This window comes from Girardinichthys multiradiatus, chromosome 2, assembly GCF_021462225.1.
Source record: "Girardinichthys multiradiatus isolate DD_20200921_A chromosome 2, DD_fGirMul_XY1, whole genome shotgun sequence".
Classification (NCBI taxonomy): Eukaryota; Metazoa; Chordata; class Actinopteri; order Cyprinodontiformes; family Goodeidae; genus Girardinichthys; species Girardinichthys multiradiatus.
Window position 1 is genome coordinate 30,000,425 of NC_061795.1, and position 107,855 is coordinate 30,108,279.

At 39.8% G+C, this 107,855-nt stretch overlaps 6 protein-coding genes and 1 long non-coding RNA gene across 12 annotated transcripts; 2 read left to right on the plus strand and 5 right to left on the minus strand.

Annotated features, from left to right (window-relative positions):
* Nucleotides 1-467: 467 nt before the first annotated feature.
* calub (calumenin b) lies at nt 468-8,313 on the minus strand. Its single transcript, XM_047353164.1, has 7 exons — nt 8,169-8,313; nt 3,925-4,167; nt 3,545-3,738; nt 3,243-3,409; nt 3,100-3,160; nt 1,937-2,136; nt 468-1,806 (listed from the first exon to the last, which is right to left on the minus strand). Exons 2-7 carry the CDS (start codon nt 4,143-4,145, stop codon nt 1,702-1,704), a joined length of 948 nt encoding a protein of 315 aa, XP_047209120.1. The 5' UTR covers nt 4,146-4,167; nt 8,169-8,313; the 3' UTR covers nt 468-1,701.
* Nucleotides 8,314-10,083: 1,770 nt separating this feature from the next.
* gtf3c6 (general transcription factor IIIC, polypeptide 6, alpha) lies at nt 10,084-24,538 on the minus strand. Of its 2 annotated transcripts, none has more exons than XM_047353194.1 (7): nt 24,413-24,538; nt 15,483-15,516; nt 14,524-14,604; nt 14,352-14,415; nt 10,724-10,768; nt 10,519-10,632; nt 10,084-10,355 (listed from the first exon to the last, which is right to left on the minus strand). In XM_047353194.1, the coding sequence occupies exons 1-7, from the start codon at nt 24,460-24,462 to the stop codon at nt 10,231-10,233; spliced, it is 513 nt and encodes a 170-aa protein (XP_047209150.1). In that variant the 5' UTR covers nt 24,463-24,538; the 3' UTR covers nt 10,084-10,230. The 2 variants fall into 2 exon arrangements, with proteins under 2 accessions (XP_047209150.1, XP_047209142.1); XM_047353186.1 differs by having other exon boundaries at nt 10,084-10,358; nt 24,413-24,533.
* LOC124860099 (zinc finger homeobox protein 3-like) lies at nt 23,689-43,851 on the plus strand. The gene is made up of 11 exons (XM_047353077.1): nt 23,689-24,032; nt 26,308-28,015; nt 28,106-28,644; nt 28,793-29,006; nt 32,017-32,121; nt 32,231-32,370; nt 32,495-32,605; nt 34,038-34,191; nt 34,330-38,957; nt 39,042-39,710; nt 39,805-43,851. The coding sequence occupies exons 2-11, from the start codon at nt 26,344-26,346 to the stop codon at nt 39,919-39,921; spliced, it is 8,349 nt and encodes a 2,782-aa protein (XP_047209033.1). The 5' UTR covers nt 23,689-24,032; nt 26,308-26,343; the 3' UTR covers nt 39,922-43,851.
* A 1,031-nt stretch (nt 43,852-44,882) lies between these two features.
* On the minus strand, nt 44,883-49,028 carry LOC124860185. The gene is made up of 2 exons (XR_007036290.1): nt 48,882-49,028; nt 44,883-48,704 (listed from the first exon to the last, which is right to left on the minus strand). It is a non-coding gene; the product is annotated as an uncharacterized LOC124860185 (long non-coding RNA).
* Nucleotides 49,029-52,686: 3,658 nt separating this feature from the next.
* On the plus strand, nt 52,687-60,707 carry si:ch1073-390k14.1 (deoxyribodipyrimidine photo-lyase). Of its 4 annotated transcripts, XM_047353128.1 has the most exons (10): nt 52,687-53,018; nt 54,351-54,996; nt 55,110-55,210; nt 55,337-55,421; nt 55,516-55,688; nt 57,399-57,483; nt 57,577-57,809; nt 57,907-58,101; nt 58,391-58,616; nt 58,712-60,707. In XM_047353128.1, exons 1-10 carry the CDS (start codon nt 52,788-52,790, stop codon nt 59,254-59,256), a joined length of 2,520 nt encoding a protein of 839 aa, XP_047209084.1. In that variant the 5' UTR covers nt 52,687-52,787; the 3' UTR covers nt 59,257-60,707. The 4 variants fall into 4 exon arrangements, with proteins under 4 accessions (XP_047209084.1, XP_047209068.1, XP_047209077.1 ...); XM_047353112.1 differs by having other exon boundaries at nt 55,110-55,421; XM_047353121.1 differs by having other exon boundaries at nt 52,687-53,009; nt 55,110-55,421.
* Nucleotides 60,704-64,162, minus strand: LOC124860154 (glycine cleavage system H protein, mitochondrial-like). The gene is made up of 5 exons (XM_047353175.1): nt 63,981-64,162; nt 63,748-63,830; nt 63,593-63,656; nt 62,455-62,586; nt 60,704-61,246 (listed from the first exon to the last, which is right to left on the minus strand). The coding sequence occupies exons 1-5, from the start codon at nt 64,129-64,131 to the stop codon at nt 61,149-61,151; spliced, it is 528 nt and encodes a 175-aa protein (XP_047209131.1). The 5' UTR covers nt 64,132-64,162; the 3' UTR covers nt 60,704-61,148.
* A 992-nt stretch (nt 64,163-65,154) lies between these two features.
* On the minus strand, nt 65,155-87,439 carry fam107b (family with sequence similarity 107 member B). 2 transcript variants are annotated; one of them, XM_047353215.1, is made up of 4 exons: nt 87,253-87,439; nt 69,340-69,484; nt 66,171-66,327; nt 65,155-66,077 (listed from the first exon to the last, which is right to left on the minus strand). In XM_047353215.1, exons 2-4 carry the CDS (start codon nt 69,465-69,467, stop codon nt 65,958-65,960), a joined length of 405 nt encoding a protein of 134 aa, XP_047209171.1. In that variant the 5' UTR covers nt 69,468-69,484; nt 87,253-87,439; the 3' UTR covers nt 65,155-65,957. The 2 variants fall into 2 exon arrangements, with proteins under 2 accessions (XP_047209171.1, XP_047209162.1); XM_047353206.1 differs by lacking the exon at nt 87,253-87,439 and adding an exon at nt 70,482-70,653.
* Nucleotides 87,440-107,855: the final 20,416 nt, after the last annotated feature.

Below are 107,855 nucleotides of genomic sequence, written 5' to 3' on the forward strand. Positions count from 1 at the left end.
TGCAATCAATGAAGACTGGCTACCAGGCTGGTCCAATTTAGCCATGAAACCTCCCACACTAAAATGACAGGTGTTTCAGTTTCATTGTCCAACCCCTGTACGTTTTCAGTGGTGCGTGCTCTCATGTGGACGCACACTTTTTCTAAATCGTTTTTGTCTTCTGTGTGGACAGGGCCTGCATGCTTCAGGGAACGGCGAACCTATGACTGAGAAGTTGCATGTAGTAAATGGAACATATAGGAAAATGTCTGAACTTGTATGACACATTTTAAATCTAGCAAGGTTCACTAATTGTAGGCATTGATGAGTAAAATATTTAACTCAAGACTAAAAGGTGACCTGAAGCTGGCTATCTTTTATATACATCAAACATGTATATAAACACAAATTCTAGTTACAAATTCTAATTATCTAGAGGTTTTTAGATAACCTTCTTGACAGGATAACAAAACTAAAACAAATAAAAGTCAAAGTTTTATAGTTTTATTTAGACTTTGTTCTCAGTCGAAAAAACTTGACCTGATTGTTAGAGTGCTCGGTTTGCAGGAAACTGACTTATTTACAGTAAATTCACAAGTCAATGGCCTGTTGCTGCAGTGAGCCTGTAAAAAACAAAAACCCAAACCTCACAGAAATTATGCAAACACAGAAGTTATTACCAGTGGTTATAAATGTTGGTAGTGATGATGCAAGCATAACAAACATGCGAGAAAGGAAAACTTTCTGGGAAGAGAACTTCTTTCCCTAAACTGTTCAAAGATTTTTGCTTGACACACAAGTGAGTTGGTAATTCAGCTAAATCAAACAAAGGTTTAACATAAAATACAGTTAAATCAGTCATCAAAAATACAAGTAACATATGTACACACACACAATTAAAATGATCATGATACAAATAAAAGAGAGGAAGCAGCTTTGATGATGTCACCAACAGTCTGTTAGGCTAGTTTTAGACTGGATCACCCACAAATACAACCTGTTGTCTTTAAGTTCTGAGGTAAGACGGCAGAGGTGATCCAATCCAGAACCAACTGTGCCTCAAATTCAGCTCGACTCCTTCATCTATTACAAATGGTTCTTGTCTATCTGTAGAACAGAGTTTGTGTCAAGATGGACCAGAAAGCAAAAACTGCAAAGTGTCACTGAAATGTTCTATTGCACTAAAGACATATTGTTCTGTGCAGTTGCTAGAATTTAATATATAGTTCTGATTCCAATTTTACAGATAACCACCTGTTTTATAATAACTTGAAATACTAAAGGACATTTGAACTAGAAACTAGTGTTCTCTGTTTGGACCAAATTACACAGCCAAGTGCACTCCGAAAATAAACTCTTCTGCAGACTGTAAACTCTGTTAATTTGAAAAAAAAAAAAAAAAAACACACAAACTGGTTGTAAAAAAAACTGCAAGTCCAACAAAAAAAAAGAGAAGATCAATTCCTTGCCAAGTCTCTCCAGAAACAACAGACTGTGTGAAAGCAAATCAAATAGTAAAGAGTCCAATAGGAACGTATTGACCAAGTTCATACATGTAGAATGTTAGTGTGTTCACAATGAGACACATTCAGGAAATTAAATAAATTATTGGCCGTGGCGTAGGATCAGGTGAGCTCATCCCATCCTCTGTGCACTGTGGAAGGAGTCATCAGTGTGGTGAAAATACAAGATAAGCACACAGTCTGTGGAGGCAGCTGGGTGTTAGAACTCATCATGTCGAGTCAGAGCCTCCCCGAAGTCGGTTGCCTGGCTGCCGACGAACAGGTCGTACTTGTCGACGATTTCTTCCTTCGTCAGATGGCCATCCTGAGGAAGAGTAACAGTCACGGTTAGCAGTCTCTTTTCTTTTTTCACCCCTTTCTGTAAATCACAGTTTGCCCTTTGATCTATTTCTTAAAATCAATCCCATACTGTAGAGGGCTTCTATTTGACATACTTTGTCTGCGTCCGACTCATATACGAGATGCTTGGCCTCGGCCTCAGCATGGTCGTAGTCACTGGGTAGGATCCAGTCTCTGGTCTCCTCCTTGTCCATCTTTCCATCTTTGTTTTTGTCTCTGAATTCAGTGAACTGCTCCCGTTCGGTCTTCACCCATTCTGGTTCTGTGTTGTCTCCATCCTGGTTGTACATGTCACCTAGAAAACGAAACAACAGAACATGAAACTTCAACATATTTCATTGATGTGACAAACCAAAGCAAAGTAGTGCATCATTGTCACGAGGGAAAAAAATTAAACATTTTTCCAAAAGGTTTCCCTAAATAAAAATTCTAAAAGTGTGGTGTGCATTTCATGCAGCTCCAGTTAACCTAAATGGACAACATTTATACAGTGCTGTTTTAGTCATACTGACCACTCACAGCACTTTACATTAGAAAGAAAGCCACAAAATGTTTGGTCTCAACTTTGCTACAAGCAAGGGACACAGGAAAGAGAAAACTTTTTGGACTACATGCAAAACCCAGTGGAGTGGCAAGCTAACGGGGACGGGGAAGCCACTCAGAGTTAATATGAAGATGGATGGAGCTAAATGCAGGGCAATCTCTGAAGAAAACCTGTTAGAGGTTGTAAAAGACTTGAGGCTAGAACAGAGGTTTGCCTTCCAAAAGTGCAATGACCCTATATATAAAGACAGAGCTATGTTGAAATGGGTTATATCAAAGCATATTCATGTATTAAAATGGTCTAATCAAAGTCCAGATCTAAATCCAAATGACTGAGCTAGAGCTATTATCAATAAAACAAAGGGCCAAAAACTTCAACCTCTAATTGTGCAAATCTTTAAGAGTCCTACCCAAAAAGACTTGCAGCTTTAAATGTGAATGATGGTTCTACAAAGTACTGACTTAAGTGAGCTGAATAACAATAACTGCCACACCTTTTACATGTAGAAATCATCTTGTATATTTTTCCTCCCACTGTATAATTACTAGCAACTTTGTGCTGATCTATCACAATCCATTCCCCCAAAAAATATGAAATTTGTGGTTGAAACATGAAAAAATGTGGCAAAGGTCAAAGGGTATGAATGCTTTTTCGAGGCTCTGGAAAAATGGTTTTGGGGCAGCCCTACGAGGTAAACAGGCTGTAAGAACTCACCTATGTATTCATCCAAGTCAATCAAACCATCGCCATTCTTATCAATGTCTTCCATAGTTTCCTACAGAAAAATAAAGAGATTTGAGCGTGTAGAAAATACACCACCAGTCATCGGTTAAGACCCGTTCCAGTGCATCACTCACCAACACCACAATGTCTTTCATGTGATCATACTCCTCAGGGTGAAGGAAAGCTGTGAACTCCTCCTTGTTGGCTTTCAGGTTCTTGTCAAGGTCGGCCATCTTGAATCTCCTTTCGTCACGAGCCATCATCTGCCTGTAGCTGAAGCCATCTTCAGGATCGGAATCATCTGCAGGTCGAAAAGCAGTGATTTTTTTAAGTGAGTGTCCAACTTCGGCAAAGCGAATGCTTAATTAAAAGAGTTTCGATATGAAATACCTGGGATATATAAAACCTATGAAATGAATCAGTTCTAAAGCCATACCAAGAACGTATCCATAGGTAGCATTCTTGTACTCTTCCCAGGACACCATTCCATCCCCGTTGAGGTCGTGGCTCTTCCACTGTCGATCCACATCGTCGTAGATCCACCTCTTCTGTGCGTGCTTAATCCACCTCTTCATCTCCTCAATTGTCACGAAGCCATCTTTATCTTCATCTATGCGATCTACTAACATGCTGCGGAGTTTTTAACAAAACAATTACACTTTAATAAGTTTATAACGCCATTATAAAGAGCAAAAATAATATTAAAGGAACTCTGTAAAAAGTTTTTCTTTAATTAAAAGTGATCGTTATGACTGCTCAAATAAATTAAATGTAAAAAAAAAAAAAGAAAAGAAAAAAGGTTTGTGATGATCTTACCCAAGCCTCTCTTTGCTTTCTTCGGGTGTGAGTTGGTCAAAGGTCTTTGCCTCTTCTTGTCCCAGAAAGGCTTCGTGGTCATAATCAAAGTTCTCGGCATCATCGTGCTCCTTGTTGCTCAGAGGGTCATCATGGTGGACGCGGTCCTTCTTCTCTGTGGGTTTGCTGGTGGCATAAACCACGCAGAGAGCGAAGCACATCACAAGCGGCCGCAGCTCCATTCTGAGTTTGTTCAAACACTCTCTGCGGCAGAAAATAAAACAGAAGTCACAATGAGAACTAGTCAGGGTTCAGCCTGATAAAAGCATCTGAGCATCATGGCTTATTTTGGTTTACATTGTACTTTTAAAAGATAATACCCAATCTGCCTGCACTGATCACAACCTTTAGCCTAACACCGCTGAAGGCAGAAGTGTATGACTCAGACTTCACACAAATACCAAAGCTATTGCAAATCTTTTGGGCGAATGCAATTCCCATTTGTTCTACTTTTAGAACCGAGTATATAGCTAATAATACTAGATGCACAACGCAAATAATTTTGGCACTGACAAACAATGCAGGAAAAGCACAGAAAAGGTGTCTTATGGTTGATAAATAATATTTCAGAATGTTGCTTCTTGTAAATAAAAAATAAATAAAATTAAAAATAAATAACACCCCTAATAGTCGTTGTGCTCTTATTTGCTGCTTCCAACGCTAATATTGAGCTACGCAATTGGACAAAGTATCCACTGCATGGGGGATGTCCAAATGCGGCTCAGGGGACATTTGCGGCCCCTGGACTGATTTTGTGAGTCCCCAACTGCAATTCAAGAATGATACAAATTTCATGCAGATTGACCCAATACATTTGTTTTACATTCCCTTTTGTGTCATAGTACAGTGTCTTGCGAAAGTACTCGGCCCCCTTGAACTGGTCAACCTTTTGCCACATTTCAGGCTTCAAACATAAAGATATAAAATTCTAACTTTTTGTGAAGAATCAACAAGTGGGACACAATCGTGAAGTGGAATGACATTTATTGGATGAGTCAAACTTTTTTAACAAATAAAAAAGTGAAAAGTGGGGCATGCAATATTATTTGGCCCCTTTACTTTCATTGCAGCAAACTCACTCCAGACGTTCAGTGAGGATCTCTGAATGATCCAATGTTGTCCCAAATGACTGATGATGATAAACAGAATCCACTTGTGTGTAATCAAGTCTCTGTATAAATGCACCTGCTCTGTGATAGTCTCAGGGTTCTGTTCAAAGCGCAGAGAGCATCATAAAGACCAAGGAACACACCAGGCAGGTCCGAGATACTGTTGTGGAGAAGTTTAAAGCCGGATTTGGATACAAAAAGATTTCCCAAGCTTTAAACATCCCAAGGAGAACTGTGCAAGCAATCATATTGAAATGGAAGGAGTATCAGACCACTGCAAATCTACCAAGACCCGGCCGTCCCTCTAAACTTTAATCTCGAACAAGGAGAAGACTGATCAGAGATGCAGCCAAGAGGCCCATGATCACTCTGGATGAACTGCAGAGATCTACAGCTGAGGTGGGAGGGTCTGTCCATAGGAGAACAATCAGTCGTACACTGCACAAATGTGGCCTTTATGGAAGAGTGGCAAGAAGAAAGCCATTTCTCAAATAAATCCATAAAAAGTCTTGTTTAAAGTTTGCCACAAGCCACCTGGGAGACACACCAAACATGTGGAAGAAGGTGTTCTGGTCAGATGAAACCAAAATCAAACTGTTTGGCCACAATGCAAAACGATATGTTTGGCGTAAAAGCAACACAGCTCATCACCATTCCCACACCATCCCCACTGTCAAACATGGTGGTGGCAGCATCATGGTTTGGGCCTGCTTTTTGTCAGCAGGGACAGGGAAGATGGTCAAAATTGATGGGAAGATGGATGGGGCCAAATATAGGACCATTCTGGAAGAAAACCTGTTGGAGTCTGCAAGAGACCTAAGACTAGGACGGAGATTTATCTTCCAACAAGACAATGATCCAAAACATAAAGCCAAATCTACAATGGAATGGCTCACAAATAAATGTATCCAGGTGTTGGAATGGCCAAGTCAAAGTCCAGACCTTTCCAATCAAGCATCTCTGGAAAGAGCTGAAGACTGCTGTTCACGAACGCTCTCCATCCAACCTCACTGAGCTCGAGCTGTTTTGGAAGGAAAAATGGGCAAGAATTTCAGTCTCTCGATGTGCAAAACTGATAGAGACATACCCCAAGAGACTTGCAGCTCTAATTGCAGCAAAGGGTGGCGCTACAAAGTATTAATGCAAGGGGGCCGAATAATATTGTACGCCCCACTTTCAGTTTTTTATTTGTTAAACAAGTTTGACACATCCAATAAATTTCATTCCTCTTCATGTGTCCCACTTGTTGTTGATTCTTCACAAAAAATTAGAATTTTATATCTTTATGTTTGAAGCCTGAAATGTGGCAAGAGGTTGAAAAGTTCAAGGGGGCCGAATATGTTCGTAAGGCATTGTATATAGGACCATGTCCATCCAGTGACATTTTCTCAAAAGTAGATTTAGGTGCATCCAAATCTACTTTTAATTTACTTATTGAACTTTAATACAGCAAGCATATTCAGAGAAAGAGTGACATAGAATCATGTTGCTAAGTGCAGACTACATTTTTTAAAATCTTTTTCAATCAAGCCTGAAAGACACAGTAAATGGCTTTCTTTTTAATAAGGCAAGTTATTTTTTTAGGTGGTGGATCTACAATGATTATAAAGCATTACTTTTCAACAAAAAATTGCTACTTTTTTTCTTTAGTTAAAATACTGAATGCTTAGCGTATTCTTGAATTACAGTCTATTTGTTGTTCAAATATTTTTTTTTTTAATAAAATTTTTTGGTAATCGAGAACTTTTGACTCTTATGCCTAAACGTTTAGACAACACTGCAACAGGAAAGCATATACCTTTAAGCAAAGAAATAACAGCATCTACCATGTAATCACTTCATATGTGTGAAAACAGTAAAGGTTTTGGCTTACTTCAAGTATGCAACAGAGATGAAAATTATACTAGGCATGTTGGTAAGAATGTCAAATGTCATTTCATTTGACAGAGCTTAAAAGAAACGTCAAATGATACCAAGATCAGGTTAAAAATTTTGAAATATACAGCATTTAAAATGTTGAAAATCTAGGAAAAGGCTTACTCTCAGTTAACATTAAAATATGTAAAAAGCTGTAATTCAAACCAAAAATATTCATTACAAAAAGTGGCATTATTTCTGTATTTCCTACAGATATATTTATCATACAAGTGATGTTTGATGAATGTTGTACATTGTTCTGGTGGTTTAAACAAAAACTAAATCACTTAAAGGACTTCTATACAAGATCAAGTTCAGTACCGAAGTAACACAAAACAAAACATGGTTTAAAAAAAACCAAGCAGGTCCTGAAGTTCTGGCCACATACACAAACATGACTAGCCACTGAGATTACAGTAATGCAAATTCAAAGCTCAACCCGAACGCCTTTCAAGGTCAGAAATTTTTCTTTTTTATATTAATTGATTGATAGTGAATTTCTTTATGGACTATTGTCCGCATGAAATCTCCCTTCAGAATCAATTCAGAAGAGTTAACCGTTTCCCACTCTTTGCTCGGATGTCTGGAGTTTCCAATACAGCTATTAAACATATTTCTACATCATCAATAAATATTAAATAAAATAAATAAATAATATTTATATTTATCTAATTTCTTTCCTTAAAAAATATTTTAAAGGCATGTAATCTCAATAATGGCATCTGCCATATCCTCAAACTTATAAAAACAGCTAAGCTTTTAAGTTAGTTGAGGTGTGTTACTAAAATAAAACTATTTAAAATAAGACTATTTAAATGATAAACCCGTTTATTTTCCTCTCGACCCGCTCTTTATTGTTGAGGCTTTAGTTTCACCTTTAATGCTACAAGAAACCTAAAACGTTCTCATTCGTGCACTTCAGGTCGCTTTTTTGAATCTTTTACTACCGCGGTTTAAAGCTGACCGTTATTTTCAATCAGAACAGTTAGAAACAAATGCAGGTTGACCCAGTCTGGCTAACGCAAAACACCGTCAGTTTCACCCTCTGTCTTGCAAATTCCCGCCTTAGACCTATGACAATTAGCCCCCGGATTATAATTCATTATATATCTTTTCAAAATCGTAACTACATAATTTAACTTCCCCTCACTTTTCAAATAATTCACCAGCAAAACTCACCGGTGTCTTGCAGGGAAGTTCGTCGTTGACTCTGTAGGCCCTCCCTAGGAAACACACCCGTGCACTTCCTGTGGACAAACGAGAGCCTAACCAATCAGGCACCGAGAAGGCGAGTGTGATGTCGCCAGCTGATTGGTCCACTTCAGGGGAGCACCGTTGATTGGATTGGCCGAGAACCGCCACGTCCTCAAAGTCAACAACATGTAGTTCATTCATAAACTGAAAGTTTACCGAGGGTACTCCGAATAGTGAAACACATTGCTTCATAATTAAATGAAAAAGAACACAAAATTAATAAACATGCATTTTTAATAGTTTAAAGGGTTTGTACAAATTAGTTTAAATGTATTTAATTTATAAACCTTATAAATGTGAAAAGAAATCGGTATAAAATATATAGTAAAATAAAATCCAAAAATATTCACATTAAAATGTCTGTAAAAGTAATCAATTAGATTACAAAATGAACGTTGCAGTAAAATATCATTATTTTTTAATGTTTTTTCTGGTATTTGTTTCAAATACATAGCTCATCTGAGGGTGAAAAACTTGGAACACGAATGACAAAACAGACAACTCTTTCTGTCTAGCTAACATTATGGCAACTTGCAATAAAAAGTTATCATGAGATCTCCATCCTCTACCCTGAGGTACCCCGATTTATATTTGTAACAACAAAAGTTAACGTTTGTTTGAACAGGTAAAATTTAATAGCTTTGGTACATTTGCATGGAAATAGTTTGCTTATTTTATATTGTATACAGTGAATTTATGCATTGTTGTGCAAATAACTTCACCCACATCCATCAGATTTGTTTATTTTTTTTACTTCAAATTAGGGTTGAATGATATTAGGAATACATGCACGTGTCACATCATTATGGGCTATTGTGCTGATGATATCAGTTACTATTAACCCACATTTTTCTATCTATTCTCCATATTTTCCCTCACCACAATGTCCCCACTAATGTCCATGAACTTTAGCTTCCTGGTTGCTAAAACCTACATCGGGTGTAAGCATCAAGGAAATTGAAACTGAATTAAAATGGCCAAATATATTATTGTTGTGCCGAGCATAAATGCATGGGACTTGAAATGTGTTAAACAGATATTGAATCCAAGTTTGTGCTTTTGCAGACATTCAATGACTGTGATTCCATACATTTTGCAGCTCTAATTCACATACATTTCTTCCTTGAACTGCTTCAAAGTTTGTTTTTGACCAGTAGTTCATCAGACCTTTTGTAATGAACAGTTATCTGAACACAAGCTGCATTTTATTGACTGCTCAGTCTTTGTAACCTGTTATTCTGGGAATTATTGCTTCCGTTTCTACTAATATCTAACCATTTAGCACAAATCTAGCTTTAATTAACTTAATTACTCACAGCTTGCCACACAGATGCAAAGCTTCAAAAGGTTTTGATGATTCAGATCAGTTGTTTTGCTGTAGATAGTTTTAAAGCAGCAGTGTATTGAGTCACACTGCTGTCATATTCTGGTACAAGGACAGACAAAAAATTTGTGAATAAATGACTCCCTGTCCACTGAAAGAGAAAGCATGTGGAACTAGTTGTATTTTCTATCAACTTAAAAATGTGTAAAACAATCCTTGAAGAGGAGAAATAGCTGAATACGTCTGCAACACATCGTGCATTATATGAGCTTCATACTTTGCATATCAGTATCTGGCAGTGGGCTTCCTTTACAAGAAGCCATGATAGTATGTGAATTCCATTTAGAAAGGCTTTAAGTTTTCTGATGTTATGCATTAAAGATTTTCTCCAAATCCTGAGACCAGTAAAGAAAAAAAAACAGGCATCAACAAAATACTATGCAATCACTTGAACAGTGTAATAACTACTAATTGTGATATTTTTGAGGCTCAGTGAAGAGAAGGCATAACTGTATCTTCCACAAAAATAATTGATTTTATTTCACAGAAAGAACAACATCTCTATTTTGCTGTAGAAGTGCAAAGACCAATAAACCCAAGTTCTTGACTGTGTGGCACATTTCTTATCCTCGCATTGAGGAGTCATAATATAAAATGTCTATCTCAGTCGAATGCAGAGTCGTCCAAATCTGCGTTGTTCAGACTTTCTTCTATCATGCCATGTGTGCTGTCAGTGTCTGTTTGATTAGACAAACAGGTTGTGACCTGCTGCTTGTCATCATGTTTCTCTGCTGGAAAAAAAACCAAAACATTCATATTTGAATTTTTAGCAATGTTACGCAAAGATAATACTCTGATATTTTGCAGATAGAAAAAAACAACATGGGTCAATCAACTAATAAAAAAAAAACATAATATAAACTCCAGGAGAAACAAGATATTCTGTCTGACCTGCTATCATTTCACCCTCCCTCTTCTCAGTGAGAAAGATTCGTTGCATCGTCAGTTTCTTAACAGTGTGGCAAATGTATTTGAGGCCAGGACAACTGTCTGTTTTTCCTGCAGCTACAAAACAAAAGAAGCACCAGAGGACTTTGAGCACTATTGAGTCACAGTTTAACTGCTAAACAATGAAATTATTGGAGCAGGGTCTCACCTTTTTTTGATACCTCTTCAAAAAGCACACAAGTTCCCAAAGCGTCTGCAGCAAAAATTGTAAAATTATATGTGTATTTTACTTTACAGTGGCTTATATTTTTAAAAGAAAATATTTGACAAGACTTAGCATACAGTGTGTTCACTGATTTTTATCTTACATAAACTATAAACAGCTTCAGGCAATGGGATCAGCATGTTGGTTTAAACTAAAATGGTACCAAGGAGTAGTAATTTTTAAGAAGAAATTGCAGTAAACTAAAATATATTTTTTCCAGAGTAAAAGAAATTTACAAATGAAAATTAAGGCCATTTAAGACGTTTTAAGCCCCAATCTAGAAAAAAAAAAAAAATAGACATATTCACAGGAAAAAGAAAGTACACCTTCTTTCAATACAGTTTTAGGTATTAGGACACAAAAGAGGTCTATCAGGTGGTAAAATTACTTAAATTTAACACTCATTCCATCATATAATTAGTTTTATTTGACAAAAACAAAGACAAATTGGAAAACCGGCATGTAAAAAACTAAGTACATCTTTGTCGTTTTCATAATATTTAAGAGGTAAGTAGCCAGTGCTGCTAATCAAATGCACCTGATTACCTGATCATCAGCAAGTGCAACCGCCTCTATAAATGCAGGAGTTGTGGCTGGTTTGTGTGCTCCAGACCAGACCTTGCCTTACAACAAACGCAGGCAAAAATATCAGCAATCAGCAACGACAAGCAACTGGTGCTGCTCATCAATCTGGGAAGGGTTATGAGGCCCGTACACTTAGTGTACCGTTTTATCCAGAACCAGGTCATGGGGGCAACAGACTCCGTAGAGGCACCTCCTCCAGCTACTCCAGGGGGAGCTGGAGGAGTTCCCAGGCCAGCCAAGAGACATAGTCCCTCCAGCGTGTCCTGGGGCGTCCCCTGGGCCTCCCCCCGGTGAGACGTGCCTGGAACACAGGCCAAGGGAGGCGTCCAAGAGGCATCCGGTATAGATGCCCGAGCCACTTCAACTGGCTCCTCCCGGATGGCCGAACTCCTCACCCTATCTCTAAGGGAGTGCCCGGCCACCCTACGGAGGAAGCTCATTTTAGCCGCTTGTATCCATTTTTTTCCACATTTCTTTTAATCCGAGTATATTCAATTTAATAATTGCACAGTATTTTCTTCTTGTGATGTCAATTATCTCAAAGTTCATGGCCATAGGTGAGGGTAAGAACGTACAGGGGTTGGACAATGAAACTGAAACACTTTTCATTTTAGTGGGGAAGGTTTCATGGCTAAATTGGACCAGCCTGGTAGCCAGTCTTCATTGATTGCACATTGCACCAGTAAGAGCAGAGTGTGAAGGTTCAATTAGCAGGGTAAGAGCACAGTTTGGCTCAAAACATTGAAATGCACACAACATTATGGGTGACATACCAGAGTTCAAAAGAGGACAAATTGTTGGTGCACGTCTTGCTGGCGCATCTGTGACCAAGACAGCAAGTCTTTGGGATGTATCAAGAGCCACGGTATCCAGGGTAATGTCAGCATACCACCAAGAAGGATGAACCACATCCAACAGGATTAACTGTGGACGCAAGAGGAAGCTGTCTGAAAGGGATGTTCGGGTGCTAACCCGGATTGTATCCAAAAAACATTAAACCACGACTGCCCAAATCACGGCAGAATTAAATGTGCACCTCAACTCTCCAGTTTCCACCAGAACCTTCTGTCGGGAGCTTCACAGGGTCAATATACACGGCCGGGCTGCTATAGCCAAACCTTTGGTCACTCATGCCAATGTCAAACGTCGGTTTCAATGGTGCAAGGAGCGCAAATCTTGGGCTGTGGACAATGTGAAACATGTATTGTTCTCTGATGAGTCCACCTTTACTGTTTTCCCCACATCCGGGAGAGTTACGGTGTGGAGAAGCCCCAAAGAAGCGTACCACCCAGACTGTTGCATGCCCAGTGTGAAGCATGGGGGTGGATCAGTGATGGTTTGGGCTGCCATATCATGGCATTCCCTTGGCCCAATACTTGCACTAGATGGGCATGTCACTGCCAAGGACTACCGAACCATTCTTGAGGACCATGTGCATCCAATGGTTCAAACATTGTATCCTGAAGGCGGTGCCGTGTATCAGGATGACAATGCACCAATACACACAGCAAGACTAGTGAAAGGTTGGTTTGATGAACATGAAAGTGAAGTTGAACATCTCCCATGGCCTTCACAGTCACCAGATCTAAATATTATTGAGCCACTTTGGGGTGTTTTGGAGGAGCGAGTCAGGAAACGTTTTCCTCCACCAGTATCACGTAGTGACCAGGCCACTATCCTGCAAGAAGAATGGCTTAAAATCCCTCTGACCACTGTGCAGGACTTGTAAATGTCATTCCCAAGACGAATTGACGCTGTATTGGCTGCAAAAGGAGGCCCTACACCATACTATTAAATTATTGTGGTCTAAAACCAGGTGTTTCAGTTTCATTGTCCAACCCCTGTAGACCGACTGGTAAATTGAGAGCCTCGCTTTTCGGCTCAGCTCTGTCTTCACCACAACGGACCGGCACAGAATCCCCATTACTGCGGCAGCCACACCGATCCGTCTCTCGATCTCCCGCTCCATTCTCCCCTAACTCGTGAACAAGACCCCAAGATTCTTGAACTCCTCCACTTGAGGCAGGAACTCCCCTCCAACCTGAAGAGGACAAGCCACCCTTTTTGGTTATGAGGCCATTTCTAAAAATTTAAAGTCCATCATTATTTACAGGTGGTAAACATAAAAGACGGCTATCACTCCTGGTAGACGCCCAAGCTACTCACCTCAAGGTCACATCATACAATGGTCCACAATTTTGCGAAGAATCTCTCAAAACCTCAATCTCAGATTTTTTATGCCTTACTTCGCATGACTGAAAAAAATACAGTGTGTTTTGAAGGGTTGGAGGAGAAAGCCTCTTGTTCCTCAAAAGAATATGGCAGCCCAACTTTGACTTTATAAGCTGCATCTGAATGAACCCCAGAATATCTGGAACTAAATTCTTTTGGCAGATGAGTCTATCATTTAGATGCTTGGTCATAATACACAGCTTCATGTTCGGTGAAAAAACAAACACAGCATTTAAGCAAAAAAATATAAACTAATGGGGGCTAAATTTCCTCCACAATGACTTGAGAGACTGATAAAAATACACGGAAAATTACTATTTTAAGATACTGCCTAAAAGGTGGTACAAGCAGCTGAAACATTGGTGTTTTTGACACAGATTTTCCATTTTGGCTCCATCGTAGTTTAATGTAAAATTCGTAAACAGTTTTGTGTTCGTACACTAGAGGTTAGTTTTAAATAATGTTAAACCGGGTGAGGACAATTTGATATTTATTATCTCCAGATAATTTCTCCAGAATTTCCCTTTGGGATTAATAAAGTATTTTTGAATTGAATTGAATACATAAAATCTAGACTTAAAAAAAAGTGCACTTTCTTTTTACATTGATTATACATTACATTTAGGATAATGGGTAAAAAACAGTTAAAAGCTGTCCTGTAAGTTCTATGAAGTTTGCAAATAATTTAAATGAAAACTCATCTGAGAGACAGACATCACTTAAATTGCAAAAGTCTTTTTATGCATGTTCTTACCTTCATATTCCCCTGCAAACACATATTGTCCAACCTGCATCATGGGCCTTTCACTATTTATATCCTACATCACATAAAAAGAATATGATTAGGTGTGATCCTGAGTGATCCAAAGTTGATTCCAATTAATATTTACTATCATCATAAATATATTTATTAACCCAAAACTCACCAGTATCTTACAAGTGGTCCGACATTTGGACAGAAAGTCATTGTTGATTATTCCAGAGAGCTCCACCACAACAAGCTGCTCCTGAACACAACACAACACAGGATGAATGAGTGATGCTGGAAAATAGAAAGAGATCAAGTGATCAAGCCAGGAAAAAACAACAGTTAGACTAAGTAAGAGTCTGATTTGTGGCTTTAACAACTCTACCTACCTTTGATTGACTTTAGATCAAAGTCTAAAATGGTTGAAATTATTTGAAACTCATTTTATTTTCTCTAAAACACAGTTCGTAATTTGCAAAACCTTTATTGAATTTATGAAAACATAAAATATGGCGATCTGAAAGCATTGTTTGGCTTCTTCACGGGGTCCAGATTTAAACCTACAATAACTAAATTGCTAAACAAATTCTATAAAATACAGTTTGTGAAACTTTTTTTTCAATTTATCAGTTTGTGAATTCATAAAAAGGAGATTTGAATGCTTTGCTAAAGTGGCCGCAAATAGTAAAACAGACTTTTTGAATTTTGACAATGTGAAAGGTTTTGCAAGTGTCGTGTTTTATAGAATGTGTAATGAGTTTATAATAGACCAGTTCAGGTTTAAACATTCCAAGTATTTTACATTTTGAGCGGATTAACTGTAGTTCAGATTATTGGCTCTTTAACTAAGTGCTAAATTAGAATCTTCGACTTGGATGTCAACTTCAGCGTTGTAATGTAAAAACTTGCTAATAAACATTCATTGTTTAGTTGAAACAGGCGGTCGAACAATTCTATCTTTATATAGAAACGACTTCAGTTTGCATAATGAGCTCAAAATACCGGAAATAACATAATACATAATTCAGAAAACCTCATATATTTAAGTTACCTTTGGCTAACTGGTTAGCCAAAGGAAAAGCTAACAGTGCGACTGCTGCCTAAACTAAACGCAAGCACAATTATTGTTTTTAATACCTCTTCTTCCCATTCATCTTCCATCTCCAAACACCTGAAATGGAGTAAAAATACCACACATTACAGATCACACGCCTTCATTATTACTTACAACCACAATCTTAATTTTTACAAATGTATGGTAGCCGGGAGGAGATTGCTTTTGTAGGCTGGCGTCTCCCAGTTACATTTTAATCCACGAGAGGGCACCGTTGCTTAGTTTTTGAGGAATATCTCATGGCAGTCAAATAAAATGTAATAAAAACTATATATGCACAGCGTCTTGCAACAATATTTCTTTTCAGTATTTCTATACCTTTATCCTTAAGTCCTATACCTCGATCCTCGAACATTAATTTACATTATTGTGATTTAATGTGATATACTACGGGAGCGTAGCGTATTGCTGTCACGGAGGAAAAAAACTTTTCGAACACTATCACGTTATAACGTGGTACCTATATTGTACAAACATGATAATATATTGTATAAACGTGATAATTATATTGTACAAACGTGTAATATTTTGTACAACCTGATAAGTATATTGTATAAACGTGATAATTATATTGTACAAACGTGATGGATCCTTCTCAGAGTGCGCATACTGATTATGATATCCTCCACAGTGCGCAGCAGCATCAATATTTCTCCATGTCTTACACCGAGCATGAAGTAAAACTTGACCAACTCCTGTAAATTAGCCATTGTGCTAACCATAAATACCGCCACCTTCTGGATGAAATTATCACGTTTATCCAATATACTTATCACGTTTGTACAATATATTATCATTTTTGTACAATATAGGTACCATGTTATAACGTGATAGTGTACGAAAATTTATTTTCCTCCGTGACAGCAATACGGTTCCGTAACATACCAACATAAAATAGGTCATAATCGTGAAGTAAAAGACAAATGACAAAAAAAAAAGAAAAATCTGAAAAGTGTGGCATGTCCCCTCTGAGTAAATACGTTAAAAACTACGTATCACATCTATCTATCTATCTATCTATCTATCTATCTATCTATCTATCTATCTATCTATCTATCTATCTATCTATCTATCTATCTATCTATCTATCTATCTATCTATCTATCTATCTATCTATCTATCTATCTATCTATCTATCTATCTATCTATCTATCTATCTATCTATCTATCTATCTATCTATCTATCTATCTATCTATCTATCTATCTATCTATCTATCTATCTATCTATCTATCTATCTATCTATCTATCTATCTATCTATCTATCTATCTATCTATCATCTATCTATCTATCTATCTATCTATCTATCTATCTATCTATCTATCTATCTATCTATCTATCTATCTATCTATCTATCTATCTATCTATCTATCTATCTATCTATCTATCTATCTATCTATCTATCTATCTATCTATCTATCTATCTATCTATCTATCTATCTATCTATCTATCTATCTATCTATCTATCTATCTATCTATCTATCTATCTATCTATCTATCTATCTATCTATCTATCTATCTATCCTGTGGATTTAATGTGTCTTCATCTAAATACTGGCTAGCTGTAGGCATGTACAACCACCATTATTATTCATCCCCTACTGCAGCAGCCCACAGCCGTGGTGATGAGATGATATGAGATGAGATGAAATGAAATAAGATGATAGTTCTTATTGATCCCCAAGGGGAAATTCATCTGTCAAAAGCAGAGGCTACAAAAAATAAAATGAATAACACATCAAACATATTCAAAAATAAACAAATGAATTATAATAACAATAAAAGCAAAACAGTCACACAAACAGAAGAAGGTCTGATCAGGAAGAAACTTGAATCAGAAATAAAGTTCAAAGAGAGATAATTGTTCTTGTGAACAAATACAAGCCCATACATAGAAATATTTAATGAAATAGCATATTTATATATATTTTTTGTATTATATTGAAATGTTTTTGAAAAATCATTTTCCGAATATAAATAAGAACCTTACATTTAATAAATTCTAAAGAAATTCAGACATTTATAATATCTTATTTCAGATTCTGCTGAGTATTGGCAGGTTAATATCATTATTCTTTTTCTTTTATCTGATGGAAAACCAGTTGATAATAGCAAACCTGCTCAGAAACAACTTTATTTTGAAAAAACAGAAAAAAGGAGCAGTTAGCTGAGCTAAGCCTTCTGATATTTCTTTAACATTTGAAGCATTCAAGGACTTATGAACAAACCGACACTTCTGCATTTATTTTTTAGACATTAAAATGAACTTTCATTCAAAAGCAAGAAGCTTGACGTAATGATCGAACAAACTGCAGTAACACTGGACCTGTTTTAAACATGCTATGACACAGTCAGCATATCACCAGGTGCTGACAATGAGGTTTAACAAATGAAGCACTTCTTCTCCTGTTCCTTCATGCAGCTACACGTTCCTCTTCTGAAATGATCTGAAACAGGAAAAGAGCCGAGTCTGGATTTATTACCCAAAATGGAGAACATCAGCAGGGCTTTGCAAAATGCATTAATCCTGTGCTTTTTTTGTACACTTTTTCACATTACAACCACAAACTTCAAATTATATTATTGTAATTTTTTACTGTGATAGATGAACACAGTAGTGAGTAACAATGGAAGAAAAGGGATATAAAAGAAAATCTGAAAGAAACTGATTGGGCTCATAAGTTTCCTATTGAGTAAAAATGTGTTTTGAAATGTAAACATGTTAATTTTCATTTCAGTATGAATATGACATTTCTGTGAAGGCCTCTGAGGGTTGTTAAAAGAAGCCATTGAAAAGAAAAAGCTAAAGACAAACCTGTTTGCAGTTTGCTAAAAGCCATGTAGAGGACATAGAAAACATGTGGAAGAAGGTGCTCTGATCAGGTGAGAGGAAAATTGAACATTTGGGCTAACAAGTAATATGCTGGGAGTAGAAAACTAACACTGCACATCACACTGAACACAATATCTCCAAGCTGAAAGATGGTAGTGGCGTGCTTATCTTCAGCACAAACAGAACAGTTGGACAGAGTTGATAAAAAGATGGACTGGGCTAAATACGGGACACTTCGGGAGACTGGGGCAAAGGTTCCCCTTCCAGCAGCTTAAAGATACAGCCAGGCCCAAAGCTACTACGAAATGAATTCATTTACATTTATGTCTTAGAATGGCCTAGTCATGTTCAGAGCGAAATCAAACTGAGAATCTGTGACAAGACTTGAAATGTGATGTTCGCTCACACTACCCATCCAAACAGATTGAGCTTGAGATATTTTGTAAAGAATGAGCATCTCCAGATCGGGAAAAAATGGCAAAGACACGCCCCAAATTACTTTGCAGCTGTAATTGCAATTACAATTGTTTCTCAAAAAGAACCTGAAAACCTGCTGTCATTTTCCTTCTTCATCAACTCAGGCTGCCATCCATAAAAATTTTCAGATGACTCTGTCATAGTTGGCCTCATCAAAGGTGAGGACGACTCAGAGTACAGTGGACACTAGACTGTGGACTGGTGCCTCCTGATCAACGTGAGGAAAACCAAGGAGCTGGTGGTGGATTTCCACAGGGGCATAACCACCACACCGACACCTGTGAACATCCAGGGAACTGACATTGAGATAGTGGACTCTAATAAGTACCTGGATGTTCACTTGAACAATAAACTGGACTGGGTTCACAGCAGAGATGCTTTTTACAGGAAGAGTCAGAGCAGATTCTAACCTGCTAAGGGGACAGAGGTCTTTTGGAGCGCAGGGGGCACTCCTGATTGCTTTTTTGACAGAAGATGGCATCACCATCTTCTGTGGTGTAGTATGTTGGAGCAGGAGCTTATCTACACGTCAGAGGAAGTGACTTAGGCAATTATGCTATGAGGCTTACGGAAAATAACATCACTTTTGAACAATGTCTCCCATGTCTCAAGGCCTCCTTGCATGATGCTGTTTGCAGAACTGGAGAGCTCCTTCAGAGACAGACTGCTGCATCCTAGGTGCACAAAGCAGCATTATTGCAGATTCCTTCTCAACGCAGCTGTAAGATTTTAAAACCATCACTACTCCCAACAAACTCAATAAGTGTTTACATCCCTGCTGTTATTTGCACAGTTTTTCCACTTCTTGTAAAGAGTCTGTTTTTGATTTTTATGCACAAATTTACAAGCATGTTTTATTTTTTTTTAAATGACCCTACTTGCTTACACCTTTATTCTAATCTGAGTATTCTCATTTTAATAGTTGCACAGTATTTTCTTCTCATGATGTAAATTATCCATTAATGTACAAGCTGTTATTCTTATTTATTTATGTGTTTTTCTTTTTTTTTCATTTTTACCTTTGTGTGTTTCTGTATACTTCCATTTGCATTTCACTTTGCTACTGGTACACATGGATTTCCCCACTGAGGCACAATAAGGGATATTTCTATTCTATCCTTTTCTATTCCATTTTACTGCTTCTCAATTTTGCACTACTTTGTTATATAAAATATCAATGAAATACAGTGCAATTTTTTGTTATAATGGGAAACATTCCTTTATGTATTTTTAAGAAATAAGAAATATAAAGCACTATATATTTGCAATTTCTATTATATCTTTGTTGAAAAAAATGTATAAATAATTCTTATTTCTCTTTGTGCAAGCTATAAAGCTTAGCAGGCATATGTTTTGCGGCCTTTGAATACCTGTGTGAATGTAGTGCAGGTTGATGGAGGCAGTACACTGCCTTTAGAGAGGGACAGAAAGAGACAGAAAAAACATTTTAAATCAGAATCAGGCAAACCAAATTAAAGGGGGTGCAAATCTCCCATGTGCATGCTCCCTTCCCATTTCTGCCCTATCATCTATCTCTGGACCATGGTGGGGTTGTCATGTCGACCAGCCCACAAGTTACTATGACAACGGCTCAAGGGGAAGCTCTTGCTAGTGAGGTTATTGCCTCCTTGGGGAAACAAGAAGGACAGGTGGAATGTGAGCTCAGACAAAAGGACTTACAGACACTGAAGAGGCGCTAAATGAAGGGAGAGGTCAGGCTTGAGGATGTTAACTGTTAGTTTGGGTGTTAACATTTAGAACAATGCAGAACAGGACACAGCATGTAAGTCTGCAGAAGTAGCTGCAGAAGTTTCTCCAGGCTGGACATGAGCTATGCTTCTTACTGTACATGATGTATTATACTTCCAGCTTGGTACCATACCCTGGGGCAGTTAGGGGGGTGAGAACAAGGGAGGGAGTGACATTAAGGACCCTCCAAGGTCTCAGATGGGTCCCCAGTTTCCCCCACTTTTTGTCATATAAATGTCATAAAGATAAGTTTGGAGTTGGGAAGCTTTTTGGTTCTCCCTCTCTGCCTGGGGGGTATCAAAGAGGTAAATTGCCCCATTAGCACTGACAGGGTGAATTGGTGAAAGGGCTAACTATATATTACAGTGAAAATAACAAACCCCTGGCATACACCTGAGGGCATGGCAGCACAGTGCATGTTACAGCACAACCTATCCATGTTTGTGTAAACAATATGTGTGCAAATACAGCACCTTGCAAAAGTTTTCAGAAACCTAAAACTTTTTCCCATTTTGTCACATTACAGCCACAAGCTTCAGTGTATTTCATTGGGATCTTTTTGATAGACTACCACAAAGCAGTGCACAATTGTGAAATGGTAGAAAATAAATCACACATGGTAATACAATTGCTTTAGAAAAAAAATCTGAAAAGTGTGGTGTGCATTTGGTATTGTTACAAATATTTTGTAGAATCAACTCTTGCTGCGACCACAGAAAGTGTTTGGGGCCATGTCTCTATCAGCTTTGCATCTCTAAAGACAGAAATTTTGGCCCAATATTTTCAAAATAGCTCAAGCTAAAGGAGACGTGTTGGACAGCGTATATAAACAACAATTCTTTCTACAGATTCTTAATTGGAATTAGGTTGGACTTTGACTGGGCCATTATGCTTAACTATTCCACTGTAGATCAGGCTGTAGATTCAGACCTGAACATATTCTCCAATGTCAAACAGTAGTGCGTTATTTTGCTCCGTCCACCCAAACTCTGAACCTACTTCCCTGCCTTAATGTTGAAGAAAAGCCAACCCACAGCATGATGCTGCCACCTCCATGATTATATTGAGGAGTGAATTTGAAAACAATTTTTTTCTTTCATGTCACCAGTATAAAGGTAAATGAAATATAGTGAAGCTTGTTGTTGGAATGTGACAAAATGGGAAAACATCCAGGATATGAATACTTTTGCACATGATGACTTTTTTATTAATTCAGGTATCATATCACAACAATGTATGCATTTGTAAGGAAATAGCGTCACAATGCATGTGACAATGCATCAAATGTATAAATAATGTTGAATATTTATGTGTAACAAACATGTCTGCCACATACCCGACGTCTGAATATGTCCACCTGCGTTTTGGTGTAAAAAGACTTGGGCTACGAAACATACATGGTCATTTGAGTCATTCTGCACAATATGTTTGATGAAATTCTAATAAACCAAATTATTTAAGCCAATTCTTTTACAAAACAAATATAACAATCAGTAAAATCATGCACACGCAAACATAAACAAAATGCTTCTAAACATCAGGCTTTCTTTACTGTAACCGACATGTTTTTTCTTGTTCTTTTTATTAAAATCTATAAAATAACATATTTCCCCCCATCATCCATGGACACCCCCTTCACTGGACTGACGCACACAGCCAGAGTCTGGACCACAACGTTGAAACTCGTGTCACTATTCACTGCTGTTGTCTTCTGTCCCGAAAAATGACAAATTGTCTCGGATTTAACGGCAGCCATAACAAGAGAAAAATCCATGTATGCCTAAAGACAACAGAGCAGGCAGTGATTTATGGTTTTGATAACCTGCAGTGTTTGATAGAGGCCTCTGCTAGAGATAATCACTTCAAACGTGGTCGAATCGTAAAATATTTATATGATGTTTCACAGACGCACAAGACAAATCATTTGGCGGTAAATTAATAAAAATGAAATTATTATTATTATTTTTTTTACCCATTTCCAAATGCACAAGGAAGTTTTTTTTAATAAAAAAATAAGATAATATATCAATATTTATTAGATATTTAAATTTGGTCGTGCATTGCCCTGGGTTTATTAGTATTTTTAACCTCATGTAGATATATGCTTATATTAGGTTATATATTAGGTCTACATAGGAAATATTTTTAAAAATAGCATACAATCTGATCTTAAAAATAAACGCAGTTTATGCCATTTCAATATATGGACGACCGACAGATTGCACATCCAGCGTGAAATTCACAAAAGCATTATCATAACAATGGAGCTGAGTTGTGAGGACGGACGATCCGAGAAGATGGGTGAAAAAAGACGCATAAAGGTCTTGTCTGAGGACAAACATTGGAATCGACACGTTAGTTTTGGGTTGAAGATTTTTTATTTTTAGGCAGAGGAAAAAATAAGCAGAGATGCAGCCTGCACAATCAGCTCAAGTCAAAATAAAAAAAAAATAAAAATAGTAATTTATATAAAAGCACGTTTTAATTGTTTTCTTATTTTAATTCACTAATTTTCTCTTTTCTTAAATAAAACGTTACTTTTGTCAAATTTGATTTTAATACGTGAAATATTCTAATTTGTTATAAGACCTTAAAAATTTAGATATCCATCTTTTTTCTGGAAAGTAATGAGGTTTATTGTGTATCTAAAAACATGGACCTTCATTTGAACATTGCGTCTTGTATAAATGTCAATGTGCCATCCAAAGATAACACGTCCTGCGGGGCCTGAGATTGAGTGTGTTTGAGTAAATATATTACGGTGACAATGGCACGTTTTGTTGCGTGTCGCAATTTTAATTTTGTGGAGTGGAATTACGTTTGTCATTATTTTCTCGACTTTACATTAGACATTGTATCGTTTTATGGTATTTCTGTTTGCGTGACAAAGATTTTTTAAATTAAGATTTCATTTGGATGTCCCTTTTCTTAGAGGAATCTTAAACAGAATGGCTATCCATATATGTTTTTTAAATAAAAAATGATTATTTAAGCAGTAAAATCTCATACTTTTCCATATTCTTCCTTCTTTCTAAGCAGTCTTTGGTATAGGCTTTCCGCCTCTCTCTCTCTCTCTCTCGCGGAATCCTATTGATCCAAACGGGCTAATTAGCAGTGTCTGCGCAATTACGCACATGCGCACTGCGCATAATCTCAGCCATTTTTTGAAGGAAACTAATTAGCAGGAATAAAGAGCCAAGTGTTTTTTCCTCCCTTCAGTGATCAGAACTCATTCTACCTCTGGAGCTCGCACAAACCCCTCCGTCCCCATCTCTTCTGTTTACTACAGCCTCTGTATGTAGCTTTAATTACACTGTTGTTTGGAAACAACTTGGACCCCGCTGCTCCCTCTCTCTCGTCCCCCTCTCTTTTTCCCCATTTTCTCGCTTCTTGGCTTCGTTAAAACACAGCAAAGGATCATTCATAAGGAATGAGCGGAGACTCTATGCGACTGCTTCCTGGACTACTAGACATTCAGCGTGTGGAGCTTTGTGCCGGAGTAGCTGCAGAAATGTAAGTGTGCCGCCTGTTTACGCTGTTCCGGGGAAGCTGAAGGAAGCGAGCCGGTGGTGTGGGGACGGGAAGGTGGGGAGGCGTCTGGTCAGTGCAGCCTGTAATTCCCACAAATCAAGATTTTGTTTTTGTGTTTGCATATCAAATCACCTGTTACCAGCCACTGAACGCGATCAGGCTCGGTTCGGTTAAATCAGAAAGTGCTACTGTGTTGTACAACATAGTGTAAACAAAGGCAGAAGTAGACGACTCGGATACTCGGTTTGTGAACTGTTCATGCTGCTGCCTGTCCTTTTTTTTTTTCTTTTGCAACCCCCCCCCCGCTGCTACCATAGTTCCGGGGAAAAGGAAATACAGAATACATTTTATTAGTCGTTTACCTTGAGGCTTGTGGAGTAAATGCGATTAACAGGCTCTTCACAAAAGTCATTTTGCAGCTTTGAGTCCATGTCCTATAATAAAAAGAAAAGAAAGTATAGCCACACAACTCTTCTCTGTCTGGTTCTCATCCCCTTCACACCCTTGCCTCTTCTCTCTGTGCTGCACATTAACACACACACGCACACCAGCTGGGAAATCTAGGCACACATTTATTATTTTTTGTTGCTGGTTTTGACATCATTGTTGTATTATTAACCAATAACTAACATATGCATTATAATAACAATGCAATATGCATTAATATTTGAACCCTGATATAAAACAGCCTTAATGGGGCTGTAATAAACTCATGCATGTTTAATTTCAGGTGAGTGTACTTAATTGACATAATCAGAATCAGAAGCACAAAAGAATGAGCACTCATTAACACACACCAACGTACAGTCACACACACACACAAACACGCACACACACACACATCGTTAAATGATGGTTTCCCGCACTTGTGATCAATACAGAGCCAGGAATGCTTGTATAAATAGTTACATTGCCGATAGACCCCGGGTTATTGATTACAGCGTAAATGAAAATCTTTATCAGATTAGAGACTGTTCTCAGCTGCTGGCAGGCCCAACTGGGCCCCCTCAGCGATAGCTGGGCAGGAGAGTGGACAGCTGCAGTGGGCAAGGGTCTGTGGCCTGTGACATAAACACAGTGCATTAAAACACTATCACGGTGCCGATATGAGCCATATATCTTGGAGCTGCAGAGAGAGATGAGGGGGTGGGGGCTGGACACAGAAGAGAGGGATGGGGGTGTTTAAGAAGGAGGAAGAGGGGGATGGTTTGTTGAAGCAGAAGGTGAAAGGGTATATGGAGGTCTCACCTTGATTAAAAAAAGGTCAGTGATGGATTGTAAGAGACACATGGACTAACAGACGTGTCTATCTCAAATGGTATTTCACCTGTCTGTCAGATACTTAGGAGGGTGGAGGCCTCTAATATTTTTCGGGCGCCCGTAAAGTAAATAATTATTTGTATCAATTGTTTCAAAACCTTTATGAAAGTAGCAATTTTTTTTTGTTAAAACGTATTTAGCATCATGTATTCAAAAAATGTCAGCCATGACCTAGCCGTTAAAAAGCCACATTATGCAGATCATGTTTTCTTTAAATGACCTTTAATAACTTTTATTTCTTAGATATGCTATTATGGTTCATAGATATATAAATAAGGTTAAAAAAAAGATACATTTTCCTAATGAAGTCTAATGTATAGTATTCATGTACATGTTACATACAAAATAAAGTCTAATGAAATTGCATGACCACAAACATAAATAGTTTTGAGAATGTATTTCAATTTATTTTTATTTATTTTATTTAGGCCAAATGCAAAACCTAGCCAAATTTAGCGAAAGCCCATAAAAGAAAGGCAAGAAATCTATGAATGATTTCGTAATTAATTCTAAGAGATCCTGTTGTTTTACAGTAACTCTTCCCTGATGCACAGTGAGACATGCAAAGACTAATATACTGGTTTTAAAAAATGTTCGTCAATCTTCCGTGTGGCAATTCCATGGAAGCCCTCTAGCTCTGCGGCGTACCATTCTTCATTTAATCCTGTCCCCTGAGGAATATTACAGACCTCCTGTGTAGCCTTTACCGGCATTCCTCTACCCAGTTTAGCACTCATGCTATTGATTTTCCCATTAAGGGCTAATGCTAACCCCTGGGTAACCACCCTTTAGATTGTGCACTGTGAATGTTGTATTGAACAGATGCTATCCAAGGAATCTAATCAGTGACTCCAATGTTATGCAATGGCATTTAGATGACTCATGTATTTTCTTTTTTTCTCTTTCTGTCTATCTTCTATCTGTCCAAAATAAACAGGTGGTCTGGTAATGTGTGGCAGCTGTAGCCTCTGGTATGGACAGCGGTGAGGGAGGAGGAGGAGGGGATGGAGGGGGAGGAGAGGAGAGAGATGCTGACCTCAGTCCCCAGGCTTTATCTCTTCCTCTCCTGACCCCGGCGATCATTTCTGACCAGGGGTCATCCTCTCATACCTCAGCCATGGCCCCTGCCAAAGAATCCCTGACCCCGCCTCAGCAGGGGAAGAAGGGTGCAGAGGGGTCCAAGGCTGGACAGGAAAGTGAGCAGAAAGAAGCAGGCGGACATCCACCGGAGAAAGGAGTGTATCAAAAGCATGGGTTTAAAGAAGACTTTGGGGAGGGATGTATGTCAGGGCAAAGGAAAGACAAAGGGAAGGTACCTGAAGGTGTGGGAGAGGCGTCACATACAGGGGGCCTCCCAGCAGCCCTTGGCAGCAGAGAGGAGGGGAAGGAAGAGGAGGAGGCCATTTCAAACCAAAGTCAAACCAAATCCAAATGTTTTTTATTACCTCAACAGAGCCAGTACAGCTCTTCTTCCAGGACTGCAAAGGCCAGTGGCACACTTGACAGCAAAACAGCCGCCTCTCCAAAGCCCTCCCACACTCCCTCCTCTTGTCCAAAGCCCTTTCCTTTTTCTTCAGTCTCTCCAAAGCACTTCAGTTGTCCGTCATCCTCTTCTGCCCTGCTGAGCGAGACAGAGGTAAAATACATTAAGGGAGATCAGGGCTGTATTTCTGGGTTTCCACAGAGCTTTAGATCCCAGCAGTCTTCTATGGCTTTTCCACTGGCAGATACGGAGCCTGCCAGTGCACCTGCCAATGCACCTGCAGACGATGATATGCTGGCAGGGGTTCCTCACTCTTCCATTTCTAATAGAAATGGTGCCAAAGCTCCAGAACCAAATGACAGTCATTTAGACACAGGGGTGGATGATGAGAAAGACAAAGAAGGAGAACAAAAAGAAAGTGTCACTAAAAACCTTAACCAAGATCTTGCTAATAACTCCTTGACCAGTCACATGACAGTAATGCACTCACGCAATTCCTGCAAGACTCTCAAATGCCCAAAATGTAACTGGCACTACAAGTCTCAGCATACACTACAAGTTCACATGAAGGAGAAGCACCCAGAGACAGGTGGCCAGTGTGTGTGTGGCACCTCTGGAGGGAAGTGTGTGTGTGGTGGAGCAACACGAGGTGTGTGTGCGTACTGCAGTTCGGGGAAACCTCATCCCCGTTTGTCCCGAGGTGAAACATACGCCTGTGGCTACAAACCTTACCGCTGCGAGGTGTGTGACTATGCTACCTCGTCGAAGGGCAACCTCAGCATACACATGCAGTCGGATAAACATCTCAACAATGTTCAAAATGGGGGACATGCAAACAGTCACATGCAAAGTGCTCTCATTAGCAACAACAGTAGCTCCTCCGGCAGTCACTCAGTGGATGAGCAGCCTTTAAGCAAGCTCCCGCTCATTATTCCGACGCCCACTGCCCAGCCTGCTAAAATCACATCACCTGCTCTCTCCCACTCTCATGGAAAGCGGTGGCGATGTGAGGTATGTGACTATGAAACCAGCATTGCCCGCAACCTGCGCATACACACCACTAGTGAGAAACATACCCACAACATGCTGCGGCTCCAGAGAGGGTACTACCTTTCTCACTGCAGGGGTCTGGCCCCACATCTTAAACACCTGCAAAACACAGGTGAGGAATGTGTCGCTTCTTGTATCCTAACATAACTTACTTAAAGGGGAAGACTCTATAAAATGGGTTAATTGTTTTTCTTTATTTTAGGTGCTGAGCTTACCTTGAACATGCGACTGACTGGTCAGCAGGTCCTAGAACAACCAGTCACACTTGGGTCTACGCTCACTCCGTCACCCTCCCCCTCCCCATCTCCTCCCCCAGCCCCCTCTATGTCTCCTACTGCACCCCTCTCCCAGGGCGTGTTCCAATGCCTTGTGTGCTTGTGCTTTTCATCCGACAGCTTAGAGTCTGTAGAGAAACACCTGAATGCTCCCCGCTCGTTGCCTCAGTCTGAGTGGTGCTCCCTTGTTGCAGGTGGTTGCCACTGCAGACTGTGTGGCTACACCACCCCTTTAAGGGCCAACTTCTCCTTACACTGCCAAACTGACAGACACCGCACCCGCTACCAGCTTGCTGCTCACCTCCAGGAGGGCGGAGACAGGGGTCAGGAGGGAGCTTCCCTCATTACGAAGGGCAACCCCGTCCAACTACGGTGCAACCTATGTGACTTTGTAACAAGCAGTCTGGAGAAACTACAGGGACATTCCCTCACTTCACACCACGAGGCGGGCTTCCGAGTGTACAAAGTAAGGCACAAAAACAAATTTTATTGTATTGCTACCAAAATTTGCGGTAGAATTTGCAAATCTTGTATTAAGTTAAATTAAAATTAGCATGCTGTTTTCCGAAAATAATAATAAAGTTTCATATTATCTTTCCTTTCTTACCTTTCAGTTCCTGCAGCAGTATGATGGTGAGGTTGATGGAGGTTCATGGCTGTTCCATTGTCTTCTATGCAACCACTCTTCCTCTTCTAAACTGCAAGTACTAAAACACAGTCAAACTTCAGCTCATCAACAAAGAGAAGCATTACTGCAGCTGCAGCCAATGGGTGGAGAGGAGCTGGCAGCCATTTTTACCATCAGAAAATGCCAAAGTGGCATCCAAGGTGAGAATATGAATATGCTGAGATTCTCACTGTATTACAGCTTTCAGTAAAAATATAATGGTTTCATGGTAGAATTGCAAAGGGTGGATGTTTCTGGTTAATTTTCATGGCAAGCTAAGGTGGAAAATTTTGGAAATATTCCAAGTCGGAAAATTTCTTTAGAAATTAGAATTAATAGGCAAATTGAAACAGGAATAAACATGTAACATACACACACAAACATCTAGCCAAACTAGAATGTTCTTCAAAATATTATAAAAAATGAAGTTCAGGAAAACATTTTGCAGGAGACAGAAAAACTGCATCCCAGTAGCTAGCATCAAGATAACATTTAACTCTTAAAAGGCCATTTAAATTTTAGCAGTTACAGCTTATCATTTAGCTATCTGCTTTAATAATACAGTTTTATGTGATATTTGCAAGTTAATAATTTCATATTTTAAAGTTAAACATTCACACTGTACATCAGAATTTACACAATAAAAGTATCAAAACTTACTTCACTCAGTGAGTGAGGCGATTTGATTCCACAGGCTTAAATGCGGGGTCTCAATAGCCCAGAGGTCTAGAAATTATCTGTTCATGTGATGGAGGAATTCAATTCAGTTTATTAAATTTATTTAAATATAGCTGATTCACAACACCTTTTGTTCTCAAGGAACTTTACAAAAAAAAAAGTCAACTCAGTCATACATTCCAATTGATCCTAGTTATGAAACAATAAGGTCAAGTTCAGTTTATTGTTCAAATAGGTTAAAACGTTTTCTAAGGAAACCCAGCAAAATTCATTGAGTCATTGACTCACAGCATTCGCCCCTCCCGGATAAGCATGTAGCAACAGTGGACAGTTGCTGCATTGTGTTGTTGACTTTGCAGCAATCGCTCATACTGAGCGAGCATGCAGCGACAGTGGAAAGGAAAAATCTGGTTTACACCTCCGGACGAAACTTGATCCAGGGGTACTTTCCATGTTGAAGAAAGGTAAAAAGTTAATGAAAGTAGCAGATCTTTTAGGGCGTCATCTAGGAGAGAAACACAGCTACGTAGATAATCTTTGAACCAGTTTTCAAGCCTATATACAGATAAAATACAACACATACAGTTAGTCACAGTAAAAGCTCAGCCAACAGCTATGTATAGGACAGGGTTAAACACTGAAAGACAGGGCCAAGTGTATCATCTGTAGAAGGAGAACGTGAAGTTCTTGGCAGCAGTAGCTCAGCTGATGCTCCCCTCCAGGGAGGTGTCACAGCTGAACTGAACAACAGACCAGATGTAGTTTCTATAAGTAGAAAAAACAGAGAGAACATAAAGTTAAAAGTTGAAACAACATTGTATATAGGGGGTGTCGTCTCACATAAGCAGTGGAGGAATAGCATAGATACTCTCAAGTCTACTTGCATGAAATCCAGTTGTTTTAGTAAAGATCATGCTAAAATATATTTTCACCAGGACAGACGTTGAATATTTTAAATTCCATGTTTATTTGTAATTCATTTTAATTCAAAAAAGCTTCCCTGTGAAGCTTCCGTCTTAAAAAATTCTAGAAGTTTTCCACCCTATCACAGTGACTCAAAACTTTTTAACAAAAGTATAACATAGTATAACTTCTGTTTAAAACAGAAAAGCAACATTTATTCCAACTGCTGCAAAATAATCAAACATTATTTTTGCTGGGAGGGGGGTCTATTAACATATTAGACCCCATAGATTAAGAATAGATCATCATCAAAATTCATGTACATGTAAAGGCAGATGACCGAATACCTTTGGCAGTATAGTGTATGTATAACATTTATTTACTGTCGTTTTCATTTTTCTACACAGACTTAAGCAAAAATACAAAATAATTACTCCTTAAATTTGGTGATAGTTTTTCAAGTAAATGTGTGTATGGTGAAGAATATTCAACTTCTTTGCCATACTGCTCTTTGTGGAGTAACTCTAACAGGCTATTATCTTGTTAATTAGTCAGACTATCTACTCCAGTGAAGCCTGCAGGTCTACAAACACGTTGCACCTAGTTTGTCAACTGTAGCTTTAAAACAGTATTACCTTAATAAGCTTGGCAGGTAGCCATCCTTTAGTTTCCATGCTGTGAACGTATGCATTTTTTTATGATGGAAATATTTCCAAAAGACCAAATTATTTATTTTTTTTGTAAGCAAGTGAAAAGTGCAGTGGCTATCATTCAGAAAGCTGACCTGCAGTGTGCATGAACAAGTGGGGGAAGGACAACACTGCCGTACTTTATGCTCCATACAGCCAGAGAAAACTCCAGTTGTTTCAACGCTTTCTCTGGCTTCAATAAAAACCCTTTTACCCATATGATTGAAAATTTTAGAGAAATCCTGATTTTTTTTAAAACCTTGGTATACCTTGTTTTTGGTAACCCGCTCACGCCTTTGTGTGGCTGTATTTGATTTCATGTTGACAGAGGATTGAGATGAAAACAGTGAGAAAATGAGCAATGGCTGTTGCTGGAATATTGATCAAACAAAGCGATTAGTCAATACACATCCTTGTTATATCCCCAATCACCCCTGACAACAGATAACTAGCACCTGCTAATCAATAAACTAAAACAGATCAGCTGGAAAAAGACTATGGGAGGTGGAGATTAGTCGTTACTCTACAGACTGCTCAAGATAAAATGCTGTTTTTATATTGTCTGGAGTGTGTGGACTGCATAGTTCAACGTTTCAGTTGTAAAATTAATTTATCCTTTGATTTGATTCGCTTCAAATTAATACTCATTGAGACAAGCTTGTGTGTTGCCAGTCCATTTTAGGTCCACTACACCCCTATGAGAGAATCTAATGCAGAATCAATGTGTGATCAATAGGGTTTGCAGGCAAGCAAGAAGAATTAAGTGTGGTTTAAATACATTGGTCTTTTTGAAAGATGCTGTCAGGAGAACAATATAAATGGCAATTAGCCTCTTTGTTGGAGTATATTACATAAGGCACTGTGTTTGCATTTCATAATTACTTTTCTTGTCCTGTCCTAGGAGAGCTTATTGAGGACATGGAGACTTTCAGTGAGACCAGCACTGATCCCTTGGACACAACCAAAGACTCGAGTAATTTAGGGGCAAAGATCACTGAGGAAACGGGTATTGCTGCTCTTACAAATACTTCAACATATATGCAAGTAGCTCAGCTTATAGAATAGTTATATAACATATAGCAAATCTAAGAAGTTTTAAATGTGTATACTTTTAGTTCAAGTAAAAATAAAAGAAGAACAAGAAAGAAAAGACTCAATGCCTCTGGTGAAGCGGCCGTCCTCCGTACATGAGGAAATGGAAACCTCCATCCCAACCAAACGCCCCAGAACACACCAGCAAAATGAGAACCAGCAGGTAAGCAGTTGAAATATATTTTAATAATTTAACAGCGCTCATGTAACATAATGTTTTTTTTTACTAACGCTAATAGCATAGATTTTTGTTTCTTTTGTTAAATTTTCAAATTTTTCTCTTTCAGACTGTCCAATGCCCGTTGTGCCAGGTTAGACTCCAATGCTCACACCTTCGACAGCATCTAACACACGTGCACAGTGTGGCGCAAGACTGTGTAGATAAGCTCATCAGCGCGGTAAGCATGTGCAACTGTGTATGTGTTGAGCTTGCATTCATAAGGAAGTAAAATAAAGCGAGAAGCCAAAGCAATGGGGGATGGTGGGGGACGATTGAAATGTAGGGAGACAATTCCATTAAGAAGGCACCAGAGAGAAAGGCAGCCGCTTTTTTTAATGCATGTTTAAGTAGTTCCTCGCTATCATCTTTGATGCAGCCGCGCGTTCTCTGCGGATGTGTGTGTGCGTCTTGTAGAGTGGAAGGAGAGTAGGTTTGAGTGAGTGAGTGTAAGGAAAAGCCAGTCTTTCTATAATGCATGTTTAAGTAGCCCTCTATTACCAGAAGTGCAGTCAAGCTAAAAAGGGGCCCCCGTGCTTTTTACTGTGTCTCTCCAACTAACAATGACCGGTCATCTATCCACATCACCATCCTCCATCTCCCTGGCCTGTATGCTAAGTGGCCTTTGTCTCTTGCTCTCTTCCCTCCTCTTCAGGACTGCTTTTTTCACCCTTTCTCCCCTCTGCTGCCCCCCCCCTTTAGTTTCTCAAATCACTCTTTTTCTGCAATTTCTATCATGCCCCTTTCCTGCTGTCGCTCCCAGGCCCTCTCTCAATTTCTTATGGTTTACCCCCTCCCTTGCTCACTGTCTTTCTCCAGAGCAGTTTTTTTGTGTTCTTTTCCCCTTAACTTCCTCCCTCTCCTTGCTCTATGTCTTTTTCATATTCCACACCCTTTATCCCCCCCGAATCCTCCGTCCCTCCACTCCTTCCCCTCCCTCACTCTCTCTGATAGTAATTGAGGTTCATTAATTCAGACTGAGGTGATGATGGCCATTATGTACCTTGCTTTCCAATTACGCTCTCTAGATTAAGTATGACCTTCAGTTTTCTCTGCAGTGTGTATGTGTGGTTGTTCTTCTCTTTTGCAGCTATGAAGCTGTTACGCAGAGAAGACTCTTGTCATGTAAATCTCATCTTTGGCTCTCTGTCCTTGCTGGTGGCTAGCTTTTTGCATAGATATACTATTTACCTACGCTGCTTGAAGCAGTGGGGATGGAGGTTTCCAATATGAAGAATTATTTTAAATAAATTAATTATTCAGCTCAGTAAAGTTTTATTGAACCCTTGGGGCATGTGGTGTAGGAACTGAAGGGCAGAGACACATATCTCAACCATGTATTCTTATTGACCAACTGATGTGTCTTGCTGTTTGCAATGGTATACTGGCAGGTGCAAGACTTAATACATTTGAATGTTTTATGATATCGTTAAAGTAATCGCATGCGTCTGTCTTTTTGCAACTTTGTATTTGTTTGCTATTTTACTGTACAATGAAATTTGTTTTATTCATATTGCTATATAAAAAGCAATAGCAGAGACTAATTTTATTTTGAGTTGGTAAATGGCCTTTTTAATGCCCAAACAACTAACCATTTGTTACTTTTTTCCCAGGTGACACCATCCATGGAACAGCTGGAACCTCAGTTGGAGTCAGAACCACAGGATTTGATTACTAATAATATTCAGAACACTAGAACTATGAAGAGCAGTGATGCAAATTGCTCCCATACTGCAGAGTCCATTGTTTGTTCACAGAAAAATAAAGGTTGGTAAAACAAATGTATAGAACTGAACATTATTTACATCTTAATTGCAGAAGAAACAACCATTTCTTTTAATGTTTGCTCCCAAAATTGTCTTCTGGACTAATTGTTCCCCATTATCTTTTTGGTGCATTTCACAGGTATCTTAGTGGAGAACACAGAGGGAGACATTGCCGCACCCAAAGATGTCACAGCACTGCTCACCCCACCCCTAGAAGACAACACCACTCACCCCTCCAATGGCACACTGGCCCCTCGGTCCCCGACTCAGACACCCCCTTCCTCTCCGCCCACCTCCCCTCCCAGCGACCCCTCTCCCCTTTCGGATCGCCATGGTTACCGGTTCCGTTGCAGCAGGTGCAGTTTGGCATTCCCCACTCAGGAGAAGCTCAGGCTGCATTGGCAGTACCATGCCATGAGGGCGGCGACAGAGTGCCCCCTCTGTTCCAGACAATGCCGCAGTCAGGAGGCCCTGCAGAGACACATGCAAAACACGCACTCACAGCAGGACAGCACACAAGGACAGAATGCTCTCTTAGCACCACACACTGTGCCATACATGGAGCATAATAAGGATTCAGTTCAGCAAGATTTCAGTTTATCACCACAAGTTGGTCAAGAAGCAGGGGAGGGTGATGATGACAAGATAGATGAAGTAACGGTAGGTATGGAGGTGAGAGAGGATCAAAAAGAAGATAAAACTAAAGAGAAGGAGGTTGTCCATGAATCTAATGGAGTTGAGGAGAATTCAGCTGAGCTTGAGAAAGGACCTCCAGAGGAGGTTGTATCAGAACCTAGTTCTAGCCTTCTTGTCAAAAAGAGCTCAAACCCCACAATGGATCGTTATCGAGATCCATCCAGGCCTTATAAGTGCACCATATGCTCAGAGTCTTTTACTCAGAAAACCATTCTTCTGGTCCACTATAATTCTGTATCCCATCTCCATCGGGCCAGAAGAGCCTTGCAAGATTCTGGTACAAATTCTGTGGCCCCTGAGGCACCACGTGGCCCAGATCCTAGACCCTATCGCTGCCGATTATGTGGAGTAGGTTATAGCCAGAGTTCTACACTGGACATACATCTTCGCTCTGTTCTTCATCAGACTCGGGCTCGTGCTGCCCAGAACTCAGCTCCGCAGAATCCAGAGTCAACTTTAACTCTTCCAGGGTCAGTCCCCTCTACCACTACCCAGGTTGCTACCATCAGAGAGGAAACATCCAAGAGTTTGCCTGTTACCAAAAAGCCAGATGGGATAAGTGGTTCAACCTCATCCTTCTCTGACCTAGGAGAGTCCCAACAAGCAAAAAAGAGAGTTGCAGAGCTTCTTGCATCAAGAAATCAATTAATGTTACTACAGCAGCAACATCTAGCTCAGGCACAGGCTCAACTACAACAACAAACAGCACTGCTTCAGTCCCAGGCAATCCACCACCTTCCCTTAGGGCCAGAAAATCTTTTCAAACAGCACTTCTCACTGGCACCAGATAATTTGCTTTCCCTTCAGCAGCAACTACTCCTGCCATTTTACTTGTCAGGAGATGTGAAGCTTAACCCAGAATTAAGTGTGACAAACCCAGATTTTGGTCTTGAAGTATCTTTCAAACCCATTCCAGAAGAAAGGACCAAGACAGATTCTAAAATGGACCCCCAGTCAGAGGAGAAACATACCCAGAAACAAAGTTCAAATTCTACTGTTAGTCAGCCAACTGATCATTCACAAAGTAAAGCCAAGGTTGAAGTGGTCTCCAGTGGGTCTTCCAACAAGCAGGAGAAAACAGAAACAGAACAAAACAATTCCATAGTTAAGGAAGAAACAGCAGAGATTCATGATGAAAAGGAGAGTCAGAAACAGGAAGTTTCTTGTTCCTCATTTACTCATCTTGGATTAGAATGCCCCCCTCCAAGAGTGCCCTATGCTGCTGCAAATGGGGAGCCTCTGAGAGCTTTACTCCAGAGTTACGGCTATGAGCTGGCCCTGCAGTATTTACAAAGCAGACACAGACACCAGCTGCAGATTATACAACCTGCTGACATAAGTAAGGTGGAAGTGTATTCAGAGCATGAAAAAGATCAAAGTAGTCATTCACAGAATAAAAAAATGGAAGGGTGTAATAACCATTGTGAAGGAACGGAAAGCAGCAAAGACATAGATTTAAAAAAACAGACTAAATATTATGAATTTGCAAACACAAAGCAAAGATGCTGTGAAACTGGCGAAAAGTGCAGTGACTGTGGTAAGTTGTTTTCCAATGCATTGATTTTAAAAAGCCACCAGGAGTATCTTCACAGAATGTTGTTTCCCACTGATGCTCTGGAGAAATTTTCCAAAGAATATAGACTACAGTATGACCAGATGTACCCCCTCACCGAGCATAAATTAGCAGAGAATTCAGCCGTTTCCACCCAATCTGCAGTTTCTACGCCAAGCACATGCAAAGAACCAGAACCTCCAACAGACTCTGTGAAGACTGAAGTAAAAAAACTGGAATCTTCACCAATTCCATCTGTTTCAGATCCAATTAATAAAGCAAGTACCACAACAAAAGATCAGAAAAAAACTATCCCCCCTGCATTATCTCAGCCTTCCCCTTCTCACCCAATAGAGCCTAAACAGCAGGATACATCTGGTACAGCTACATCTCACACTACAACCCCAGTCACTTTGCCATTGTCTAAAATACCCATGCTCCCTCTTTCCTTGCCGCAGCTTTCCATGCCCCCATTGTCCATACCGAAGCTTCCTCTTCCACCAATTCCTTTTTCCGTGGAGCTACCTCTCCTACCACCCGTTGTGATGCAGTCCATGGCTCTCCAGACTCAACCATGGTTAGACTCAAGCATTAACCCTGACCTGGCAAAACTTTACCAGTCTCAGCTTAACCAAGCAATTCTTGGGCAACAACCACAGCTTAGCCCAGCTTTGCTTGCCCAGCAACATCCACCCAGTTCAGCTTTGTTAAGTAATTCCCCACAGCTTAACACAGCTTTGCTTAGTCAACCATCACAACATAGTCAAACAGCACAGCAAAGCCAAGCCAGTCCAAGCACATCAGAACAACAGCAGGCTAAAAGAACCAGGACAAGAATCTCTGAAGAACAGCTCTCTGTTCTAAGGAAACACTTTGATATTAATAGTCTTCCCAGTGATGAAGAGATCAACAAGATGTCTACTCTGTCTGGTCTTCCTCACAAAGTAATTAAACACTGGTTTCGCAACACACTATTTAAAGAGCGCCAACGAGACAAGGATTCTCCTTACAATTTTAATAATCCCCCAACCATAGCCCTGGATGATTCCAGAGAAGACATAAAAAAACAGTGTTTGACCCTTTCTCCATGTTCACTTTCCCCAGAGCTCTCCGCCAACCCTTCCCCACAACCTCAGATGATAGAAGAGCCGCAGAGAGGCAGACGCTCTTCCCGAACTCGTTTTACAGAGCAACAACTGGAGACTCTGCAGGGGGTGTTTGAGGCCACCCCTTACCCCAGAGAGGAAGAATACGACAGGTTGTCTGCTCTTTTGTCCCTTCCTAACAGAGTTATTGTTGTATGGTTCCAAAATGCAAGACAGAGAGCTCGGAAAAATCAAGACCGTGGAACAGATGATGGATTAGAGGGGAAGAACCATGCTGACAACATCAGCAAACAGAGAAATGGTTCCTACATGACTGATGTTGATCATCAGGATAACGCCTATGATGATGGACAAGAGGACCCTCATAATGACAATTCCATGGATTTCACTTATGAGTATTACAGCCACCCTGATTCACCTTCCCTTGATTCTTCCATTCACTGCTCAGAAAGTGAGCATCAAACAGCGAAAGGTGATCAAACATCTGCTGCAAAGAAACGAGAAGATAAAATAACCTCTCCCCAGGCTAACGTGAGCCCAGCTCCTGGGAACAGTCAAAATACAATTTTAGATGCAGATATGCAACAGAAAGAAGTCTCTCGGATCTTAAAAACAGCATCTGATCCGTCACCTGAAAGTCCAGCAGAAACGCCCCAGAATTGTGCTGCATCCTCTTCACAAAATAGTTCAACAGCAATCTTGTCTAAGGCTAAATCAGACCAGGGAATTGCACACAGTCCTTCAAGAGACCAACCTGAAAAGGTTGCTGACCCATCACCAAGCCCCTCCTCTGCCCCAGAGTCAGAAACAATTCAGTCATGGACACCTGATACAACAGCTTGCCTATCTACTGAAACTCCATCGCAGCCTCAAGCCCCGGCTCAATTCCAGTGTACTCTCTGCCCAGCATCCTTTCCATCTTTCCAGCTGTGGCAAGAACATCAGACCAGGCACTTCCTAGCAGCTCAGTCCCAGGTACAGCTTTTACACTCTGGATTCACGGACCGACCCATGCCTTACATGATGCTTCATCCTAACCCAACTTTAATGGCAAGCCAAATGCTTTCAGGGGCTATGTCCCAGATACATCCAAATCCCACACATCCCATGATTTCACACTTGAACAACATCCAAATTAAGAACACATTCTCTGATCACTCTAGTAATACTCTTAACAATTCCTTGACCCCCACAAAGCAGAATACAAAACATATATCAGAGACCAGTTTTGAAGGCCAAACAGGCAATAGGGAGGTCGAAGAGGAGCACAGGAGGGATAAACGTCAGAGAACCACCATCACTCCAGAACAGCTTGAAGTGTTGTGTCAGCGGTACAGTTTGGACTCTAACCCCACCAGAGGAGTCCTTGAGAGTATTGCACGAGATGTGGGTCTCACGAGACGTGTAGTCCAGGTACTATTTCAGTGATGAGTAGTAAAATGTTTTGATTCTCTGGCTATGATGAATAAAAAAAAAAAATGCATTGTTTTTTTACAGGTCTGGTTTCAGAATACACGTGCAAGAGAAAGAAAAGGACAGTTTCGGTCAGTGGGACCAGGATCAAGTTTCACCTTGGGTTTGAACCACCTTCGCTGCCCATTCTGCAGGGCTCTTTTTAAAGTTAAGAGTGCTCTTGATGCCCATATGAGATCACGCCACTGGGCGGAGGCTGAAAGAGCAGGCTTCAACCTTTCAATGGGCAATGGATCCAGTGGACAGACTGTGATGGCGATGACATCTGCCACAGAGAGACCAGGTCCGTCTATCTCCTCTACTCCAATCCACAATCCTGGCTATGACATGAACAACAAAGAGTTTAGCTTGAAGCTATCAGCTGCTTCTTTCTCTTCATCTACCAACCTGAAAAACCCAGAAGAAGATGATGAATATGAGGATGATGATGACAACTACCCTTGTGAGGAGAGTTCCAGTATGGTTGACCAAGGTTCTCCGAGTCCTGAAATATCAGGTGATCAAAGCTCAGATTGGAGTGAGACACAAAGTCAGCAGCAGCACCACCACCATCAGCAGCAGCGCCAAAGGACACAGATGAGTCACTTCCAGGTACTTCAGTTAAAAACCTTCTACAGGAACCACCGCACACCAAACCGCCTAGAGTGTGAGACAATGGGCCAGAAGTTGGGATTGCCCCCACGTGTGGTCCAGGTAAGTAAAAAGGCTACCAAACCACATTAAAGATTAACAATCAAGCTTTTGAAGGGTAATATGTGATACACTGTAATAAACATACTTTTTACAGGTATGGTTCCAGAATGCCCGAGCTAAGGAGAAAAGAGCCAGGAGTCTGACCTCTGACACTGCTGAGAGGGAACAAGCTGAGCTTTCAGCCAGGGCAGGGGAGAGAGACAGAGCTTAGAAAGGCAGACTGCTTGCTTCAGATATGTTCCTACCAAAATCTCTCCTCTTGTCTGACTCTACAGATACCCTGTCTACTTGCTGCCAAACCAATAACCTGAACACCCCAAAGATGCAGAGCCACAGTGGCCCAAAGAGAAACTCTCTTAACTAGTACGGGAGAGCCCAAACCAAGTCCTTTTTACCAGAGCTTTCCTCTTTTCATGTTGCTCCTTAACTATTTCCTGGGTCTGTCCTTTCTTGTTGAAACAAGCTCTTCTCCCAATTCCTCCAGAATCCTTACTACACCAAACTCCATCTTTATACAAAAAAACCACCATGCCACAGAGGCCAAAGAGCATTCTTCAAGTATGTGACCTCACTGCCCAGCTAGACCTGCAGTCTACCTCTCAGTCTGCATGACAGACTCACAGTGGGCCCTCCACCAGACATTGCTAGATGACTAGCTGTGTAGCATGTAGATCCAGTCTGGTCAAGGTTGGAAATAAATTGTTAAAGAGATTTTAGTGTATATAGAGAACTCCAAAAAGAAAATAAATAAATAAACTTGAAGAAAACAAAGCAGTGGAAACGGAAGAAGAAAAAAAACTGAATAATATCCTTGAAATACCTATGGGTATTTGCATAGAGCTTTTGTAAAGACTGTCTCAGATTCCAAAGCTCATAACCAAAATTTTATATGTCTGTTGATTTAGTTTAAACGTGTTTGTTTCAAACAAACTGCAGAGCGGACGTCTGTATGGTGAGGGGGTGAGATCCGCAGCTGTCATAGGTAAACTGAGTACCAACAGACTGATGTGGTGCTAGAATACCACTTCACCCCCCCCATAAGCCAATGATGAGTCTTCTGTACATGTGACTCCTTGTATGCTCCTTTAGTGGATAACAGCCCAAATAGCACAGTATGTAAAGGCCAGTTTGTCCCAAAGGGGGTAAACTATTTTTTATAGCACTCAACCATTATACTGTATATGAAAACTCTAACCAAACTCGAATTTACATTGTGTGTGTTTAGTAATAGTTTCTTAACATAAAATCTTATGGATTGACACAACCTGTCTTGCTTCGATATGAGTGTGTCATGATAATGAAAAGATTAAGACAAGCTTTCATATGTTCAGGTAAGGTAAATTACTGCCTTTCCATTTTTATTTGAATATACCAATGGCTTAACAATGTTATGTGATTAATGTAAAGCTTTCTATGCTCAGATCAACATGGCTCTGCTTCAGATGTGATCTTCAAACTGTATTAATCTGTTTCTAAAACAAAAGAGGCCTATAGTTATAACTTGGACTAAGCATTTCAGGAAATATACACAGACATCTCTGCATTTCAAGTTCTGAGCTTTTCACCAGTGAGTGATAGATTGTTACAAAAAACTTATTGAAACTAAAGTGTTTAATAGTGTGAGGGGTAAATGTACAGTATTTAGCTTTTGTATGGTTGACTCAAGACTTCATTGGATGTTTGACACGTAGCTCTCTTTTCCACATGTACTGAGCTTTTCTGCAAAGTTGAGGGGAAAACACTTTGGATGTTATTAATGTTATTTTTGTACTCCTAATTTATTTTCCTTCTTCCCCCTTCTTACCTGATTTTTGCTTTTTCTCTCTGTTCATTTACTACCAGTCCTTATTCTACCTGTAATAATAATAATAATAATATAACAATAATAGCTAAACAATAATTAATGCTTTAAGACAAAAATCCAAAGACGTGATAATACTTTAACCATATGAACTACAAAAATAAGCGCTACTGTTTACTTGATGATGTACTGCTGTTTTTAAAGAAGGAAGAAGTCCCTGTATCTAAGCTACTGTTTTCTGCCTCTCATAAGCACACTGGAGACTGTAACCAAAACCCCAAACTAGAGCCATGGCAGTCTGTAATATAGCGGTTGAAGAGTTTTACTTCTCTTAAGAAATGTTGCATTTATTTTTCTTTTATACCATAGTGTTGAACTTCAGCCCTTAAGGATGTCCAGTTTGCTGCTAATGTACTGTAGTTTCTAATGATATTGTAGAAAGATGCATGCTCTAATCGCTTTACCACTAGGCTTTAATGACTACAAACTGTAATGATAACTGTGATGCTGTTGATAAAATGCTCCTCTCTCATTCTGTTCAAAACCAATACAGTTGCAATCAGATGTTTACATACACTGTGTAAAAAACTGTTTTCTCTTACTGATATTGAATCAGACTAAACCTTTCCCATTTTATGTCAATTTGGATTTCCAAAATTACTTATATTTGTTATTTTTTAAGTCAGACGTTTACATACATTTCCGTAGTATTTGGTAGAATTGCCTTTTAAACTGTATGATCTGGGCCAAACATGTTGGACACCTTTCCACTAACTTTTTACAATAGTTCTCTGAATTTTTGGCCCATTTCTTCTGACAGAACTACTGTAACTGAGTCAGTTTATAGGTCACCTTGCTTACTCAAACCTTTATAGCTCTGCCCAAATTTTTTCTGTAGCTGAAATCGGGGCTTTGTGGTGGCCACTCTAAAACATTGACTTCATAAGTTTTTAAAGTGGTTACAAACATAAGTCACTTGGTAACTCATTTTAATGTATGATGAGAGTCATTATCCATCTGGAATACCTATTCATGCCCAAGCTTTAACTTCCTGGCTGATGTCTTGAGATGTTGCTTCAGTATTTCCACATGTTTTTTACACAGAACGGTATATATTTTTTTGTAGAACGCATCAGTCCCTCCTGCAGCAAAACACCCACATAACATGAAGATGACACCTCTGTAATTCACAGTTAGAATGGTATTCTTAGGCTTACATTTTCTCCCAATGTAATGATGGTCATTATGACTAAAAACATTTAGCTTCATCAGACCACATGATATGTATTACATGTAATTCCTTGAACAGATGAACATGTCACCTTCAGGCATGTGGAAAGTGTACCCCTTGCATGAACCAGACCTGTGAAGGTCCACAACTGCCCTGTATCTTGGCTTATGTCTTTAGATTTTTCCATAAGGCAAAAAATGTACTTGAGGTGTTGCCCTAAAAAACATCTGCTGGTGTACGCCAGAAATTCTCTTTCTCATTACTCTTGCATTTGGCTAATACAAATAATTTGTGCAATCCTAACTGACCTAAAATAGCACACATTTAGTCTGAATAAATGTCAATCAGTGAGAAAAAAAAGTCACGTCTTTTCAGCATGTGAACATCTGGCTTTAACTGTGTATGTGTGGGGCTCAAATCCATCAGGTTTCTTGATCAGTATCCCATAATTCACAATACAAAAATGGATTTCACGTTATTAGGAATATTTTTTTTCAGGCTTCCAGTTTAAGACAACTGTTGTTTGGGCATTAACTTCTCAATATATATAAGGATACTGCAAAGATGTTTGAAGGAGTTAAGCCCCAAACCTAACACTGGTATGGTGTCTTTCTCTGTTGCAATGTCTCTGGTCAGCCAAGTTTCCAAAGGATATGGACTGAAAAACTCTGTCATGTTTTTGCTCTTAAACTAACCAATGTTTACGACAATACCAATGAGCTTTCTTCTGTGCAGAAATGTGCATTCCAAATACCACTAAGGCAGTTTTTTGTTCTATACGGATTATTTCAATTTTATTTTTTTCTCGTATTCTCTTGATTGTAGTGACTGTAAGATGTACATATTGAAGTCCTTTAATGATGAAGAGACTCCATTAACCTTACTGTAGGTAAAACAGTTCTTTAATTTTTTTCTGGATATGTTGTTGCCATAGTGATGACCAAAAACATACCTGTGATGTGCACCTGTCCTTATGTCCTGCTCCAGTGGTTTAGTGTGTCTCTATTCTATCCTCATCCCAGTTTTTCCCTGTTGTTGTGTGTTTCTCCCTCTTCCCCCCCCCCACCCCCTTACTCCACTGAGCTAAATAAAGTCTGCTTTGGTGCACACTCTGGTGTCATCCCTTTACGTCATCTCTTTCCCACCAAACCTTTGGAGCACTTTTTACTGTGCTAGAGTCTGGTTTTTGGAACAGATCACGCCGTTGTGAACCCATCCCGGACCCTGAAACGGACCAGAGAACCGTAGCCTAGCACGGTTACAACTGCCCGTCTCGGCACGATTTATCAGGATCCTGGAGCGGTTTGCTTGCAGTGTGAATGCATGCCATTCCCAGCGTACCATATGATGTGATGTCAGAGCAGCACATTTGAGTAGAAGAAGAAGAAAAAAAACATAGTAAGAGGGCAAATCTGAAGACGAGGAAGTTTGAAAATGGCTCGTGTGGCTACGTGAATAAGTAAAAAGGTGCATGCACACAACTACATTTGAACACCAAAGTAGCAACAGAAAACCAGACGAGACAGACTTTATTCTTTGTTCGTCTCTTCTTCTTGATCAGCACAATACTGGGGCAATACTGCCCCAACAATCTGTTCCAACTGCGTGATGTTTGGTCCAGTCTAAAAATCTCTGCATGAAAGCAAACTGCACCAACTGAAGTTGGGAATTTTCTCACTTTTACCAATTCCTGGATCGATCCCTGGACCGGACCAGCAGTGTGAATGCACCCTTAGTTTAACTTAGAAAGGTCATGTTATGAATGTTGTTCTATGCAATGGTATCAGCTCTCTTATGGATCTTTTATGCTGTGTGTTCGGTATTGGGGTACATCTGGCTGGAAAGCATTTGGCGTGCAATTATGTGTGTGTGCTAAGTGCGGAAGGTGTTTGGTGAATGGAGCCTTGACCTCTAGGGTCACTTCATTAATTACATCTCTGACATTCAGCCAGATGAGTTTCCTTTGTGACTAAATGATATGATGAATATTAATGACCTCAGATGAATTACATTGCTGCTCCTGCTGCTGATGATGATAATGTGTTTTATGACTCTGGGAGAGAAGGGAGAAAAACTGCATACTGCAGCACCTTTAGGACAAACTGATATTCATATGAAACATTCCAAAGAGCACAATGTATTCAGGTGAATAAGACTTTATTATTTTCTTCTTTCTCATGAGAAACTTTCCTTTCCAGCAGCACTGGAATTTTCTCTGTCCCATTCTAGTCAAACCCAAACTAGTATCTGACTCTTATTCTCTTGCAAGAGGGCTATTCATTTTGCCGCTACACAGAAATGCAACAGCGGAAAATGTAACCGTGAAGCTGTTATGATCTCATTTTGGCTGCAGGGAGGGGAGACAAAACGGATACATGTGGAGAACAAAAGCAAAGCAAACACACATGAGGGCTTTGAGATAGCTTCGTATTGGATGATAGCCATCTTAGAAAGTCATCGTGATAAACTGATCCCCCACCATTTCTCCTTCTCCCTGTCCTCCCCTCTTAATCAAATGAGCACTGTGCAGCTGGTGGGGTTGCAGCAAAAAAGGGGGTACAAGTGCATGTGTGTGCGTGGAGCGTAGGTTGTAGTGGTGGTGGTGGGGAGGTGCTTTGAGGGACGGCGTGAAATTATTGCCTGCTGTTGTATATGTGTCGCTGGGGGTAGTGGAGTAGAATAGGGGGTTGGGGCTGCGGAGCTGAGGTGGGGGGGGGGGGGGGGGGGGGGGGGTAGGTAATGTCATTGCCTGCTGGTGTATCTGTAGTGGGGGCTCATTTAGATTTAGATTGGTTATGTGAGGAGAGAGCTTGAAAGGCCAGCTCATGTTTATGCATGAATCCCAAAGCATGCTGCGGTGGTGGAGCCCCGACTTAAAGAGACAGAGCTCAAATGCAGTTGCTCATCCAGACACACCTTCTGCTTCTGAGGATAAGCTTTCATTTGAAGCTACACTGTGCTTTCAGATAGATTTTAATAAGCGTGCAGGTGTTAGGGCTGTTTGTGACATTTTTTTTTTGCCCATTCTTTCTTACATATCTGCCCTTTTAATCGAAACAAAATAAAAATTTAGGCTGTAATAAAAGTCAGCATCACCACCTACCGCCTGTATTCGTTGCAGACTATCGCCCTGGTGTCTCCCACAGCTGATACATAGCTTGCCACGTTACACTTACTCATACCCCAATAGTAATCAGTAAATGTCTTTGCAGAAGAGTTTGTTCAGCACTTCATCAGGTATGAAGTGGTTTTTATTTGGAAATGTGGTCCCTATCCATCTTATAAATGACTTTTTAATGGCCGTCACACCATCCTAATCCATCATGTTGTAGAGCTAGCCTGCAAGCTCAAATACACTATTTATACCCTCCATTCTGCCTTTAAACTGACACTGCACCTATGTGGAAATAAAAAAGATTTGTTTTTTTTATATGTTTTTATTTTTTATTTCTAGTCCTCCTTTACTAATCTGTCAGTTGTTTGTAAACTACACTGGTCCCTCTCTAAAGTGGTGCAGGATAACTTGCTACATCTTATTATTGTGGCACAGTTTGTGACCCTTTGCCATGGCCCCATCCACACTGCCTCTAAACCAACCCCCGCCCCATTATCCCACTGGCGAGCAGCCGCAGAACTTTACATCTATAATGAGATACAAATACGCATCAGCAGGAGAGTGTCTATGCCACGCGTCTCTGTGTGAATATTACTCACACTTATTAGCTGGATTATGTTAATCTTTACACTCTCTGCTCACAGACAACAGACCTTCCATGATATTGGGCATGGGGTGTGGGGGTGGTCTTGGCGCGTGTTGTCGTGTCTTTACATGTGTGCAGGACTGTATGTGTGAGAGAGTGATTGCCATGTTGCCAAACTGATCTCCATACAAAAAGGGCGGTCTAATTATATCACTTATGCAAATTAGGAATGCACACTGGTCTCTGCAGACAAACCTTACTTTGACATCTTATCACTACAGTCAGAAAGAAACAGTGTAATGTCAACATCAGTCACAGCTTTTACATGATACACAGTATTTGCACTGTAGCATACTGGAAAGAAGGAAAAGACTGGTCAAGCTTCCAGAGGATCATAGCCCACTCTCATTGACTGTTATTGGAAAGTGTCCAAGTGCATATCCTCTGATTAGTCCTTTTTCAGACTGATACATTGATAGTATCCCTGCTGGCATGATTGATTGAGTCTGACACATTTTAATTATGCCCAAATTAAATGAATTGGCTGACAGACTATAAAACATTGCAGTTTAATAACGAGCCCCTCCATTTTTCTTTTTTTTAACCCCCTTCCTTCTTCCAATCCCATTTTAGCGGCCCACACCAAATAACCTCTCTCCATTTAATGATATGCAAATGAATTTTCATGAACCCCATGATCCTATGTGATGATTAAACTGAGATGACATTAGCTGCCATGCTGCTGCCACTGTCAGTGTTTCTGTCTGCCTCCTTTTCTTTCCGCTATCTCTACCATCTCCCTCCGCATCCAGCCAACTGGTGATATTAAGAGGTTCATTGTCATGATTCCCTTGAGAATTTTCTTTGTGAGAGATGACATTCTGAATATCCAGTGTTATTTCAGGGATGTTTTCCCCGTGGCAGCAGCTATGAAGCGTCATTGCGTGAGGTGTTTGCTCTCAGACAACATGTGGTCGTAGCATGAGCACTGAAGACATCCATGTTACAACAATACACAACTACTGCAACGCAGTGACATGAAAAGAACATTTTGGTAGCCTTCCACATCTCGTTTTCCATTTTCAGCTTTCTACCTCTATCATTCCATTTCAGCCTGTATCCAGCTCCACCTCCGCTGTCGTTTATTGTACTCCATTTGCATAATGAAGCCAGGGCTTAATTAAGATCCCACTGGAGTCTGGAGCCAAGGATGAAGAAAAGGTGGATCGAGGAAGAGGGGAGGGAGGTGGGGGCTGGGATCAAGCGTTCCTTGGCTTATCCGCACGTGTCCTAATAGGAGCCACAATTTGCGGGGGGGGGGGGGGCTTGACGAGCGATTAAATCGCTAATTATGATCGGCTGTTAGAATTAGTGTGCGGCTGTTAATTAGCTGCAGATGAGATGCCCAGACTGTTGCCCGCCCCTGAACACTCCAGCAGCACCCTCCCTGGATGGCAGTGGAGAAACACAGCTTGACACCTTGGAGATGATGCCAACACATACCTCCCTTTAACAAGTATAGCATTCTGAGGGGATTTCCCTTTTAAGAACCCATGTGTGCAAGTGCAGGAAAGAGGCACTTCATCATCTCTGTCGACCAGCTCCCACTGTTCTTCGTTAAGCACAAAATTCTTCCGCATCTTTTACTTCTGTTGCTCATTATTTCTCTTCCACCACAAGGAAAAATGGTACAGTCACTCCTCTTCATTCCTTGTAATGTCCTGAAACTATCCTTTCAGTGTAACAACTGACACAAGGTCGAGTTGGCATGAAGGCAATGGGCGTCTTGACCTAAAGGCTGCATTTGTGAGTTTAGTTATAAGATGTTGTTACTATTTTGGGGTACTGTTCTCCAACTGCTTGTATGGTTTTTGATTGCGCCTGTAAATGCCACACAGTTTTCGTTTGGCATGATGCCATCCATGGTTGTAGCCTTTCCCTTCAGGGGATGTCTTCGCCAAAAATGTTCTGCGCAACATACGGATGTTTCTGTTTACAACTGTGTTGCCTTGGCAGCATGCCACCTTTCTTTCTTTGCCTCGCTGCCCCTCCAAAAATGCCATTGCAATCGCTGGCAATCGTTGCCCGGGCACTTCTTCTTGGCTTTGTTCGTGCAAACAAACAGCAATTAGAGGCAAATCCTCTGTGGTGAGTCCCTTTGTCTTTGACTGCAACGATTCTCCATTTGCCATCTGCTTTAAGGGCTTCGAGTATGCCACGAAGACAAACTGGCACACTGCCCGCTGGCTGGCACACTGCGGCTGGTAGAGAGAAGGAATGATAAGTCAAAAAGATCATAGTATTTTCAGAATCTATTGTACATCTCAAAACCGATGGTCACTTTAAAAGAATCATCCATTTACATCTGCAGCATCCTTTTTTGCGTTCGTCATTCATTCACATCTGAGTCATCCTCTGTATCATGGTATCTCACTTACTTCAATGCTCTGCTTTATCCGCGTCTTTTCCATATCTTCCTTTTCTCTGCCCGGTTTCCCGTTCATGACGCCCCACTCTGCCTGTGCCAAGGTGGCATCATAGAAGCAGTGTGAAGGTCTGTTTCTCTTCGTCTTTCACTCTTATTCTCCTCGCCCCTTCGCCCATGCCCATGCCCGCCCCTGCTTCAGTCCTGACTGGATGGCACCGTGCCAACCTGCCACCGCCATCGCTCTCATTTGTAGCTCATTCTTCTGTTGCCCTTCCCCCTTTCTCTACATTTCCATCCCACTTTCTTCTGCTAATTTCATTTATTGACTTTTTAAATCGTTAACTTTCTTAGATTATTACGGCACACCAAAAGCCAACATCACTTCACTGACGCATTTGGAACTTTTCTTTCCTCATAGGACCAACACAAATCATCAGTCTCGATTGTCAGCTGTAGTATTATTTTAGCACCTAAAGGAAAGATCTCGGTAGCTGGCCTGCAGGTAATTACAGCTGGGGTTACTTATTCCACTGAGACAAGAAAAAGACAACCAGAGCCCCAAGTTTGGTGAAGGCTGTGTTGTTTTAATTAACTTTTACCAACCACCCCCACCCCCCCCTCTCCCTGCTTCATTTCACGTCTCTAAGAGCCCTGAGTAGGTTGTGCTCGGTCCCACTGTACGGCATTATGATTGATGCGATTATCAGTAAAATTGATTGTGTACCATTGACCTCACCCACTTTACCAAGATGACCTATGATCCTTTGCCCCCCTCCCCCCCTCCACTCTTTAAATTCTGTTGTGTCAAACAAAAGCTGCCAGTGGTGGTGAAGCTATTAAGCAAATACTCTCATTATAACACAAAACATAATGAATATGTAAATGATGTGTGTAATTTATGCATGAAGGGAGACCCTTCTGCTTTATTCCAGCCGCCATTGTGTTCCCCCATTTAAATCGACTTTTCCTTAAAAATTCACACTCTTATTCCAATTTTCCTCCTTTCTTAGACCTCATCCTGGGAATGAATCTATGGGGAACCACTGGAGGTTTTAGTCTTTTTTTAACACATTTCTCAAGGCTGTTAACTAGGGTGTCTAGTTTTTTATATTGTCTCTGAGTCAAACAATTTTTCTCTGTTTTCCTCTTTTAGCTCACAATGCATTCTCTGCAAAAACAAACCTGGGGGTGATGCATTAAACCAACAACTTTGTGTTAGGACAAGGATTTTTTCCCTTGAAATATTAATGGTTGAAATAAATAAAAAAACACAACAACATTGTGTTGTAGTTCACATCTGCACTTCCATTTGCCCCCATGTGATGATCTTATTGAGTGGTCCAAACCGTGTGGCATGTCCTGATAGACAGAGAGTAGGCTTCTCCTGTCTAGGATAAACACCTATAATACTCCAGCTCCCTTGGCAATCACCATAGCAACAAACCACGGTACTCACGTGAGTTGCATAATAAGATGTTCCCCAAGACCGAGGACCCTAAAGCAGAGACAAACTAGACACCTGCAGCGATGGATGTGAATATGAAAATACCCAATTCGAAACTATAAGCCAAATTCAATTCAGATCCGACTACTTATCGATAATCTCGAGACACTTCATGCACCTTTTTCCGTCTCTCCAGTTCTAACAGGTGCTGATGAGCTGCAGTCAATGATTGTAATGAGCTATCGATCACCGTGGGAAAACACAGGGACAGAGAGGGGTGAGGGAGGCAGGGGAAACAAGAGGACATACAGAGAGACTGCAAGAAAATAAAATTAAAAGTGCTAAAAGCTCCCCCCGATAGAATATCAATACTTGCTTCAATCAAGCCCGCATATTCTTTTGTTGTAGGTTATGTTCTTTTGTTGGAAGTTATGGGACAGTGCTTTCTACAAAGAGCAGATGAGGGAGACTCAGAGCAGCTTGTGGCTTGCTGATTTAAAGACCATGCAGACATGCTTGTCATGACCGACTCCAGATGCCAGTGAAGGCACCGACGCAGTATCTCTATTTTCCTCTTCTTTTTTTATGTGTGTATGAGGTGAGTGGAAGGCAGACAGCTTTAAGGGAGGGGGAGGTGCGTTTGCGTGTGTCTGTGTGTGCGTGAGTCGTGTGTGTGTCGGCTGGCGTTTCAGATAATGAAATGCAGCAGGGAACAAAGAGCTGGGGGCCCTATTCTCTGTGCGGCAGCTTCATTTTCACTCCCGTCAGTCTATGATTCTTCCATAGCTTCTTTATTGTGTACTTGTAAGTGTGTGAGTGTGTGTTTATGTTTATAAGACCTGCTTCTGTTGTGTGCATGTGTGTCCCCCACCCTGCTCTTCCTGTTAGCATTCTGCATGGCAGATTCCCCTAATGTAATAACTGTGTCTGCATGTCTAATTTACAGCAGGAGAGAGTAAATAGCCTGTGGTTAATTACAGTACGTGTGTGTGTGTGTGTGTGTGTATACGTGTGTGTCAACATGCGCGTGGGTGTGTCAGGATGATTTATGAGTTGCAAATAGCTACACCACTGCCCCGTTTCTCCTCACTTAGTTTTTAATCTGTCTTTCCATTAATTTTCCTGGAGATGTTATTATGGTTTTATAACAGTGTGCAGAAGGATGCACATGTGGATGCACATGTGTGTTAATGAGACAAAGGTGAAGACATTTTGTGAGCATTCCAGCCTTACATGGGGTTTGCACTTCCTACATTTTGTTTCCTTCTCTCCATTTGCCTTTTCTTTTTCTCTGGTGCTTTATTCACTCTCTTCATTGAGAGTTGCGACGAACACAGATCTTTATTGACAGTACACGGTGGAACATGGAAACAGCAGGTCAATCCGTTTAGCCCAAGGGCCGATACACCAATTCACCAATTTGTCAGTGTTAGTTTGAGGGAGAAAAGCAGCTAATCTCTCCTCTCTACTCTCTATTGATCACACACTTAGACTCCACTTCTCTGTCTAAACACTATTGATTCTCCCTCTCTCTCAATCTCTTTCCCTTCTTCTTCTCTTTCTGGATTGCCTTCCTCACATACCAGAGCTCTCGTCACTACTCTTCATGAAGAAGTAAAAAAAAAAAAATACAGCAGGGCCTTGGTGTTGAAGTCTGAGGTCAATTTCTGATAGTGTTTATCATCTAATCCATGCATTGTTTTTTACCATTTGGTCCACAAGTGTTGCAAAGCACCATCCCCTGCTGCGTATGTTCAAAATTTGCACGTTGTCTCATTAGAAAAATCAATTACTCAGCGACCCTTAAACAGCAGGGAATACAGAACATGATTAAAAATTCACTGCTGGGTACACTGTCTCCTGGCTTCGTGTTTTTTTTTTTTTTTTTTTCTTGCTCTCTCATCACAGGGTGCATATTGAAAAAGGAACAGATTGTTGTCAAGATGAAAGCTTCGCAAAATAATAAAATAAAATACAAAGCAGATGACCTCACACCACCTTTACTTTCATCAGCTCTGTGTTTCATTCGGTTTCGGTTTCTGGAGCCCCCAGATGAACCTTCTGCCTAATTTGTTAAATTAAGTAGTTTTACCTTTGATAAAAGGCTGAAGCACAAAGGAAGTCTCATATATGCTGCAGACACTGACATTTCTAAAGCATGAATTAATCTATGCGGCTCTACCTTCTATCTAATTAATGAAATGTAAACAAGGAATCCCAGCTGTTATTCACATAATTAAAACCAGCAAAGCAGACTCATTTGTCTATTTCTGTCCGCTTTTCGTTACGTTTTTGCTCCCCCTACTGGAGAGGTTGACTTATTACAACGATTATAAAACATGGGTTTTGTAACTAGGTAAGTCAGCTGGTGTTTGGTAACCGGTTGGGGTGGCTGAGAACGTAATGTTCGCCTTTAACAATTTATTATAATAAACTTTTACTTATAGTTTACTAATACTTTTTACATTTAGGATGTCTCCCTCAGCTGACGGTAACCAAGCTACGGTGAGACAGATGTTAAGGGAAGTGCTGGTGAGTCGGGAAGATCCGGAGGGCTTCTTCGCGAAGTGCGTGTCCGTCCTGGGGCACCAAGAGACCCGCACACAGTTTCTGTCCATCATCAAGCCGCTGTCCACCGCCAACACCCGGTTGTACTCCGTCCTCAGCTCCCTCTACCAGGAATATTTCTCACAGGTCAGCGAGGTAAAATACCACTTTATTAATTATATCTTCACTTTAAAGGCAGGTAACTATAGTAAAATTTGGGTTAAAAGAATGAACACTAACTAAGGCTTTGGTTATGAACACCTGTACAGCCGCATAAGTTTCATATTTTCTCACGTTACAACCACAAACCTCAACGTATTGGGACGTTAGGTTAGAGCCCCCTCAGCACCAGATGCGTCCCGACATTCTTTGCGGTCAACCAAAATTAAGGAACGGATTTAATGAACACCTACCATTAATTCATCATTACAGTATTTTGTACTTCAACACAAAGTAATGAATAATGGAAGTAGAAAGAAAATTATACATTATTTTAAACTTTCAATGTGGGTTTATAAATGAAAATCTGAAAATTGTGGTGTGCCTTTGCATTCAGCCCCCACCAGTAAGTATTTTTCAGAACCTGTTTCATGGTATGTTCTTCTACCAGGGTTGATTCAGATTGTCCTGCATGAGCTGTGGATCATGAGCTGAAGCTCATGCAGAGTTATCATGTGCCTTTTCTGTCCTGATAGGTTTGCATTTGCAGTTGTGCAACTGTTCAGATTGTAGTATTGTTTTTTTTTAAGTTCTGCTTTAACTTCGCCACTTCATCCCTGACCTGTCTGAAGTGTTCCTTGGTTTTCGTGATGCAAAAAGCTCTCTAATGTTCTCAAACAATCCTCTGAGGCTGTCACAGAGCAGCTGAATTTATAATGAGGTTAAATTACACAACAGTTTACCTCCATTTACTATAGCCTCTCTTTATTTAGGGCTATCATGGTAAAAAGGGGTGAAATAACACTTATGGAATCCTCAGATTTTTATTTGTAGCAAATTCTGAAAACACCTGCGTTTTTTTCCCCCACTCAACAGTTATACGCTGTTGGTCTATCTAATAAATTTAGCAGCTCATCAAAAACATAATTATACACACGTTACCTATTTTTGTGTGTATCATGATGATATCTTTCTTTTTTGTGGGAGCAGCTGCTATCAAAGTTTTTAAGATGTTTTTGGCAGAACAGAATCTAAACATCATTTGGTTCTGAGAGCAAAAATGTCTGTTTGTGCAACGATCAACATTTTGAACTTGCTTAAATAAGGTACAGTGTTTGTAGGCCTTTATAAAGAACATAAAACATCTCAGGCTTTATAAACCTTCTGCCACGATTTGAATTAGTTGTTTGTTTGGTAGCGCAGATCCTCCTTAATGCAATTATAGTTGAAAACTTACTTTCCAATTTAAAGAAAAACCCATTTTGTTTAGAAAAATGAAGAAGTGGTAACTTAGAAAATTGTAATTTTCTATCATTTTTCTGGACTTAGGACAGTGAGCTGGAACTTGCTTTGGCTCTCTCTCTTCTGGAAATGGAAGATCACCAGACGTCAACCCCTAACCAACTGCCCCACCAGCCTGGAGTCAGAGACAATCAAAGCAGTGTTCTTCTTAATTCAAAACCAAAGTCTCAGGGAAAAAATTGCACCCAACAAGAAGATGCACCTGGCAGAGGAAAAAACGACCTCCCAGCACAGTCAAGATCCAGAAGTAAGGAAACCTTCCCAGAGGCAGAGGCTCATAAAAGTTTGCATATTGAAAGTGGTGATAACCAATCACTTGGAACAAGTCAGACTCTTTATGTTCCAGTATCATCTGCCTCGTTTACCATTCCAAACACAGCACCTATATGTGAGCAAAACATGAAGGAAGGAGATGTGAATTTATCAGTGAAACCAAGACATCCTAAAAATAGGCGGCAGCGGCGAAAAGCGGCTATACAACAGATTGTAGGTTTAACCCGTTCTCCATCAGCACCACCACCTGTTTTACTTTGGTTCAGGAGAGATCTTAGACTTTGTGACAACCCTGCTCTCATCAGATCTCTGGAGCTAGGTGCACCTGTCATCCCTGTCTTTATTTGGAGTCCTGAAGAGGAGGAGGGTCCAGGGGTCACTGTGGCAATGGGGGGAGCTTGTAAGTTGCCCTAAGACTAAAAAATATTGTTCTGAAAACTTTTACACAGCTAAATGTTCATAAAATCTTAATCTCCAATATATTTACTTACCGGGTATCCTGTCATTAAACAGGTAAATACTGGCTTCATCAGGCTTTGTCTTGCTTTTGTGCATCCCTGGAGAGGATCGGCAGTCATCTCGTCTTCCTCAAGGCCAGCGGAGAGGGGAACGAGGTTGGATCTTCTCTGCAAACACTGAAAGTGTTAGCAAAGGAGACCGGGGCACAAACTTTGATGGCTAATGCTTTGTATGAACCATGGCTGAAGGAGAGGGATGATGTGGTCTTCTCATCCCTGCAGAAAGAAGGCTTTGAATGCAAGATGTTTCACTCGTACTGTCTCAGAAATCCTTTTTCTGTCAGCACGGAGGGTGTGGGACTCAGAGGTTTGTCATGACAAAATAGTTGTTGGCTTTTAACGGTAAAATAAAATGTGAACATTTTTGTGAGGCTGTACTTATTTTTCCCTGTGATGTATAGGAATAGGTTCAGTGTCTCATTTCATGAGCTGCTGCAGACAGAACCCAGGGGCTGCTGTAGGGGTTCCCCTGGACCCACCAGTGTCTCTTCCCTCACCTGCCCATTGGCCACAAGGGGTCCCTTTGAATGCACTCGGCCTCGCACTCATGCCACGCAGGAAGGATGGCACAATTGTGAGTGGGAACATGGGAAAGGTCACCAAAGGCTAACTAACGTGTTAACAATTCATTTAAATATATTAAATATATTTGTATTTGTACTTTTTTACGTTTGGTCGTGTTATAAAGAGCAGATTCAGTGTTTTCTACTGGGATTTTATGTGATTGACCAACACAAATGAGTGCATAACTGTTAAGTGCAAAAACAATTATGATGTTATTGTTTTTTTCAAAAATAATCTGGAAAATGTTGCTTGCATTTAAATTCAGCCTTTCTGAGTCGAGTATTATTTAGAACCACCTTTTTCTGCAGAAAAAGTTTGAGAGTATATCTCTACTAGCTTTGCACACCTAGAGACTGACATTTTTGCTGAGGTCTGAACTTTGACTGAACCGTTTCAAGACATAAACATCTGTTGATCTTAACCCTCCCCTTATAGCTCTGGCAGCATGTTCAGTGTTTCGGTTGTGGTGATTATTATTAAGTCTTTTGCAACCTTTAACAGGTTTCACTTAAGTATTACTGTGTTTAGCCACATCCATCTTTTCATCATCTCTGACCATTTCCCACAGCATGATGTTACCACCACCATGTTTTAACATGGCAATGATGATGATGTGTTTAGGATAATGTGCAGTGTTAGTTTTCTGTCACACATAGGGTTTTGCATGTTGGCCACAAAGTTCATCCAACTAGAGCATTTTTACACATACACACGTTTGCTGTGCCTCCTGCATGGCTTGTGGCAAACTGCAAATAGAACCTGTCACCACTGTCTTTCAACAATGGCTGTCTTCTTGTCAGTCTTCCATTATGGCGAGATGTGTGGAGTCCACGACTTATTGTTGTCCTGTTAAGCACTCCAGAGTTACCAGGGGCCTCCCGGCTGCTTCTCTTATTAATGCTTTCCTTGCGCAGCCACTCTGTCTTGGGAGCTTTGCAGATGTGCCATACCATTTGCATTTTCAGATGATGAATTGAACTGTGCTTGCTTGTTGAGATATTTTAAAGATTGGCAAATGTAGTTTAAATCCTAACCGTCCTTCAAACGTCTGCTGTTCACCATGCTGATAATTGGTCACTAATGTTCTCTAACAAACCTCTGAAGCCATCACAAAACAGCTGGATTTATGCTGAGATTAAAAGACACACTGGTGGACTCTATTTATTAAGTGACTTCCATGGGCGACTGTGGCGATGGTGGTAGGGGTTCATCCTATAACTGGGGGGTTGCCGGTTCAAACCCCTGCTCTGTCTGTCTCAGTGATTGTGTGGCAAGACACTTCACCTGCCTTGCCTGCTGATGGTTTTCAGAGGGCTCGGTGGCGCCGATTGTATGGCAGCCTTGCTTCTGTCAGTCTGCCGCAGGGCAGCTGTGGCTACATTGCAACCTACCACTGTGAATGGGTGGATGACTGATTGTAGTGCAAAGCACTTTGGGGCCCCCAGGCTTATATAAGTACACGCCATTTACCATTCTTAAGGCAATTGGTTGCACTGGAGTTTATTTAGGGGTATTAAAGTAAAGGGGGCTGAATCAAATGCAAACCACACTTTCTAGATTTCATAATGTTATTTGTGGAAAAATATTGGAAAGCCTGTACCATTTTCCTACTGCTTTAAATATACGTACTACATTGAGGTTTGCAGCTATAATGTGACATAATGTAAAGGAGCTCAAGGAGTAGTTTATCTCCTTCATTGTTGTTTATTGTTGCATTCAGATTGACTGGGCAGCAAACATTCGCAAGTCCTGGGACATTAGTGAAGATGGAGCACACGCCCGACTGGAAGCCTTTCTCCATGATGGTGAGCTCTCTCAGTGCACTTTGAACATAAATTGTATTGCAGTTTTATTCGAAAATGTATTAAACAGCTGCTGATTATTTCCTCAATTATCAGGCGTGTATAGGTATGAAAAAGAGTCAGGCAGGGCAGATGCTCCGAACACCAGCTGCCTGTCTCCCTACCTGCACGTTGGTCAGCTCAGTCCACGCTGGCTTCTGTGGGATGCCAAAGGAGCACGGTGTCGACCTCCCAAGTTCCAACGCAAACTGGCGTGGAGGGATTTGGCTTACTGGCAGCTGACACTGTTTCCTGACCTTCCTTGGGAATCCCTCAGACCTCCATACAAGGTTAAGATAGACTGTTGTTTTAGCACATTATCAAACTGGGCCAAGGCATGACTTGTGTATTAAATACAAAGAATTATTAATCTTCGGGTTTTTGCAGGCTTTGCGTTGGAGCATTGATCGCAGCCATCTGAAGGCTTGGCAGAAAGGTAAAACGGGCTACCCTCTGGTCGACGCAGCCATGAGGCAGCTGTGGCTGACGGGCTGGATGAACAACTACATGCGACATGTGGTGGCATCTTTTCTTATTGCATATCTCCATCTGCCATGGCAAGAGGGCTATCGCTGGTTCCAGGTAAGAATCTTGCACACAGAAGTGATCTCTCAGTTAGATCCCGATCAAGTTCCCCCAGTGGTGGAAACACAGTAACAAAAAAATATTGCTGTTTATACACCAAAGACAGCTGATGACCCTGAAGTTCGTACCTGACTTGTACCTTCTAACTTTGCACCTAAAATCAGTGTATTTTTATAAAACATTATGATGAAATAGGGACTCTCCAATCATACAAGAACTGCCACTTCTTACAGCTGCAGATAGTCTAAGACTTACTAAACTGTATCAAATATTAATTCATCCTTAGGACACCCTGGTGGATGCAGATGTTGCTATAGATGCTATGATGTGGCAGAATGGCGGCATGTGCGGCCTGGATCACTGGAACTTTGTCATGCATCCAGTTGATGCAGCGATGACCTGTGACCCGTATGGCAGCTATGTCAGGGAATGGTGTCCCGAGCTTGCAGATTTGCCAGATGAGCTCATTCACAAACCCTGGAAATGTCCTGCATCCATGCTTCGGAGAACAGGTGAGGAATATATTAAAAGTTTTCAGGTTCAGCAACTTCTGATTCAGGAGCCCTAACTCACCTTCACATTTACTGCACATCTGTTGCCTGTTTAGGTGTGGTGTTGGGCCAGACGTATCCTGAACGAATAGTTACCGATTTAGAGGAGCGGAGGAGCAAATCTCTACAAGATGTAGCTCTGGTGCGCAAGCAGTTTCCACAGTATGTTGACAAGCGCTCAGGCTGTGACTTGGTACCTTTGCCCAGACGCCTGGTGTCTGAGGCACTGGGTTTGTCCCATTGGGACGGGGTTGTGTTGACAGAAGAAAAACAGTTCCTGCTGCCAGTTATCACCCGCATGGAATTCAAACACCAGCTAGAAGACCCAGATGCAGACGCAGCGTCAAACCCTTACAACGCTGTCCTAAAAGGATACGTGAGCCGCAAGAGGGACGAGACCATCGCCTTCCTTAATGAGAGAGACTTTACGGCTAGTGTGATGTACGAGGGAACACAGAGACAGGAGAGGCTAGAAAAGGATTATCGCAGAATGGAGGGGCTCCATCCGTCTCCTTCCCCCCGCAGAAGGGTCAGAAGGACTCCAACAGCCAAGGACAAATTCTCTATTGTACCTAGTGGTGCCTTCACTTCAATGCGCTGAACCAGAGATCAGCAAGAAAAAACATAAAGGATCAAAGTTCTAAGATTGTAACATGTTTAAACACTGTAACCTAGAGATTTAGTTTACTTTGTTTGGTTTTTAAAAGGTTTATTGGGTGGTTTATTTTAATAGTGAACAGGTATCTCCAGATGTATCTCATGTTAAGAGCTTCCGTCAGTCTGTATTCACACAAACATGTTGGAGAAATATTATCTGCTGAGACAGCAGTAGCTCTACTTATTCTACTCCAAAATCCTGAATTTACAGCACCTTGCAAAAGAATTCATACTGATAAAACTTTTTTCACATTAAAACCACAAAGTTCACAGTACTTTATTGGAATTTTGTGATACATCAGCACAAAGTAGTGCATTAATCATAAGGTGAAAGGAAAATGATGCATAGTTTTAGAAATATTTCAGGAATAAATATCTGAGGTGTTGTGGATTGTTCTTCATCCCTCTGAATCAAAACTTTTTAGAACCATTTAAAGCTCAACATGTAATTTGTGGAAAGCTTTGCATATTAAGAGACTGAGATTTGAGCTCCTTGTAAAATAAGTGAACATGAATGTTTAGGTTGCCAGATTCTTAATTGGATTTAGGGTTGGACTTTGACTAGCCCATTTTAACATATGAATATGCTGTGATCTAATCCATTCCACTGCAGTTCTTGCTGTATATTTAGACTTATTGTTCTGGTACACCTCCGCCCACACTGAAGTCTATTGTAGCCTCCGACAGGTTTTCTTCCAGGACTAGCACTCACTTTCCCACCAATTCTAACCAGCTTCTCAGTCACTGCACCCATAGTATGAAGCTCCCGCCACCATTTTCCACCCCGAGGATGGTGTGTTGAGAGTGATGTACACTGTCCACCACACATAACATTGTTCATATTGACCAAAGTTCAGGTTTGGTCACATCACCTTCTTCCACCTGCTGCCTGGCTTTCTTTTCACCATTCTTCCATAAAGGCCATATTTTTGGAATGCACAACCATGTCCCCACCGGAGTTAAGAATCGCTGCTGCTCTTCCAAAGTTACCATGGCCCTCTTTGTTGCTTCTCTGATTAATGCTGGCCATGTACTGGTAGTTTGATGTTATGCCAGGAAGGTGAACAGTGCTGTGTGATATATTGAAAGCTTTTGACATCGTTTGATAAACAAATGGTAACTTTGCACTAAATAAAGATGGCAAAGCCTAGGACGCAGTTATGGGACAAAGTTTGAGATACATTTAGTATTTTTTCCTCTTTCTAGTGAAATCACAGGAAGAATTGGTTTTATATATGTATGCTTGTTATAATTTGATGTTGAAGTCTGGATATAATGAGTATTGAAGCCACAATGACAAATGAATATACTGTATATATATATAAACTATAAACTAATTATTTTATCTATAACATACAGTCTGTAAGAAGGGAAATAAATTTTGCACAAACTGAACATGTAAGGAAATGTTTATTTCTCTTTACACAGGCCCCATATCCACAGTGTAGACAAACCTGATTAACAATACCATAAAGAGCAAAGTGCTTTTTAAGTCTACGTATACTAGAGAAGAATTTCAGGTTTGATTGAAATTCTTGGAAGCTTTTCTACTGGCTTGGATTCATGTGTCGTGTTTAAAGATTTTGAAGTTGTAAGAAGTCAGGTTGTTTAGTCGGTGCAGACTGACGGGTCCCCTAAAGTCAGTCGTTTTCAGTAAGTCAAAACTTTCTAAAGTTTGCATTTCTACGGCCCAGGCAGATCAGCAGCACAGAGCTGTAAAGATTGGCTGCTGGATGCTAAGCACTAGGTTGGAACTCAGAGGCACATCAAGTGCATCTTCCTGCCAGTGGTGTTGGAAATAAAGCAGGAGCATAGAAATTGTTAAACAATCTCGGGCTAGTCCTCGATGGAGCGGATATATCTCTCATATGCCGTCTCATCCATCAGAGCGTCAAGCTCAGCAGGGTTTACAATAGTCATCTTCATCAGCCAACCTAAAAGGAAATCGGGGAAAGATGTGATTTAAGAATGAACAAGTTACAGAGTTGTTATCCAGCTCAATGAAATATTTCTTCATCATGCAAAACAGTAAAGCAGCCACTCAAGTGCTTTAATGCTGCATGAAAACTGACCCAAACATACAGTTCAAAAGAGCAAGAGAACTCAAGAAATCCTTCCTGAACACATGGGTTGCTGCGATCTCAACAGATCAGAGCCTGCACAGTTTCAGTTTGGGATAACATGTTAGGTATAAGGATGGATCAATTTGTTTAAAAGGCAGAAGATGTTTTGTTTCTGCATTTCCCAATAAGATCAATAAATATTGTTTGAGATTTACAGCAATGTACAGTATGATTTGTACGTGAAACTGGGTTAATTTAGACTTATGAGTACAAAAATGAACTTTTTAGACCAGCAAAGGTTTTGTTTTTTATTTTTAGTAAAATTATATGCTTGTACAACACTGCCCCCTAATGTCCAAAAACAGAATCCTGTAGCCTCTTAAAAAAAACAATATTTAGTAAAAACCAACCTGGACACCGCCCCTCACTCAATGGTCTGTCTTTATCTTTATTACTACCTTTGGGATCTCCTTCAACGCTGTTGGATAACCAAGAAGCTCACTGAAGGAATGAGTTTCATGTTGAATTCTGGGCAAAGCACTAATCAAAACTAAAACAGAGCTATTTTGGAAAATCTAAAATATGAAAGTTGCTTTGAGTTATTTCACAACTTTTTAATAGGCACATCATATTATATACTTTGCTTCATAGTTTTGATGTCATTGCTATGTATCTAAAATGTAGAAAGTAATAAAAATCAGGAACAGTCATTGAATTATTGAAAGGTGTGGAGGCTCATCTGTTCAGATGACATATTTCCACCAATCTTTGTTGTTTATTTCCACCAGTGTTATATTTTAACCAAATGCTCTTGTGTTTGGAATAGCTTATTTCACAGCAATGAATGGGTAACATTTTAGGAATAATACATACTGTATTAAAAAAAAAGAAGAAAGGGTAAATACTAGGAAAACTGTACAACTGAACATCTACTATATTTTTTTCAATGAACAGAAGAGGTTTTTCAAGTTCATAGACCTACTATAAACCAATTTTAGCTATTTGTTTAATCTCCCTTTTCACAGAGCTAATGGAGCCAACTAAATTGAAGGGCAGTAATAGTCTGAGAGCGTTCTCACCATCTTTGTAGCAGGACTTGTTGACCAAACCAGGGTTGTCGGCCAGCAGCGAGTTGACCTCTACAACTTCTCCGGTCAAAGGGGAGTAAAGCTCACTGGCTGCCTTGACACTTTCCAGAGCTCCAAACTCATCTGTGAGACAAAGTGTATACTTCAATCGATAGTTTTATTTTTAAAATATTATCTCTGCATATTAGTAATATTTTGCCTTCAAATCCCTGTGATTGGATGTTGACATCGATGTATGCCCAACTAGAGCTAAGACAGTAAGCAAAAACATGACGAATATGTATTTGCCATGCAGACAGTGTGGCCGGTTCAGCTGTAGTAGAATGTTGGTGCTGATTTACTGTGGACATTGATTTCATTGAAACACAGCATTTAACACTGATGCAGTATATATCTACAATGTGAAATTCGAACATAAAACCTGCCTCAATGTCTGACTCTGGATGCTAGGAACGAAACCAGGTGTCATAAAAGGTTTTCCATTTCAACCATAAGTCCATGGCTGGATCACCAGTATACGAGGTCACGTTTCCAGTATCGAAGGTCAAAATGCCACAATCCAACAGATAAGTCATTAATTCAATTCATATGCTCTAGCTCAAATAAAACTGTTTTAAATTACATTAAATAAAACAAATCTGTATTGATATGCATGTCAAGAATGTAAATACAAAATAAAAAATGTAACTAATCATGAATACATTTTTTTACTCAGATTCAAAATTATATAGATACACTGTATATAAATGATTTAAAGATACATGCTTCTATTTGAAACATACATTTCCGATTCTACTTAAACTAACAAATTTAAAGTTTTTAAGGACTTCACATATCCAGCTCTACCACTTTAGGCCGTTGATATATTTCAGATTTTAGCTAAACTAAACTCTTTACAAAACCTTTTTAAACTAGGTAGTTTGTTTTTTAGCAACTCGCTAGAAAAATCATCCCCTAACAGAAAATGATCTATTTTAGCATTTGGCTGCTCCTCTTAATAACGCAGTAACGTGATGCTGAAAAATAACGACGACTGCCAATCAAACAATCAGAAGCTTCACTGTTAAAGCTTCCCACTGTTTACAAATGCTGATATAACTAGGCTAAACCCATGTAGGAAACTCCATACCCTGCTGGGCAAGCTGTGTTCCCACCTCTGGTAGTCCACAGTAAACTACATCTCCCAAAGCCTCCTGTAAGTGATCGAAAACAAGGTCAAAGGTCACTGTGATATCATTTACTTCAGTGCATGTGAGAGTGTGTGTCTACAGGTTGGAAACTTACTTGTGCAAAGCTGCTGATGCCGACTGTACCTGTTCCGTTATCTTCTACTCGAACCCATTCGTGCTTGTCTGTGAATTTAAGTGCTGCAAGATAAAACAGACTCTGTAGTCTTTGGTGGATGTGATAACCACACATGTCGCAGAGCTGACATTCTACCATGCCCTTTTCCTCCTCCTGCTGCCATGAAGACTGCAGGCTAACATGCTACTCTAAACACATTCAGGACCAAATACCTGCTGATAATCGGCTCGAAGAAGCTATTGTTCTCCCATAATAAGGTGTGGGTGCCAGTCTCAGAGGAGAGAACAGCGCTGAGCGGGTAAGTAAAGGCGCAACTGTGGAAAAGCCGGAAGAAAACGAGCGAAACAAGCCATAGGCGGCCATCTCTGCCGCTAACTGATGAGCGAGAGGCTCGACTTATTCTGCGGTGGCTTTATAGGCGACAGGGGCACTTTGCTGCCATCTACTGGCCATGGTTGAGATGGAGGTTGAGCTAGAGGTGTGCTTCCAAACTGTTTTAAATATTTCGGCCGTCTCTTTTGCCATTTTTCTAAAGTCGTGTTATTTTAATACACCTAAAAAGTAAACGGACAACCGTATTTTGTTATTGTTTTAAATGCTGAAAATTTTCTGCATTTTCATGGGTTGCATTTTTTTCTATCTATAGTATTTTACGGTGTACATAATTGACGGATTCAAATCTGTAAAATGGCTGCAATATTTAAGAAAAAAAAAACTCTTTTACCACTATAATGAACACTTGTGGGTAAAATCAAATGCAAAGCAAGCACTCAAAGCCAGGGTTCATCATTGACTTGACTGGAATACGTATTTACAATTAACCATTTTCAATACCCACTTATTCCTTGCAGGGTCACAAGGGATTGGTGCCTATCTCAAACAGTCAATAGATGAGTGGTGAGACTGTCAGCTCAGAGCAAGGTCTCTGGATCAAATCTTTGTTGTGCAGGGCTTTCTGTGCTGGCTTAGCAGGTTCTCTCAATACCTACATAGTTTTACCCCCACACTACACAAACATGCCTGTTAGCCAACTAATGACTGCCAATAGGAATGTGTGTTTGCATGGATGGTTATTTGTCTTGTGATAAGGACATTAATTGTTATTACAGTATATAAACCTGACCAAGAACTCAAAACAACTGATAGGGAAACAGTCTTTAAGACTACAAGAAGGAAATGCAGTTGTTTCCAATGATATAGATAACTTAGAGCTGGGATATTCAAAGATCTATATCTGATTTCTACATTAGTTGAAAGGCGAGGTAATCCATTTACGAGCAAACGGCTGTTTTGATCCTGAACGTTTCTACAGTAAAACATAATGAGCTCTCCAATGATGAAACCTTGATTATTCACTTCAGGGGCCTTCAGTAACAACAAGCCAAATAAAATGTAAATTATTTATTAAGTAACCGATTTTTTTCATACAAAACAATAGAATATATAAAGAACAAAGATCACTCTCATGCCTGGGAGTTCTACTATTGCCTAAAATTGCATTAGCTGAGGAAAAAATCATGTACAGAATAAAAAAAACCAAACAAACAATAAAGCATATTTTTACACAGCCACACACTCCCTTTGTCCTGTTCTGGCTTTATGTGCTATGCTGTAAAACAAAGTAAAACACAGAATGACTAAAAGTGTCCTCCCCTACACCTGGGCTAAAAGCTACTAACATAAATAAGAAAAAAGCACATTTGTTTGGCTTTTAATTTACACAGCTTTAAGAGTCCATCCAGTGTCCACTTTTTGATTTTTCTATGATTGTGAGTTTGAGAACAAAAACAACAATGACAACACTGATTACAGTAAATAGAAACGACAGCTCGCAGAGGAGAAAAAGAGCGAAAACAAGATTGGGTTGGGTTTAGAACCTCCACTAGAGCTCACTGGAAGCTTGCTGGCCTGTGTTGAAAAGCATGTAACATGTCTGTGTTAGGTGCCTCCTGTGCAGGGGGTGGGGGACGCTGTGTGCTCCTGGATAGGTGGCAGTCCGTTGCTGGGAGACGGAGGAGGGATCTTTTGTCTATGCAGTCTCTCTCCTCGCTGCAGGAAGGAACAGCTGGGTAAGGGAACTCCAACAGGTTCATCTTGGTCAGGTCACCACCGTGTTACCACAGACACAACACACACTCCTTTGCATCTCAGTCAGCCAGACCCGACCCCCCTCCCGCCCCGGCTGGATTTTAGGTGGCTCCCTGCTCCCCGTCCGCTTCCTGCTTGGTCCGGCGCAGGTTGCCCTTCATCTTCACAAACTCGGGGGTGTTTTCTTGTTCCTCCTGAATTTTCTGTTGCTCCACTTCAAGCTGCACGATGGACAAACAAGTAAATGAATCAGTGTATAGTTCAAAAAGTAAACTAAGCACTGAAAATAAAAAGTGATCAATCAATGGGTTTACCTGTTCTAGTTTCTGTTGTCTCTTCATGAGCTCTATTTCCAAGTCACTCCTTTTCTTGTGAGCCTCCTGCTCCTCCTTTTGGGCCTTGATAACTTGTTCCCTCTTTCTCTTCTCTAGAACCTTCTGGAGCTCTGGTTTGTTCTGAGGAGCAAGGCCCCTTTACAACAGAGAGAGAGAAAAGTAAAGAGCAATAAATCAGTGAGACAACATGTTACTAGAACCAAGCTTAAATCTGTGGTACTACAAGCTCATTGGATTTCCAGACCGCATTTAGAGGATGATTTTTCTGAACGATTTATTCAGAACAGATAAACACCATGACCTCCATTCTAGTCGGTATAGTATCTCTGTGTTACGTCATCTGGATTACATGTCAATCGTGTTTCCAAAAAAAAGTTCTGAATTTAGGCCAATTTGAGATGGCGCCAGTGTAACAAACTCTCTGTTAGGCTGAAAAAGGGATTGAACCAGCAAAGTGTTGGGCAAACGTTTTCACGCCCTTGAACTTCTTCACATTTTAATCACATTCGACCACATTACCACTAACTTTAATGTGTTTTTCTGGGATTATATTAAAATACAAAAATAAATAACTTAACCTAGTACAGAATTGAGAAGTGGAAGGAAAGGGATACATGGTTTTCCAAACATCATTACAAATGAAAATCTGAAAAGTTTCAGGTGCATAGATGCTCCACTGAATCAAGACTGTGTAATTGGAGTGACAGGTTGTTCTCCAGGTACATGACCTTTGGGTACCTCTCCTCTAGCTTTCCAAATCTATAAAGTGAATAAGTACATTCACATGTGACCAAAATGAAACTTACTACTCTATGGAAAACACTTAAATTCCATATTTTCCCAGACTGCGTAGCAACACTGAAGAAAGCAGGTCTGATTTGATGGGAACATGAATGAAGATTAAATCAGGGCAATCCTGGAAGAAAACCTGCTAGAGGCTGCAAAACCTGTGAGACTGGGGCAGAGGCTCACCTTCCAGCAGGAGGACATCCCTAAACATACTGACGTGTTAGAATGATAGAAGAACTGTCACACCTAAATATGACCCTGTTTCAGTGTTTCTGAATATTGGCGCAAAGGGAGGTGGGGCAGACACTTATTCACTTACCACAATTTTCAGATTTTATTCATAAAAAGGATTTTGAAAAACATGCATCCTTGTATACTAAAATACTAAAAGGTTCAGTGGGTATGAATAGTTCTGCAGGGCACTGTAGCTGGCTACTTGTATATTACATTCTAAACTATCCTAAAATACATTTCTCCCATATAAGCCTGAGGGGAACCAGAGGGATTGGTGCACAATTAGGAATGACAATAGAGTCATCCTGGTAAAATGTAGGACTGTTTAGATAAGAGGAGCACAGTTACGTAATCTACCAAACCTCCTCCAAATTAAAAGAAAAAGCAGAGCTGAAGGGTTGGAACTGTTAAACAAGACTGACTGTAACAGAGAAAAAGCAACACATAAAACCCAAGCAGCAATGCTACTAATTATTCTAGGAGAGGCTGTGCTTGATGAAAAGCCATCTATCATATAAACTGATTTAAAATCCTTCTGATTCAAATGATCAAATTTCTCTCATGACTGCTGGCTTTTTTTACACAACTAGCTGAATCTTGACAGTGTTTCTACCTGCCCACAGTACAGCACCAGCAGCATCTTAATTAAATGCATGATTAAATCCTGCAGATTATATAACCAGGATCAGAATGTTCCAAGATGCAGCGGGAGTTCATTTACAGCAAGACGTCACTTTCGGTACAGTCACTGCTGCAGTTAAAACTGCCTGTTTTTTTTTTTTATGTCTTATGAAAGCACTTAGCAACGCACCACAAAGGAAGAACAGATCATAACAGACGTGTCTGGGCAGCTTTAAGGCATCCAGTACAGACAGACAGATGCTTAGGTCATTTTTCTTCCCCCCAGTACACATCTACATAAGTGATGTAGGTGAATTTCTAAAATTCTTTCACATCGGTTTCTTTGTTTGTGTGTGGCAAGGGTCACTGTCGCCAAGGTAGCAGAGGCAGAGAAAGGCCCTCAGCTGGAGACTGTTTTGTAATCTTGATTACATAACATGTTTCTTTTTTCCTTTTATCCATCTATCCATCCATGCAACCATCTACCCACCCCTCCCTCCCTGCCAGCCTCTCCTCCGCACCATCATCACTATGACTAATCCACTGATCAAGTCACATTTCTTTATATCAGTAATTGCTAAAGAGCCCAATCATAACAATTTGGCCTCCTCCAAAATCCCCCTTTAGACTGTCTAGACCCCTCCGAAAAATAATACTCCCCAGCGTTTAGAAAGTCACCTTTTCAATTTGTTTTCCCATTAAATCCCACTTTGATATCCTTGTTGCAAAGGGTTCCAAGTCTTTGACCTGTTTAAAGACGGAGTAGGGAACAGCTGTCAACTTCATGAGTATTTACACTGCTATTTATAGCTTAGGCACAAAGTGGCCACTGCTGCACGGTGAGAGAAAACACAAACATTCAGTGCCGAACGGATGATTACAGCCGCTGGAACATGTGCATTCACGCTCGCACAGATGGCCACTGATACCACCTTAAAGCTGCATGATTTATTTTTTATTAACACCATGTAATCAGGTGGATTTGCATTTGTGTGGGATATTTACATAACCAGTTTTTTTTTTCCCTGTACTGTTTTATGTAATACTTCTGATGAAAGTTTTGTGTATTAAGCTAAGTATTGATGCTGCTGGAGGTTGAATCAGAGAGGTCAGTCAGAGTGACACACAGCAGAAGCATCGGGACAGTCTGTACAAACCATTAGGACACCAGGAGAGATGATGACTGGATTCGCTCGCCCCCTATTAGTCAAGATGAAACCAAATTATTGTGGATCTGGACTGTCTAATGTTTGTTTTTCCTCTGTCTAACCTGTTTTGCATCTGTTATAGCATAGCAACGATAAACTAGAAAGTTTCACTGCCCCATAAATAAATAAATCACCATCTTTAAAATACTCTGCATTCACACCGTGATTTCTTTTACTTCGGTCATAAACTTCGATTAAAAAAAATGTTGCGTTGCTACCTGCAAGGGAACAGATAAGAATAAGGAAATGTAAGCAACGATTAGGGGGGGACTGAAAGATTTGCGTTTTTTCCTGACCTCTTCTGGTTCATAATAAGCTCTCTGTGTAAGTCTTGGTGGTTCCGGGAGCCCTTGACTGGATTGATCAGCTTTTTGGGTTGGATGAGCTCATCACAGTCTCCCTCCAGGTAGTCCGGTTCTGCCATGACACTCCTCCCAGGATCTGCAGAAACAGAAGAAAATGAGAAAAAGTAAGTCCTGCTAGGAAAAAAAAGTCCTGCTGGGAAATGGATTTGGGTGCAGAAAGAAAAGCAGAACAATATTTGCAATGTCCGGACATTAGTGGTTAGTGTGATTAAAATAATAATAATAATGATAATAATAATATATTGGAAATATTGGAGACAAAAATCAGAGTCCATCAACAAAGGAAAACACTTTTTTTTAAAACGACCCTCATTTCAAATCCTAATGGCAGCATCTCCCTAAATCTCTGACATAAGTTTCTGAATTGACATCAGTGGACTCGGCGCTGACATTACATAATAGTTCCAGACTGAGTGAAGTGGAACATGTCATTCTCCAGTCATCTGGTAAAAGAAACATCTGGAATACAACAGATTAACCCAGACAGCACAGCACCAGATATTAATACATTTTGATACAGGTTTTAAATACTCCAGATGTTGCTTGTGGACTTTTTGCCCAGAGGCTAATAACACTGAACAAAATAAAGGCTATTCATTTCCCTAATACACATACGGTTTGGCCAAAGACCATAATTAACAGTTTTCTAAAAAAAAAAAAAGAAAGAAAGAAAAAGAAATAAAAGTATTTTTGCACTTTGGGGTGGGAATTAGAAATCCAAATTAACAACTACTTGCACAGTTGTTGTGTGGGAAAACGCCTATCATCCACTTATTCATGAAATATGATATAACTGATCATGGTTAAGATTTTGCAAGCTGGATTGTTACCTTTATCAGAGTTTGTTTAACATCATAATATATAACCTTTTTTTAAGCTACTGTTTGCGTATTTTCCTCCAAACTAAATCTGAACAGATAGAGCTCAACCATACTTATGGAACAGCCTAAAAAAAGTAATTTTTCCTCCTTAAAAACATGTTATATCACTGCAAAACAGCTAAGTAATCCACTAATAAATACTACAAAAACAAAGTATACAAACTATACAGATCTGCTCTATGAACAACTCACCCTGCAGATGAGGAAAGACAGGATATCTGAACATAGTCGCCATCCTGGCTATTGTGATGGAAATCTGTTTTTCAGGAAAAAGGAATTAAAGCGCGTCACGTTTGTCAGTAGGTTACAGAGCCTCGGGTAGAAGCAATGCTTCGTCCTGCACAGCTGTCTCTGACTGAGCTGGTTGGAGTCCAAAGTCGGTTTTATAGCCATCTCTCTCTCTCGGTTTCTCTGTCTCACACACACACACACACACTACTCCCTCCCTCATTTGTTCTGTCCCTCTCACTTTCAATAGAAATCTTTATCAATCAATTACAACCAACCCTTCATCAATACAGGAACTATTTCTGCACTCGGCCATGGATTTATGTAACAAAGACCTGTTTGCCAGCACAACGATGGAGATGAAAAACTGCTTGTTTTTAAAAGAACAGTTAGGTAGTCTAACAGTGCATTTATAGATCAGCTGGATTCATTTCTATCATTAGAAAACGTCCTGTGTATTTCTATTCCCAGACTGACTGGGGAATCACTCTAAACCAGCAACAATCTCGCAGCCGGCGCCTATGATTTCAAGGCGTTGCCTGGTCATAGGGCTCCTGATGGCTCATAGTTTATGACTGATAGGGACTGAAAACAAACAGTGAGCGGGCCAATCACAGCCAGTTTCAGCCAAAGACGCGTTTCGCTGCACGTGCTGATAACAAGGGTACAAATTCAAAACAGATTTGGAAGACCAGTGTAATGACAAGAAGACACCACTAGAGGTCGAGGTTACTGCATCACAGTAAGTAAATAAACTATGTTGGTTACATAACAAAGAAGTGGAACATGTAGAACAAAGCCAGACAAATTGTCATATCATTATTCTGAAGAATGTATTCATGGGGGAAATTATTTTTTCCAGTTGGTCTTGATGCCTTTGTGGTTTATATCGGAAATGTCTTAAAAGCCTCTGTCAGAAATCCTCTGACACATTTTAAGTACAATTATCATATTTTAAACTGTGTTGCAAGTAGCAGTGGTGTAACCTGAGCTGCCTTCAACGGTAATCAGAAGGAATTTGGGTATTAATTATTCTAAAGCTATATATTAGCTTTAATGTTGAGCTGAGCCAGAAGAAGTGAGATGTTTAAGCAAGCCAACATTAACTTAATGTTCCCTGAATTAGGTTGTATAGGACTGTTTGGCAACAATTCTACGTGATGCAAAATAGTCTGAAATGTCAATAAACAGTTTTTTACAGTTTTTGCACGTCAGCCATGTTGCATTTTGAGGGTGTGGGTTAGTGAGAAACCTCTGATTTCACTGCTCAGAATTCACATTTCTGGGGACCTTTCTGGTACTTTTTTCAACTACAAACTTGGAAATTTCAACTTCTCAGTAACTGTCAGGAACACAAAATTTTATTTGTATCCTTGAACCAATCGAGCAAAAGCAATAGATAAGATCATTTCTTTCTATTCTTTATTCTTTAGACAACAACAACACTAAAAAGTCTAAGAAAACTTGTTCTGTGCCGAGGTGGTACTTTTAATAGAAACTTCAGGAACCACAGCTTTAATTCATAAAAGCATGACTATCACCTTTTAATACAATGTTTCGAACATGTTACGTCCGTTTCCAAAAAAACAGACATTTTAACTCTAATGCGCTGGTCTTTGCACATATAGACCTCCTGTAATTAATTAAAAAAAACATGGCTGCCTATGAAATGGTGTGGAGCAGTTTATTGAGCTGTGTAATACATCCTGGGTCGTTTGTCAATGCAGAGGCAACTTCAAGACCAGCAGTGCTGTCACTGTGTCCGTTAGCGTAACACATCTGCTCCTACTTCCTCTGTGCCCCCGGGAGAGAGAGAGGAAGTAACATAGAGAGTTCAAAAGCAACCTGCACCCTCAAATTGGAGCGTTGCTTAAAGCCAGACTTATAATTAGATGTTTAACATCTTTTACTTCATGTCCCTTATAGTGCCCCTTAACGGCTAAAAACAGCAAAGGCCATGCTGACAATTTCTTGATGGCTTCTTACACAGACAGCTTATGCTGTGTGATGTTTTGAACTGTAAAATACTGCAGGAACACTCAATCTGTGCATCAAAAAAGCTATTTAGGGTTTCAATAACAGTGCAGAAGTTGTAGGTCAAAGATTAGTTTAGTTTCAGGAATCCCATTAAAACAGATTGTTTATTAGTTTTGGAGCCACACCCTCACTACAGAGACGACAGACAAACATAGATAACGAGACTTTCAAAAGGAACATTCTCCAAGATATCCACGAAGACGTCTCTAACATTCAGATAATTTACTATGCTCGAGCATTCAGAGATAAAACCAGATGGTTTGTAGCTTAAAACAACAGAAACTAAACAGAAAAAGTGGGTCAGCGCAGACTCAACCCCTTCCTTTAGTCTGTCGAATGTCTGACTGAAGACTTGTTTGAAACTTTAGAGCCTAATGACAGAAAACATCCTAATTTGAAGAATACTGCACACAGGAGGAAAAAAAACACTGGTTCAAAAAGTTAAATCTGGGCATAGATGAAACTGCATCATGCTACTCCACTTCCTGCATGAAATTTAAATAAAAAAGCAAGGCTGTTTGATTTAAAAAGAAGCAAATCAATAGTGGTGTTTGCACTTGTGGTCGTGTGTGAAAGTGTACCGAATGATAGACAGGACTGTTCTTAGAGGGGCCGAGTGCTCGCGCTGTGCCAACTGATTGCATCATTTGTCGCTGCATGAGCCAAGCAGGGCATTTATCACACAATCTCATTTCTGTTCTTCTCAAAGTAGCAGTGGAGATACGCCACTGTTAACAGTTTTATCTGTTAAACAGCTCTGAAGAAGAATTGATGATAGCAGCTGAATCTGATGCAATGTAAACATTTATAAAATGTCATTTTCTACCACTTCTTCCATAGTGTGTCGCATGGAAGCTGTTGCCCATCTCCAGCAGTCTATTGGCGGGAGACGGGGTACACCCTGGACATGTCCCCTGTCCATCGCAGGGCAACACACAAACAACCAAGAACACACTCATTTACACACCTATGGGGAACTTAGAGAGACCAATTAACAAACATGTCTTTGGACTGTGGGAGGAATCTGGAGAGAACCCACGCATGCAAGAGGAGAAGAGGCAAACTCCATGCAGAAAGACCCCGGGCTGGGAGTCAAACCCACGACCTTCTTGCTGCAAGGCAACAGTGCTACCAACTGCGCCACCGTGCAGCCCACATTTTTAAATGTTAAATTAAAATATGTTTTTTGAAACAACAACCTTAATATGGCTATATTAATAGCTTAAGGGCTTTACTTCTAGTGGTTAATCTATATGCCTGATCCATGCAGCTCCAACACTTCAGTGAGATCTGCAAGGGACACTTTGGCTGACTTAATTTGCTTAAACAACCCAGATTAAACTTCAGCGGGACTGCAAAACGATCTGAGCTGATATAATCTTTTAGCCAAAAAAAAATAATACCCTGGGGCGTTTATGTTCTTGGAGTTGGTCAGAAAAGCACTTATAGCTTTTAGTGCCTCGGGAAACTTTAGCAAAGGTACCAAAACATTTCTTTTAACAAGGGTTACCAATTTCCACTGGGAGGTGAGAACATACAGTTGAGTAAGTTGTTGTGTTTCTAAACTCCTACAAGGATGACAACAGTGCACAGATACGGGGAAGTGAAGCACCTAATCATACACTCGATGGAAATGTGTCAATGTGGCACCTTCCTACACTGTTGTGCGGAGGTATTGATGCTTTAGTTTGTGCTTCAGCCGTAAAACGATACAAAAATAAAACCATAAAATCTTGTTTTGATTTATAGGTGAACGGGAATCTCACAGGTTCTTCATCCACTGAGAAAATTCCTCCACACACAATGTTATTTTACATAAACTAGTGCATCAAAAACACCAATCAATTGACCAAAGATTGGAATCAGAGAACTGTACTTTGATTCCATGGATTATCACTAACCGTTTCTTTTTCTATTATTATGCATCAAAACTGAGAACTCCCACTCTTTTCCATTCATTAGCGCATCAGCAAACAACTAACACCTTCTTAATTTTAATTTTGATTCAAAACTACTACCTGTATCATAGTACCTGCAACACATTTTTGTCATTTATGTGCTATAGTCAGTCAAAACAGGAATCAGTAAGATACTGACTTCCGTTTGCATCCAAGATACTTTCTGCTCTCACAGATTATCCCAGATAGGAAGGAAGGCTAATGAGAATGGGTGGGAGAACCTATGTAGACATATGGAAAGAAACAGTTTAGAAAGTCGGTCATTAGGAACAAGAAGAAAGAAGAAATAAATTATTTGACAGATTTATGTTGAGATCTGTGCCAGGATGGGCAGACTGGAAAAACTCAATATTGGCCATTTATTGGTCTTAAGTCACAATTGCCCCTCTTCCTTCCACAGCTTTCCAGAAAAGAGAGGATGAAGGTAATGAGAGCAGTTTGTGTCCTCCTTCACCATCTGAGCCTACAGTTTTCCTCAAAGATACAGGGACAAACAGAACTGCACAGGGTGGGGTAGGGCAGTCAGCTGTCATTGGTCGTGAACACATGGAGACCACACCCACATCATCAACCGTGAGGATTTTAAGATGCAAAGCATCCATTTACAGACCCTTTATGAGACAAAAAGAGCCTAAAACGCTTCTGTAACAGTACTCTTAGTGGTAAACAAACCAGGGTATATGTTTTACATGTGTTTTATATTATCTATACTTTCTCAATCCCTTGCTTCTTATTCCTTCTCCTTCTTGGCCAGATCTATCAGTCAGCCCACTCACAGATGGGAGGTCCACCCCTCGGGGGAAAGATGCATCATCAATACCCCCCCGAAAGTAACCCCCACCCCCAATTCGTTCTCTCCCTGAAGTGTCACATACATACTGCCCTCCCTCTTGCTGTGCGCTACAAGCTGGACTGATCCGGCTATGCACCTCCCAGCCTCTCTGTTAATGAAGCGGCCAATGAGCCATAAATAAAACGCACACATAGATGGCCTTTTAATTGACAGTTCAGGAGGGACGCGGGGAAAGAGAGCAATAGTGTGTGCTAGTTAGGGTCCTGTAAAAAGTCACACAGAGACGGAGATTGGAAGGTCGAGCTCTAACAATGAGATCATTTCCAAGAAGCCTCGTGTACATACATGCTTGTTTACAGGTCTGCCTTGTGAAAAGACGTACCAAAACTCTTGTGTTCAGTAACTCTTATGTTGCTGGTTTACGTGTGAGGAAAATATGTTTGATCAAAACCATGCTTGGGAGTTTTGGGGATTGAAATGGCATTTCCTACCTTAAAGTTGGGGGTAAGCAGCAACGGAGAAGAAGCACAGGGAAATTCTGTGGGCCTCATGTACTGACCTCTACAAAACAGCCTCTGATCCCACTATGCAACAATGTCACCGCGGAGATGAAGGGGGTGTGGGAAATTTACAGTCTGATGTCGGACCAGCAAACGTGCGCCAACACCCACATGAGGATATAAGTCATTGCATCATGTGACAGCTCAGTTTCTAGCTAAGCCGAAAGTTTTTTGTCTGCCGATGCATAAAATACTGAAGTCATTAGGGGCCAACAAGGCAGCTCTATAGTGTTATGGAACCTAGTCACATTATGGCCTGCTGGTTAAGAGCATTCGATCAAAGCATGCAAGGTTCTGCAACTCTAAAATTAGACAGCGAACTGTTGCTTCAGACTTCACATCCAATTTTAGTTTAAGATTTTATGAAATCATGGGTGAAACTAAGTCTGTAGGTGTACATAATTTCTAAGTTGTGTTCTCCTCGGAGTTAATGCAATCTATACATATATTCAACTGCAATACACACAATACGAACAGGTTTTTCCAAGGGTATGTGTCAGTGAGAGGAGCTCTGTTTCATCAGAAATTCTGTATTTTCTCTTTTTCCATCGCTACATCACACCTTGCTCTTTAGTTTGTAATTTATCACATACCTTATAACCAGTGGTGGCTTGTTAATAGGGGGCGCTACGGCGCCGCCCCATCAAAATTGTGGGAAAAAATTATAGATTCAATAAACATAAATTATGAAATACAAATGATCACATCTGTTCACTCATACAATGAGTCTCACTTTTGATTTTTTTACCATTCCCATTGCATTTTGGGTTTATTTGGGGTTATTTGCTTTGTGTAGGCCTGAATACATTCGAATACAGTGAAGGACGCTGGCCAAACGAGGGTGTATGTATGTTCTTAAACTTTTGGTTTCCATGTCACTTCATCCCGATCTCTAATTGGTTACTTAAGGATTCTCCTCCGGGCGCAGCTCTCTGCTCCCGTGGCAAATCAGTGCATTTTGTGTCATTCTTCATCTGATTAGATTCTTTTATGACACCTATCAGTCAAAGTCACGCCCCTGGTAGTTCAGAGGCACGAACGTCAATGAAACATATGGATGCAAACGGAACAGTCAGACAACAGCAACATGACTGGAGAGAATGGCGGAGCGAAAGAAAATTCAATCATTTATTTTAAAAAAAAAATTTTTTTTATGAAGCTTCTGATTCAGAAGAAAGCATATAAAAAGAATTTGGACCGGACCAACCAGACCTAAAAATCCAGCAGCAGGCAAGTGACCATGAAAGGATTTCTGTTCAAGTAGAGTTCATTGTTGAGTTGTAATCCCAAATAATATCAAATGTTCTGAAAAATAAAGATAAAGTTTATGTGTTAAATTGGACTTAAGAATAATGATATCTTAGGCAGACCAGATGGCATGTATCTAATAGTAAAATTTGAATTTTGGTAAATAGAGATTTAAAGTTTGACTTGGGGCAAAAGACTTAAAACGTAACTTACAAAAAAAAGACATGAACATTTTTATGCCTGATAAATTAGCTTTACAGATACACGAAGTTGGGTCAGCCCAGGTTTCCCAAATCATTTAAAATGTTTCTGACCAACACACCTCCAAAACCTCCGAAACCACGTATGGGCCAAAATCAGTTGAACATATCCATATAAATCTACATTTTTTAATCTCAATAAGCTTAATGGATGCATTAGAAAATCCCATTTAAGGAAAAAGGTTATCCACTTAGATTGTGAGAGTAACTTGAACTAAAAACATGATTACTTTGATTATCGCAAAACTGTGAAGTCTAGACTTGATGTGAAGAATCTTGCTGCTGGTCATAGGGGAGTATCAGCGTTTGGGACACATCTACTAAAATACCAAACTTTACATCTGCTTCATGAACACAACGGATCATTGAAAACTAGCAGGAATTCAGTAATAGCTGCAGGGACTTCAATGTGGCTCTTTTGTTCCCCTTTTTGTTTTAAACCCAACTGCTTGTTTATTTATTTTTTTTAAAAGTCAACCACAGCACTGTTTTACTGCCCCGTGTTATTCAAAATGGCTAATTTTGCATGCTGGCCTTTTTTAAACCCATGTTAGTCCACAAAGCATTCTTACTTTTTTAGTGTTGTGATTTTATCTGCAAAAGGTTTGCTGCTTTCTTCTGTTGCTTTTCTTCTTGTGCATTTGTGCAGATGATACAAGTTCACAAATGCAAACAGGACAATAGACGTTGTGTATAAGATTTCCACAAACAGCATACAGTTTTTTTTCCCCGAAGTGGACATTAGTAGACTGTCAGAAGTGATCTTTATTCTGAGATCAAGAACATTGCTAAAACAGGTTGCTGAACTTTATATACCATGTGAGAAGTAGTAAGAGATAAAAACTCCACTGTTCTACATCACAATCTGTAACTTCTGATTTTGAACTCAAATAGAGGAACCTTAATACCTTTACCGTTGATGTTTTTAAACATTGCGTGCAAATAAAATTATGTTCCCCAATGAAACAACCTTTCGCATTTACTCTGGAAAAATGTTAGACCCATTCTCGGGTTTAATCGAGGTTTACCCGATTTCAATTGTTTGTGAGTTGACAGTGTAACCTTCATTTGAAGATCAGCCCTGCTTGTTACCATATGCCCCTTTTCCACTGGCTCGATTTGGCCCTACTCGTACCGGTACCTAGTTTTTTGGTCCCTATTCCTGAGCAGGTACGACCGGGGCTGAGAATGGACTACATGTGATGTGAACACACTGCTGTTTGCTGATTGGCCATGGAACCAGGAGAAATGAGAAGGTTTTAAATGAGGTAGTGAAGCGAAAAGTTAATAATACTCAAAAGCGACTACAATAATATTAAGGACCACAATGGCTGGAGCGAGTCAAATCTAAATATAATTTTACTATTTACAAATAATAAACTATGTTTGAAGGCTGAAAAATAAGAAAAAGGACACATCATATCTGAATTACACGCAGGCGGGTGCTGTGTTGAATAATTTCTTAAACCAGCTGATCACACATAAAATCAGCTGTTCAGGCACACAAACATTTCCTGCAAAACACACAAAACAACCATGAAACAGCGTGTTTGGTTTGGAAATTTATTGATGGTCCTTAAGTGAACCACCGTCTCCAGGAGAAGGGAGCAGGCAGAGAGCAGCTGCCCGTAATCAGACTGCCTTCATCGGATCAAACAGAAGGAGGTCTCCGCTGAATCCGCAGAGCACAAATATCCAAAATCCAACCTAAAACTAACTTCACCGTGGTCAAAAATCAGCGGTTTTAAAGTCCTTAATATCCTTGTCCTTGCCATGGCTGAGTAAAGAACTTCCTCATAAAGCCCAAAACTGTAACTTCTTCGGGCAAACTCTGCAGCTTCACCAGACGCAGAATGCATATATAAGACATTCTTGCACATACAATAATACAAACACGATTAGTATTTAGTTTATTTATATGTTTTTATTTTCTATTTAATTATTTATTTTTTATTGTTTCACGCAAGATCATGTTAATGAGACAATGTCGCACAGTAACGTGAATAGCAGCACAGCCCACTACACTGACTGCTGGAAGCGGAGCTCCAGCCATTAGTGGGTCAGTGGAAACACAACTGGTATTGTATCGAGTAGAGCGAAACCGAGTGGAGTGGAGCTGCGCCACCTAAAACGAGCCATTGGAAAAGGAGCAATAGTTAGCATCTATTTTAAGCCCTAATGTAACTCTATGTGTTACATTAACGCTCAGCTTGGACTCCTGCTTTACTTGCACTGCCATACTTGCACACTGATCATCTGCACTGCTGTACTGCTCTCGCACCCAATACTGCTCTATATTTACTCTCACTCACTTAAAACTGTGCACATATATTTATATTATATTGTAGATATGTTTATACTGTTTAATTTGTACTGTATTGCACCGACTACGCCAAAACAAATTCCTTGTATGTCCAAAAACGTACCTGGCAATAAAGCTTTTCTGATTCTGATATCATTTCACCTCTCTGGTTTAAATCAAACTCCTAAACCGATGTTTTATTGGTTTACGCAGCAGTAAGGCTTGCCATGTGTTTTTGTGCTGCAATGGAAGGGCTGGACATTTAAAACGTAGTTTTCAGGGGAATGCTTAAAGAGGAACTAAACCCCATGTAAATTAATGGGTATGTCCCAATTCAGGGGCTGGATCCTTCGAAGGACCCGCTCTACTTGGGCTGGGTCCTTCGTCGATCGCTAAAATCACGGAGGCCGGAAGTGAGCAGCTGCGGATTAGGACGGTCTAGCCTCAACGCCAGGAAGGCTGTTGAGGCAAGCCGGCAGTTACCACGGCGGGAGGGGCAAACTCTTAACACTTCGGAGCACGTTTGAAATGAAGCGATGTCTTGATAAATCAAACAGATATTTCACGTCTACATAGTTATATTCCCGCACTAAAAACACTGTAGAAGTTCATTTGTGTCACAGAAAGTGTAATTTTTCACAATTTAATCACAGATTTTGCCGCTGTGGTCCACCATGGCTGCCCCTGCTTGACCAATCCACTTCGACCCCCAATGAATCATGGGAAATGATGGACCACGAAGGATACTCACGACCCAACCTTCAAATCGGGCAAAAGAAGGACACATTTGTCGGCCACATTTCAAGGAGTCTCAGACGGATTCATGAATTGGGACAGCCTTCGTCGCCGCGCTGTGATGTAGTTGGCCTACATATACGGCCTTCGAAGGATCCAGCCCCCGAATTGGGACACACCCATAAACTCCGCCCCAGAGAAATTTTGAAAAAAATGCCACCAAAGTGGGTGAAGCCAAGCATGAGGATGAGCGGAGGGGGTTAAGTTGGGGTGTCATCAGGAGGATGAGGGAACGTTGCAGCTAGCTTAATCTGACATATTAAAACATGGAAGGTGAGCAGAGCGACACTGGTAGTTTCACCACAGATAGATCTTTGGAGGTGGAGGATTTTTCACCCCCCTTGTCACTAGAGGTTAAGAGAGGCTTTATGGAGTCCAGCGGGCCTGAGCATTATTAGTTTGATCCGGTGGCTCAAGGCACTGACTCGGCGATGCCCGAAGCTGGAGCTGCTGCAGCAGTAAAGGTACGCTACGGGGCGTGTCTGAGTGAGACTGTTTCATACCGGAATGTTGGGGCTATGACGTAAGCATGTACCAAGCTGTACTGTTTGAACCAATTAAACTGCAGTAGCCACTGTTCAACCCTAAGAGGGCAACACTAAGAAGGTTTTAGAACAAATATTGCAGAATTAAACAATTTTACACTAGATTAGGAAAATTAGCACAGTAACATAAAGATAGCACCCTTAAGGCCCAGTTTATACAGTTTATCTGCAAAAAAAGGGTTCATTTGGGGTTTAGTTCCTCTTTAAAAGCTAACTGGCAAGTACACTAACGATGCTAGTTACATAACAATTTCATAACCGGTTTTACAGCTTGAATGGGAATATAAACACTGCATCTGTTTAGGAATTGGCAACACCTAGTAAATACTGCCTAAAAGGAACATTCCAGTTTGTATCAATCACTGAAAGAAAGACTACATTAGTAGCTGTTGTTTCCAATCGGTGTTTGTCATGTGACCTGCTCTGGTCTGTGGTCAAATGTCCTTACAAAGAGCAAAAGAGTATATTAGTATAGCTCCTTAGCAAACTGTGCTATAAGAAAACATCACACGCAGCAGGAACTTAACTTTACTTAAAAGCTGTTAATGTTGGGTCAGATGTGTCACTGATTAAACTCCTGTTGGGGCAAGAAATGTCACTTTAACAAAAAAAAAAACCAGATACTACCGACAGTCACTATAGGATCTAATATTGAGGGGCGCGTTTTTTGTTATTTTTCTGCACAGGGTTCTGCAGCTACAGGGTTAACTTTAATAATGTATCAGACTGGTAGTTGGTATCCGCAAATGCATTTCTTAAATGACTCGGATTGGTATCGGGGACGAAAGAAATCCTGATAGGTACTAGGATTGTTAGGGATGCCCATTACTCTTCCACAAAACTTCAAAGAAGCTTCCCATGAGAAGTTAATCTGGAGCAAAATTAAAATATATGTGATGGAGGAATGGTGAGAGCATGAATGGGATAAATAAATGAATGATTAATAATTCCCATTAATTTCCATTCAAGGTTTCCAACACTGAAAATTCCAGAAAGGTTGCAACCCTAACGAGGACACACCTAACTTTGTATCAAGTGCCAAGGAACAGGGGTAGGCTGGTGTAGGCACATGGTTAACACAAGGAGAGGAGATGCAGCCTTACTCTACATACTTTGTTGTTGGGTCTTTTTTGCTCTGGTGCTACGACTCTAGAAGAATTTGACTCATCTGATTAGCTTCACCGCAAGCGCGTGTAGCTTTTAAGAGTTGATTGTTAGATAAGCAAATATGCAGCTCTATCAGATGTTGTGTCCAGGTGCGATCCACACGCCACAGCTTTAGCTCCTTTTGTTCAGATGTTTTCAGCATATTTTATCCACAGCTTGATAAACATGGTCAGATGGTTTGACAGTTTGCATTCAGGGCTGACTAAAGTAATTTCATGCAAGGACTTGTGCAAAGACTGTACAAGCCCCAGGGTCAGGCAGATTATGGAGAGAATGGGATGGATTCAAAAGGCACAGACATGACTTTGAGTCACGCAGCAGGAATGTGATGATCCGGCACACTGATTATTGCTTTGGGCACACAACAGCAAGCATGGACAGAAACAGGGGAACCCACATAGACCTACATATACTCACACACTCATGTGAAGTCATGCTATTGGCTTAAACACATGTCCTGAATAACTTGTGAAGGGTCACAACTGTCAGCTAAACACAAAAAGCAGGTCTGTACTATTTCACAGCTGGCCCTGGCACATGCTCCTGTATGTATATGCACTTAGATCTATTGAGAACAGGTGGATTCATCAGAAGACAGATGAGCATGACAACTGCTTTGAATCCAGACATTAGTGACACACAGGGACAATACTCACAGGACAGTTGGACTTTTGATGTAAGCATGTGCTTATATATCACATATCAGGCATCTAATTACAGCTCTAATACGCTGCTATGTAAAAGTTATTATGCCCATTGAACTTATTGAAATGTTTTCACATTAAAACTACAAACTTTGATGTATTTTATTTGGATTGTATGTGAAGGACCAGCACAAAGTAGCACATAAAAGTATAATAGAAGGAAAATACATGGCTTGAAACATGTTTTTTCAATTTGTTCTCAGCTCCGGTGGGTGAATAATTTTGAGAACCACCTTTTGTAGAAATTATAGGTGCACGACTTGAGGTTTATTTCTACAAGCTTGGCATATTTATACAGAAACCGATATTTTTGCCCAGTTCTCTTTGCTCAAGCTCATTAAGATTGGATAAAGACCATCTTATTTGGGCCAAAAATCAAGAGCACATATTTTCAATTTGAGAGCAGGATTTCATTCTGCTTGTACTCAAACTTAGTAATGCTTTCACTCAAAACTTCTGCTTTCTTTCAAATACACAAATAAGCAAGCGCACCCCAAAAAAGCCTGTGACCTAGCATTTGCACATTGTCATTCTATTGGCTGATATGTTAGCTAGGAGATGATACGACTTTAATCTGAGAGAGAGCAAAAAGAATTTGCGAGCAGGGAAGAAACTTGAAAGCGCAGTTTTGATCCGAGCAAAGAGCAAGTCATGGAGCATGAAGCAAGCAGGAGGAGAAATCTGCCTTACACTCCTCTCATAAAGGCCAAAGCTGTAGTGCACAACTAATACTTGTCCTGTAAAGAGATTCTCCCACCTGAGCTGAGATCTCTGCATCTCATCCAGAGTTACCATACGCCTCTTTGCTGCTTTTCTGGCCTGTGTCTTATACCTTGTGGTTGTGATGCAGTGTATTAACTAATGCTGTCACATTACACACAGATACAGTTTATTTACTAATGCTGTGACCGCTAAACAATTGGTAGCACTTGATCAGCAGAGTTAAGAAGGTTGAGAACAAATGCATGCCACACTTTTCAGATGAAAAGTAATGTGGTTGTAATTTAAAAGAAAATTGCAGACGTTCAAGAGGTATGAATACTTTTGCAAGGCAGTGTCCTACTACTGAGCTTTAACCAGAGGTGTTGTGTGTAGCTTAGCAGTGTGAAATCCTGTTTAATTTTTAGGGAAGACCCTTTGTTATGGCTGTGTCTCTTCCAGTTCCAGATTCAAAGCTTTGTGCTTAACTGCTGTTTTTCTCCTCATGGAGCCGAGTCCCGCCCCTCCTGGCTGTCTACTGGCTGAGCCCAGCTGGTACCTCAAATCTTATTGGCTGGAGGGCACACCAGGGAGTGTTTCAGGGAGGTTATCCTTTGTTGACGTGCCAGGAGAGAAAACCCCAATAACAACTGTTACCTTGAGCAACCAGACAAGCTCGGCAGACACACACACACACACACACACAGGGTGCAAGTAGTGGGCACGTGCACACATACACACAGGCTGAGATAACAAAGAGGCCAAAAATGAAGACTCTTTGTTCACTCTGATTTGATGCCTCACAAGATACAAAGTACAGCACATCGAGATGTCTACTGGTAGTTAAAAGAAAAAGAAATAATGTAGTGTTTTTTTAATCAGATTAAACTTTCCCTTCCTATAAACATAAATACTAGAAACCTCGCAGACTCCTTAAAATAAACAAGAGAGTGTCTCTTATCTTTTTCCGTGTTCCTGCTTGTGTTTGGAGTCATACATTTTGATCCTATCCCACAAGAATCTTACTCCAACACAAGCTTACTCCCAATCTCACTTTACTTCAGCCTAACAAGCAACAAAGAGGGAAGCATTCAGAGTTTGCGTGTGGGTACGTGTGCCATCCATCTCCGAGACGATGCACAACCAGCAAGTGCAGTAATGGTGCTTTATTGTGATTGAAGCTTTGACATAAGAGCAGGAAAATCAATGCAGTTCTTCTGGAAAGATCACTCTCTTTAGGTGTGCACATTCATGCCTGGGCTTCAGTATTTGGTATGCATACTCAGTATGTACTCGATAAATTAATCAGCTGAACAAAACACTGCATGCCTGGCGTTTTACATTAATTGTTTTACCCCACTCCCTGCATTGCCATTCAAACAAACACACAGAGAAGCCTGTAACCGGCTGTCTGTCAACTAGTTCCTGGATTGTGATCATCTAACACCATAGCAACAAAACTGCACTACAGTAAACTGATTATTTGGCCTGTTAGAGGATTCAGTGATTGCATCATTTGTGTTTGGGTTGCATCACAAGTGATGCACCATGCAGGACAAGCCTGATCAGTCCATCTCTACCGCCAAAGTAGGGCCCGGTCACAGATACAGCACATCTGTGGGAAAACTAGCAAGACCTACCAAAATGATGCCATAATAGCAGAAGAAATCAAAAGGTGCCTTTCTTGATATGAAAGTTGATATGATAGAAGAAAAGGATGTCCATTTTTACCTAAACTAAACCTGCTTATCCAGTTTTGGAGAAAAAGAGCAACGATGAGCGATCTGTTAAGGAAACATATGCAGAATTTCAATGATTTAATATACAATGACTTAAAGTGCCACCACAGTCTCTGAAAAATAGAACCTAGTGGTTTATCAGCAGACAAGTTTAACTCCTTGTTATTATGCAAAAACATGCGATAGTTTGGCATCAAGTGTTATATAATGGTTTCAAACAAATCTTGTCTTGTGGTTCCCAGTTTTGACAGCTGAAAGAGAAATGAAGTTTGCACACAAAGTATTTCTGTGCAAACTAAAACTGGGCTGGCAGAAGATGTGTGAGGTAAACCCAAAACCACTTTTACACATTCACTAATCAGAGAACACTAAAAATAAAAAAGGGTAGTTTTCACTGACAGTGGCCAAAATGTCACCAAAAAACTAATTTCATAGCTTCACCCCTAAACATTGATAGAGTAGAGCTGCGGTTGTAGGTTGTAAAGATCAGGGCCTTCCGCTGAGCAATGAGGATTTTGTGCCCACAGACAAATCAGCTGGGCTATGGTGGACAGCATTAACACACGTGGCTGCTGGTTATACCCCTCCTCTGCACACACATCTATATTCTACCTAACAACCTACATTTTTTTTTGAGGTTACCCTGCCTAACATAGACCCTAATTCTGTGCAAACACATTTATCGGAATTTGAAAATGTGAATGAAACTGAATAGTTTCCTTGTTGAAAATGGAAAGTGTTCATTTGTTGTTCCTTTGAGTGCAATAATGATAAAAACGGAGCAGTTCAGTAAAAACAAAAAAACACCCACCACACAGTGACAGTGTCTGCCTTTACTGGAAACTGAGGACAAGCAAGAGACGCTCGCCGAGAGAAACGAGAAGGAAGGAGGGTGTTCAAAGATCAGAAAACAGATGTAAATCGTTCAGCAAACTCCTCTCCAAATGACTAACACATGTGCGAGAATTTCCCCCCTCTTTTTAAACACACACACAAAGTGCAACCATGCTGCCCCACAACGTACCTACACCACCACCACCACCGGCTTTTGCCACTTCTCATCTAATGATCCAGATTTGAACTACTTAACCTGAAGATAAGTTTACCACACACTGTTCCCAAGAAAGCCTCCACCCAGCAAACACACACACTCTGGCTTCAGCTGGGTTCCTTTTTTTTTTCCACCCTCTTGTTTGCTCAGTGTTAAAGTTTGACAGAAAGCAGACAGAAATTTCCCAACTTCAAGACGATGCAGAAACACTTCACATGACAGTTGGTCAGTCTGCCAGATGACAGCACATGGTTGTCAGATCTGACACAGAGAGCAGTAGTCACACACACACAAACACACACACACACACACACACAAATTAGCTGACTCTGATTGAGACGAATCAAAACACACCTTTTCTGATTTGCGTGGATATTTTTTCTGCATATAACTTGGTTCATAACTCCAACTAATCAGAGCAACTCTTCAATGTGTGAAATCGAGTTAAACAATAGTGATTCTGCTTATGTTCATTAATGTAATCTCCTTGAATCTGCCAAACAGAGATAGTAAACATTTTAATTTTCCTTCATCCATTTTCCTCTTAAGATTAGTCTGCCACCCTGTTTTGAGCAAGATCTAGTTGTCTGTACGTGCTGAACAATAACTACCCCAACGTGTTTGCTGTCCCGTACCTACAGTCCTGTGCCGCAACAATAGCAGACAATGAAGCAAGAGTTTGTGTTTTGCTATCTCATTCTCCCTCTGCTCCATCCGCACTCGTTACTTTTTCAGTTTTAAAGCCCCCCACCCCAGCTTCTACACTGTATAGCGGCGGGGTGGGACAGACAGCTGCTTTTGTTAGTGCGCTTGTGAAACAACCCCTCACGACAGAGAAAAAAAAAATAAAGAGCCACATACACACATATACACCTACCTCAAAGTAGAACCTGACGCGACTTTTTCAACTCTGCTCGTTTATTATTTAAGATTACAAAGTGGTTCTTGCACCATTAGTGCGTCTCCGGATCACTTCTTCGGGTCGAGGTGTGTCTCCTTTGGCAAAAACTGTTCAATAGCTCGAGCGCGTACCGCACACACGCACACTCAGCCTAGGACCCATAGAAATTGTAAATTTAAAGTGGGAGGGAGGGGTTCTGTGACGCAATGGGCTGACCCCTCCTCCTCTACCGCTTCTTTTCTGTCATCCGCCCGCGGGTTTAGATCAGAGGGGGGACCCCACGAGCTTAGGGCGGGGCGGAGATGGAGCGCGTGCAGCTCCATGAAGCAACATTTTCTATGAAATGTACAATTAGAGGAAATAGAGACGTAGAAGAATGCATTTTTATGAGGCATAACAATTTCCCTGTAAAGCTGAATTTCTGTTTAGAAGTTTATGTACAAAGTGTGTTATGGAAAAAGCTTATTATAGTTGTAAATATACAGAATTGATGATTATTCATAGCCCCATTTCATAGCTATTGGTTGCTATTTCGTCCCGTCAGTCTGTCAACTTAATAACTTCAATTTTTTCACCTGTAAATAAGCCATGTTTTTGAACCATTATGTATCAGTTTATTTTTCCTTGTCATTCTGTATTTTAAAGATTTATTAAAATATAGTCCTAAAAATGCTTAAATCTAATAGATAATTTAGTTTAGTTGTATATTAATTTCCCAAAAAATTGCTATTACACCCTATTACCATTGATTGTGGATCTGATCCCCATCGAGACCTGCTGATTTAAAAAATAAAACAGATTATGACCTGTAATCTGACAAAAATATGAGCAATCTCCATGGAGATATTTATTATATAACCATATTTCCTTACAGAAGTCTTTGAACACAATTTTTTACTTTATAGCAATAAATCATGCTTGGTAAACTTTAGAAAACTATTACACTTTAACAATTACAACAAGACAATAGAGGGGCATTCTGGATTTTGAGATTTTTTTAAATTTGTTTTTATCAAATTCTCATTTAAATGTTTTAACACTTTAAAAAAGCTTTTAGTTATTGAAAATAAGACATTTCAGTCTGCACATCACAAACTCCCAGGTTTCAATTTTGGTTGGTGTGGCCTGGAACCAAAGAATATTGTTATCCAAACTAATTTAAGTTAAACATCATTCTAAACAGCATTTTGCCCAAGTTTTCTTGATTTTGCGCAGTCTTCTGGAACTCTTAAAGCTCTTCATATCAGGAAAATTTTAATTTGTATTTCAGCTGCAATCTATTATTTTTTCTGTGGTCTGGTGTGAGATTGTTTCTGCAGTCAAGTGATTTGATCACCCTTCTCTTTGATTACAACAGATAAGCCTTCTGTCTATTGTTGCCACACACTGAATATCCAAAGTATTCTGTGTGATAAAGAATAATCTTCTTACAACTCAGGGGTTTGTGGATCTGCTTATCCACCACCCTTCTGTTAAATTGGCTCACTAAGACTCCCAGTTTCAACATGATCAGTCACTTCCGATTGCTTTGTTTATTTGGGAGGCAAATAGACCTGGATATCCTCCTGAAAGGTATTGATATTCGAATCAGTTTTATTGGAGGAAGTACAATAACAGGTTTACTGGAAATTCTAAAAAGACAAAAGAACCAAAGGGTCTGATTGAACTTTACACTGAGAGAGGAAGGGGTTCAAGACAGCAGTAAAACATCCCTATGTACCTTCTCATAATTCAGGAGAAGGCTGACTGAGAGAGTTGTGCTGAACAATAGGATGAGTCATGGAAAGGGCCATCACAGACACAGAGGATACTCCCTACAGTGACCACCATACTCAGAACTACTCGCAAGCAGGAAACAGATGTGCAAAAAATGTGGGAGCGTGTGTGCATGCACATGGCTCCAGAGAATAAAAGATGTCATAAATGTAAAAACAGAACAATCAACTGTCAACATGCCAATTTCTCAATGCTGTTTAACAGTATTTCTATTAAAACAGTGTAATGTGTGAGGACGTTTGCAGAGTCACAACTTGTGTGGGAAAGGACAGCCATCATCGACATGACTCAATCTTTGAGGAATGTTCTTGGAGAAGTTCACATGTTTTATTGCTTTGGAAAGTGTTCGATTAGGACTGCTTTCATTTTTGAACAATAAACAAACATCTACACACCAGCCGTTAAACTGTGGAAACTTTTGGTGGAGCCTTTGAAAAGCCCAAACCATAGCCCAGGCTTACTTGATGAACTGTACTCAAGAGCAAAGCGATGTCTAAAGTAAACTGCGCCCTGTAAAAGTATTCTTATCGCATGAAGATTTTGTCATGTTACAGCCTGAAAGTCCAATGCAATTTTTGGGGATTTTATGTGATAAGTCAACACAACATAGTACACAATTGGGAACATTATTAAAAATTATAAATTTAAAAAAAAAATCTAGAAAGTGAGGCATACAGGTATAACAGTAACAGCTGCAAGTCTTTTAGTGTATGTCTCTATTATTAGACATTTCTTTCCATTCCTCTTTGCAAAATAGCTGAACCTCAATCAGATTGAAACCAAGGATCTGTAAACAAGTCTTGCCACAGAAACTCAGCTGTATATAGGTATGGATTGACTGAGCCATTCTAATGCATGGAGATGCTTAGATGTTAACCATTCTATTATTGTTCTGGCTGCATGTTAAAGTTGATTTTCCTACATGAGGGTGACTCTCCGCCCCAAGTTGAAATCTTCTGGACCCCGTTTGCTTCTTCCATATTTGCCCTGTATGTAGCTCTATTCATCAACTCTGACCAGTTTCACTGTCCACTCTTAACAAAAGCATGCCTACAGCATAATGCTGCCACCACCATGTTTCAATGTGAGGGTGGTGTGCTCAGGGTGATGTGTAGCGTTGGTGATTTGCCACACCAACTTTTCAGTTTTAGTCTCATCTGAAAAAGGATGTTCCTCCACATGTTTGCTGTGTCCCCTACAAGGTTTGCAGCAAATGTCAATGCTTATTTTCAACAATGTCTTTCTTTTTACCACTATAAAGGCCATATTTGTGAAGAACACTATTATCAGTTGTCCTGTTGACAGATTCTCCACCTTCATAGTTATCAAGGGGCTCTTGACTGCATCTCCAGACAATTTCACTGCCTGACCTATTACTTTAGGCGGATGGCCATGTCTTTTAGGTTTGCAGCTGTGCCATATTCTTTCCATCAACACCTGGAATATTGTTTTATAACCCAAATCTGCTATAAAGTTCTTAACAACTATATCCCTGAACTGTCTGGTTAATTGGTTGGTCTTCATGATGTTGCTTGTTTTCTACAGTTGTCTGACAAATTTCTGACGTCTTCACAAAACTGAAGCATTTATACTGAAATCCCATTACACACCTGTAAATTCTGTTTTTAATTAGGAGCAGGCAAGGAAAGGAGGCTGAAAGGATATGCCCACTAGACTTTTTAAATTTTTATTTGTAGAAAGAAAAGGCTCATATATAATTTTCCATCCACTTTAGAACGATGTACTACTTCGTGTTGGCTTTTATTTGAAGTAGCTAACATTATCTCGTCTGAGTTTGTAACTTTTTTTTATCTATACCGGAACACCATCACACAAAGTGGAACTATTGCCACAGGTGGCACAAACCACTTCCACACTGCTATGGCAACAAGCTTGTATGAAGCGTAGCAAAGTGGAACAAGTTGATCAGAAAAGATGTTGCATTTGTCAGTTTCTGTTTGTTTCAGCAAGTGGTTACATGCAGGTTGCATTAAAATGTCAGGGAAGCTTCTCTGTGTTTTTTCTGAACCACGGCGGCATGGCTGTGACACACCCAAACACTGATTTGAATGGGTGAAAAAAAAAAAACCTTTTTCTGTTCGAGGGACATTTTTGTGTACTTTAACCCCTATTTGTAAATGTTGTTTACTGTAAACAACTTGTGGTACTATTGTGGTTGGCCTTTTGAACTTCTGTTCCTACTAGTTGGTTGGAGCGCCTAGTTGGCAGAAAATGTTTCTAAAGAGTGATTTTGTTTTTCTTGTGCAGCAAAAAGTTGAACTAATGTGGACTCCGACTGCTCCCTTCTTACTATCTCACAGTGCAAATATCTTCACACTGCTTTCTGAGACATATATTTCTGTCATTGCCCATGTTTTCCCATTGATTGAGTCAGCAGTGTGTGTGCAAGTGCACTTATTTTACTTTTGACTGGTCTCTCCTGTTTTATTACTCTAAATAGGATATATTGTTACCTAATAACCATGGCGACAAAGACACCTTTCTTTAACAGGAGCAAGTCTTAAAGCTGAACTAATTTGTGCTTTTTTCCACCAATAAAACTTATTAAAATTAATATTAAATACTCAAGAAAGGTAGAAAGTTAAAACAATCTCCGAACAGTTTTGTAGGTACTTGAAGTTGATAAGCACGCAGTAAAACAAAGGGGTTGTTGTGAATATTTGCATGTAATTGTGGTGAGCGTAAACACCATCCCCAACATGATTGACCTACTTAGGAATGACTAGGGGTTTACAGCAGTGGTGTACTCGCCACATGTAGAAGCAGGCTATGTTCAAAAGTTCTCTGCTGAATTCAAGACTGTCTCTAATAGTCAGCGCTGTTCAGCAACAAGGCACTCAAAGCGCTAATAGAATAAGCTAAGGTATTTTCGGTTTTTCAACTGTCCTACCCTGATGTAATCCATTCATTCCTTTTTTTCTTCTCTCACATCTGGCAGAAAAACAGCTGAGGGAACATGGGCACAAAGGAGGAAACCACAAAATATGGCTTAATAGAAATGTCCAATTAGTTCTTCAGAAGTGACCTCATGTCTTTCCGACCTTATTTGTGAGCGTGTGCTGTGAAGAGGGTGTGTTCAGGCTTTACACGTTGCTTTGATAAAGTTGTTTTTTTAAATAATAAAACTAGATGACCCTCCGAATCTTAGTCTGTCTGAAAGCTATCCAAAGCTTGAGGTAATATATTCAGCTGTTCCTGCCTTTCCCTCTCTTACACGTGAGTGTTCAGCCAAGGTTCAGCTAATTCAATCACTGCTGGATGACTCACACCGATGTCCCTTTCCCCACAGATACACAGAGGAATAGGGACAGACTAACGCACACACATACAAACATACACGCCCAACACTGCTTGCTCCAAGTGGTTTGTGAGATCAGTGCTGCGTCAGCCTCTCAGTACACTTGTGAAACGATTTCTTCTCCACATTCATTAGCCACTTCCCCTCTGCTTCTCTTTTATAAACCGATGTGCATACATGCTTTGTCATTCTGCATGCTCACTTGTCTGCATTCCCCTTTAATCCAGGGCTCAACATAGCAATGTTGTTGACTTTTAAGGACGGTTAAGAGGCATGTTTTCACTCACTGGCCCCTTTTTATGTGCATCTTGCCAGTACTGGGTTGGACCCTATTTTCTCCTCAGAAAAGCCTTGATTCAAGGTGTCAACATTTCTTCGATTTTTTGACCAAACAGACATAATGCCATCTCACAGTTGCTTCAAATTAATGTATGGATGTACAGCCAACTTCTTACACTTGTCTGCACATACATTAAAGAAATCTCCTGTTCCACCATCTCAAAGTGCTTTGCTGGATTGAGATCTGGTGACTATGGATACCATTGACTATTGTGTGCTCATTGTCATTTTCCAGAAACCAGTTTGAAATGATTTGAGCTTCGTAACATGGTGTAGTATTCTCCTACAAGTAGCCATCAGAAGGTAGGTACTGTCACTCAGTGGCACCTGCAGGATTTTATCGGACGGTACACACAAAACCATCACAGCACCTGACCCACACAAATACAGGCCACCTGCACGTGATACGCGTGGTACACAAAAACAGCCTAAAGGTCAGGTCAGGTCCTGACCCACACAAACAATAATATTAGATTTTTTTTTATCAAAATAAAATCTCAAGGTACGCACAGTGCCTACAGCTCTACAGCTGCAGGTGCCACTGCTGTCACTAATAATACTCAGTTAGGCTATGGATTTTTAAACAATGCACAGTTGGTGCCAAGGGGCACAAACCATGCCATGAAAATATCACCTACATCACCACACCAGCCTGAACTGTTGATATAATTCCAAGCGGTAAACTAAGTTTGTGCGCACAAACAAGAAATTTGCCTTCGGTTTCTCCTTGCTCTCAATGAAGACATTTTAAATGTAATCATATAACAAAGCTTTTGGGAAATAAATATTTGGTACCAAATATAGTGCCATATATAATGTCACCTAAATCCCCTTTATTACTTTCCATTCTAATGCTCCGTTTAAAATTAAGCAAGTGGTCTTCCCCATGTCCGGATGCCTAAATGCAGAAAGAGTTTTCCGTGTGACTGACGGATTCGCTATTTGTGTCGCGTTCTTATTTTGGAAAGAAAAGAGGATGGGTTGAAAAGCTCAACATCAAACTCTGTTTATTAAAAACTGTACTAAGGTGAAGTTGATTGGCCAAGAGAGCTTTTGAAACAATTCTCGCATCCCACCCGAACAAGTGGAAAAGCCCACTTGCACATCGCAAACCATCGTTCTTGCAGGCCTCGATCTGGGTAGTACCACATTCCGAATTGGTCCACTTTGCATGTCTGCTTCCCTGACAGCACTCCCTTCCCCTCTATTTGTTTTTTTACCTTGGAAATGCCACAATTAGAGAACTCATTGCAGCACCATGTGTGTTATTTAATACTGTTTTTATTATCCTTTGTCGTAGTGTATACTTCCTGTCCTTTGTTATACTTCCTATTATCTTTCATGTGTTAAAACAAGGAGTTAAAAAGATGCATCAAATAAAGCCAATACAGTTTTAGCCACACCTAATAATTTGTCCTAAAAAAGTGGCTGGCGAATGTATTGCACACTATCTCTCTATTTCAGACTAGCCTCTCAATGTTGCATTGTTTTCGGCACAAAAAAATTAAAATGTATGCAATTGTGTGGTATTATGGACGACTACCACAAGCATTTTTTTTATTTCTTTTTGTCACATTTGTATCAATTATTTCACACAAGACTGAACATATTTTCATTGCATTCATGCAAAACAGTTTAAGTCAGGGATCAGTAAATACTCCTTCCTGCATTTGCATGCCTGCTTGTCCACCGGTGTTTGCATGTATTTGGATGTCATGCCAATGATCATATGCAAACATCAGGATACGCTCAATCTAACAGTCTTTGTGTATTACAGATCAAGTCATTCAGATTAATTGAACTTTGCTGCAAAGAGACGTTCCACTTAAGTTAATGAATGCCTCCAGAAATGGAAGCAGATGGCTCTGATGTTGTATCTAAAGGACAAAATCCAGAGGGAGAATGTGCTTGTTCTTTATCTGTTCTTAACCTTTTTGTAATTTATTTCACCAAATAGGCCACAGAAAACTACTTTTAGGTGTTTTAGACATTAGTCCCGATAAGAAATGTGTGCCATGCTCTTTTGTTGCCTGACATGAGCAAACAGGTTCCTTGGATTGGCACTGTTACCTCATTAATCAACCATAAACAAAGTAGAAACAGCAAATAAAACAGGTGAGCCTGTATTGGAGAAGGGCATGGCTGCAGAAACCCAAGACACAAAACATTTTTGTGCCTCCCTGTGCACACATCACTGTACTCAGCTATGTGTGATTGTGTGAACAAGCTGGAGAATCAGGATTTCCAACAAATAGAGCAGGAAGACCCTTCCAACAACATGGGCAGACCATGACTGCAGGAAATCGAGGTCAGTGTGACAATTGTGTGTGTGTCAGGAGCGAGAGAGAGAGAGAGAGAGAGACATACAGAAGGTTTTGTACTTCTGCTCCCCACAGTGCATCATAATCTCCCCTGCTCTATCCTCAGAAGGTTGAGGGGCACAAAAATCCTGCTTGTATTGTTTAAAATTCTCTCACTGGAATAAAGGGGGCTGGCTGTATTAGTCAGTTTTCCAGAGTTCATTGTGTCATTTTAACATCTCTTAGATAGCTAGATGTAACAGATGTTCTACTGTTCTATCTTTGTCTATCTGTGCCTGTCCTTGTGAATGTGTGCCCCCACCACAGAGCAACAGTTAAGGACGTTAATCCTTTAAAAGCATCTAAAACACTGTTATAGGCTAGTAAGGCACTAATCTCAGTGGTGTGGTTTAGATGTCATGCTTCATTTTTGTTTTTTTCCCCTCCTTCCTCCATGCTAGTAAATTGTTACTCCACTGACTGCTTACATAAAAAGTTCTATATGTATACATTTATCCTGAATATTCATTCTATCCTGTTCAGAATGCTTTTATTTCTAGACAGAAAGAGGAAGCCACACAGGCAAAGCAACAACACGCACAACACTATTTAAAAAAACATGGCAAGGACTTCTTGGTATGAGATGAAAATGCAAAACACCCATAACACCCATATTATAAATTCACAGTCACTAATAAACACATACGAATTTTTCTAAAGCAGCAACTGAATTCCTTCTGGTTGTCCTTGAAGATGCAAAGCTGTTCCTTCCAGTAAATTTCACACCTCAGAGGGCATTTTACAACACTGATATAACCATTTCTCATCTCACATGTAACTTTCTTTGTTAAATGTGAGATTCTTTGTGACATTGAGCAATCTAAGCTTTGTCTGTGGAGTCTCCTCTTTTTGTTGCCAAACTTTAATCCAAGCTGGTTACACGTGTTCATGAAAAAACTTTTTTGTTTGTGTTTTTTTCCCTCTTCAACCTAAGATTTTTCTGCAGTGTTGGTGTTTCGGCTTCTTTTAATTCTGTCTCTGAGATGCAGATTCCTCTTCAACTCTGACCACTGTAGAGCAACAAATGAGCTCCTGATAACTTTATGTTTGATCCTAACTTTGCATTTCTTCAAATCTATTGTCTATTGAAAACAAAACCGTAGAAGTTTTTGCTATTGCATAAGTAACTAGAAAAATGTCTAATTTTGGAGTTTCAGTGGTGACAAAATCATTATATAACCCATTTTTGGATAATTGAAAACTATATATCAGTGATTCACACTTTTTTACAGAAGATATTAATCATTAGGGGCAACAGCCATTAAACCAGTAAAACGTTTAATTTGAAAGTGGAAAAATAATCCAATTAGAACATTTTAAATATTATAAAATTTAACGAAGTAGAGGCAATCCTTTTTTGCATCTGAACATTTTAAATACATTTCTGCTGTAAAGTTTCATAATATGTTTACAAAAGCTTTAAGTGGATGACTTTATTTTCAGAGATACAGTGACTTGCGAACGTATTCGGCCCCCTTGAACTTTTCAACCTCTTGCCACATTTCAGGCTTCAAACATAAAGATGTAAAATAAAACTTTTTTGTGAAGAATCAACAACAAGTGAGACACAATCATGAAGTGGAATGAAATTTATTGGATGTGTCAAACTTTTTTAACAAATAAAAAACTGAAAGTGGGGCGTACAATATTATTCAGCCCCCTTGCATTAATACTTTGTAGCGCCACCCTTTGCTGCAATTACAGCTGCAAGTCGCTTGGGGTATATCTCTATCAGTTTTGCACATCGAGAGACTGAAATTCTTGCCCATTCTTCCTTGTAAAACAGCTCGAGCTCAGTGAGGTTGGATGGAGAGCGTTCGTGAACAGCAGTCTTCAGCTCTTTCCACAGATGCTCGATTGGATTCAGGTCTGGACTTTGACTTGGCCATTCCAACACCTGGATACATTTATTTGTGAGCCATTCCATTGTAGATTTAGCTTTATGTTTTGGATCATTGTCTTGTTGGAAGATAAATCTCCATCCCAGTCTCAGGTCTATTGCAGACTCCAACAGGTTTTCTTCCAGAATGGTTCTATATTTGGCCCCATCCATCTTCCCATCAATTTTGACCATCTTCCCTGTCCCTGCTGACAAAAAGCAGGCCCAAACCATGATGCTGCCACCACCATGTTTGACAGTGGGGATGGTGTGTTCAGGGTGATGAGCTGTGTTGCTTTTACGCCAAACATATCGTTTTGCATTGTGGCCAAACAGTTTGATTTTGGTTTCATCTGACCAGAGCACCTTCTTCCACATGTTTGGTGTGTCTCCCAGGTGGCTTGTGGCAAACTTTAAACGATACTTTTTATGGATATCTTTGAGAAATGGCTTTCTTCTTGCCACTCTTCCATAAAGGCCAGATTTGTGCAGTGTACGACTGATTGTTGTCCTATGGACAGACTCTCCCACCTCAGCTGTAGATCTCTACAGTTCATCCAGAGTGATCATGGGCCTCTTAGCTGCATCTCTGATCAGTCTTCTCCTTGTTCGAGATGAAAGTTTAGAGGGACGGCCGGGTCTTGGTAGATTTGCAGTGGTCTGATAGTCCTTCCATTTCAATATGATTGCTTGCACAGTGCTCCTTGGGATGTTTAAAGCTTGGGAAATCTTTTTGTATCCAAATCCAGCTTTAAACTTCTCCACAACAGTATCTCGGACCCTCCTGGTGTGTTCCTTGGTCTTCATGATGCTCTCTGCGCTTTGAACAGAACCCTGAGACTATCACAGAGCAGGTGCATTTATAGAGACTTGATTACACACAAGTGGATTCTGTTTATCATCATCAGTCATTTGGGACAACATTGGATCATTCAGAGATCCTCACTGAACGTCTGGAGTGAGTTTGCTGCACTGAAAGTAAAGGGGCTGAATAATATTGCATGCCCCACTTTTCACTTTTTTATTTGTTAAAAAAGTTTGACACATCCAATAAATTTCATTCCACTTCACGATTGTGTCCCACTTGTTGATTCTTCACAAAAAATTTGAATTTTATATCTTTATGTTTGAAGCCTGAAATGTGGCAAAAGGTTGAAAAGTTCAAGGGGGGCAAATACTTTCGCAAGGCACTGTACATACATCTTCCTAATTCCAGCTCAAGATTCCTTGATTGCGATGTTTGTCAAACGGATTTAGATGAAAAAACTCATTACACACTGGAAGTCTTTGGGCACTGCCTCAAATTCACACTAAGAATATGAAGACCTACACAGACAAACAATGTACACACTCAATCAGATTATTAATCGGCCACTCAGCTCCATCTTTTTACCCATTTATAGTTCTCAATTCTTCCCACTGCTCTGCCCCGAGACTCATTCCCAAGGTAACCGCAGCACTCAACTCCTCCAAGACATCCAGGCAAGGTGGGAGAATGCACAGTCAAACCCACAGAGCAACACTCGCAAAGCTGTACCCAAACAGAGTTTCTGCTCTTTTCTCTGGACCAAGATTTACACACAGACAGACAAAAAGATTTCCCCAGTCCTTCATAAAAGATCCAGTCGAGAGTGAAAAAAATTGTTCCATAATAATATGTTGACTCACTGGGAGCATAACTCTGTGAACTCCATCATTTCCCCCATCATTTTCACACCACATAAAAATTTAAGTTGCCCTTCCAACAGCAGGAAGCTAGAACTTTTTCCATTTTCAGAATTGCACCCCATAGCTCTAGCACAATGGAGGTAGAGTTGGATAAGAGAGTGGAAAATTAAAAGGAAGAAGCTTGTATTGTTTTCCATACCTGATAACCCTCCAACCTGTGTCTCCCTATTATCCGACCTGTCAGACTCTGTTTCCTGGAATTCTGATTCCTGTGGGGAGTGTGTGGGAAGAGAAGAAAACGGGATACTGTCAGTCATTGTAAGGTCATCACTGAATAACAAACACATTTACCTAATGGACATGACACATCAAAAAGTCCTTGACTTTTGAATAAAATAGGGTGTCAGCACATTTTTTATTTTAAAATTATGGAAATTTGAGTTAAAACATATTAACCCACAAGACGGTTAGAATAGTAAAGTCTTCTGAGTCCTATGATCTGTATGTTTCACAAATCAGGAAACAGCATAACTCTGAAACTGGCTTCCAATTTCAGAATGGTATTAACTATGGTATAAAGGCATTTCACAGCTTTTTAGCTTCTGAGCTAACTTAGGTTACCTCTATTTTGAAATATATTACTGGAATTAAAAGAGAAACTGATTATCATAAACTAGATGCAGATTGTCTAAAGCATAATTTGTAAACTTTGCTACCTTGATTCCGTTTGCAAAGTTCTAGAGTTTATGTAAAACCTGAATTTATTTGTCTAGAGTCCATGGAAAAAAATGCATTTTTTAATTTCCTGTAGAAAATTAAACAAGATTAAAAACAAATTGGAAAATGAAACATTTTTCTATTTTCACTTATTCCATATTCCATTCTTCCTGAGATTTTTCAGGGCTATGCAGGAATTTTGGGTAGCATTAGCATTTATTGATTTTCTGGAATATGTACTATATTTACAGCATATAACTTAATGTCAGAACTTTTATGATTGACATATTTAAGGGAGTAGGCAGAAACATATAGATATTCAATTCAATTTCAATGTAGTTTTATTTCAGTTCAATTAAATTCACACTTCTTATCCATTTATCCTTCAGTGCTTACATAATCTTACATATAAACCCTATAAATCCAATAAAACATATGCACACGCATTTCAGACAGAATGCTCATTTATATATTGTCTTTTGAAACATAATAATTGCATTGGCAAGAGCAATCATTATTCCATTAAATTCATTATTTAAGCTACAGTAGAAACCAAAACAAATAAAAAGAATAAAAGAAAAGGAAAATACATAACAACTAGCAGCAACAGCAAAAATGGCAATAATATTAATAATTTTACATATAATTTTCAGTAATTACCATAATCTTGTTTATATGATGGCTATTTTGGGTAAAAATTTGTTGATAAACAGGGGAATGGCTTAGTAAAAAACTGGCTGGTTACAGAATACTATAATTATGAAATTTGCTATGAGTAATGATACAATTCAAATGCAACAGGGAAATACCCAGTAAGTTTCCATTTCAACCAACTTTATACAGCACTCACTTTCCCATTCTAATCAATGACTAATCTTCAGTAGGATGCAATAGGTAGCATTACTAACAATCATTTATAGATGTAACTACTAACAACCAACTGTACATATGCAATACTGGGTATGTGCAATCAGTATGAATGTGTGTTCATGTGTTTTGTTTTCCTTTCTTTTTTTTTTTTTTATTTAGCAATTTTTTATGGCTCATGCATAGACCAGATAGCTTTTTTCTCAGTTTTGTTGCACAGTGACAGTTAATGATGTTCTGATTTTGATATTTTTCTTTTTTAATTTAACATTGCTTATTTTAAAATAAATTGTCTAATTATGTCTCTCTATATTGTTGACTGCAACAGAGTGAGCCTTTCTGTTGTAAAAAAAACAGCAGCATAATATAATGATGACTTTATATAAAATGTATTTTACTACTTAATTTCCATATTGCTTGTCCTGCTCTTCTGGATGCTTACCATTGGGTTTAAATGAATGTTTGAGCGCGGACATTTCTCTTTATCATTTATTTTCTGAGCCCATCGATATCCTCTTGCAAAAGCTGTGTTCTCTTTATTTTATGCTTTTTAACAAATGATTTGTTTACTTTATGAAATTTAACTTAATCCTTTAGAATTAACATTCAATTCAGTTTACTCATAAATTCCTCCTTAAACTTTATTTCCTCCGTAACTGTACAAGACAAAATCTTTGTGTGAATTTTCCTTAAAATTTGAAAATGTTTCTGCAAACACTCAAATGACTTTATTGCCCTTTCATTTCTAATGCTAAAACTTGTTGATTGCCACTGGTTTTAAAAGCACGTCTACTATCATAAAGAAAAGCCTCTCTTCCCCTAATAACATGGTCACAGCAGTGTGCAGCTTTGTGCAATTAGCATTGAATACCTTTATGATTGTTGATTGAAGAACATTTTTATTTTCAGGAACAATAAAACCATCGTTACTGTATGTCTGTATGTCTGTGATTCGGATTGAGGAAGTGTCCGGGTGCAAAGGGATAGGCCTGCTGTGGATTTATGATTCACTGATATGGATAGACAAACACAGAGACAGGCTCCAAGCCCAGAAGATCAAAGCTTTATATAATAACTCAGAAACTGGACAAATGATTTGAGATAAGCTACATATCTCAAAATATGCCTGCTGTGCAATAGGTTTCTACTCATTTATTTCTTATATAGTAATTTATGCATGCCATTGAATGCCATTATTGTCACAGTAACCCCCCTCGAGCACTGCAACAGATTGGTCATTAATTTTTGCCCTTGGGTTAGAGTTAGTAAGGCTTTAGGCTGTGTGCTGACAACTAATAAAGAGTGCTGCATATGGTTTGATCATGTTTCACGTTACAGTCAGCTTATTTGCCTTCTTTAAAACTGCTGTCAAGATTAAGAGGAAGCCATTTTGGGTTTTGCCCATGATTAATATTGCTTGGTAAAGTAACAACTGCTAAGGTTTTTTTCTGTTTAAGATTGCAGAGATTAAAGAGAAGGATTCAAACTGAAATCTACCCCATCTCCTACATCTCATTTCCCTGTTTAAAAAGCTGATCAGCATTATTGATCATAGTCTGAGGACACAGGTCGCATAATGTGTCATCGTCCTCCTGGATTGTGGAGGAAACTATAGTACAACTAGACTAATTGGTCTTAAGATGTGACTCACAGCAAATATGGCTTCATCATCCCTTGTTCATAAACAAAAGGAAAAAAAAAATACCTCAACCCCCTGTTACACAACTCAGCAAGAAAAAGGAACACCTAATCTTTTGGAAAACATGAGACCTTACAGTTACATACACATAGTAGCCGATAAGTTTAAACAAAAATCTTAAAATATGCATTTTTATTCACCCTCTTTTTACACCCTTCAATAAAATCCTGTGCAGCCAAATGCCTTCAGACATTACATAATTAGTAAAGTAAACCTGTGTGTAATTTGTCTTAGTATAAATACAACTGATTTGCAAAGGCAACTCTGGAAGAGCTACAGAAAAGCCCCACTCAGGTGGGTGAATCTGTTGACTAGACAACTGTAATTCTTGCACTTCCCAAGAGAGGTAAGAATAATGTATTTATTGTATTTATAGCTGAACTTTTGGCCTACATGCAAAAGGCTCTGTGTGGCAGACACCACCATTAACATACCATCCTCGCAGTGACACATGGTGGTGGCAGCATTATGCTGTCGGGATACTATTCTTAAGCATGGACAGGGAAGCTGGTCTGATTTGATAGAAAGAAGGATAGCTAAATCTAGGACAAATATGGAAGGAAATTGTAAAAGAGGCCACAAAAGACTGGGGTGGAGGGGTTCACGGTCAAACTGGTGAACGACCCTAAGTGTGACGTCCACTGACCTATAGGCGGCTCTCTTCCTATAAGGAAGTTTCCTGTTTCCCTCTTGTTTGTTTGCTCATCAGTGAACTGCATAAAAGCTTCAGTTACCCAGTGCTGCGTCTCTGGGGGCATCTGATTTTGGTTGACTGAGAAACTCAATTCTGTGTAGCGATTGTCTGACAATAATGCTGTGGTTAATCTTGTTTTGGTGAATTTTTGAATGTTAGTGATCTTGGGTTTAAATAAGACGTTTGATTCTCCGCCATTTTCTTCAGGCTAAGTTTTCTCCTGTTTTATGGCCAGCTAGGTAGTTTATGCATTGTACTTTTGTTTTGGTTAGATGAGACCTGCTTTTATTTATTAGCCAGAAGGGGTATTTTTGTTTGTTGTTTTGGCCTTGGAGACCCTGATGTTTATTGCTTCTCAATTCTTTAATTTCTGTATAAACTCTGACTTGAGAAAATAAATCCTTTCTTTAACACTGAGCTAACTATTGTCCAGTAGTTTTAAGTGTGTTTGTTGATGAATTTATTTGATGAATTTTGTCTTACACTCTGCTACTCCTAGACTCCTAATACAGTGGTTGTAACACTAAGCATGAAGCAAGAGCTACAAAATCTTAGTTTAGATCACAGCGTTTCAATGTGTAGGAATGGCCCAGTCAAAGCACAGACAATAATCCAACTGAAGATCTGGGACAAGAGTTGAAAATGACAGTATGCATGTAGACATTATTCTGTGATTCTTTGCTAAACATAATGCTGCAGTTTATGTTCCAGCAGAATAACAACCCTAAACATGTAGCCAAAACTACAAAGATACTGTATAGATCAGTACATATTCAAGGGTTTCAATGGCAAATACATAGTTCTGACCTAGCTACAAATGAGAATTTGCGGCAAGACTTAAAATAATTGTTCATAGATCATCTTCTTCCAATCTGACAGAGTTGGAGTTTTTTTAAAGGGAAAATTGACAAAAACATCAGAGAATTGAAATATGGTGGCATAACCTATTCATCATTTTCCCTTCACTTCACAGTTATGTGCTACTTTGTGTTGGTCTATCAAATCTTAATTTAAAAAGTTCAAACGGCACTACAGCTTTTTTTCCCCTCATTGTTTTGATTAAAATGTATGCTTTTTAAAATATAAATTTTAAACTCTTTACAGTATATGTTTTATATGCTTTATATGTCTGCCATAAAGGTCAATCAACGCATGTTGTGCTGATGTTCTTTAATAATTTCATCTTATAATTTCATCTTTATAATATCATTTTTTGCTATAAAATTGCTTTCCATGAATATTACTGCATATACTGTGAAATATTGACAAAACAGCAATATTTACCACAAACAAATACACATTTCACCAAGGCACAGATGTTTGCAGAGATCAGGATGCTCAGATCATGTTGAACTAGGTCTCAGGACACATTTCAGTGACATCCTATCTACAGTCACTGAGCTCCCTACCTATAGAACGGAGATTCGAAGTTTTACAGTTCATTGGTAAAAATGATTACATTTCAATTAAAAAAATTACTGATTTTCATTCTGAAAGGTATCATTTTTCAAAATAGTTTATGTAGGGTCCAAATGCCATCTTGTGGTTAAATTTGTTATTGCAGTAAGCAAAAATGCAGAGCCAAGCAAAATATGAAACAAACAAACATAATCATAAGAAGTAAGATTTTTATCTGTGTTTGTATTTGTTTAGATCATGATCAGGGATTTAACATATTATTTTTGCAAAAACAACTTAAAGTATGCAACCTTCTTACCTTTGGTTGTCTAATAATTATGGAGGGTCTGGAGATTTTAGGGTATCTCTGCTCCAGTTCTGGACTATGCTCCAACCCCAGCTCATTGTCTGAGCTCTCAGAAAAGTTACTGCCAAATGGAGGAGACTCTAAATTTGAGTCTTCACTTTTTTCCTGCGTGTAGCAACCCGGGCTTGACTTGGTTGCATTGAGGTTCCTGCTTCTTCTGGAGTTAGAAGACACACAAGTCAAGGTCCTTTGAAGCTGTTTATGCTGCTCCTCCTGTGTGCCGCTGAAAGTGGTTTCGGCAGGTTGGGATGTAACTGGGTCGGCTGCTGAAAGTCCGTTATTGTTTCTATTGTTCGTGGAGCCGTTCGACTCAGCAGATGGTGCAGAATCAGTGTTAACATCAGAAGAGTTACCAAAACAGTGGCCTAAAGATGAGCAAGGAAGCCCGTGCATGCTTGCAGATTGAAAAATGACTACGAGAAACAAAAAAGTAAATCTTACTTTCAATAACATTAGGTGGATACAAGAGACATTGGATGGAGAGCCACAGTTAGTTAGCTGGGATTAGATTCTGTCTAATAGCTGAAATCATCAGACGAGGACTACAAAATACATTTTAAACTTATAAAGTTATATTCAAAATTAAAATATAGAAAAAATAACTAAATTCAGATTCCTTTGTGGGCTTGATATCCTCAGAAACCTATGGTTACTCTCTTGTCCAGATAGCCATATTCCAGTCTTATCCTTGAGTCAAGAATTCCCTTGAGCTCTTCTACATCCCTTTTCTGTCCTGCCCCGACAACCTGCAATCATTTGAATTACTTGACACTTTTTATGTGTTAGCTGCTGGGTGTCTCATTACCCTGCTGGGTAGCGCCCTGGGCTGCTGTGGGCTTGGAGGCTGGGGTTGGCCCATACGGGTCAGGCTTTGACTCTGGTTACCATCTGACTCAGGGTCAGCTACTAATACACTTGCCTTACACTTCACCAGCATTAATTGATGAGCTGATCTGATCACAGAGCTGTGGCCTGGGCTGTAGAGGTTATGGGAGAGTTACAGATGGTTGAATATGAGATCTCAGGTTACAGTAAAACAATGTAAGCGATAGGCCTACAATGATAAAGAGAAAGGAGGAATGAGGGAGAGACAGGGGTAGATAGGCGGACCTGCATCACATCTCGCAGAAAGAGTGAGAGAGGAGAAACTCGTCTGCCATTGGGTGGCTGCTACTCAAATATTCATACAAATGCTCCGCATCTATTGTATATCAAGCCTAGATCTATATTTTATAAGATATGTGACTAAATATAATAATGGCACAATATAGAGCACCTAACTTTTACTTTGTTTGCTATGACTTGGAAAGGTATTCATACACCCCAAAGTCTTTCACATTTAATCACATTATAATAAAAAGGTACATGATTTAGAGTTTTTAAAAATAAAAAGTGAAAAGTGTGGCATGTATTTGTATTAAACCCATTTTTACTATAATACACCTAAATAAAATCAAGTATAACCAACTATATTGAGATGTCACCTACTTAGTAAACAGAGATCACCTACTGCTGTTTTAAATCCAGGTGTTGTGTGAAGATCTCAGATATTAGTCAAAGAACACTGGTAAACAAACAGCACCAGACAGGTCCATGATAAAGGTGCCCCAAGCTTTCAACATCTCACAGAAGATTATTTAATCTAACTGTGAAACATACCAAAGTAATGTTGTCCTCCTGACCTGACAGAGCATGGTTTATATAAGGATATTCATGGGTTAGAATAGCCCAGTCAAATCTAGACCTAAATCCAATATGGGATGTTGGGCAAGGCTGCTTTTCACAAACACGTTCCATCCAAACTGACTGAGCCTGGTCTTGTTAGCAATTAAATCGGACATATTGTCTCTGAATGTTTTCCTTTGAATTTTAAAAACTGGTGAAGAGATACCTCAAAAGGCTTTCAACTAGGACAGCAGCAATATAGCGGCAAAGTAGAGACTCAGGAGGACTGAATTCAAATGCAAGACACACACTGTTCATATTTTCAATTGTAAAGCATTTTTAAAACCACGCATCATTTTTGTTCTACTTCCAAAGTATGTACTATTTTTGTGTTGGTCTAACATCCCAGTAAGACATTTTAATTTGTGGTTGTAATACAGTAAAATGTGAACATGTTCAAAGGCTATAAATATCTTTGCAAGGCAGTTTATATGAAACTAGAGCTCTCTTTAGCACAGGGAAGATCCAAAGGGTGATGTAGATGTCTATAGTGTTTACAGAAATGTCAGATGTAACATCAACCATTCTTACAGTGTTTTCAAAGCAGGATTTAAATCTGCCTAGTTTGTTAAAGTGGTGTTAAACTGAACTTTACTTTAGTTGGGAAGTTCTGTTCATTAAACTTGTCCATGAAGGTTACATTTCCGTAACCCCATTGTAAATGCTTTTACAATTTGTATTCTCTGTCCTTTCTTAATTTTACCTAGATGATCATGAATGATTTAAAATGCACAAAGCTGTATCTCTGCTAGTCTTAATCGAAGTGTTTAAGTGATTCACGTAACTTGATGTTGTGAATGTAGTTCATCTTGACAAACCGAACCGTGATGCTTGAATGAAACATCATGGTTCAAGAGCTTTTTTTGTTTTGAGATGTAAACAGAGATTGTTTCCGCTTAGTACTAAATGTCTTAGAGAGAACTAAACTGACATAAACTGCTTATTTTTTTTAAAGAATCCTTTTCAAAAGCTTCATTTGTAAAACTTAAAAGATAATTCAGATATGCCATGTTTGGGTCCCGTAGTTACACATAAAAAATGAATGTCTAGCAGGTTTACATATTTTTATAATAGTAATACTTTTATACAGTTTTTGCCCTTTTGTCACACTTAAATGTTTCAGCTCATCGAAAAAAGATACACCACAATGAATATGAATGCAAATCCATTATCCACAAATGGAGTAAACACGGAACAGGGGTTAACCTCCCCTTGAATGGCAGACCTTCCAAAATCAAAAATAATTTAAAATCCTCACTGAAAGCAAAGTGTACCGGAGTCATTTTCCTGGTTTGTCTGTACAAACTTGGCAATAAAGCTGATTCTTTTTCTGATTACTGGAAGAGTGACTCATCCAGGAGGTCACAAAACAACCTAGAACAACATGCACTGCAGGCCTCACTTACCTAAGTTTTGGCCGGTGTTCCTGATTCAAGATATGGGACAAGAAGAGCATTCATTGCAGAGGTGCGGGGTGATAAGCTCTGTTTACCAAGCATAATGGCGTGTTACATCTTCTTTAAAACTATAAGTATTTCAGAATAAAGCACACTCAGCAGTTAAACATGGTCGTGGTAATGTGATGGTCTGGGGCTGCTTTGATGCTTCAGGAATTGGTTGATATGCGGTAATAGATAGAACCAGGCATGAACGCACTTGGGTTATGCAGCAGGGCAATGATCTAAAGCTCACCATCAAGTCCGCATCTGAATAACTAAAAAAGATTGTGTAAATATGCTCTGCCCTATTTGACTGGCTGATATGAAGTTTT

What these genes read in the sequence shown, in the direction of transcription:
- calub (XM_047353164.1), bottom strand. Translation starts at nt 4,145, where the DNA reads ATGGAGCTGCGGCCGCTTGTGATGTGCTTCGCTCTCTGCGTGGTTTAT. An exon ending in GAAAGCAAAGAGAGGCTTGG is followed by an intron (nt 3,739 to 3,924) that starts GTAAGATCATCA and finishes AAAACTCCGCAG; the next exon opens with CATGTTAGTAGATCGCATAG. An exon ending in TGACTTGGATGAATACATAG is followed by an intron (nt 2,137 to 3,099) that starts GTGAGTTCTTAC and finishes TTCGTTTTCTAG; the next exon opens with GTGACATGTACAACCAGGAT.
- gtf3c6 (XM_047353186.1), bottom strand. Translation starts at nt 24,462, where the DNA reads ATGACTTTTGTGAAGAGCCTGTTAATCGCATTTACTCCACAAGCCTCA. An exon ending in TTTACTCCACAAGCCTCAAG is followed by an intron (nt 15,517 to 24,412) that starts GTAAACGACTAA and finishes ACTCCATTTCAG; the next exon opens with GTGTTTGGAGATGGAAGATG. An exon ending in GGAGGGTGAAATGATAGCAG is followed by an intron (nt 10,359 to 10,518) that starts GTCAGACAGAAT and finishes TTTTTTTTCCAG; the next exon opens with CAGAGAAACATGATGACAAG.
- LOC124860099 (XM_047353077.1), top strand. Translation starts at nt 26,344, where the DNA reads ATGGACAGCGGTGAGGGAGGAGGAGGAGGGGATGGAGGGGGAGGAGAG. An exon ending in ATGCCAAAGTGGCATCCAAG is followed by an intron (nt 29,007 to 32,016) that starts GTGAGAATATGA and finishes GTCCTGTCCTAG; the next exon opens with GAGAGCTTATTGAGGACATG. An exon ending in AGCAAAATGAGAACCAGCAG is followed by an intron (nt 32,371 to 32,494) that starts GTAAGCAGTTGA and finishes TTTCTCTTTCAG; the next exon opens with ACTGTCCAATGCCCGTTGTG.
- si:ch1073-390k14.1 (XM_047353112.1), top strand. Translation starts at nt 52,788, where the DNA reads ATGTCTCCCTCAGCTGACGGTAACCAAGCTACGGTGAGACAGATGTTA. An exon ending in AGGGCTATCGCTGGTTCCAG is followed by an intron (nt 58,102 to 58,390) that starts GTAAGAATCTTG and finishes ATTCATCCTTAG; the next exon opens with GACACCCTGGTGGATGCAGA. An exon ending in ATCCATGCTTCGGAGAACAG is followed by an intron (nt 58,617 to 58,711) that starts GTGAGGAATATA and finishes TTGCCTGTTTAG; the next exon opens with GTGTGGTGTTGGGCCAGACG.
- LOC124860154 (XM_047353175.1), bottom strand. Translation starts at nt 64,131, where the DNA reads ATGGCCGCCTATGGCTTGTTTCGCTCGTTTTCTTCCGGCTTTTCCACA. An exon ending in AACACAGCTTGCCCAGCAGG is followed by an intron (nt 62,587 to 63,592) that starts GTATGGAGTTTC and finishes TTTGTCTCACAG; the next exon opens with ATGAGTTTGGAGCTCTGGAA. An exon ending in CAAGTCCTGCTACAAAGATG is followed by an intron (nt 61,247 to 62,454) that starts GTGAGAACGCTC and finishes ATTTCCTTTTAG; the next exon opens with GTTGGCTGATGAAGATGACT.
- fam107b (XM_047353206.1), bottom strand. Translation starts at nt 70,524, where the DNA reads ATGGCGACTATGTTCAGATATCCTGTCTTTCCTCATCTGCAGG. An exon ending in CTTATTATGAACCAGAAGAG is followed by an intron (nt 66,328 to 69,339) that starts GTCAGGAAAAAA and finishes TCTGTTGTAAAG; the next exon opens with GGGCCTTGCTCCTCAGAACA. An exon ending in GACAACAGAAACTAGAACAG is followed by an intron (nt 66,078 to 66,170) that starts GTAAACCCATTG and finishes TCCATCGTGCAG; the next exon opens with CTTGAAGTGGAGCAACAGAA.